The sequence below is a fragment of the Peromyscus maniculatus genome, chromosome 3 (genome assembly GCF_049852395.1).
Source record: "Peromyscus maniculatus bairdii isolate BWxNUB_F1_BW_parent chromosome 3, HU_Pman_BW_mat_3.1, whole genome shotgun sequence".
Lineage (NCBI taxonomy): Eukaryota > Metazoa > Chordata > Mammalia > Rodentia > Cricetidae > Peromyscus > Peromyscus maniculatus.
In genome coordinates, this window is record NC_134854.1 from 144,721,431 (window position 1) to 144,865,609 (window position 144,179).

General features: G+C 43.0%; 3 protein-coding genes across 6 annotated transcripts in view; 1 reads left to right on the forward strand and 2 right to left on the reverse strand.

Moving 5' to 3' along the window:
• The first annotated feature begins 19,560 nt into the window (after positions 1–19,560).
• LOC102920593 (murinoglobulin-1-like) lies at positions 19,561–98,779 on the forward strand. Of its 3 annotated transcripts, XM_076567881.1 has the most exons (36): positions 19,561–19,748; positions 20,921–21,104; positions 21,803–21,959; positions 22,073–22,125; positions 28,852–28,872; positions 29,115–29,283; positions 29,621–29,705; positions 30,699–30,801; positions 40,298–40,412; positions 40,572–40,681; positions 41,568–41,729; positions 47,969–48,196; positions 48,380–48,443; positions 52,260–52,408; positions 57,135–57,284; positions 78,409–78,558; positions 79,587–79,671; positions 81,904–82,090; positions 83,749–83,977; positions 84,713–84,839; positions 85,092–85,213; positions 85,683–85,734; positions 87,916–87,999; positions 88,262–88,438; positions 88,646–88,733; positions 90,054–90,210; positions 90,443–90,517; positions 91,009–91,189; positions 91,939–92,162; positions 93,556–93,774; positions 93,920–94,047; positions 95,439–95,529; positions 96,167–96,235; positions 97,044–97,146; positions 98,278–98,319; positions 98,636–98,779. In XM_076567881.1, exons 1-36 carry the CDS (start codon positions 19,663–19,665, stop codon positions 98,650–98,652), a joined length of 4,443 nt encoding a protein of 1,480 aa, XP_076423996.1. In that variant the 5' UTR covers positions 19,561–19,662; the 3' UTR covers positions 98,653–98,779. The 3 variants fall into 3 exon arrangements, with proteins under 3 accessions (XP_076423996.1, XP_076423997.1, XP_076423998.1); XM_076567882.1 differs by lacking the exon at positions 57,135–57,284; XM_076567883.1 differs by lacking the exons at positions 93,556–93,774; positions 93,920–94,047; positions 95,439–95,529; ... (2 more) ...; positions 98,278–98,319; positions 98,636–98,779 and adding an exon at positions 92,999–93,457.
• Positions 98,780–102,265: 3,486 nt separating this feature from the next.
• On the reverse strand, positions 102,266–104,075 carry LOC121831619 (tryptase beta-2-like). 2 transcript variants are annotated; one of them, XM_076567887.1, is made up of 6 exons: positions 103,974–104,075; positions 103,693–103,753; positions 103,374–103,539; positions 102,997–103,262; positions 102,692–102,759; positions 102,266–102,617 (listed from the first exon to the last, which is right to left on the reverse strand). In XM_076567887.1, exons 2-6 carry the CDS (start codon positions 103,751–103,753, stop codon positions 102,453–102,455), a joined length of 726 nt encoding a protein of 241 aa, XP_076424002.1. In that variant the 5' UTR covers positions 103,974–104,075; the 3' UTR covers positions 102,266–102,452. The 2 variants fall into 2 exon arrangements, with proteins under 2 accessions (XP_076424002.1, XP_076424001.1); XM_076567886.1 differs by having other exon boundaries at positions 102,692–102,855; positions 103,974–104,060.
• A 36,992-nt stretch (positions 104,076–141,067) lies between these two features.
• Positions 141,068–144,179, reverse strand: part of Klrg1 (killer cell lectin like receptor G1) — an 11,190-nt gene continuing 8,078 nt past the window's right edge. Inside the window, exons 4-5 of the mRNA XM_042274073.2 lie at positions 141,700–141,797; positions 141,068–141,372 (exon numbers count right to left, since the gene is read on the reverse strand). Coding sequence (XP_042130007.1) covers positions 141,261–141,372; positions 141,700–141,797 — 210 coding nt within the window. The 3' untranslated portion in view covers positions 141,068–141,260. The remainder of the gene's footprint in view (positions 141,373–141,699; positions 141,798–144,179) is intronic.

Genomic DNA, 144,179 nt, shown 5'->3' on the forward strand with positions numbered 1-144,179 from the left:
CCACTTGTAGCAGTAACGCCCACACTACCACCACCCGTTCACCATGACCAAGCAAGGGACAGTGGAACAAAAAGGGAGACAAAAACATCGAATCATTTGTCTCAGCAGAATGCGGAATGCCATTTATTGAAGGAAGGAGGAGGCCTTAAATACAGGCTTACAGCACAATGGGAGAACCCCAGAGGGCAGAAGATCACTACCAATGTTTTACATTCTTGCATCTAAGCTGTTTACACCAAATGCAGAATACACAAACAAAGAACCTCTGGGTGAGCGTTCAGGAGGAAGGAAACTGGCAGGGAATCATCATAGTGAGGACATCTGGTCAAGGTCAGCAAGCAACTCAACAGCTACCCAGAAACGGGGGGCCAGGGCCCCAACACAGGAACTCTTTGACTTGAAGTGTTCTCTTCAATGATTCCCTCCAGCAGATTCAAACTCTCAGGTCCTACATTCAAATCTTTGGTGCATTTTGTTTGATTTCCTGCATGGAGGGAGAAGTCCTTTCTGCATTCTGCATGTGGATATTCAGCTTTCCTCCCCACATTCATTCACTGAAGAGACTGTCCTTAATGCAAAGTATACTTTTGAAAACTTTATTGAGTTTGTTGAAAGCTGTTGGCATTATGTCTAAGTCTTCAGTCCTATTGGTCCATGGGTCCATTTTTATCATTCTGGTTTTGTTTCTATGGTTCTGTATTGTCCTGAAGTCAGCATAATAATGCATCTAGATTTATTGGTTTTCTTCAAAATACATGAGCATATTGGAGGTCTTTGTGCTTTTGTACGAATTTTAGGGTTGGTTATTCTTTCCAGTTCTGTGAAAAATGTCATTAATATATATGTCAATGGTATTTCTATGTAGATCATTATCTGTAATATTATTGAGTAGTATGGATTTTTAAATAGGTTTAATTTATCTTTGACCATAACATATGTATATAAACTGTTTTAACCATATCAAAGTCCCCCATTAATGTGGCGTAATCATTTTGTACACTGTGAAGATCTGTCTTTGCATAGGCACCTACTGATTGGTTTGATATAGAGCTGAATGGCCAATAGCTAGGCAGAAGAGGATAGGAGGAATTTCTGGGGAAAGAGAGAGAAAGAGGAGGGGCAATCTAGGTGTGTGGATTTCCAGCAGACTCTGGTCAAGTTGGATATGTTGTACTGTGGAGAGGTAACCAAGCTATACAGCAGAAGATAGACTAAAAATATAGGTAAAATAAGTTATAAGAGCTACTTGGAAACAAGCCTAAGCTAAAGACCAAGTTTTCATAATGAATAATAAGCCTACATGTCATTATTGGGACCTAGTAGTCCCACAAAGGGAAGCCTGACCACATTTGAGAAAGATTACTACACCCTGTTACCCTCTCTTATCCTCTCCCATTCATTCCTAGACTCCTTCCATTCCCAAAAAATATCCTCCTACTTCCATGTCTCTCACCTATTTTTAATGATCCATTTAATTTAATTGAGGTTGCCTGTATGAGCATGGGTGTAGGGTTATCTACTGCAGCATAGTAACTCACCAGTGGCTCCCAAAGAAAAATTAGTCGCCCTCCATAGCAGCTTTAAAACTCTTATTGCTCACAATCCATGAACATGGGAAGCCTTTCCTTCGTTAGTGTTTTCTTCAGTTTCTTTCTTCAGTGTCACATAGTTCTCATTGCAGGAGACTTTTATGTTCTTGGCAATGTTTATTCCCAGAAATTAATTGTAGCTATGAATGTGACTGACTTTCTATTTCTTTCTCAGTGAACTAGGAGTATATTGAAAAGCTACTTATTTAATAGATTGATTATGTGTCCATCTGGATTGATCTACCAGTTCTAATAGACTCAGTAGAGTTCTGTGGCTTTTATATGTGCAGAAGCATTGCATCTACAAACAGGGATCATTTAACTTCTTCAAATCTTTTTTTTTTTTTTTTTTTTTTTTTTTTTTTTTTTTTTTGGTTTTTCGAGACAGGGTTTCTCTGTGTAGCTTTGCGCCTTTTCCTGGAGCTCACTTGGTAGCCCAGGCTGGCCTCGAACTCACGGAGATCCGCCTGCCTCTGCCTCCCGAGTGCTGGGATTAAAGGCGTGCGCCACCACCGCCCGGCCTCAAATCTTTTTTATTGTCTAATTGTTCTGCATTAAATTTCTAGAACTGTGTTGAATAAGAACAGCAATAGAAAATGTCACAGTTGCACTGTGTTCAGGTGGTGGCATAAGTCTTCCTGGCTGTTTTTATCAGATCTGTAGTAGCTTGACCAGTTCTGCATGCCCAGCTCTAGGTGACCAGAGCAAGCAGAACCACCTGACTCCAGCAGAGCACAGCAGTGCTGGTATTTACACAAGGCCCCAGATCCCTGCACTTCTCCTTAGCCTGGTATGTGGAGACACAGTCCCACCTCCACCACAGACCACTGCTGGCCAGGGGTCCTGGTGTGTGATGACCTCAGACATCAGTCAACACTGCTGCTCCAGAGCTGCAGGCAGCTGTGCAGATTTCCACCTGCTGTGGCCTGGCCATCTGTGACCAGAAAGTGGCTATTCTGAACTCTGTAGTTTCCTTCTCAGTGCAGGTCATACAGAACCTAAAAGCAGACCCCAAGGAACCTCTCACCAGCTAGAGAAAAACTGACAAGAGGCTTTCACCAAACTGCTTGAAAATGCTGATGACAGGAGTCTGAAAGAAATTGCTAAAAAATATTAACTGAAAGAAGCTAAAGGTGAAACAGAGACACTGCACAAGAAATCATGATGGGGAAATCTACAGAGACAACTGAACCAAGTCATAGGAACTCGCGAGCATTAGACTGACAGCTGTGGAACCTGCATGGGACTGGATCAGAACCTCTGCATACGGGAGAGAGATGTGTAGCTGAGTCTGTCGGAGGGGCCCCTGGCAGTGTGATCAGGATCTATCCCCAGTGCCTTAGCTGGCATTCTGGATCCCATTACCTGTGGATGGACACTTTACTCACCCTTGATGCAGTGAGGAGGGGCTTGGTCCTGCCTCAGCTGAATGTACTAGGCTTAGCTGTGCCCCATGTGAGAACTTACCCTTTTGGAGGAGGGGAGAAGGGCTAGGTTGAAGGGGTAGGCAGGTGTGAGCAGGAGGAGGGATAAGAGGGGAGATCAGTGGTTGGTATGTAAAATGAATAAATTGATTTTAAAAAGAAAAGAGAATATAAATCTAGGAAATGAGTAATTAAAAAAAAAGAAATCAATGTACTGCCAGTGTAGCGGTCTATATGTGTGGATTCCATCTGATGGATACTAATTTGTAGTGAATAATGAAAAATCTTGATGGAGGATCTATAGAAACTGGTTTCTAGATCATATCGCTACCTCATTAAGAAAAATACCTAAAGGACATTAACAAAAGAAAGTCCATTGAGGTGTCAAAGTGGTCAGTGTTCTACTTCATCAACACAGAAGTGAAGCTGGATAACTTGGGAATGGCTGGTCAGCTGGCAGCTACCCAGATGGAAAGGAAAACATTCTTGGACACATCCTTCCGGTATGGTACCCTGAGGTCATCAAGACCAGAAGGCAGACATCGGGTCCCTGGGCACAGCAGCTACAGAACTAGCAAAGGGGATGGGGTGCCTCTTTCTGCGTTGCATGCCATGAAGATTTTATTTTCATTCCTGAAAGAATCCTCAAATACTTATAAAAGGATTCCAAAGAAATCTCAAGAACGGAGATTTCAGCCACTATATTTGAAAAGCAAAGAAAGAAATCCCAACAAGGCCTTCCTCTCCTGGTTTATTGGCAATAATTTCTCCCCTGTTTGCAGAGCTGAAGGAGACAAGGCAGACATGTGGAGTCCACAGGAGAGTCTGGTGGAAGAGTCATACTCCTTCGTCCCCTATACCATGGAGGGACCATGAGGGGCCACCGCCACACCAAAGCCACCAGTACCTATCCAGGGACACACACAGTCCTAACTCTGACACAGTCAGGTGAAGTCTATCTGATGGGGTGGGAATGGTGTAATTATGCATGCCTGTAGTACCATCATGCCAGAGGGAGGCAGTATAATCATGAGGTCCACACTATCCTATATAAAGCCCATGTTTTTATGTGAATATTTGAGAGTAAATTGTAGGAAAGCAGTCCTGGAAATTGAGAGGATACAAGTTGACATTGACTTTATCTCTTAACTTTCTCTTGTCTCCATGCTGGCTGTGGCTTGTTTGAGAGGATCCCGAGGTGGTGTTCACCTGCCTCAAGTTTCTGGAGGCTTGTTACATACTCTTCCTCCTGGATACCCCAAGGAGAGCCTTAGGAAATAGAGAGCTTAGGTGCTGCTGTATTGAGGAGCCAGGGTATCCGGTTATCATGTAGTGGCCATGGTTTCAAGCTCTAGATTTGACATCTGGTCATATATGTGATGATAAGGGAAGTGATGGCTCCTCCTGAAATACAGAAACTCTCTGCACACGTTTCTAAGAAATGCTGATTTTAGACTTTTGATTATCCACTAGCAATCCATGTGTTTACCAGGTCAGATTCCATCCTGCTCTGAACCCAAGCTGTCATTTTGGGAGTTGGACATTGGACCTAACAGTGAGATGGTGCTAGCTAGCAAGACTGGTGACCCAGCTTCAATATCTGGGACCCACAGAACTGGAGAGAACTGACACTTTCAAGTTGTTCTCTGACCTCCATATATATTCTATGGTGTGATTCCACAAATCAGTGTAAAAGCCAAAACCAAAGGGGAAGAGAACCACAATGGTCCAAGCTGCATGTTCCACATGAGATAGTGCTTGGCACGTCACCGTGGCTCACTGAACTGTCTAGAATTTCCTTCCTAGTATGTTTCTCACTAGGATGAGCTTCAAGGATTGTTTCCTCATGGGAAGCAGAGGAAGTAGTGCCCTTTGTAGGTTGCACACATCTCCTGAGCCACATCATTAAACACAAGTCTAGGTGGTACTGTGAAGGGAATTTGCAAAGTAAATTTACTGATCATCTTCCTAAATAATGGTCCCAAAAGAGATGGTCTGGGTGGGCCTGACTCCATCGGTTAGAAAGTCTATAAATTATAGTTTAGATTTCTCTGACTCAAACAACAATGAAGGCTGATTCTGCTCTTTCCTTCTTCATGCTCCTTGCATTTTTGTCTGTGGCCATGTTCGGTTCATGCCTGTTGGTCACAGTCCCTCCCTGAACTATAGTGCTGCTTCGTTAACCCCCTGGATGTGGAGATTAATACCTGTGAAAAGTGTGTTTACACAACACATTCCTTTCCATTTTCTCTCCTGGGTGTCCACAAATGCATATGCAGCACACATTGCTTCATTGTGTTGAGCAAGTGTGCATGCATTCATCCTGTTTCCTGATTGTGGATATCATGTGACTAGGTGCTTCTAGCTCCTGCTGCCTTGACTTCCCCATCATGATGGACTACACCCTTGAATTGTGAACCAGAAAAAGCCACTTTTCCCTTAAGTTGCTCTTGCCTGGATTTTTTTTTTTAAATCATCAATGAAACTTGCATTATGTGATCAGCAGGTCCATGACAAGTTCCAGAGTCCTTTATCTTGTACGAGGAACAAAGATGATGCTCATCGCATACTGGGGACTCTTAAAGCCTAGAAACACAAACAGTTACGGGCCTTGAAACTCCAAGAAGAACCTGTCTCTAGTCAAAATATCAAACACAGGGAATCTTAATGATATGGACCCATTTCTCTGAATTGCAGCATGGCCCTGGATGAGGGTACTAGCTGTTTGCCATCACAGAACAAAAGAAAGTCACAGATCAATACTTTTGATATTGGCTGCTTTTAGGATCTGGACTCACCATGAGGAAGTTTTTAATTTGTCTTAACTGAGGTGAAAAGACTGTTGCTGATGTGCTGTGGCATCAACGCATGAGCTGCAATAATAAAGAGAAAGCCAGCTGAGCACCAGCATCCCTTGCTCTCTGCCTCCTCTGGCTACAGATACAGTGGGATAAGCCCCTCCCCCTCCTGCCAGTAGACGTCCCCCTCCATGATAAACTGAAAGTTCTCAGGTGCAGATTCAAGGAGTTCACTAAGTGAATTGTGGGGGCAGATAGGAGTTTAGTGAAAGTGTTATTGACACCATGGACACACAGACGGACAGTGAACCACACTGCAGAAGCTCTGAGGAGAGTTAAAGCCCAACAGCAAAGACAGACAGCATGGTGAGAGTTCTGAAGACAGGAATCAGGGCCTTTGATTATCTTTGATTCCAAGACAGGATTCAGGGAAGGGGTGTGGAGAAGGCAGTGTGGACAGCACACCTTCTTTAATATAAACCTCACACCCCCAGGTAAAGCATGGTTCTTAGGTGTCTATTGGCTAGAGATTCCTAGATAGCCTGGTGATACCTGTGAGAGGAGATGTTGTGGAACCAAAATAAGACCAAAATGCTCTCACCCCAAAACTAAAGGCCTAAGACTGCTCCTTTTAGCTACAGGCCATAAGTTACTGGAACAGGCATGCTCGTCTTTGGTGGTCTCTCTGGGGGTCACGATCTGGGCACAACATTTGGGGGCTCTCCGGGATCCCCAGAGACCCCCCCGCCAGGACACCTAAGAGCTCCGGAGGTCCATCTGCACCGATCGGTAAGAGCGCTCTGTTTTCTTGTCTTTGCTTTCCTTTTCTTATCCGAAGCCGGCGGTTGAATCTGACAGGCTCACCTTGGCGGACACGCCTGTAAGGTGACCTGGAGGAGTTGGAAGACGTTCCAACCCCTCATCAGGACGCGGGGGTCCTCACAGGTCCCCCCCATTATAGGACGCCCGAGAGGGGTCCATCTGTTAGGATGCCCGTGAGGGGTCCGTCTGTTTGGATCCGTCTGGGGATCGGGAGACTAATTGTCCCTGTCCCATCTGTAGGTCTTTGGCATTATCGAGGCTCCCTCTCCGGACTCTCGTCTGCCTGGACCATCTGTAGGGCCCTTGTTCTTCCTTTTTGTCTGCCTATCTTGTTCGTCAGTGTTATTTGTTATACCTTCATAAATGTATAAATGTGTGAGAACTGTGGCCACATGTGTGAGTGTTTTATGCCTGAGCTTGTGTATGCATTGGGACTTGTGGGTCGGATTGCCAGCCGAAGGGATGGAGACCCCTTCGGTGGTTGAACTGGCACAGACTAACCTGACATTGCTTCCTTGCTCTCTCTGACCAGAGCACAGGCAGCAGGCAGCAGAAAGCTTGTGATGAGTCCAGCAGGCAGCGGCTGCACAGCTGCTACTTCAGGGACCCAGGGCGCCGCTGAGAGGGCTAGGCGGCCCGTGAGCATCACGGGGCCTAGATGCAGCGGGTTCGGGCCCCAGCTCACTCAAAGAGCTGTGGAGTAGAGGCTTGGCTGCATGGGAACTAGGCATGGCTTTGTGCTAGAGCGGGCTGTGAGCACTGTGGTGCTCAGATATGGTGGGCAGGTTCTGGCTGGGCTCCTGTGTGGACATGGGGCGGAACTGGCGGGAGCCAGCAGGAGCCTCAAGGAGCTCAGTGAGGGGGCTGGTGGAGAACTAACTGCCCCTCCAGGGTCACAGCTGAGGAGTGGCCTACAGGTCTGTGGGCCCAGCCAGGGCATGAAGTCACTTTCAGTAACAGCAATCTTTTGTCTCCATGGTGCATGCCTTCCCTGTTCTCTTCCATGCTGTTGGGTGGGGCTCCCAAGATCTGCCCTGAGGCTAAAACCTGATCAAGGTCTGGCTCCAAGAATGGAATGTCACCAACAGTTTCTCGTCTGCGGTACAGTGCTGATGCAAATTGAGAGTTATTCTTGTTATGGTATATGCATGTATTTCTGTTCTTGTTTAAAATACTGTAACTTTACAATATATTCTAGAGTACTGAGGGAAATCACAAGAAAGACTTTGGTAAGAGTTTCTGTTTTGAAGGAAAAAAAGGTGGAATTTGTCTGGAGTAAATGTCTGAGGGATCAAAGGAACGGACTGAGGGTACATGGAAGGTTGTAGAAGGTCAGAGGGGATGTGATGTAAACTGTTTGTTATGGTTTCTTATACCTGCAAATACTGAATTTGAAAGTTAATTCTTATTGGTTTTCATCTTAAGAATGGCTAATGATTCTGCAAACTGCTTATGTGTGTATGTATACAGGTATGTGACTTGAAAATGAAAGCAAGCTTTAACTGTATGTATGTATGTGTATAACTTGGATCCAACTGTGTGTATGTGTGCAAGTAATTACTGTTTAGAAAAATGAGCTTTAAACAGCAACCACGTGGCTCCCTCCATCTTGGCTGGTGACCTCATGGGCAGCCATGTGGCTGGCAGTCATCTTTTACTAAGGTTATAAAGATCTACTCGGGTTAACACCTAATACTTATGTCTTTACCAAGTGTTCAACAGTAAGTTTCTAGAGAATTTAAATAGATGGCAACATATGTTTAATAAATAAGGTATTTGATTAATATTAAAGCTGCACATCAATGCTTTTATACACAGGAATATACCTTGCTCTGGCAGCTAAACTTTGTAACAAAGGAATCATAGGAAACAGCTGAGGTTTGCAAATGTATGGCAGGACTAGAGTTCCAAAAAGAATCTAGTTGCAGTGGTGGAAGACATTTGAGAGATCTCAGTCTTTTAAGAACAGTTTTTATAGTTAAAAACCAATGGCTTAAAAAATGTTTCTTCTTACCCAAGGTTTATTCAGGCTTAAGAATGTTGTATAATGATATTTTGTTTTGATTTCTTTACTGAACCTGTATTTGATGCTAGAAGAGCTTCAACTTAAAAGCATTGTTTTTAGGCTACTTTTGTAGACTGTTAGAGAACATAAATAGTCAGTCATAAGTAATCAAGTTTTTTAATTGTAGTCAGGGTAAGTACTGATGTAAGTTTACTCATTTACTCAGTCTCTTGCATATATTTTTAGAGTTGAGCTTGAAACAAGTAATTAGAAACAAAGTTTGTCTATTCAGATATGCCTGGACAGCCCTCATACTTCAGAGATCTGCAGAATATGGCATTTAAATGTTGATCTAAAAGCTTACTATATCAGACAGGCTTCCAGGTCCTAGCAGTGACCCAAGGTCTCCAAAGAAGATTACATATGAGGCACCACAACGTCTCTGCCTGAAATATGACAACGTTGATCACAGGGCAAGATGCCCCAATGCAACGCCTGCCACCAGGACCCAGCCCAGACTGTGGACAAGCAGTAGGACACTGGAATTGATTGCACCCTTTTGCGTGATCAAGGTCAGTCTTCCATGTCCCGATTCCACAGGAAAAATACTCTGCCTTATGGACCTGATGGTGGAAGAAGATTGATGCTGTTCTGACTGGTGCCTCCAACGCTATGGAGACCTGGGTAGGGTTTGGTCCCTGTAATTTATAGGATTGGTCTGCACTCAGATATAGTTTATCCTTCTCAGATCTCTGACAGTACTGATGGCCAGGCTAGCTCTAACTTTGTCAGCATGACAGCATCAACCAGATCCTTCTGCAAGGCCATAGCTAGCTTGTTAGCTCACTTTTAGGAAAATGTTCTAAGATATAAAAGTTTAAGTAAGTCATAAAGGTTCAGATATGAGTCTAAAATACTCTCCTGTTCTATGGTTCAGAGCTTAACATTTAGGAGTTACAAGCTCAATATTTTGGATTTGTTTTAGATGTCATATTTAAATGTAACTTGTTGGGACTCAAAGGTATGAGTCCACTTCTGCTGTTTTACAATATGGATTTCAGTACAGATTGGTAATACTAATGTATCTAGAACTTCTATGTCATTTTGTAAGTAGGCCTCAAAGGATCAAAAGAGCCATAAAAACCTAGACCCACTTCACAGAGGTTGAAAGGACCCCGGATAAGTATTCCTAAAGATGGTATTTTTCCTCTCTCCTGGTCTTGGGACTACTGATTTTCCCATTACTAAGGGTATGGACCTAAGGGTTCCAAATAAGTTCATAAATTTTAACCTCTGTTCCTAGTTTAAATTTGTCTCAACAGATTTCCATGTGGCTGGCAGTCACCTCCAGGTTTCAGTTGCTGACTCCACTGCTCCAGATGACTGTGAGCTCCAGACTTGCTAAAAGCTGACGTGGACCAGCCCAGCTAACATGGTTCTTCCCTGTCTGTCCCTATGGGGTCAGGCAGCTACATGCTTCTGACCAATGCTCCCTTGCCCAGTCTTTGACTAGCTTTTCAGCCTTTTGGGGCCCCCAGACATCAGCGCCCCAATGCCAGCTCGAAGCAGTTCCAGAAGAGAATACATCACCCATATTCCCTGTTCAGAAAAGGCTGAAATGCTGGGTCAAAAGAAAACTCCCTGGCATAGAGACAAGATGGCTAACTATACATGGCCATTATTAGAGAGGGATACTTAGGAGCTAACTGTCCAAAACCCATGATTGGGTTCCATTAGGCACATGAGAAGGGGGAAATGTGGAACCAAAATAAGACCAAAATGCTCTCACCCCAAAACTAAAGGCCTAAGACTGCTCCTTTTAGCTACAGGCCATAAGTTACTGGAACAGGCCAGAAGTTACTGAGACCAGTCAGTTCAGATTCCAGAAACCAGGAAGTGTAAAAGTACAGAGCCACAAGATAGTCACGAGGTAATGCCTGCCAGACTATGGAATGTCCTCTCCCTGGTTTCCAGGGTAACTGATCACAGAAATGCCTCCACCTGAGGGCAGCCAATGAGAAATGGTGGCGGGCAACCACTCCCTTAGAAGTAATTTCTAGAAGTCCCTAGAAGCGAGCCAATCAGAATTGTACCTGTACTAGCACCCCTAAATGATGTAACCTTGTGACTTTTCCCTTTAAAAACTGAGCTTACAGACAGGTGGGCGCTTCCTCCAGCCTCCACTGCATTGGATGTATTGGACGAAGTCCCTGCCTAGGCTTGTATTGCTTTTGGATATCCAGAATTAAACCTTGCTTTTGCATTCCGGCATGCTCGTCTTTGGTGGTCTCTCTGGGGGTCACGATCTGGGCACAACAATGTCAATGGCAATTGGGTGTGGATTCTTATTTTACAGACTGTGCCCTCAATGTGAGCCAAAAGGAACCCTACTCATGCTGCTGTTCTCAGGTTTTGTCACATTAATGAGAAGAGAGATTGGAATACACTTCCCAGCTGCAGCAAGGTGGGGGACTTTACATTTATAGGTGTTAGATGTGCAGCATCCTTAGCTTCAAGTGGACAGAGGGTACCATTCTCTGATTCTGAGATACGTTCTTTGAGTGTTTTTTCATCAGTAGATGTTAGCTCAGACATCAAGGTTGGAAGTCAAAGGCTAGTGTCTTAGTCACACTTAAATTGTTGTGAAGAGACACCATGACCAAGGCAACTCCTTTCAATGAAAACATTTATTTAGGATCTCGCTTACAGTTTCAGAGGCTTAGTCCCTTTTCATCATGGAAAGAAGCATGGCAGAACACAGGCAGGTGCTGGAGCAATAGATAATTGATTGCTACATCCTGATTCCTACACAGAGAGGGAGACGGATGCACAGAGAGACAGACAGACAGAAAGACAGATGAACAGAGAGAGAGAGAGAGAGAGAGAGAGAGAGAGAGAGAGAGAGAGAGAGAGAGAGAGAGAGAGAGATCTGAGCCTGGCATGGGGCTTTGAAACCTCAAAGCCCACACCAGTGACACATTTCCTCCAACAAGGCCACACCTCCTAATCCATTTTACCCTTTCAAATAGTGCCTGGTGGTTAATCGTTCAAATGTATGGAACTATAGGGAACATTCTTATTAAACCACCACATTCTGCTCCTTGGCCTCCATAGACTTGTAGTCATATCATCATGCAAAACTGCATTCGGTGCAGCTTCAAAAGTTCCCATAAACTATCACAATCTCGGCACTGTTTAAAAATCCAAAGTCTCTTCTGAGATTCAAGGAAATCTCTTGACTGTTATCCTCCCAAAATGAAAATTAAAGCTGACCACATACTTCCAATATACAATGGCACAGAATATACATTACCATTCCAAAAGGGAGGAGAGGAGCATAGTGAGGGAATACTCAACCAAAGCACAACCAAAACCAGTAGGACCATCTCCAAATTCTGAATCTCCATGTGTGATGTCAAAGTGCTCTTCAGGTCTCCAACCCATGTCGGCTTTATTGACCACACACTTCTCTCTCTTGGGCTGGTTTCACACCAGGTGTGCAGGTAGGTCTCTTTGCTGGGTACCCATGGTTCTGACATCACCAACATCCTTGTTTGTGATGGCTAAGAAAACTCCTTTTGCACTAGGAGCTCATTCTAAATTCCTAAAAGAGGAAAATTCCATTTTGTGCTAGCAACCCACTCTAAATTTCTAAAAGATGAGCATCCAGCAACTCTGACACATTGCCCCCTCCCCAACCTTGTAAAACAGCTATGGGATAATTAATCAATTACCCTGGTTTTTAAAATCCACGTTTGGATGTGTACTATGAAGTAATACAACTCCTTTATCAGCATACACAAGGAGATAGAGAGAGGTTTTAAAGTTGAGAAGGGTAAAAGCAGTTTCTCACTCTGTAGCTAGAGTTTTCCGGCCTTGCCCACAGTCAGGACAAATCTTTGTCACCCGCCAGTCCCACAGCCGCTCAGACCCAACCAAGTAAACACAGAGACTTATATTGCTTACAAACTGTATGGCCGTGGCAGGCTTCTTGCTAACTGTGCTTATAGCTTAAATTAACCCATTTCCACAAATCTATACCTTGCCATGTGGCTGGTGGCTTACCGGCATCTTCACATGCTGCTGGTCATGGCGGCAGCTGGCAGTGTCTCCTGCCTCAGCCTTCCGCTTCCCAGAATTCTCCTTTCTCCTTGTCCCACCTACTTCCTGCCTAGCCACTGGCCAATCAGTGTTTTATTTGACATACAGACCATCCCACAGCACTTCCCCTTTTCTTTTTTTAAAAAGGAAGGTTTTAACTTTTATACATCTCCAAAGTCAGCTTGGTATATTTGGGAATTTGGGCGTAGCTTCTCTTACTACTTCCTGCTGGAGGGGGGCGCTGTATCTTAAGGGGACACAAAGAAAATTTTAGGATCATGGAGTAGTCCATGAGGCTGTATCGTCTGAGCCAGTTGCCTTGAAACTGTTCTGGACGTTGGATCATCTGGGCCATGGTGTCATCAGAGACCTTCAGGTGGTCTTGGCTGGTCAAACCTGATGTATCTTAATCTGGAACAAATCCATAGGCTCTGGCTTTCTGTAGAAACAAAAGCAGAGCCTCTTTTCCAAAGCAACATATCCTTATAGCCAAATTTTGAAGTCAAGGTACCTTTAAAATACACATTTTGGCATAACTCAACAGCTTTTGCAATCAAATGTTTTTCTTCAGTTAAGAATATCAAAGAGAACATAATCCAGATTCTCTGTGTGGTAGCCATCTTTATGTGGCTTATGTTTTATAATACCTTGAGCCTATTGCTTTAAACTGCAGCCTTCTTAGCACTGTGGCTGCTGGCTCCGCCCACTTCAGCTTCCCAACATGGCGGTGGTACGTTTTCCGCCAGCTCTGGGAGCCATCAACTCTCAGAAATAGTGGGTCTATGCTTCTATCAAAGCAGCGTGTAGTCCAGAAACCTCTTTTTGTTTTGTACTAGCAAAGGCTAAATCCACCATGCAGCTTAATGTGCCACTTGCAGAGGCCTCATTTCTGCCATACTGCAGGTCAAGCGCACACGCCAGGAACCCGCCAGGAACTCAAACCGGCAGCTGCTGCTCATTTGAGAGAGACAATTAGGAAGCTGTTTTTAGCTCCGTTTTAGAATCTTTTCTCAGGTTTTAGGTGGAAACTCTTGCCCTCTCGTTGGGCGCCATTTGTAGCTAGAGTTTTCCGGCCTTGCCCACAGTCAGGACAAATCTTTGTCACCCGCCAGTCCCACAGCCGCTCAGACCCAACCAAGTAAACACAGAGACTTATATTGCTTACAAACTGTATGGCCGTGGCAGGCTTCTTGCTAACTGTGCTTATAGCTTAAATTAACCCATTTCCACAAATCTATACCTTGCCATGTGGCTGGTGGCTTACCGGCATCTTCACATGCTGCTGGTCATGGCGGCAGCTGGCAGTGTCTCCTGCCTCAGCCTTCCGCTTCCCAGAATTCTCCTTTCTCCTTGTCCCACCTACTTCCTGCCTAGCCACTGGCCAATCAGTGTTTTATTTGACATACAGACCATCCCACAGCATCACTCAGCTTCACACTTCACACAATTGAGATAGTTGCGGTGTGCACTTTTGGAAACCCTTCTTCCACCTGGGACCTGGCTGTGGATCTCTGCATCTGCTTCCATCAGTCACTGGATGAGGGTTCCGTGATGACAGTTAGGGTATTCAGCCATCCGATCACCAGAGCAGGACAGTTCAGGCACCCTCTCAACTATTGCCTGTAGTCTATGGTGGAGTCATCCTTGTGGATTCTTGGGAACCTCCCTAGCACTCTGCTTCTCCCTATTCCCATGGTGTCTTCATTTATCATGGTATCTCTTTCCTTGTTCTCTCACTCTGTTCCTGTTCCAGCTCGAACCTCCCCCTCTGCTAAGCTCTCACACCCCCCCATCCCTTGCCCTCCATTACCCTCCCTAACCCCAGTTTCCTCATATAGATCTCAGCAATTTCTCCATCCCTGGGCAATCTATGTGTCCTTCCTAGGGTCCTCCCTACTAGCTAGCCTCCCTGGAGCTGTGGGTTGCAGTCTAGTTATCCTTTGCTTTATGTCTAGTATCCACTTATGAGTGAGTACATACCATGTTTGTCTTTCTGAGTCTGGGTTACCTCACTCAAGATGATATTTTCTAGTTCCATCCATTTGCCTGCAAACCTCATGATGTCATTGCTTTTCTCTGCTGAGTAGTATTCCATTGTGTATATGTACCACATTTTCTTAATCCTTTCTTCAGTTGAAGGGCATCTAGGTTGTTTCCAGGTTCTGGCTATTACAAATAATGCTGCTATAAACAGAGTTGAGCATGTGTCCTTGTGGTATGATTGAGTATTCCTTGGGTATATGCCCAAGAGTGGTATAGCTGGGTCTTGAGGAAGATTGAATCCCAATTTTCTGAGAAACCGCCATACTGATTTCCAAAGTAGCTGTACAAGTTTGCACTCCCACCAACAGTGAAGGAGTGTTCCACTTCTCTGCATTTTCTCCAACCTAAGTTGTCATCAGTGTTTTTGATCTTAGCCATTCTGACAGGTGTAAGATGGTCTCTCAGAATTGTTTTTATTTGCATTTTTCTGATGACTAAGTATGTTGAGCAATTCCTTAAATGTCTTTCAGCCATTTGAGATTCTTCTGTTGAGAATTCTCTGTTTAGCTCTTTTTGGAGCCTAGTGTCTATGGTGGGACACTTTGCACAGCCTTGGTGCAGAGAAGAGGGGCCTGGACCTGCCTCAACTGAATGTACCAGGCTCTGCTGACTCCCCATGGGAGACCTTACCTTGAAGGAGATGGGAATGGGGGGTGGGTTTGGGGGGATGGCTGGGGGCAGAAGGAGGGAGGACAGGAGAATCTGTGGTTGGTATGTAAAATGAATAGAAAATCTCAATTAAAAAAAAGAAAGGAAGGAAGGATGGATGGATGGATGAATGGACAGACTAGTCTGATCTTTCTTTGAACAAGTACTTATGATTCTACTTTCAGGAATATCAGTATTGTAAATAAAAATAATCTCCAAAATTAAAAAAAAAATGAAAATGACAAAATAAAAACCCTTCCTCTAGACAGATGTGCATAATATGCCTTCAATTTGAGTTAAAGGTTGTTGACCTGCTGGCAGTAATTAACAAATTTATTTACTGATCATTTGAATCAAGTCTTTGGTCTTTTCCAAGTGTATTTGAACTCTGTAACAGGTGTCTCCAAGGCAATCCAGGCTTCACCTTCACAGCTCCACACAATGACCTCTCTGGGCCTCCATGCAGGGACACCACTGACACATGCCTTAGTGGCTCTCCTTAGCCATGGTTGAAGATTCTACAACCCCTTTCTTGTATTCTTGACTCTAGAGATCAAGCCGTGTGAGTGATGCTACCAAATTCTGCTGCTTGATGGGGTTGGCACTTGGGTCCCTTCTTTCAATTCTGTTTGCATCAGCTTTCTGTTGTTGATAGTTTCTTTCACTGCTTAAGGTTTTCTTTAATCCCTTTTCACGAGTTGGAAGTTTACTTGGCAGGGTACTGCCCTGAAGTCACTAGTCCCCTTATATCATTTAGCACCAGGTTTCCTTTAAGTTTTTTTATCTCCTTGACAACTAGACTTTGTCCCATTACATTTCTTGATGCACCCTTTCTCCTCGACATGGACATTTTGTGTTTACCTTTGTCCGGATTTCTCCTTTTCATGATAGGTCTGCATAAGAGTGATTACTGTTAACCACATGACAGAGTAAATACTAAGCTGTCTTAACATATCCTCTGGCAACAACATTAATTCAAAACTCTTCAATTTAGCCTCAGCCAGGTGTTTGAGGCAGAAACAAAAAGCAGCCTTATTCTTTTCCAAAATATCACAAGAATGGTCTCCAGGCCACTTACCAATATTCATCCCCAATTAAACTTCTTGAGCCAGGCTGCCATAATTTACATTGCCCTCAGCACCACTGTTCATGTTCCTTGTAGGATAGCCCAGTAAGCACCACTTAAAGTGTTCACCCACTTCTCTAGTCCAAAGTACCAAAGTTCACATTTTCCAACTCAGCATGGCCAGGCCCATCACAGATATATCCCAACCCCTGGTAGCAATTTCTTGCTTACAATTTCAGAGGTTTAGTCCATTATCATCATTGCAGGGAACATGGACACTTTGCATGAGACATGGTGATGGAGAAGTAGCTGAGAGTTCCATCCTGATCCATAGGCTGAGAGAGAGACAGAGACAGAGACAGAGAGAGACAGAGGGGAAATTCTGGTGGCATAAGCTTTTGAAACCTCAAAGCCACCCCCAGAGGCACATTTCCTCTAAAAAGGTCACACCTTCTACTCCTTTCAAACAGTTCACTCTCTGGTGACCTAAACTCCCCAATATATGAGCCTATGGGGCCATTATTATTCAACCACCACAGAAAAGAAGATGTCAGTCATCTTGGAGATTTGTCACCTTTATTTCCTAGCTGTAACCCATCTCCCTATCTGTCTACCTACCAGGAAGTCTGTCTAACTCCTAGTCTCTCAGTTTGAAACACCATCACAGCATGTCTAGATAACTACTCCAGTCATCCCGTGGGGTCTCTAGGCTTCCAGTCATCCTCTCAAGATACCACGTAAGTTACCATGCTCAACAGAAAAGCTTTTATATCCTTTCATCATTTTAGGTTTTACTCCAAGCTTCTTCCCATAGGCCCTCTTCATTTAAACTTAGCTTTATTGCAGCATCAATATTCCAATGAAATACTTCCATTTCAGACATGTCAATGCTTTCCTGGTCTCCAGGCCTCTTCATAGGATTTTTCAAGACTCAGTCAGATCTGTACCCCACTGACTCAAAACTTCAAGTAAATCATTGTAGCCTATCTGTCTCTAACAGGAAGTCATCTGTGAGTTCTGAGCCTGTCTTATGCACGATCTCAGACAAGCCCTGCTATCTGATATTATCCTGCATTGTTAGGACCCATTTATGTTTCTGTATCTGCTGCTTCTAGCATCATCTGAGGAATTTACAGCCATTTATTGTCATGCTCCAAAATAAAGAGCAAGAAGTGAAGGTGAAGGCTGTGTTCCGGGAATCCAATTGATAAGAGAGAGGATAGATACTGCAGGCGAGGGACGTCGAGATCATGATGGGAGGATGTGCAAAGATGACGGACCACACTAGTGGAAGCCCATGAACTGTGGACTGGTGGCTGTGGAGCCCCCATGGGTCTGGACTAGGCCCTCTGGACATGGAAGACGGTTGTTTGGCTCGAACTGTTTGGGGGACACTCAGCCAGGGGAATCGGGATCTGTCCCTGGTGCATGGGCAGGCCTCTGGTAATCGGGTGCCTGTGGTGTGACACCATGCGCAGCCTTGGTGCAATGGGAAGGGGCTTGGATCTGCCTAGGCTCATTGAGCTGGGCTCTGCTGACTCCCCATGGGAGACCTCGATTTGGGGGATGTGAGGATGCAGGGTGGCTTGGGAAAGAGGGCTGGCGGGTGGGAGGAGGGAGGAGGGGGTCTGAGGATAGTATGTGGAGTGAGTAGAAAATTTCTTAATAAAGAAAAATAAAATAAAATAAAGAAGAGAAGGTGAAAAACTGTAGTTATTGTTTCAGTGGAATGTGGACAAAAAGGATCAGTGCAGGATTTGCTGGGGCTTCCAACTGATGATTAATTGGGGTTCAGAAGTCAATCAATTAAATATAGAGGTTTTATTTCTCTCTCAACCTTTCCATACATACCCTACATCATGTTTTAGCATGTTCTGTAATTGGAAGTTTCTTGTCTGAACCACCTATTCCAAAATAACCACTCTGGAGCTTATATTGATTATAAATACGTGATCAATAGCTCAGGCTTATTACTACCAGGTCTTACATTTTAAGTTAACCCATATTTCTTATTTATGCTCTGCCAAGTGGCCATACCTTTATTAGCATGGCACATTTATCTTCTGCTCCCTCTGTCTCTACTGGCAACTTCTAATTCTGCCCTTCTCCTTCCAATCATCCTTAGTTTGGTCACCCCACCTATATTTCCTGCCTGGCTATTGACCAATCTGCATTTTATTAAACCATTTAAAGTGACAAATCTTTACAGAGGATTATTCCACAGAAATGTTCTTTCTTTTTCCTTAATGCCTCAAGATTATAGTTGTTCTAGCTTATGCTGTACCTTCCTCTCAAGTCAATGCCATAAGATCTCGGCAAAAATAAACAGTCCCATGATCTAGATTAGAAATGCTAATGTACTTCCAAACTCAAACCTTAATGTCCTTCCAAAGGAACTCAGTTGTATCCAAAATACTGATGTATTTAAATCATTTAAAGCAATCACCTCTAGTTGCACAGATTATATTTGGCTTCCTAGTAGACCACAGAGATAAAGTTTCTCAACTGTACCTGTAGATGAGTTTGGTGAGTTTCTGTTCTAACAAAGAAGGGTCAGGTGTGGTAAGTTGTAGTAGGTGAGTTTTTGAGCTTGCCCAGTATCCACTGTCCCCCTTTTACACACAGCACCCATGAAGGCAGATACTTGAATGACTAGAGACAGAAGAACTGAAAATCTCCAACCTGGACTACTCTAGTGACTTCTCGCATGAGGAAACAGAGAAACTGGAGTTGTCACCTCCCAGGGAGTGCTGCTGGATTCCAGGTGACCAGAAGCAGTGAGGCAGCCAATGTCACACAACCATAGCACAGCCACACACTGCAAAGATTTACAGGCGGGTAGTAGGAAGACTGAGAAAGTCTGCTCTAATTCAGACTAAGTAGATTCTGTGCCCTTGATCCTTCACCAACACCATGCAAGATTCTCTGGCACAGTTCCTGAGACTGTTGCAACTTATTTGAGTTGTGCAGAGGCCACCACTGAATACAGTGACACTAACGGAAAACTCTTGCAAAATTCCACTTGTCTGTTTGGACACCTAGGGCAGAGATTCCTGTTTACACAGAGCACTCATAAATAAAGCACTGTGTATCGGGGACATCTCTGGAAACCCCATCAAAGAAAAGACACCATAGGCCCTGTCCTCTTGTTCTTCCTTCCTACACCATGTGGAAGGACAGACAGGCTCTGCAATGTCTGATTTCAGTTCTTCTTGCCTTCCTGACCTCTGCCTCCTTATCACCTGGACAACCGTGAGTACCACCAAGACCTCTTCCATGATGTTCCTCCTCCAATCAAAACCATCCATTTCCTTTCACAGTCCCTTCACCCAAAAACTTCTTTATATCCTTTTTGTTTTTCAATTAACAAATGATAATTACATGTATGCTTTCCAACTTTAGTATTACATGATTCTATGATATTATTTTTCCAATTCTAAAGCAATCTGTGTTACTAGACTGAGGTGTGATGTGATTTAGAATAGCGTTCCTCTTATGACTGTACCACTAATATCTAAAATCCCAGTGGTCAGAGACACTCTTCTGTGTTGAAACCATTTCATCTCTTTGAAGATAAGGATTTACATTGTTGGCACTTTGGGTTGGAAATGTGTAGCCTATAGTTTAACCTTGGGATGGGTAAGGATTCAGGCACACTGCAACTCTGTGGATGTTTCTGTCTTAAAACAACACTCCTGTTAGGATCAAAGACCTTGGATTAAACTACAAGTGGAACTTGCTATTTGGTGCCCAAATAACCACATTATCAGGATTATATTGTTGAGTGACTTTTCTTGTCGCTTTTTTTAATTAGGAAAATATATTTAAAGTGGTAAAAATAAAAACAATCATTTGATTTTTTTTTCTATTATGTGATGTAGTGGTGACAGTCTAAATTTTGGTCTGTTTTAGGTACAAAAAAACTCTAATGCCAGAAAAAGGTAGAGAACAATTCCTGCAGATAGCCTGTGGCACATGTTCAACTATAGCATATATGAATCAAGCTACTCTGGATTGCAGTCACGTTGTACGTCTTAGGTTTAAGTGTACCAAAAATAAAAACAGGGTACTGTTATTTTTCAAGAATTAAAAATGGAAATCAAGAACAATCTTGATAAATTTTTATGAAAAGAATAATTTATCCTTCCAGATTTTTATCAAAAAAATTTAAAAACCTTCCAGCACTTGAATGCTCGCTGCTTAAGTGACGGTAGTCCATGCCATATGAAGGTACCTTGATAGATATCACTGCTGAAGCTGAGTGATTACCATTACAAACACTGATAATTGACCACTCTGGGGTATCATGCTGTCACCTGCCATCTCAGGCTGGAGAATCTTGGATGGTGATGATTATTGTGAAGAAACTACAGCCATGGACAATGATATTTGTCCCCAGCTGGCCTCAACTTTTCCCTTTCCAGGAAGTATATGGTGCTGGTCCCTTCCCAGCTCTACACTGAGACCCCTGAGAAAATCTGCTTCAATCTACTCGATCTGAATGAGACAGTGACTGTCAGGGCCTCCTTGCAGTCTAGCTGGGGAACCAGAAGTCTTTCCAATGAGTTTGTGGTCGACAAGGACATGTTCCACTGTGACTCCTTCACTGTGAGTACTAGATACCTGTCCCTGTCTGTTTTCTATATTTATGTACATATGTGTGTAGATGCATATATAATATACTTGCATATTTCTAAAAGAGATTAATCTAGAAACACAGCTACTACTTCATAACAATAGACAATTAAAACATTTACCCAATAAACAAATAGCATAGATTATCCCACCCCAAACAGGGAGAGCCAATACTTGTGCATGTGCTGCTTTCCCGCTGAAGTTCCTCAAAGAACCTAGTACCCAGAGAAAGAAGGATTTGCCACTGTGTAGTACTTGGTGCTAGTAAGTTATAAACTTCCAGTTAACACTCCAGCTAATCAGAACCAAATCAGCTATGTGTAATTGATATTTTGACTAAGTTCTGGGGTTCCTCTTCTGTACCTATCCTCAAGATGCAATTCCTACCATTAGCAATATGTTAGTTTTCACTCTACCTAAGTTCCAGAGTTCTATCTAGTTTTCAATCAAGATTATATTTACTCCATAAAAACGACTGTGTCTTTGTTGCTTCCATTGACTCATGAAATGTTGTGTTTTTCTTTTCATACTTTGTTTCTGACATACCCTCCTCCACATAATAACTAAACAGAAACTGAGGGACCCCGATCTCCTCCCTATGGTGTGGAAGGACAGGAAGTAAAAAGGAAATCTAAGACCTCCAAAGCTTCTTGTGTTCCTCTTGTCCTCAGCTCCCCAGAGTCTCAGCTTCAGATGAGATGTCCCTCTCTGTCCACATCAAAGGACCGACACACGAATTCAACAAAAAGAGTACAGTGCTGGTGAAGAACAAAGAAATTGTTGTCTTTGTCCAGACAGACAAACCCGTGTACAAACCAGGACAGTCAGGTACGAAGGTCCATCACTGGCTATGGAGTGAAAAAGCCATCCTGAACATGGCACAGAGAAGGCCTGGCTCTCTGGACCTCACTAGAAAATTCTCTCTCTCTCTCTTTCTCCAGTCAAGTTTCGGGTTGTCTCTATGGATAAAAACCTACGCCCCCTGAATGAGTTGGTGAGTCTTTTACATGTGGGTATTGGTGGGTTTCTGAAGACATAATGTGATTGAAATATTCTCATTTCTAGCCCCTTGCTAAGGTATGAGTTGGTCTTCTCTACTCTGCTCATTTAACTATTTCTACCCCTTGCTCAGTTACCATTGGCCATGCAATGTCTTCCTCATATCTTAAGCACTCCATTACTGCTTAAGTGTCTCTGGGTTTCTTTATACTTCATGGAGACTGTTACTGTACAGAACCTTTGGGCTTAACCATGCCAGTCATTTCTTTTGTAGTTTCTGTTACTTCAAGCTATCCTTAAGAAATCCATTTCTAGTCTAACAGGGGTATTTCTCACCTATAACTTGGTGTTGAACATTTAGATCCTTCCTTAAATGGACTCCCTAAAGAATAAATTAGCAGTTCGAGTCTCTTGTCCTCTGCACTTCAGCAAGTGGTGGGGTCTGTGCTAATCACCCTCTGCTGCAAGGAGAGGCTTCTCTGACAGGGGCTGAGAGACACTTTGATCTGTGAGTATAAAGATACATCAATATCAGTTGGTTTAACACTACGTCCTTTGGCAGCAGAATAATGGGTTCTCCTCTGGTCCTATGGCATGGTTAGCCACAGATTCTTGGCCCTGTAATGATGTCTAATGTGGGTTTCATCTTGGGTAGTAGGACTTAAATCCAGTCAGAGAGTGGTTGGCTCCTTCCGTGACATTTGTGCTACTATTGCACCGGTGGGCGTGTCTTGCCAGGCCAGTGGTCCTCACAGTTTTTAGGGTTCACAGCTGGGTGAGACTGACGATCCCCGCCCCTCTGGTAGTGTACTGTCTGTCTGACCACCAGGTAGGGCAGAGGCAGGACTGGTCCAGCTGCTCTCTCCCTTGGGGCTGAGCGGGATGGTGAGTGTTGAAGGCCCAGACCCCACGCCCCACCCCTCTCACCCCCGTCCACCAGAGAGAAGCACACTGGCCCAGGAGTCTTGTCAATGCAGGAACTCACTTTATTGCATCAGGAGTGGACTTATATAGGTTGGGGTGATGGTAGGCGGGGGGGATAGGGTGAGGATAGCAGGCAATGAGATGATGCCATCTCAACAGTTACTAGGCAGAGGTGATTCTAGGTCCCGTAGTGTTGAGTCACTCATATGTGGAAGTCATGTCTGAAGACAGGTCGCCAAACTCGAGCTAGGCTCAGGAAGTGACACTTGGCTTGGTGCCCAGGCCTTATGGGGCCCAGCACCTTCCCCTTTTGTAAGACATGGCCCCTGTGTTAGGTCATCCCCCACTTGGAGACCTTATCCATCATTGAGTACCATGTATCGTGAATAGGAGGTGGGGGGTGGGTCACTCTATGACATGTCTTAGGTCATCTCAGCCCACCTGAGAGCCTACCCATCATTGGTCAAGTGGAGAGCAGAAGAAGGGCGCTCAGAGGAGGATACCTAGCCATGGGAGGGACCAGACTCCTGCGTGGCTAATCTTTGGTAGCATACCTCGACCTGATTTATCTTAATTGTCTCCAATCTCTGGTGGATAAATTGTGTGAACTTATTGAACACTCAAGGCCCAATGGTGAGAAGGAGAATAAGGAGAAGAAAGGGTTCAAGGAGGGGAAGTAGGTAGGGTAAGAATCCATGAGGCCTGTCCACAGAGGATTGTCTTAAACTCCCGCCCTCTCCTCTCCAGGTCTTCCTGCAGCCTCTTTAACTTGTCCTGGACAATCCCTGACTTGTAAGCATAGAACCAGCACTTCTCCTGTAAAAACAAACAAAGACCCCCCTTTTCTGCAGTTAGCAAATCTAACCCCCTCCTATTTTGGAGGAATACCTCAGCCAGAGAGTCTAACTGACTCTGCAAGTCAAGAATGGTGCTGGAGATGGCCTTTACATCATCAATTAACTGAATGGATAATTTTTTTTTGAAAAGATGTGATGACAGGACTATCCCCACAGCTCCTGTGGCCATGCCTGCATTACTCCCAGGCCAAGAAGGAGAGCTATCATTTGAATGGCCCTCTTAGACCTTCCTCCTATGTGGTCAAAAGAGGGTACTGGAAGAGCCTCATCACCGGGGATGACAGCCACATCTGGTATGAGTATGGCAGGGGTGCAAAGGCCCTCCCATGCCCCAGGGAGAAAGCTAAAAGCCATTCCTCCTCTGCACACAAAAAACATTCCCATGTGGGGGACGCATCCTTAAGGATACAGATTTCAGATACACTAACCCCAGTAATTAGTGTGTGCCTCAGTGGCAAAGATAAAGGCAGCACCAGAGTGCCAGATTTCTGTTCACAAACCCCCAGAATGGCTGGAGGGTGACAAGAAAGAAAGCAAGGAAGTGGAGCAGGAGAGGGGAACTGAGTGATTAATAACTGGCCAACGAGTCCCAAGTCCTGTAACTTCAAAATCATTATAGTTATGCCATGTGCACGTGCACATGAGTGCACACATGTGGGGGAAAGAGAACCATGTTCACATGTCTGTCTCCTGCAACATGAGTCCAGGAGACCAAGGTCAGGTCATGAGGTCAACAGCAGGTGCCTTTACCCACTGAGCAATCTCATAGACCCTAATGTCACATCATTTTATGCAAGACCAGTAATAGAATCCAGGCCTATTAATGGATAATGTATTTAGTTTCCTTCTAATTTTTCATTATGATTTTTCTATGTCTGTGATAAGGGCACATAAATAAGAGAGCCTTGCTGTTATTAAATGTTATGATACAACATATGTTAAATGTATGCAGTATCAGAGATCCCATGTAAAAAGCCAGGCATGACTGGCAGCATCTACAACCCACTGCTATGGAGGCCAGAGGTAGGAGAATTGCTAGAACTTTCCACCTGCCAGTTTAGCTCCAAGTTCATGAGAGACAGTCTCAAGTCTATAAGATAGAGAGTGAGAACAGGACACACACACCCTCCTCTGGCCTCTGCTGGATGCATTGCTATATGCACCTGCACACACATGTGCATTACACCACACTCACATACCAAAAAAAGAGCTATTTGCAAGACGTTCAGGTACTCTTGCACCAATGGGCACATCTTGTGTGGCAGGTTGGTATAAGACATCCTAGGGTTCTCAGCTGGATGAGACTGTTGACCTCTCCTCTCCTGCAGCAATCTGCACAGCACCTTGTGGCAGTGTGACTGCTGATCAGCAGGGGGGATGTTAGCAGAGCACCAGCTTCATTTCTCTACACCCTTCAACCAAGGTGTATGGTATCTTCCACACTAGAATATTATCAGCCAGTTACTGTGGGCAATCAAGGAATGCAACAAGATTCCGTATTGCTTTGGGAGGGGTCTCTAGGGCCTCCCTGACCAGGAACTCATAAGGTGCTATCTCATGCCTAGAACTGGGACATTTGTATAGTGACCGTTGGCCTTCAGGAGCAGCATTATCTACACATGCAGTACACCTTCCTCTGACTCTCCTTTTAACTTATGCTTCTTAATAGGCTTAGAAAGCAGTAAGTTTCCACATGGATTTTTCATGGGTCCTCAGTGTGGATTAATCCTCCCATCCTTCCCTGTCTCTCCCATCCCACACCCTCATCCCTGCTTAAATGTTCGGTCCCCAAAAGTGCACCTGTGCTTTGACATTCCCTATGTCATGCTGTGTCCCCTGCCTTGAGGGATTCCTAACCAGTGGTCCTCTTCTACTTACCTTGAGTCCCCATTACTCCCGGTTTGGAGTGAGGAGCCACATATGAGAAAGAACATGCAACAGGTTTATTTTTTTAATTAAGAAAATTTTTTCATTCATTCTACACACCAATCAAAGACCCCCATTTTTCCTCCTCCCGCCCTCCCAGCCTCCCCCTTCCAACCCACCCCACACTTCCCCCGACAAGAAGGCAAGGCCTGCCATGGAGAGACACATCAAGTAGAGGCAAGTCCAGGCCCTTCCCCCTGCCCCAAGGCTGCACGAGGTGTCCCATCATAGGTAGTGGGCTCCACAAAGCCCACTCATGCACCAGAGATGAATTCTGATCCTACTTTCATGGAGCCCCCCAAGCAGATCCAACTACACAATTGTCACACCATGCAGAGGGCTTAGTCCAGTCCCATGCAGGCTCTAGAGCTGTTGATCCAACTTTCATGAGTTCCCACTAGTTTGGTTTGGTCATCTCTGCAGATTTCCCCATCATGATCCTGATACACTTGCTTATAGAATCCCTCTTCTCTCTCTTTTACTGGACTCCTGGAGCTCTGCCTAGTGTTTGGCTGTGGATGTGGAAAAAAGCTCTATGATGACAGTTAAGGTATTCACCAATCTAATCACTGGGGCAAGCCAGTTCAGTTCAGGGACCCTCTCCACTGTTTCTGGTAGTCCAAGCTGGGATCATCCTTGGGGATTCCTGGCAACTTCCCAAGCACCAGGTTTCTCTCTATCCCCATGATTTCTCCCTCTATCATGGTATCTCTTTCGTTGCTTTCCCACTCCATGCCTGTTCCAGCTTGACCATCCCACTCCCTTATATTCTCATCCCTTATCCCCTACCTTCCATTGCCCACCCCTCAAACTGGAAAGAAAGAAGTCAAACTGTCACTATTTGCAGATGATATGATAGTATACATAAGTGACCCCAAAAATTTGACCAGAGAACTCCTATAGCTGATAAACTCCTTCAGTAATGTGGCAGGTACAAGATTAACTCAAAAAATTCTGTAGCCCTCCTATGTACAAATGATAATTAGGCTGAGAAAGAAATCAGAGAAACACCACCCTTTCCAATAGCCACAAATAATATAAAATACCTTGGAGTAATTCTAACCAAGCAAGTGAAAGACCTGTATGACAAGAACTATAAGTCTCTGAAGAAAGAAATTGAAGAAGATATCAGAAAATGGAAAGATCTCCCATGCTCATGGATAGGTAGGATTACATAGTAAAAATGGCAATCTTACCAAAAGCAATCTACAGATTAAATGCAATCCCCATCAAAATCCCAACACCATTCTTCACAGACTTGGAAAGAACAATACTCAACTTCATTTGGAAAAACAAAAGACCCAGGATAGCTAAAAGAATCCTATATGATAAAGCAACCCTTGGAGGCATCACCATCCCTGACCTCAAACTCTACTATAGAGCTATAGTAATAAAAACAGCTTGGTATTGGCATAAAAACAGTTATCTTTCTGTACCTGGCTTACCATTATAATTTTTCCAAGTTTTATCCATTTACCTACTGTAGACAAATTTCTTTTTTTTTTAAAGATTTATTCATTTATTATGTATACAGCATGTATGACCAGAAAACGGCACCAGACCTTATTACAGATGATTGTGAGCCACCATGTGGTTGCTGGGAATTGAACTCAGGATCTCTGGAATAGCAGTCAGTGCTCCTAACATCTAAGCCATTTCTCCAGCCCCATGTAGACAAATTTCTAAATGGTCTTAATAAATAAAAAACACAGAGCCAAATATAGGGGTGAAAGCCTTAGAGAGATCAGGGAAATAGGGAAAGCCACCAGCCAACCTTACCTCACCAACTCTGTAGCTTTCAAAGAGAGCAACTTCCTATCTGCCTTGCTGTTCTGCCATCTGATTTGCTCTCTGTCTCATGAAATCATTTCCTCTTCATGGCCAGTTCTGTCACTTCCTGTCTGTACAGGTCTCCAGAACTATATGGTTGGACTGGGATTAAAGGCGTGTATCACCACGCTTGGCTCTGTTCCCTAGTGTGGCCTTGAATACACAGAGCCCGTGCCTGCTGATAGAATTAAGGGCATGTGCTACCACTGCCTGACTTTTTGTTTACTTAAAATGACTTGCTATTTCCTCTGATCTCCAGGCAAACTTTCTTTATTAAAGCACAAATAAAATATCACCACAGTCGACAAATTTTGTTATTTCATTTTTTACAGATGAATAAACTTTTACCGTATACACATGTACCACAGCTTCATATTCATTATCATGATTTATTTTTCTAGACTTTCAGAAACAAGTTCTATCTCACTAAAATTCCCTTACAACTGCCACTGATTGCTCTCTCTTCAACTGCTAGAAATGGTTATGTTTTCCTCAAGCTGATGCTCACCTGAGGAAATTCGCCTCTTCAGACAGCTCAGTTATTACAGAACCTTAAATGACTGTCACTGTCTGTCTTTACTGTATTCTTCATCTGCTTGATCAGAAACACTTTGCCTGTGAAACCTCTGAACACACAGCCCTCGCCTTAGTCAGCAGCAATTCTCCATTGAAGCGAGAGCAGCTATTGACCCTTTCTTTCTTCATATTTCTGGGCAATGTTTAGACAGTGGTTTGCTCTGTCGCACTACGTCCAGGAGGTGTGTGTATATTGAGTTCATGTGCTAATGCCTTTGTATCTCCTTAGATGAGGAGGGGAAGCCAGGGCCCAGGGTAGAGTGGCATATATAGCTTGCCCAGGACAGCCCCCCCCAAGTTAACATTTTAGCTGGATATAATATTTAAGCTAGTAACCCAATTTCACACTAAAAATATTCCTGATTTGAACAATAAATTCTGTAATCTATATACTATAAAGGCTCAGATGGGTCTCCAATAAATTATTTTCATTGTTACTTCATAACTATAATATTGTTATTGTTATGAATCATAATGTAATATGAATATGAATTAATGTAATATAATATGAATCATAACTTTTGGAGATAGAGATTTGCCGAAGTGATAATGACCCATAGGCTGAGAACCACTGTTCTAAACTAACACTGTTTTCTCTTCTGTTTCAGTTTCCTCTGGCTTACATTGAGGTAAGAAACTTAACTGTTTCATATTCAGAGAGAAATCAATCCGCTGAAAGTAACTTGATGTTGGAATGTTGTAGAAGTACTGTGGGTCAGCAGCCTTCCACCATTGTGGATAATTGCTTCATTATATCGCACTAACTTTTATTCCTCCCTACCCTGATGCTTCCATCATGAACACGTGGTCTTAGATGTGTTGATGTAATTAAAACTCTATTTACTTACAAAATTTACAACCTGTCTCACAGGATCCAAAGACGAATCGAATTATGCAGTGGCGGGATATTAACACAGAGCATGGCCTTAAGCAGCTGTCCTTCAGCCTGTCATCAGAGCCTATTCAGGGCTCCTACAAGATAGTGATAGTGAAACAATCAGGAGTGAAGAAAGAGCACTCCTTCACTGTGGAGGAATTCGGTATGGCTTGGGAAGATTGAAAATGGAAAGTAGATGTTGAGTTCAATGGGTAAGACTGGGCTTCATCAAACTCTAACTATGGCTATCCACCTAGCAACCTGGAACTTCCAGAAAGTTCTGGGATTTTCAGAAGCAAATTACGTGGCTTTTCTTATTTAGGTAGATACCCCTGTGATTTGCAAATCCTGATAGATCTATCAATACTCAACATTCTAAGTTTACTGGGTGTGGGGGGTAATCTTAATAATGTGAAGTCACCGATTCTTGGCAGAGGCTGATCATTTAGGTGACTAGAAAAGTTATTTCCCACCTGAATTTCTCCTCTCTCTCCCAATAGTGCTTCCCAGGTTTGAAGTTCAAGTAAAGGTTCCAAAGGCCATCTCTGTGCAAGATGAAAAAGTAAACATGACTGTGTGTGGAGTGTGAGTTACCTGTGTTTAATCTTCTATCCTTTAGAATGTACTTGGACACAAAAACTACATCGGTTAACGTGTCATTGTAGAATATATAATGCTAAAATTGTGTCCTTTCCTCCTAAAATGATCCCCCTATGGTGTTCATTTCTTCCTCGTGCCCCTACTGCTCTGCATCCATTACTGCTTGATCATTCATTGCATATGTGGATGATGTCAATTCTGATGACACCAGTGATAAATCAGTTGTATGAGGCAGTAGAGAGTTCCTGCCTTTGGAGACAGGAAGGTGCCTACAAAGACCCCCTGACCCACGTGTAGAGAGCACAGGCACTAAACACAGCATTCTGCTGACCTGTTATGGCTTGAGAGAAAGAACAGAGAAACAAGAGCTCCCAATCCGGTTGTTGTTCCAGCCTCTGCTGCCCAAGTTTAACTTTTAAACATCTCGCTTTTCTGTTTGCATTTCTGTACCTGATAAATGTGGATCCTGTGTCACAGCAACTGAAATTGCTATTAAAGTCTGGAACCCCAGTAAGTCAAACCGTGCTAGAAGGAATTTGCAAATGTGCCTGAATCAAACAGAAGAGACACACCTGGCTCACATCTGCTTGTCATTAAAATAAACATGCTTAAAAAATTGATAGGAAGAAGGCAAAAGATTGAGGACGTCTGTTAGAATGGTTCTGAGTCATTTAGCCATGGTCTCCATTCATCACAGCCCCATCATTTACTGCCCGAGGATCCTGATTGGGTCACTTAATCTTTTCAGAACTATAAAAGGGAGAAAATCATGTCTCCCAGAGGTTCTTAACAGGGCTAAATTGTTAATCTACCTAGTTAGAAAGTGTCAAGTGGTAGTAATGGCCCTATTTGCTGTCAGTGTGAAAATACACAGTGCCAATCTACTGTTACGGATTGACAGTGTGGACTATGGGTGGGAAGACTGTAGGTCTCTGCTTTAGGATGACCCTTTGTTTCTCTGAATCTCTCTTATAACAGATATACCTATGGGAAGCCTGTACCAGGACAGGTAAAGATAAGTATATGCCTTGAATATCAGCATCCTAGCAGGAAGGGTGCATGCAAAGAAGTCAGTTACCAGGTGAGTAAAAACTGCTCAAAGTCCCATTTTTAATATTGAGGGTTAAGTATCACAGAAATAGAGATACCAAAGCTGAGAGGAAATGCACACCCAGATACTGAAAAAGAATCTTCTGGGACCTTGGGACCTGGTGGTGTAGCTCTGTGGTGGAACACTAGCCAGGCATGTGTGCCATCCCCAGCATGCCTCCCACACACACAAAAGTGATAGTCCTGGGACCCACTGTTATTCAAGGAATATTTCAACAATTAAAGCTAAACTTGGTCACCAAGTTTATTTTTCAGTATATATTCATTATACAAAGTAATAGGTTTATGACATTTTCATACATGGGTATCATGTATTTTAACCGTATTCCCTAGTCCCATTGCCACCTCAGCTCTCTTGTGTCCTCAGTCCTGTGTCCTTCTCTTCCTGTCTATCCCTCACTACTTTCGTGACTTAGAGACTATTTTTTGAAATATTCTTTGAAATATAATTGGCACATAGAGACTGTGAGTAAATTGTACAAAACACAGGCTTCTTTACAGTGTGTTCATACACGTGTATCATGTACTTGATTATCTCCTCCACTACCTACCCTGTTCTCTCCATCCATTCTCCTGCCACACCCTTCCTCTTCCCAAAAGGAACAACATCTACTCGGCAGCGTTTCTGTTTTCCCTTACACGTGACAGAAACCGTGCCCTGCTGTGTCTCTGAGTCTGGTATTCTTTGTGAAAGGTGACATTCTCCATGCCCATTATATTCTCTGATCCAATTATGATTATCCATTCATCAGCTGATGGACTCATTTGATTGTGAGTCACATTAATGACCAGCATGCCTGTGAACACATGTGTTGTGTACTGACACAGATTCCTTTTATGTATCCCTGACGGATGATCATTTGGTACTTTGACCTTGTAATCTATGAGGAGCTTCTATACCAACTTGTGCAGTGCCTGTACTAGGTTGTAGGTTCACCCACAGTGTATGAGGTGTAGAGAGCACAAGGTCCTTGTGCTCATAGACAAGCATTAGGGAAACCAGGAATGTTAAACACGAAGGGTTGTCTTTTCAATGGAGGAGGTGTTTACCTGTTTTCCACCCAAAAAGCTGGGAATGGGTATAGTTAACATTCTGTTGATCTGTGTTATCTGTAGAGCCAGGACACACCTGAATCTCCCAGACTACCACATTCATCCCAGACTCTTCCTTGCTAGACCTTTATCTTGAGCCTTATTTCTCAGTCTATACAACTCATCCTTATGTCATGTGGACTTTACAACACCCTAGGTGACCTCTGTGCTATCTGTAGGGCCAGGCCACTCCTGACTCCCACAGACACTTATGTTTACCTCATTCATTCTCCCCAGACCCTTAGCTGAGCACTGTTTTTCAGTCAATAGAACCCATCTTTATGGGAGATGTCAGACATACTTAAGAAATGAGCAGAGCCTAGGTGACCTCTGTGCTACCTGTAGGGCAGGTCACACTTGACTCCACAGACTTTTATGTTTACCTCCCTCATTCTCCCCAGACCCTTATCTTGAGCATTCTTTTTCAGTCAATAGAACCCATCTTTAGGGAAGATGGGTCCCATGTTATTTGTAAAAAGTTTCAATGTAAGCACGTTTTAAGCTTTGCTGTATGCACATGTATTTGAGTTAATTTCATCAGGAAACTTTTTCCCAAAATTGTGCTGTGTTTAAATATACCTAAAATAAGCCGGGCGTTGGTGGCGCACGCCTTTAATCCCAGCACTCGGGAGGCAGAGCCAGGCGGATCTCTGTGAGTTCAAGGCCAGCCTGGGCTACCGAGTGAGCTCCAGGAAAGGCGCAAAGCTACACAGAGAAACCCTGTCTCGAAAAACCAAAAAAAAAAATAAATAAATAAATATACCTAAAATAAGCTGCCCAGTTTCAGTCTCTAGCAGTTTGAGCCAACACAGGCTACTGAGTCATATTAAACTGGATTTCATTCTTGCCTCATACAGATTGTTATTCTGCTGGTTCTGGTGTTTACAGAGACTCCAACAATGAAGGTCTTTTCTTCACAACCTCACCAGCATTGAATTTTGCTTTCTTTACAGTAGCCACTCTGTCTATGGTGAGAAGGATATCTGTAGTTTGAGGGTTGCATTTTCCTGTGTCTAAGGATGTTAAATTCATTTTTTTCATATATTTTTAGAGGTTTGTCCTGCTTTTGCAAACTTTTTCAAATCACATCATTTGCCATGTAATGAATTGGTTTTATTGGTTTTACATATTTTAAGTTTTTATATACATTTTTCTTAATTTTTAAATATTTTTGAACATTTCATAGGAAATGTGTTTATGTCATTTATGCCTTTCTTTCCTCCTCTCCAAGGCCTCCCAGGTCTCCCCCAATTCTCTCTGAAATTCAAGACCTCTTATTCTGGAACTATTATTGTTACACATATAAATAAATTGTGTGTGTGTGTGTGTGTGTGAGAGAGAGAGAGAGAGAGAGAGAGAGAGAGAGAGAGAGAGAGAGAGAGAGAGAGAGAGCGTGCATGCGCACAATCAACCTGCTGAGTCCATTTAGGATTGCTGCTATGAACATGTACATAAGGATGACCATGCAGGATTACATAACCTACCCCTGGAATCCTTGGAGAAGAATGGTTTTCTCTTTCAGCAGCCATTGATCACCTATAGCTCTTGATCTTGGAGTGGGGCTTTATGAAATTTCCCCATCCACATGGTGTGTTAACTTGTGTTACCATTATGTAACTCTTGTTTAGGCAGTCATATTGTTAAGGTTTTTATGGCTGTGTTTTCCCTGTTGGGTCTGGATGACACTATTTTGCAAGAGGCATTCTGTTCTTTTACAATCTTTCTGATCCTTGCTCCATGACTTTCCTAGATCTTCAATTCAATGGTTATGTTGGAGATAAAACAGGTGGAGTTATGCACATTATAGGCACTTATTCTCTGCATTTGGCTGAGATATGGATCTCTATAATGATCTCTATATATTGAAAAATATGATTATTTAATGAGGGGTGAGATCTACACTTATGTGTAAGCATAAGTCTTTGGAATATAATAAGGATCTATATTGGTTTAGGAAAGTAGCAGTGGTGGCTTTCCCACCTAGATTCTATGTGACTGTTGAAGTTGTGTTGCTGGAGGGCTTCTCTCCAGGTTCCCCAAGCCCCGCAGTCCCACAATCCACTTATAAAATAATCACTCAGACGCTTATATCACTTATAAACTGTATGGCCATGGCAGGCTTCTTGCTAACTCTTCTTTTATCTTAAATTAACCCATTTTTATAAATCTATACCTTGCCACATGGCTGGTGGCTTACCAGAGTCTTTACATGCTGCTTGTCCTGGCGGTGGCTGCAGTGTCTCCCCCCTCAGCCTTCTGCTTCCCAGAATTCTCCTCTCTCCTTGTCCCACCTACTTCCTGCCTGGCAACCTACTTCCTGCCTGGTCACTGGCCATCAGTGTTTTATTTATATAGAGCAATATCCACAGCAAAGTTGTCCATTTCTTATTGGTTTAACATTTGTGTTTTGGATGAATGTAGAAATTTGTCCATTTGTTTTAGGTTTTCTAAATAATTAATGCAGTATAGGTTTTTAAAGTATTCCTTTATAATATTCCAATTTTTTAAATTGTCTGTGTAATGTTTCCCTGTAAATTTCTTATTGTTAATTTGGGTAATTTCTTTCTTTCTTTTGTTGAATTGCACCAAGGGTCTATCAATCTTCTCTTCTTAAATAACCATCTCTTGGATTCATTGAATCTTTGTATTATTTATTTCTGTTCCACTCATTTCTGTCTCAGTCTTTATTATTTCTTCCCATTAACTAGTATTGAGTTTGTCTTGATTTTTCTTTTTCCAAATCCTTGACTTGTATTATTGAATCATATATTTGTGCTATTTCTTTTCTTTTTTATATCAATACCCAGACCTGTAAATATCCCTCTTGGGACTGCTTTGAATGTGTTCCAGAGGTTTTGTTGGGCTGTGTTTTCAATTAATTTCAGGATTTTTAAATTTTTTCTTTCTTGATTTCTTCTTTGATTCACTAATTATTCAGTAGTGGGCTGTTTAATTTCCATGAGTTTGTATAATTTCTAGAAATTCTTTTGCTGTTTATTCTAAGCTTTATTGCATTGTGGTCAGAAAAGATGCACTTAGTTATTTCCATTTTCAACAATTATATTTGTTCAGATTTGTTTTATGTCCCAGTATGTTATCTATTTTTGAGAAACTTCCATTTGTTACTTCAAAGAATACATATTATTTGGTGTTTAGGTGGAATATTCTATAGATATATTAGCTTCACTTAATATATGATGTCATTTAGTTCTGATGATTCTGTGTTTATTTTTTGTCCAGATGCCCTGTTAGAGAAATTAGTGTTCAGGAATCAACTATAAATACTGAATTGATTCATCTGTGTCCTGAAGTGTAGTGGTATGCTTTTTATGAAGGCATGTGTGCTAGAGTTTGATTTATATATGTTTATAATTGTAGTGTCTTCTCAGTTGTATCTTTGATAAAAATAACATTTCCTCTTTATCTCTTCTGATTAATTTTGGTTTGAAATTGAGTATGTCAGATATTAGAATATCAATGCCTATTTGCTTTGAGTACTTTTTGTTCATCCTTTCACTGTAAGATTGTGCCTATCCTTGAAGATAAAATGAGGTTCTTGTAAACAACAAAAAGACTGATTTTTGTATTCCATTCATCTATCCTGTGTCTTTTGATTGGAGAGTTGAGGCCATTAATATTTAAAGTTATCTCTGAAAGGTGTGTGTTGATTGCTGTCAATTTATTATTTTGTTGCTATTTGTGTTTAATCTTATTTCATGTCTCAATAATTGAAGCTTCATTTTTTTTCTTTCTGTAGCCTCTTACCTATGCTTAATCTCATCCTCAGTCCAAAGTATTATTTCTGGTATTCTCTGTATGGGTGGTTTGGTGGACATGAATTCTTTTAGCCTATTTATCATCATACAGTCTTATCAGTTTTAGGAATTTCTTGAGACTTGTGAGTTGTTTACTTCCTGAGCCTTGTAAGTCTTGTATATATCCTGAGTCTTTGTGAGCCTCCTTCCAGATGGAATGTTTAAATTCAGATGGAATTCTTATATAACACTCTAGAAATTATTTTTATCCAGATGGCCAATTGATGAGTGTGTAGTACTGACGTCACCCATTATTATTGCACCTGAACCTATGTATCCTTTTATTAGTATTATTTCTTTTATGAAACTGGATGCATTGACATGTTTATTCAGTATTCTTTTTTTGGTCAGTTCCATTCACTAACAGGTAGTGATGTTTTTATTACCTGTAACTAACTTTGAACTGAAGTCTATTTTATCAGATATAAGTATTGATACTTCTGCTTCTTATCAGCTTTGGATTTTCTTGATCTATGCTGTAGGAGCCCGTACTCAGGTTCCTTGTGGCTTTACCCAGCAGGTCCACATAGAGGATGATTAGGACCATGGGCCTGAGTGCAGGTGTCTGAGACGGTCTGCACTTGGCTGTGCTGGGGGGGAGGAGGTCTTTTGCTCCACCCCTTGGCATCTCTATAAAAACCCTGGGGCAGAGACAGTTGGGGCCCGTTGGAAAAGGTTCCAGGCCCTCTCGAGGCTATCCTTTATTTTCTATCTATTTATCTCCGCAATATAAATCTTTCTATCTAATATTTCCTGCTGCTCACACTCAAGAAAACTCTGGGGAGTTGTGGGGTTGGTGAGTAAATGCCCCACACTATCCTTTCCTATCTACCTTAGTTAGGGTTTTTATTGCTGTGGAGAGACACCATGACCACAGCAACTCTTATAAAGGAAAACATTTAATTGGGTGGCTTACAGTTCAGAGGTTCAGCCCATTATCATCATGGTGGGACCTGGAAGCATGCAGGCAGACATGGTGCTGGAGAGAGAGCTGAGAATTCTATATCTAATGCAGGCAACAAGAAGTAGTCAGCAATACTGAGTGTGGCTTGACCATGTATGAGACCTCAGAGTCTGCCTCCACAGTGACACGCTTCCTCCAACAATACCACACATACTCCAACAAAGCCATACTTCCCAATAGTGCCATTCCCTATAAGCTTATGGGGGATTATGAGCTTTCCAATTACATTCTAGCTACCACATTCAACTCCCTGACCTCTATAAGCTTATAACAATACCATCATGCAAAATGCATTTAGTCCAACTTCAAAAGTCCCCATAGTCTATCACAGTCTCAAACTTATTTCAAAGTCCAAAGTTCAAAGTTTCTTCTGAGATTCATGCAAACTTTTAACTTTAATCCCCTATAAAATCAAAATAAAAACAGATCACATATTTCCAATATATAATGGCACAGAATATCATTACTATTCCAAAACATAGGGAAGGGGGCATAATGAGGAAATACTGGACCAAAGCAAGATCAAAAACTAGCTGGGAAAATTCCAAATTCTACATCTCCGTGTCAGATGTCAAAGTGCTCTTCAGAACAACAACTCCTTTTAGCATTTGTTGACTGCAACATACTTCTTTCTCGTGGGCTGGTTCTACTCCCTATTAGCAGCTTTCCTCAGCAGATAGCCCATGGCTCTTTCATCTCCAGTATCTTGGGGTCTCCAAGGCAATTCAGTCAGGGTCTCCATTCAGGGACAACCCTGACACATGCCTGGTCTCACCGGCTCTCTTTGGTCAAGGAGACAAATTCCATACCCCCTTTCTTCTTTCATTAACTCCATAGCCATGTGACGGAAGCTGCCAAGTTCTGATGCTTACTAGGGCTGGAACATGGCCCTTTTGTTCAATTACCTCTTCATCAACCTTTTTTTTTTTTTATGGTTTCCTTCACTGCATAATTTTGGCTGTCCTGAAACTGGATCTGTAGAACAGGCTGGCCTCAGATATCTGCCAGCCTTTGCTTTCTGTGTCTAAGATTAAAGGCATGTACCACCACACCCTGCTTTAAGCTTCTCTTTACTTCCTTTCCACAAGTTAGAAACTAAGCTAAGTGGGATCTTGCCCTGAGTCACCACTCCTTTTATTCCATTTCTTAATCTCTTTGATTAAGAAATCTTTAATCCTGATTAAGAAACATTTAATTAGCGCTCTCTGCTCTGCTCTGCTGTCCCCCCACCTCACCATCTTTCCCTCTGCTCTCCACACATGCTCCTTCCCAGGCCTGGTTCTCTTGGACCCACCCCCCTCTTCCTCCCAATAAAGCTCTCTGTAACTAGGTTTAAAAAAAGAAATACTTGGCCGGGCAGTGGTGGCGCACGCCTTCAATCCCAGCACTCAGGAGGCAGAGGCAGGTGGATCTCTGTGAGTTCGAGGCCAGCCTGGGCTATCAAGTGAGTTCCAGGAAAGGCCCAAAGCTACACAAGAGAAACCCTGTCTCGAAAAAACAAAAAAAAAAAAAAGAAAAGAAAGAAAGAAATACTTAATTAAGGAAATTAATCTTTACCTCCTTGAACAGAAGACTTAGCTCCATTCCTCTCCTTGATGCTCTATTTCTCCTCAAATTGTACATTTTCTATTTTTCCTTTCTCAGCGTGTGCATTTTCATTATAAATCTCTATAAGAGTGACCAGTAATAACCGTACAACAGAGTCAAGAGCAGGCTGTCTCAAGATTTCCTCTACCAATGGAATTAATCCATATCTCTTTGCTTTAGCCTCAGGCAGACTCTTTAGACAAGGACAAACAGCAACCACATTCTTCACCAAAATATTTTCACAAGAACAATCTCTATTAATTAATACTAATATTAATATTCATCTTTTCTGAAACATTTTGAGCAAGGCCTCCACAATTCAGATCTCACTCAGTACTGTTGACTTCTATGTTCCTACTTGGATGTCCCATTCAGTAGCACTTAAAACATTCAACTGATTTTCTAATCCACAGTCCCAAGGTCCCTGGTCCCAACTTCTGTCTTAGTTAGGGTGTCTATTGCTGTGAAGAGATACCATGACCACAGCAACTCTTACAAAGGAAAACATTTAATTAAGTGGCTTACAGTTCAGAGGTTCAGTTCATTATCATCATGGTGGGTCCTTGCAGCAAGCATACAGATACTGTGCTGGTTAGGTAGGTTTAGAGTTCTACATCTTATTCAGGCAACAGGAAGTGCTCTGCAGTGCCAGGAGTGGCTTGAGCATATTAAAACCACAAAGTCTGCCTCCACAGGGGTACTCTTCCTCCAATAATGCCACACTTACTTTGATAAAGTAACACTTCCCAATAGTGTCATTCCCTATGAGCTTATGGGAGCCAATGACATACAAACTACCACACTATACTTTCATTTTTGGAGTCTAATTAGTTATCCTGTGTCTCTTATTAAGAGAGACTTAAAATCATTTTTATTTCTGTGTTGATAATTATCTATTTATTTCTTATGATTTTTTGGATGTTCTGGTTAATTCACATGCTATTTATCTTTTATTAACCATGTCATCTGTTACTGACTTTCTCATTCTTGTCCTGAATTGATAACATTAATACCATCATCTGCTTGTTTGAATCATCTTTAAGGTCACTAGCCATTTCCAAAACTAGACAATTAGATGGTTTGTCCAGCATCACCACAGTTTCAGAATTCTGGGGTTTATAGTGAGGAGTCGTACCCTCTTGTAGTTCTCACACTGCCTAGTGTCATGTTTCCTGTGTTTCTACATTGTGATCTACAAATCTCTTATGATGAATCTCTGCTCTGGTTTATTTGGGGGTCTTCTTAGGAAGCAGTTTTCATTTAACAGCTCATTCCTTTCTACCATTCAGAGACAAAAACACAAACTCCAAAACACCAGAAAACCAAAGATGATAGAGCAACACAATTTAAATAAAATAAAGCACACTACGATGCCAGCCATCAGGTACAAAAGAGAATGGCAAACAGTGTAAAGTAAGCAGTGAAGTTAAAACTGAATTAAGAACAAAGTAATGTGATTCTGGTGACTCTTCTCTTTCACATTTCAGAATAATGTCAGTTATTTCTTATGAGGACTTTTCTCATTCACAGAACCACACAGAGGTAGCTCTAAGGCCCATTACTCTCTGGAAATAGATTTCACTTTATCTATTTACTGGTACTTGGTATCAAGCCAACAGATTCATGTCTACTAGTGAAATGTACCATTGGGCTACATCCAAGCCTGTGGTTGATATTTTACATAGTACAAGGTGATTATTAAGTCCTAGTGGCACACAAGTAAGTGTTCTGATTACATTTAATTGTGAATTTACTTAATACTCCTTATGTGTCTATAAATTTAACCATTATTTTGATGGATGACTAAGCCAAGGCAACTTGGTGACTTGGTCATGATCATGGCACACAGCAGCTCACTGTGTGAGTTGAGTCCCATGCTTATGACCAGAATTTCAAGCTGTTCAGCACTAAGCACTCATTTTTCTCAAAGAAGTCCTCATGTGTGGGTTTGAGTTGACCATCAATCTGAACAGTGTGCCATGTTACCTTATTTTTATCCTGTATAACAGCTAGACAACAATGGCTGCATCACACAAGAAGAAAACATCGCTGTGTTTCCTTTAAAGAAAAAACATAAAGCCCAGCGTCTCTTTGTGAATGCAAAGGTTATAGAAGAAGGGACAGGTATGTGAGTAACCTGAGAATATAGAAAAAGAAGCTGTGATAATTCTCACTTGTTTATGTCAGTGGTGGTTTGAACAGTACAGAAAAAGGATGTAGAAAACAAGCAATTCTTCAATAACTGTCTTGGGCTTTCAATGTTGTTGCTAATTTCTTTTCCAGGATTCGAGTTCATGGGATCTGGAACAACTAAAATTAAAAGAACCACAGCCAAACTCATATTTGTGAAAGCAGATTCACACTTTAAACGTGGGATTCCATTCGTAGTGAAAGTAAGGTACTTTTTGATTCATAAGTGGTTGGGCTGTATTGTGATACCTCAACCTAGGCCATTCTGCTCAGTGTTAAACTTGTCTAATATCAGTGGTTCCAGTACAAGAATTTAGCATAGTGGCATAATATGTTATCAAGTTACAATGTTATAAGTTATTAAGAAGCCCCAAACCTGGGCTGGAGAGATGGCTCAGAGGTTAAGAGCACTGGACGCTCTACCAGAGGTCCTGAGTTCAATTCCCAGCAACCACATGGTGGCTCACAACCATCTGTAATGAGATCTGGTGCCCTCTTCTGGCCTGCAGGCAGAACTCACTGTGTACATAATAAATAAATAAATCTTTTTAAAAAATCAAAAATAAAAAACCAAAAAAAAAAAACAAAATTAAAAAAAAGAATCCCCAAACCTAAAGCATAAGGAGGAAATTTTTTATTTATGACTACTGTCCTTGAAAACCTTAAACCCCAAAATGTCACTGTTTCAACAATGAAGCAAGATATGCTACATATTCATAACCTACCCCACTCTCCATTAGCCTCAGAGACCTAACTAGATTTTATTTTGCCTGTGTCAGTGCATCGGCCTCCCTTACTTCACACAGTGAATTCTTCAATGGTTTCTTATGAATAGCAGCTAAGTATCAAGCATCTATCATGGAGTCATTTCAAGAATATGACACCTTCAGCCTCTGGCTTTCACAGCACAGCCAGTCCTACTGGTGTAGATCTTAAAGTGTTAGATGTTTGTAAAAATAATTTTTTCCATGCTTAATTAGTTGGTGCATCCTTTTATGATATTTATATAATATTGAAACAAGTTATTCTCTTCTATTCTATATAGTATCATCATACCTATGCTATACTTTTCTTCTTTGTTCAATTTAGGTCCGCCTAGTGGATATCAAAGGAGCTCCCATGCCGAATGAGCAAATCTTCATCAAAGCACATGAACTTGACTACACCAATGTTACTACCACTGATCAGCATGGCCTGGCAGAGTTCTCCATCAATACCACGAACATCGAGGGGTCTTCCCTTGCTATCAAAGTAAGTCAGAAATGAGGGCATAAGACACATGGTGAAGCTTTCTATCAGCTTGAATTCAATAATGTGTAGCTTGATGAAAAATATTCCCATGCCACATTTTCTTATTTTAGGGCAAAACATAAAAGGTTTCTGATCAGTGATAAAGGTATGAGCAAAGGGCTAGATAAATAAGTGCACACATTATGAATACATTCCTTTTAATACAATATTTTTCATAGTCTGTCTTATTTTTTTTGTCTTCTATATATCTCAAGTCAGGGCCTTCAAACAAAAATGATTAAAAATATGTTTTTATCTATTCAGTCAAGGATAGGTGCTGTGTATTCTCAAATTCATTATCCAAATATGCTGTGCCCATTTTCTCAAACAAGAAACAGTTAATTGTGTAACTGAATATGATTGATGCTACACTAGTTCCTGCTTTAAGCAGGCATACACAGAGAGAGAGGGGGTGGGGGAGGTTCCTCTGATGTAAGGAGAAACTCAACCAGTCAGAAGATAGGTTTAGCTGGAGAGATCACACGTAGCTCACACTGTCATTACTTAACAGACCCCACACGAGCACATACATAGACTCAGTGACCAGAAGTCAGCCCTGCAGTGCTTCTGACATTGTCTTAGCTCAGCTGGTGGCTCAGGCTGGGACTCACTCTTCTGGTGTCCATCTGCCTTGCTCTTCTGATGGATGTCTACCTTGATCTGCTTGACTCAGTCTCAGATGGAACAAGTCACATCACTGCCCTCTCTTCTCCTTGTATTTCTGGTGGATCCTCGAAATAAGGCCTTAGGAAAGATTCATCTCTTCCTAAGTCAGGAGAATTAGTTTTCCTTTATTCTTTCCTGGTTTTACTTCAGACTTTTCTTCCTTCTCACCCTCTTGCCCACCCCACTTCTTCTTTCCCCCTCCTCCTCAGAGTTTGTTGTTTCTGTTTGATTTTAATTAGCATAGAAAGTAACAGGTTTCACTATGTATTTTTATGTATTTTTTCTTGACCCTCCTCCTCAATTATCTCTCCAACGCCCCCCCAACTCCTACACTTCTGCCCCAGTAGTCTTCTTTCCATTCACATCACATACTTCAGACTTCTAGTGTGTTGTTCCTGGATTTTATTTCTCAGACTTTGGCCCCCTTTCCTTTCTCTCTGACCTTGCTTCTTTTTTCCTTTCCCCAGACTCCCTTTTTGCTACTTTAGCAATGAAATTTATCTCTATTTCTTTTTGCATTTAAAAAATTTTTATTGATTCTTTGTGGATGTCACATCATGTAACCCAATCATCACCTCATCCCCTTGCTTTTGCCTTCAGTCTTGCCACCACCCTCCCCCCCCCAAAAAAAAAAACACCAAAAAAACCCAAAAATTTAAAAGAAAAATAAAAACAAACAAAAAACAAAACAGAAAAAAAATCTTTTTAAATCAGTGTGGAAGCTGTAGTGTGGCCCAGTGAGTCACACCGTATAACCTTTAATCCATACATCTTTACTTGTAAGTGTTCACTTCAATGCATCATTATCTGGTTCGAGGCTTCTGGCTTCTGCTACACATTCAATACCGGGCCCTCACTGGGACTCCTCTTGGAGATCCTATTGTCGCCTTGTGTCATGGAGAGCCTGCAGCTTTGGCTCTGCCAGTCTCAACCCTTCACATGCCCCAGCAGCTCATAGATGAGGTAAATGTTGGGGTGGCTACCTCATAGTCCTGGCTCTGGGCCTGGATGGCAGCCTGGTTGGTCAGCCCACCAGCTTTCCTTCACTATCCCTACCTAGATGAACTCTCCAGGACTTTTTCAGCTAGCTCAGTCAGTGTAGCAGACAGCAAGCATCAGGGCCAATTCCCCGGCTCTCATGCCCTGTGTTTGGCTCACCCACACTCACACCACCAGGGCCAGCTCTGCTGCTTTGCTCATGCAAGGTGCAGGGCCTGCTCTCCAGATTGCTGCACTATGTGAGGGACAGGGCTAGTCTTGCATTCTCATGTCCCTGAGGCTGACACTCCTGCCTGCCATAGGTGGCAGGGGTTGTGCATATTTCCCTCATTTTGCCCTCCACAACATATGAGTGTAGATGTAACGGTCTTATTAAATGAGAAACACAGAGCCAAATGCAGAGTTAAAAGCCCAAAAGGTCAGAGCAATAGCTAAGAGCTGAGACTTAAAACCACATTCTAACCCTTTGCTGCCTCTGCTGTCTTTCCCCTGAGAAAGAAAGCTACTTCCTGTGTATCTGTCTTTTTATTGACTTTCTGTTCTGCATTTTCATTGATTATAAACCCAACCACATGACCTCCTCATCACTGACTGTCTGTACAGACCTCCAGGTCTTCCATAGTTGGTATTGAGATTAAAGGCGGGTGTCTCCATGCTGGTCGTGTCCTTGAACACACAGAGATCTGCCTGTCATGTGATCAGGATTAAGGGCATGTGCTACCACTGCCAGACTTTTGCTATGGCTTGCTATTAGCTCTGACCCCCAGGCAACTGTATTTATTAACATACAAATAAAATCACATTTCAGCACAAATAAAATATCCCCATATATGAGAGAGAGTATCACTAACTGGAAAGCCAGCATCTAGCATCCTAAATTATGAAAAAAAAATCACACAAACACAAACACAAACACAGTGAGAGCTAGACTTTTCTGAGGGTTATAATTTTCTATCTGAGGGGTATTAGAGAGACTTCACATGTTCTGATGGCTACTTTCTCTTTTACTTCATCTTAAAAAATCCTCTCTGTGAAAAATCTATCTAAATACAGCTACATTCTTTACATACAGCTATATGTCTCTCTTTACATACATACATCTCTCTCCTGCACAGCCCTATATTTCTATACACAGTTACATCTTTTTTTCAATAGCTCCACATCTCTCTTCTGTATACATTTCTTCTCTCTACTCCACTATATTCCTTCATACACTACTATATCATTCACTCACTCTCTCACTCACCCACTCACTCTCCTCTACACACACATTTCTGCCCTACATACACACCTCTGTCACTTCTTACATTTCTCACACTTCTCTCCTTACACACTCTGCTCCATCTCCCCCCACTTCTACCTCTGCACATTAAACTACATTTCTATTTCAACACACACACACACACACACCTCAACAGTCAAACTCTGGACAATTATATGTTACATTTCCTGGGTCCAACATATTCTCATAACACATGATAAATCACACAGTTTCTCTCAGGCTAGAGATGTCATATTGACAGGTCAGTGGGTAATGCTCAGAGTGTGAGTGGTCAGGAATCCCAGACAGAAAATGACATTGAAATTCAGGACTTAACAATGACATTTATTTGGCTGAACCCTGAGTTCTGCAACATAAAGTGAAGTTGGGAGTATGTGCAGAAAGTCAATTGCTGCAGGAAAGTTATGTTTTAATAGTATCAGCCTGACTTTGGTTTAACAGACACTTGGGGAATTGTCCCTGTGTATTCTCTGCAGGGGCAGCTAGTCTGTTTTGAATTTGTTCTGAGGGCTAAAATTAGATGTCTTTGTGACTGAGAATACTGTTACTTTCCTATGTCAGTTATGAAAATATCCTAGTATTATTTCTATTCATCAGAATAATACAGCTTAAACAGAAATCATCTTCCTGACCATCCACAGCTATACATGTGCCTGAAGATGGAATAGATACATGAGATAAACACACAAGCAGTGGGAAAACATCCATAGCAGTTTTTAGGGAAGGAATGTAGTGTCACATGAGAGAACTTACAGACAGAAACAACTGATTGTTGTTTACAGTCAGTGATGGCTTTGCTGGGTGGGGCTCCCCATCAGAGAGTTATTCATCTCGTGGGTCCTTCTGTTGAATACTAGTTGTCACCTGCTGTATACTTCCATGGCCTCTGGTAAAGCCATTGCTACCAGCAGCTCTCAGCAGGAGGGGCCAGGAGCAGCTCTCCTGCTTTTTAGTCCATAGACCTGGCTCATCCCTGCACCCCTGCCAACAGAGTCAGATCTAGTGTGGTGCCAGGGCTACGTACAAGGCCCACTCTGCCAAATGCTGTGGCTAGTGATGGGCAGGACCAGCTCTCCCACTCTCATGACCCTGGGACCAGCTTTTCTTGCCTGCAGTAGGTGGTGAGAGGTGGGTGATGAGGGGCAGGTGGGAATATCTCCCTTCCCCAGGCTATCACATGACAGACCATGAGGCTAGCTCTCCCACTCTGACATCTTCAGGGCCAGATCTCCCACACCCCCACCAGCAGGGACTGCTCTACTGTAGCCCTGGGGAGGTACAAGGCCCACTCTCCTGAGTGCTGCAGTCAGTCAGCGCCAGGGCCAGTTCTCCCTAGGGCTGTAGCCGAGGAGGGGCTGGACCAATTGTGTACAAGCCTATCCTAACTGCTATCAATGATAACAGGAGCCATGGACATCAACTCAGACTGTGGCTGCAGCAGGGCCACAGGTCCAGACATGACTCTTAGCAGCAGTCCAGGTCCAGACAACAAAGACCATGGCCCAGGGTGGCAGTAAGGGTTACTCAGATCTGTATGGCCCAATCAGAGGCTCAGTTCTTGGACACTAAAATGGCCCTAGGTGGTGGCCCAGACTCCTGATGTCTACAAGGCCCTTGGTGGCAACACAGGCCACATATAGCAATACAGACCCCAGCTGCACTTGGACTGGGGACCCAGGCATGGTCCTTGGCAGCATCCTGGGCCCAGATGTCACCATGACCCCAGTTTGCAAAACAGATCACTCAGGTCATCTTGGATTCAGAGACCACGCGGCCCTCAAAAACCACATGGCCCCAGGTGTGGGCCCAGATCCTGGGCATCTGCGTAGCCTTTGATGACAATAGGAGCCTCAGGCATCAGCTCAGACCCTGGCTGTGACAGGGCCACAGACCAAGACATGGCCCTGGCCACAGCTCGAGTATGTACAATGCCCTGGCCCTGGATGCCAACACATGTCACTCAGGTCTGTATGGGCATGGCATCAACACAGCCCTTGGACACCAAAATGACCATAGGTAGAAGCCCAGATCTGGGTGTCAGTGTGATCTTTCTTAGCAACATGGGCCGTGGACACCAGCACAGATTCAGCTACGGTAGGACCATGGACACAGATATGGTCCTTGGCAACAGCCTGGACCCAGATGTCATCTAGGCCCTAGTTAGCATTGCAGATCACCCTGATGAGCATAGACACAGTGGCAACATGGCCCTCAAACACCAACATGTCTCCAGGTGGCAGCCCACACCCCGGTATCAACTCAGCCTTGGATGGTAACAGGAGCCCTGGACATCAACACAGACCCTGGCTGTGTTAGGGTCTTGGGCCCAGACATAGCCCATGGCCAGTTTGGGTCCCGATGATACCATGGCCTCGGGTGGCAGTACAAGCCACACAGGTCTGTATGGCCCTGGCAACAGCTTGACCTTCAAAGACCAACATGAGCTCAGGTGTTAGCCCAGACTGTAGGGCTCTGCATGGTCCTTTGGGGCAACAGGAGCCACAGACAGCAACTCAGAGTCAGGCCACAGCAGGGACAAGGGCCCAGATGTGGCCCCCAACAGCAGTCTGTCTCAAACATCACCATAGTCCTGAGTAGTAGCACAGGCCTCTTAGATTGGCATGGCCCCTGTGGGGCCACATCCCTTGGATGTGGACATGGTCACAGGTGATGGGCCAGGCTTGGGTCATCCACAGGACCTTTAGTGATCACAGGAGCCATGGACATCAATACAGACCACCAAGGCTCAGGGCCATGGACCAATTTCATGGCCCTTGACAGCAGCTCTGGCTAGGACAACACCACGGCCCTGTGTGGCAAGCAGGACATCTACATTAGCTCTTTCCTCACCACCCTCTTCAAATCTACCTCTCTGTGTAGCACATGGCTCATTCTGCCTCTCTCTCTCTCTCTCTCTCTCTCTCTCTCTCTCTCTCTCTCATTTCCCCACCTTGTATTCACTCACTATAATGGTGGCACCAGATAAGCTCATGGTTGATTTCTTCCTGCCCCAAGTCTAGATGCCTGGGGTGGACCTGTGACTGTCCTCAGTGAGACCACCAGACCTAGAAGTGCCAAGAGGCTCCTCTCTCTATTTTTTAACCTAAGTGTTTAACTTCAGTGTATTTTCCTCATTCTATTTGTTGGAAATGGGGGTATAGTGTACCACTATTTTTAATTGTTTTGTATTATATTCATATATCCACTTTGCTTTGGTGTTGATGACTAATGACAAAATTTATTGTTTCTCCAGGTCTACCACAAAGAGGAAAATTCATGCATCCATCATCCTTGTACAGCAGAAGAGCACGCAGAGATACATCATATGGCTCACAGTGTGTACTCCTTCAGCAGGAGCTACGTCCACCTGGAGACAGAGGCCGGCATCTTGCCCTGCAGTCAGAATCACATGGTTCAGGCACATTTTATTCTGCAGGGGCCAGTCTTGAGAGTAATGGGAGAGCTTATCTTCTATTACCTGGTGAGTTCTACCTCCATGTTGAGAACTACCAAGAATCCTTTCAAGTCCTGACCATGTCTCTCCTTCTGACATGTTGGGTTCTAGGCTGGGTATTTCTGTCTGGGTCTCAAACAATAGATTTGTCAGTTAGAAGAAAGCTTTGTAAAATATAGATGTAAGCTTGGAAAATGCTTTCTATTTTAGGTCATGGCCAAAGGCAGCATTATCCAGACTGGAAGCCACACTCACCACATGGAGCCAGGAGAATGTGAGTGTTTCCCACCCAGTAACACATCTCCAACTGAATTCCCCCACATACTCACCAGTGTGATCTCACCACTGAGCAACTAAGGATGCCATGATGGTGTGTGTCACCATAAACACACTCTACAGCAGAAAGTCAAGGTTCTGTCATCTAATGTAGGTTATCCATCATACCATGACCTTCAGGGTGGAAAAGTCTCAGACTCCCAAACTGGGTACCATTCAACACGGTAAATTTTCTATTCTGAAGATGTAACACCTGAAAACACAAAGTACTCCAAAGTACACCCCAAGTGAGAAATCTATGCATTCACACACAGATTATCACCAACAAGGTAAAATGTGTTACCTTAGTGTCCATCAAAAAAAAGTATGGAAGGTTTAAGCCTTGGACTTTAAACTATTCTAGGTACACCAATTTTATTCATTTGCTTCATCTTTATTTTTTAAGTGTGTGTGTGTGTGTGTGTGTGTGTGTGTGTGTGTGTGTGTGTGTGTGTGTTTGTGCATATCAGTGCATGTGCCCTCAAAGTTATAGGCATCAGGTCCCCTGAAGTTAAAGATAGAGTTCAGAGCAGCCTGATGTGGGTGTTGGGAATCAAACTTGGTCCTCTACAAGAGCCTCAAATGATCTTAACTTTTGAGCTATCTCTCCAGTCCTTTGGTTTCATCTTTATTTATTCTTTGAAAATTACATATATTTATACAATACATTTTTAATATATTTATTTATTTCACAACCTGACTGAAGTTTCTCCTCCCTCCTCTCCTCCCATCCACTCCTCTGTATCTGCTCATCAGGCCTCTCATGGGTATCTAAAAAAAGCATTGCATATCAGATTGTGGTAAGACTAAGCACCTTCCCTTGTATTTAGGCTGGGCAAGGAAATCCAGCATGAGGAGTAGATTCCCAAGAGCCAGCCAAAGTATTAGGGACAGCCCCTGCTCCCATTGTTAGGAGTCCCACAACTAGACCAATCTACATAACTCTCACAGATGTGCAGACGGCCTAGGTCGTTTCCACGTAGGCTCCCTGGTTATTGATCCAGACTCTGTGAGTTCCTATGAGCCAGGTTAGTTGATTCTGTGGGTTGTGTTCTTGTGATGTCCTTGAGTCCTCTGGCTCCTACAATCCTTCCTCCCCCTCTTCAATGGGATTCCCCAAAGCTCAGCCTAGTGTTCCGCTGTGGGTCTCTGCATCAGTTCCCATCAGTTACTGGATGAAGACTCTCTGATGACAATTGGGGTAGTGACCAGTTGGATTACAGGAGATGGCCAGTTCCGGCTACATATCCACTATGGCTAGGAGTCTTAGCTGAGGTCATCCTTGTAGAATCCTGGGAGTTTCCCTGGCACCAGGTTTGTACCTGACCCCAAAATGTGCCCCCTCTCCAGTCATCTCTTTCAGTACTCCTTCCTCCGTCCACCCCTCAACAAGATCCCCCAAGTTCTCATCCCCACCCTTAAGATCTCTTCTATTTCCCCTTCCCAGGGAAATCCATGCATCCCATCCCCCTTTGGACCCTCCTTGTCACCTGACCTCTCTGAATCTGTGGATTGTAGCATGGTTATCCTATACTTTTTGGTTAAATATCCACTTATGAGTTAACACATTCCATATTTATCTTTCTGGGTCTGGGTTTTCTCACTCAGGATGACTTTTTTCTAGTTCCATTCATTTACCTTCAAATTTCCTGATTTCATTGTTTTTAACAGCTGAGTAATACTCATTGTGTAAATGTACCACATTTTCTTTATCCATTCTTTGGTTGATTGGCATCTAGGTTGTTTCCAGGTCTAGCTATTACAAATAAAGCTGTTATGAACATAGTTGAGCAAGTATCCTTGTGGTATGATTGAGCATCATTTGGGTATATACCCAAGAGTAATATAACTGGATCCTGAGGTAGATCAATTCGCAGTTTTCTGAACCACCATATTGATTTTCAAAGTGGCTGTACAAGTTTGCACTCCCACCAGCAATGGAGGAGTCTTGCTCCATATCCTCTCCAGCATAAGATGTCATTTGTGGTTTTGATCTTAGCCAGTCTGACAGGTTATAAGATGGAATCTCAAAGTCGTTTTGATTTACATTTCCTTGATGCCTAAGAATGTTGAACAATTAAGTGGTTCTTTGCCATTTGCAATTCTTCTGTTAAGAATTCTCTTTATATCTGTACCCCATTTTTAGTTGAATTATTTGTTTGTTTGTTTGGGGTTTTTTTGTTTTTTTGTTTTTTTTTTATGTCTAGTTTCTTGAGTTCTTTATATATTTTGGAGATCAGCCCTCTGTTGGATGTGGATTTGATGAAGATATTTTCGCATTATATAGGTGGCCATTTGGCCCTATTAATAGTGTCCTTTGCCTTACAGACGCTTTTCAGTTTCATGATATCCCATTTATTATTTTTGATCTTAGTGTAGATACTAATGGTGTTCTATTCAGGAAGTATCTCCTGTGCCAATGTGTTCAATGTTACTTCCAACTTTTTCTTCTATCAGGTTCAGTATAACTGGATTTATGTTGAGGTTTTGATCCACTTGGACTTGAGTTTTATGCATACTTATAGATATCAGTCTGTTTGCGTTCTTCTACATGCCAATACCCAGTTATGCCAACATCATAAGATGTGGTTGAAGATGCTTTCTTTTTTCCATGTACAAAGCATATCAATCATACACACTGCTCATAAATTTCCTCCAGCTCCTCCCTGACAACATCCACCAGGCCCCTTCCCTACTTCTTTTTGACGGGCTTGATGTTACAAAGGTCTTGGGCAGGAATCATACCTGCTGTGACTTAAGGAATGAAATCACTCTGTCATATCCTGATGACAATGCTCAGTTCTACTTGGCTCAACTGTCACTCTCTTAATGGGGCCCCTTCCACCTGCTCCTATTAAAATCCCAAGTTACCACTGGATCCCGGTATTCTCAGTATTCATCTTCTTGCCATCCTTTCCTTCCCAAAGAGCACTTACCACATGCAGAAATATTTTCTACAATTTACCTATTTATTATCCATTTCTCGTCATTTCAATATCAACTGCATAAAGCACATAAATTTGAATATGTAGTTTCACAGAAATCTTCCAAGTGATTTCTAGAAATGGTAGGTACTTGTTAGATGCTCAACAAACTTACTGAAGAAGGGCTTCCTTGTCATTGACCAATTACACAAATTATTTATCAGTTTAATAAAATATCTAGTTAGTTCTTCTACAAACACTAAATGGGAATCATAGCATCCATTTTGAGAAGGTTTATGAATTTCCTCAGGTTCACCAGAGACAATAACAGAGACTTCTAAAATTGCATAATTTTTTCTATAAAAATGTAAATACTGTGAGCATTTCATTAACTATAAAGATATACTTATTATTTTCAAATGTAGCATGCTCCTCTGAGATAATCATCAGTTGTCAGCTCCCTGAGTACCAGATTGTCATGTGTATTTTTCTTCCTCTTATCTAAACAATAAATGAAACATTAGTCAAGTTTGCTTCATCCATTTTTATAACAGGAGTATTTAACAGATGCTGTTTTGGATGTTAAGATGTAAAAGAGATAACAGGTTAGTATATGATTAGCTACAAATAAGCAATATAGCTTTCCATGGTGAACACCTTGGTCGAAGGTATCTTGCTGTGAGCGTCCCATACCATCCTGACATAATTAGCATACAAACAATTAACCACAGAACAGCCCAGATGTAAGAATGTCTTCCCCATACAGACTGTCCACCAGACCCCTGTGTTTAGTTATTTGGGTTTTCCTGTCAATATTCTGACCCATAACTGTCTCTTCCCTTTCCCTCCAGCTCCAGTGAAAGACAACTTTGCCCTGGAGATCCCCGTGGACTTCAGCATGGCTCCTGAGGCTAAAGTACTCATCTATGCCATATTGCCTGATGGAGAAATGATTGCAGATTCTGCAAAACTTGAAATTGAAAAGTGTCTTCTCAACAAAGTGAGTGATTTATTTCTGAAAATTTCTATTTGAAAAGAGAAAAAAATGGCTTAAGGATACAGATTTCAGATACACTAACCCTGGCAATTGGTGTGTGCCTCAGTGGCAGAAATATAAACACTACCAGAGTACCAGATTTCTGTTCACTAACCCCCAGAATGGCTGGAGGGTGACAAGAAAGAAAGCAAGGAAGTGGAGCAGGAGAGGGAACTGAGTGATTAATAACTGGCTAACGAGTCCCAAGTCCTGTAACTTCAAAATCCTTATAGTTATGCCATGTGCACGTGCACATGAGTGCACACATGTGGGAGAAAGAGAACCATGTTCACATGTCTGTCTCCTCCAACATGAGTCCAGGAGACCAAGGTCAGGTCATGAGGTCAACAGCAGGTGCCTTTACCCACTGAGCAATCTCATAGACCCTAATGTCACATCACTTTATGCAAGACCAGTAATAGAATCCAGGCCTATCAATGGTTAGTGTATTTAGTTTCCTTCTAATTTTTCATTATGATTTTCCTATGTGTGTGATAAGGACATAGAGCCTTGTTGTTATTAAATGTTAAGATACAATGGTAAGCATTGCATCTCAGACTGAAAGGTATCCTGGCAGCTGGAAGCCAAGGAATACCACAAAGCCACACCACACAACAAACCTCACACAAATGATTTATTGAGAAGGAAAAATCCAGGAAAGTGACTGCCTCTGCTTGAGCAAGAAACAGCAACACACTGAACAGGATAGAGTGCTTACATAGAGCTTCTTGGGAAGAGGGTGGAACTTTTCAGGATGGAGACTGGTGGGATTTCATGTCCAGAGATTGGGCTTTTTGCTCTGCAGGGTGGGGGCAGGGTCCAGCAGTTTGGGCAGTTAAAATATTCTGTGGGTTGAACCTGGCAGTTAGAGGTCCTCGGTGGAGGGGCCTGGCCACTTGTGTGGCTCAAGGGGCTTACATTCCCCCTTTTTTTGTTTATTATTGATAAACAATCAGGTCACAGTTAAGGGGGCAATGTTATTATTAGAGTACTTCCTGTTGAATCACGGTATTGAGGTTCTTTGGGCAGTCTTGATCTTCATCATCAGGATGTAACCGCGTGCTGCAGGTCTCTGGCTCCAAAGCACCCCTGTAACGGTAACTGGTTAAAAGTATGGTTAGTGCTGAAGAAATCTAGACAAAAAGTTTATAAGGCAGGGTGCAACTATCAGGATTAAGAAAAGAAGGAAAAGGGGTGAGAAGGGTAGCATCCAGCTTCATATTGGACTATCAGTGATCCACTGGCCAGAGGCATCAAGCTGTTTCTTACTTTTTGAAGTTCTGTCTGAAGTTGTTGGATCTCATCTTTTATAGGACTGCTAAGGGCAGCCTACATCTGGCCAACATCGACAGTGGTCTCTAGTTTGACCATAGAGAAAGAAGGAATAGGAGACAGGTGTATTAGAAGTTGATTTATGTGTCATAGGGATAAGTATCTCCTTTTGGCAACTTGCTGGTGAGCAGTCTCCAGACCCCACTGTACAAGTGGTCTGGTTGAACCATTAAGGATAGATTTAACAACAGCATAGAGGGGAAAGAAATCTGAAACACTTTCCATCATCCTAAGTCACTTTCTTATACCTTCAGAACTTTGATGTACATGCCTTAAATCACTTTCTTATACCTTCAGAACTTTGATGTACATGCCTTAAATCATTCTTATACCTCCAGAACTTTCATTTACATGACACCTTAAAACATTTTCTTACACTTTCAGAACTTTCATTTACATAACACTTTCTTAGACTTTTAAAACTTACTTAAGCTTTCGCATCCTCAGACAACACTTTCTTAGACCCTCCGAACTTAAGTTATCCTCAGTGCTTAAGATTTCACATTCTCAGACCTTTGTAACACTTGTATGCTCCTGTATGAGTACATGAAGGTGCAGCTTTAATACCTTATTAAACAAGCATGGTTTTTTAAATTCTATCATAAACCCTGCTTTTATGATTTTTGTTTTCAGGGCAGGAATTATCACACAAGAATAGAGAAAACATGCACAGGTGATAAGCCCCAGGGAAGGAGAGATGGATAGGGGAGCATAGGGGACGGACTCAGCCTTTGACAGCCTGACATAGAGTAATTTATTGACCCTATCAGGACGGGCTGTTGATTAGAAATGAGGGTCTCTAGGATGATAAGCATCCATCATATGTAAGAGCTATTCCCGGTAGGTGTAGGTAAGAAGAAATAGAGAAGAATGCAAGTTTCGATATAAGAGAATTTTGGATCATTTCTTTGTGCAGTGGCAGAAGTTGCTATCATTGAAAATTGAGAATGCTGGTTTTGGCCGTTTGAACTGTACTAAGGCTAGAGAGAAGCTTTAATAAAATTAGAGTCCGGGGAGGAAGAGGGGAATGGTCGCAAAGTGAACTGCACTTGAGGGAGTTTCCATCAGCTCCAAGTGGGAGCTGAGAGACAGGAGGGACTATGTCGCAGAGGCCCAGATGGGCTTAAAGGGGCTGTGGGGGCTTCCCAGGCAGCTCCTAGGGGGAGGCGGCCAGAAAACAGAGAGAGTTCCAGCAGCTGCCCACATGGTGAGGCCCTGGAGGGTGTACCAGGCTCCAGGAGCCAGTGAGAGGACATTTACCACGTAGGTGAGGAGAGATGGATGGTTAGAGCAGGTGGAGGAGGAAGCAGCTGAAGAATTTGGAACCGAATATGTTGGGTAGCAGAAGCCAGCAGAAACAAATGGTCTATACACATCTTAAGAGTCAAATCAGCAACTTGAGTCATTTTGAAATGTTAAGACATGGAAACTATAGGGTGAAGGGGAACTACTGCTGAGCTGATAAGTCAGAGATCCTGAACTGAGTGATAGGTTCCATTGGTTTTTATAACTGCAAGTATGGGAATATTAAAGGGAGAAGTGGGGAGCAGAAGATTCTTTCTTAGGACTTAAAAAAGGCTTTTTTCCAAAGCCCTGGGGCTTTGGAAAGAAAGTGGGTATTGAGCCTGGGTTATATATTTAGTGGGGTCTTGTAGTTGAATGATAAGGGCTGTGATTTTTGGCTATGGGGGGTTTTAGGTGTCCCATACCTAGGGATCTACCTGAGAGGTTGGAAGAGAAGAGGTGTGTCAGATCATGTGATTTGGAGGAGAAGGAGGAAGGGAATGGCTGGCCAGCTTGGGGTCAAGTGGATGGGGGAGCAAAAGAAATAGAGGCTCCCACTTTGGCTAGGAGGTCCTTTCCCAGCAAGAGAATGAGAAAGGTTGGCACCATTAGGAAGGAATGGGTAAGGGAAATACCCTTCAGGTGATGGGGTTTGGGGAGCCTGGTAAGGCTGTCTCCTTACTCCAACAACAGAAGAACAAGGAGAGGTGGGTCCCCAGAATTTCAACAGGACCAAAGAAATGGGCCCAGTGTCCAAAAGGAAGGAGATGAATCTCCTGGATACTATGATAACTACCTGAGGCTCCCTGTCAGAGATGGCGGTAGTCAGGCCAAGGGAGCCTGGGCCCACTCAGTCATTCATGGCCAGACCAAGGAGGTCAGATAAAGGGCAATCTGGGCTTGATGTCCCCATGCCTCAAGGGACATGGAGGCAATCAACACCCCAATGCCCTCCTTGATGGCACCTTGGACATGGGCTGGGTGGTTTATGAGGGTTCAGACAGGCCCAGGCCCAGTGACCCTCCTGACTACTTTTGAAACAAGGACACAGAGGTTCTCTAGCTTTAGGAGACCAGGGAGCCTGGGCTTTTGCTTCAGCCAGCTGAGAGGCCTTAGCCATCATCAGGTATTTTTGTTTTGGGCTTTTTCATCTCTCTCATGGTGCAACTTGAAGGCCATGGTGAAGACTTCTGCCTGTGGAGTCAGGGATCCGCACCCTAGACATTTGAGTTTGACACTAATATCAGTGAAATTCTGGAAGAAGTAGGTCATAAGGAGTTACTTCCTATCTGGGGTCTCAGCAGCCAACCAAACAGGATTGGGAGCTTATGTAGAGCTTCTTGGGAAGGGGGTGGAACTTTTCAGGGTTGAACTTTCCAGGGTGAACATTGGTGGGATTTCATGTCCAGAGATTGGGCTTTTTGCTCTGCAGGGTGGGGGCAGGATCCAGCAGTTAGGGCAGTTAGAGGATTCTGTGAGTGGAACCTGGCAGTTAGAAGTGCTGGGGGGAGGGGCCTGGCCACTCCTGTGGCCCAGGGGCTTACAACAACACTGTTAAATGTGTGCTGAATCATAGATCCCAGCACTCATGTAAAAAGCCAGGCATGACTGGTGGCTTCTACAACCCCACTGCTGTGGAGGCCAGAGGCAGGAGAATTGCTGGAACTTTCCACCGGCCAGTTTAGCTCCAACTCCATGAGAGACAGTCTCAAGTCTATAAGATAGAGAGTGAGAGCAGGACACACACATCCTCCTCTGGCCTCTGTTGGATACATGGCTATATGCACCAGCACACACGTGTGCATTACACCACACTCACATACCAAAAATGAGCTATTAACAAGAATTTCAGGGAGCTGAAATAGTTGTTTGTTGCTTCAGAGTTTGACTGACACATCTCCTGTCTTCCTAACATCAATCCCAGTGGTGAAAAGAAAGCAAAGAGCCTTGGCTGAGTTCTGACAGTCATAATCTGGCAAACAGATGTGCATGCAAAGTTACAGGGTGATTCACATGGCAGGTTTCTTGGCTGCAAGAGCAGGAAGCTGGCTAAGCTTGATTCCCCTTCCCACAGGTGGACCTGACCTTCACCCCAGCCCAAAGTCTTCCCGCCTCACAGGCCCATCTGCGTGTTACAGCTTCTCCTCAGTCCCTCTGTGGCTTAAGGGCTGTGGACCAAAGCGTGCTGCTCCTGAGGCCTGAAGCTGAGCTCTCCCCTTCCTGGGTGAGTCCCCATCATCCTCTATCCAAGAAAGGCCAGTGGTGAGCCTCTGAGATGATGGTTCTAATAAAGTAGTGGTCATTCAGACGCTAGGACGCTGTAACATAAAAATGCTGCATTTAATGCTAAGGGCATCGCTGAAGGGAGCTCTTCATTATAAAATCTCAAAGAATAGCTCTGAAAACTTCAGCCAATTTTGGTGATATACTGTGTACCCCAATAAAGGTTGCCTGGGGATCAGAGGACAGAGCCAGGCACGAAATTAGACATAGAGGTCAGGCAGTGGTGGAACACACCTATCACTCAGGAGGCAGAGATCAATCTGGATCTCTGTGAGTTCAAGTCCACACTGGGCTACATGAGAGAAACAGAACCAGGCAGTGGTAACACACACCTTTAATCCCAGGAAGTAATGAGGCTGGATACAGAAAGGTATATAAGGCATGATGAAAGAGGAACTCTCTTTTTTATAGGCTAAGGATTTCATAGAGGTAGATCTTGTGTCTGGCTTGCTCTGCTTCTCTGATCTTTCAGCTTTCACTCTAATATCTGGCTCTAGGTTTTCTATTAATAAGACTTTAAGCAATTCCTGTTACAGCCAATAAACTCAAGACAAAGCCTGAGTCAAGCACTCAGTGAGTTGTAAAGCTTGTGTGTGACCCAGGCATTCTGGGTTCTTATGGCGCCTCTCCTACCCCAGGAGTGGCTTGTCCCCTAACACGTTCATGATGGAGCTTTTCAGAGAGATGCTGTCTGGGGGAGCCAAATGAAACAGTTTATACAAATGGAATCTTGTACATCTCAAGAGTTCCCCAAATAAGAAGACAGAATGCATTAAAATTTAAAGGCAGAGTACAAGGAGGTTCTCAACTTGTTTTGAAAATTCTTGGAAAGCACAACTGAAACCATAAAGTATTTACTGGAGTCTCAAATTAACGAGAGCAAAACTCTTCTTCATACTGAATTAAGAATGGGGTTTATTAAGAAAAATTACATGATCACTGTAATAGTTTTTAAAAATTATTACCACTGGCTATTAGCATATTTTTAAATGTATGTAAGGTGTTTATGCAAATTTAAAAACAATAATCTTTAGTCTGCATAATGCTGGGATGCTGTGGGATGTTCTGTACCTTAAATGTGTTGCTCTGATTGGTTAATAAATAAAACACTGATTGGCCAGTAGCCAGGCAAGAAGTATAGGTGGGACAAGGAGAGAGGAGAATTCTGGGAAGTGGAAGGCTGAGTCAGAGAGATGCTGCCAGCCACCACCACGGAAAGCAAGATATAAGGTACCAGTAAGCCACGAGCCATGTGGCAACTTACAGATTAATAGAAATGGGTTAATTTAAGATATAAGAACTAGATAACAAGAAGCCTGCCACGGCCATACAGTTTGTAAGCAATATAAGTCTCTGTGTGTTTACTTGGTTGGGTCTGAGTGGCTGTGGGACTGGTGTATGGGAGAGATTTGTCCTGACCGTGAGCCAGGCAGGACCAGGAAAACTCTAACAACACTAGGAACTTACCAGTCTTTAACTAATGCATAAGTTAAACCAGCATTTAATTTGGCTTTAATGATGAAAGTTTATGATGCACATGCAGAAAATGATTAGGAAAGTATATGATTAAAATGTTTTTCTTTTAGATTTTGATTTCCCCAATCCATTAAATAAGAGATTTCTTGAGCAATTGTTTTAGCTGACAAATACAGACAATTAGTTAACAAACAAACAAACGCATGTACTGCCCAATGATCATAACAAAAAACATGAACAGAGTTTCCTTCCTCCCACCACCCTGCCCTATCCATGCTTTGGCTGCTTGTACATTCAATGATCACAGCTATTTCTTTACTGTTTTACTCCACATTCTCTATTAGTCTTTGAAAGTATTGGCCTTTCTTCATTTTTAACATCATCTGTTCATTCTTTTTATTATAAAGCAGCATATTAAAGCTGATTATTCAGACCCTTCTGGTCTTCACCTTGCCTACAAATCTATATGATTACTGTGTAAAATCCTTAAACAGTATTTATTTCTATAACCAACACATGTGGTTCATTATTAAGTCAGATAGTGAGCTGTGGTCATAGTTCCTCTCATTTGTGTTCCTTTGTCCTGACATTTAATTGTTCTTTCTTATATTTACTTCCAGGCCATCATCCTCCTCACTTGACTTCAGTACTCTAGCATCTGTGGCAGTGCTCAGTTCTGCTGTTGTCCCCAGTGGAGCCCTCTGTCATTGTTTGTTTTTGCTCTTTTGGAGGGCTCACCACCCAGCTCCCAAATAAAGCACACATGGAGGATTATTCTTAAATGTAAATGCCTGGCCTTAGCTTGGCTTGTTTCTTGCCAGCTTTCCTTAAATTACCCTGACTTTCTTTAGCCTTGGGGCCTTTATCTTTCTCTATTCCTGTATACCTTTGCTTTCCTTTTTACTCTGTGGCTGGTTATGTAACTGTGTGGCTACCTCTGAAGTCCTCCTCCTTCCTTCCTCATTCTTTTCTCTTAGATCTCTCCTCTCCCAGATTTCTCCTTCTATTAATTCTTTCTGCCTGCCAGTCCTGCCTATCCTTTCTCCTGTCTCGCTATTGACCCTTCACATCTTTATCAGACCATCAGGTGTTTTAGACAGGTACAGTATCACAGCTTCAAAGAGTTAAATAAATGCAACATAAACAATAGTAGCATACCTTAATGTTGTGGATATATTCTATATGCTGTGAATGTGTTGCTCTGATTGGTTGATAAATAAAATGCTGATTGGCCAGTAGCCAGGCAGGAAATAGAGGTAGGACAAGGAGACAGAAGAATTCTGGCAAGTGGAAGGCTGAGTCAGGATATGCTGCCAGCCTCCACAATGAGAACAAAGATGTAAAAGATACTGGTAAGCCACGAGCCATGTGGCAAGATACAGATTTATACAAATGGGTTAATTCAAGATATTAGAACTAGATAACAAGAAGCCTCTCACAGCCATACAATTTATAAGTAATATGTGTGTTTATTTGGGTATCAGTGGCTGCGACCCGGGTAGGACTGGTGATAACTCCAGCTACACCTTAAAATGATATTCTCCAACATTTCCCCCCTTTTTTTCTAAACAACAGTGAAAGGTTTTAAGTTTAACACATTAAGGCTGCATACAATAAGAACAATTATCAAGTAAAGATTACATTCACAATGTACTGAATTCCAATTCATTTGTTTCTGGTATATTTAAAGAAAATACTCCATAATCTATCGTATCTTAGTAAATCCAAAATTTTATACCTAATTTACTTTCTATCATAGCTAAGGAAAACTGCAACTCTAACTATCTAGTCTTCAACTCCATTAAAGGCCCCAGAAGGATATAACATTATTTAAGTAAACAAAAAGTGCAGAGCAAACATCTTCCAAAACTCTAGCAATGACAGAGACAACTAACTGCCTGGACAGTCACCCCAAGTTCCTTGTGCAACATTGGGGCATCCATCTTCAGCATACAGGCCTAGAGTATCAGGAAGATTTCTCAGTGAAGCAGGAAATTTGAAGGACTATCATGCCTTGTATTGGCAAAGTTCATCAGTTGCTTTTCTCTGTGTCCTGCAGAATATTTGACAGACTCTTCTATGAAGCAGGAACTTTGAAGGACTGTCCTGCCTTGTATTGGCAAAGTTCAATAGTCTTTTTCCTGTGTGTCCTGCATGTCCAGTCTGCACAGCACATTGTCAGCAAAGGCAAGAGCAGTTTCTTTGCCCAGTGACTAACTTTGCTACAACAAAAGCAAACTCCATAAGGAATTTCTTCAATGCCCATCATCTCTGAAGTAAATTGGTGCTGCCAGGACCAGATATGTCTCATTGTCATGAAAAGCCATAAGTTAACAAAACATTTTAAATGCCATGTTCTGTAGGTCTTTGAAAGTTTTGAAGACCATCTATCTATCAAAAATATATCTTGAGCCGGGCAGTGGTGGTGCACGCCTTTAATCCCAGCACTCGGGAGGCAGAGGCAGGCGGATCTCTGTGAGTTCGAGGCCAGCCTGGGCTACCAAGTGAGTTCCAGGAAAGGTGCAAAGCTACACAGAGAAACCCTGTCTTGAAAAAACCAATATATATATTATCTGGAAAGCATACCTAATATATCCACAATTTCGATTGTTGTAAGTGACTAAAAACTAACCTATGTTTCCTCATTACCCTATATAGTTTATAATAATAGCTTTCAAAAACTAGAACTTCACCCTACATTTCCAAATGAACTGCATAGGCACAATACCTCAAACAAAAATAGAAACATGCATACGATATGTTGTAACAAAAATAACTTTAAATTTTTATCAATACACAAAAATCCCTGAAACAAGGACTGGAACATACATACAATGTGTTGCAACAAAAATTACTTTAAATTTGTGTCAATATACAAAAGTCCATATCATACAAAATATTTGAGATTAATAGTTGCTTTTTAGTTTAAAGTAGATTCAATAATTCACCTATTATCATTCCTATATTCCCCTAAATATAACAAACATCCATGACCCACCAAATAACCAAAAGCATCCCACACCCCAACTCTTGGGAATGCAGACTTTGATTTCTCTAAATTGCTTCCTGTTTTCTGTGAGCAAAGTAGCTTTAGGGTCCCAGAGAGAAAATTTGAGATAATGACCAAGTCCTGGGAAGGCCAGCTATAATCTTTGTTGATAGCTACCACCTGTCAAGTTTTAGGAGGTCTCCCCTTGATCAAAACTGATCCACATTATTCCTGAAGGAATCCACAACCTCTTGTCTTCTGTGGAACAAAACTCAAAAGCATTTTTGATTTCCATTTAACAAGTATATCTGTTGACTTCTTTTTTGAAGTAAAGTTATTCATAAAGTATTTAGGTTAGCTTGATTTAGCAGTTTAGTTCACAGACCCATGTCTCCTAGAAGCTGTCTTTTGATGCTCAACAATCAAAACATTCAAAATTAACATGATAATATACAGGATCCAAACTCCCTGTGTATTTCTCATCTCTACATGGCTTATTCTTATATATATTACTTTATTTCTTTAAAGACTTTATTTTTAAACTATTCATTTCTTCTATGACTATAACCTTTTTCTTTTCTTAAGCCTCTGCACGTTGTTAAACACACTGTAACCTCTTTAGAGGTTCTTCATTTGGACTTCTTTCATTGCGTATCTTTTAGCCTTTTTGACCACATAAACAAACTTTAAACTGCTAAGCAGGGTGGACCTATGCCCACAGCTTTGGCAGCTGACTCTACCCACTTCTTGGGTTGTGAAAATCAAGCCTAAAGCTCACAGCCAGGTTGGAGGTTTGTCTGACTGGGAACTGCAATCAACCTTCCTGTGTTCTAGAATGCCGATGCTTACTTTATGGCAGGCATTTTTACTTAGTTTTTTGTTCCTACTTGACTGGCAGAAACTGTCCAGCTGAAACCCTTAAAGAAGCTGTATCTCTCTTTTTTTTTTTTCTTTTCAGTTTTCTCAGGCCCTACGGACATTCAGGACCCACATTAGGTGCCAAAATGTTGTGTTTTTTTCTTTTTGCTCTTTTAGGGAGCCTACCACCCACCTCCCAAATAAATAACACATGGAGGCCTATTTTTAATTATAAATTCCTGGCCTTAGCTTGACTTGTTTGCTGGGGGATGTCTTTCTGTATGCTGTGAATATATGTTGTTCCCATTGGTTAATAAATAAGCTGTTTTGGCCTATGGCAAGGCAGCTTAGAGGCAGGCAGGAAAGGAGAGAGATGGGAAAGAGAAAGGCAGAGACTAAGGAGATGTCAGGTACTGCCAGAAGAAGCAAGATATAAAAGTACCAGTAAACCATGAAGCACACGTGGCAATGCGTAGATTAATAGAAATGAGTTAATCTAAGATGTAAGAGCTAGTTACCAATAGGCCCGCCATAAGCTATGCCATTTATGATTAATGTAAGCCTCTGTATGTTTATTTGTGTCTGAGCGGCTGCAGGAAAACTTCCAGCTACATTTGGCTGCCCAATGTTCAACTTTCCAGCTAAAACTTGAAAGAACTTACAAAGAAACTCTAAAATTGAGCTAAGAACAGCTTTCTACTTCAGGTCTTATGAGGGCTGAGATATAGAGACACCAAGGTACAGAGATGTCCTGGCGTTCTGACTTAAGCTCCAGTATGGTGGGTTCACGGCACGTGGGCTTGAGTGCAGCATGGCAGATTCCTGCCATGGTACACAGAGGTTTCTCCAAGCTGTCCACTGCATAGTGGATTTAGCTTTTCCTAGTATAAGAAGAAGAAAAAAAAGAGGTTCCTGGGCTGCTTCTTGGAAACATAGACACACTGCTTCCCAGAGTTGGTGGTAGGCATACTTCCACCATGTTAGGAAGCTGAGGTGGGCCAAAGCTGCCGTATCAATTTTAGGCATGCTTTATAGGTTCACAATAAGACAGATTCAGATGAAATAAAATTCTAAACTGTTTACAGTGTGTGTAAAAATGTACATAGGCTTGAAAGAGAAAAAGGAATATATACAGTATATATATAAAGTATATATACACTATATTCACTATGTATAAAGAAATAGCTTTAAAAAATAAAGTCTTTAAAGACACAGTAAAAGTAATATAAAAATAAGCCATGTAAAGATGGAAATCACACACACACACAGAGTCTAGAGTATATTGTCTTTGGGATTTTTACATATTTAATTGTAAAGGCTGATAAGTTAAACCAATATGTATAGTTTAAAGGTATCTTGACTTCAAATGTTATATCTAAAGATACATTGCTTTGGAAAGGAGGTTCTGCTTTTGTGTCTACAGAAGATGAGAACCTATAGATTGCTTCCAAGCTAATATGATTTGATAGCCAAGACCCCCTGAGAGGTCTCCAGATGATCCAACATCCAAAATTAGCTTCAAGGCAACTGGCTCAGACAATGCAGCATCATAGACTACTCCAGTCAGGACTTGACCATAATTTTTAATTTTCTCAGGGTCCCCATAAGATTGCCAGCACCCACAACCAGCAGGAAGTAGTATGAGAAACTATACCCACATTCCCAAAAAATGATTTATGGATGTTTGTCTTTGTTTAGGGGTTGGTTACAAATTGTTATGGGTCATAGTCAATCTCTTTCTAAAAGAAAAAAGGAGGATATGATATAGATATGATAAAATAAAAGGGTAGATTATTGAATCTACTTTTAAAGAGCAACAACTTGTTTGAAATGTTTTACACTGCTATAGACTTCAGTTTATTACAAATTCAAAGTTAATTTTGTTATACTGTAAATATATTACTTTTGTTTAAGGTATTATGTTTGTACAGCTCATTTGAATTTGTAATATATAATTAAGAAACACAGATTAATAGTCATCTGTGATAATCAAACTTCTAGTCATGTTAGTTAAGTTTTCTAGGTATACATAGATATATTTCAACTAGGTAGAAAATCTTCAGACACTTCAAAGACCTACAGAATTTGGCATGTAAAATGTTTTAAAAACTTAGACTTTCCTAGACAGTGAGACACGTCTGCTCCTGGCAGCACTGATTTACTTCAAAGAAGAAGATGGACATGGAACACACTCCACATGGAATTTATCTCCTTCTTGGCAGAACTAGCCATTTGGGCAAGAAACTGTTCTTTTCTGGACTGATTGGCAGAATGTTGTATAAACTAGACATGCAGGACCCATAGGAAAATGACCACTGAATTCTGCCAAAACAAGGTGAGATAGTCCTTCAGGTTCCTGCTTTGCAGAGGAGACTGCCAGACATTCTACAGGACACAGGGAAAATCAACTAAAAAACTATTGACTGAACTAAACTTTTTTTAGAAAAGGCCTATTGGCTGAAGATGGATGCCTCAACATTACAGAGAAACTTTGGATGACTATCCAGGCAGGCAGCTGTCTCTGTCATTCTAGATTTTTGGAAGCTGCTTACAATGCTCTTCCTGTTTACTTAAGTAATATTATATCCTTTTGGGGTCTTTGAAGTAGTTGAAGACAAGATAGTTATAAGTATAGTTTTTCTTAGTCACTATAGCAGATAAATTAGATATTAAACTTTAGACTCACAAATATAGGATAAATGGAATATTTTCTTTAATTTTGCCAAATACAAATAGACTAGATATTGTAAGTAATTCTCACTTGATAACTGTTTTATTATATGTGGTTTTACTAAGTTAAAGTTAAAACCTTCCTTTTTGATTAGACAGAAAAGGGGAAGTGCTGGGGCATGTCTTTCTGTATGCTGTTAATATATGTTGTTCCCATTGGTTAACAAATAAGCTGCTTTGGCCTATGGCAAACCAGCTTAGAGGCAGGCAGGAAAGGAGAGAGACAGGAAAGAAAAAGGCAGAGGCCAGGAGACGCCAGCCACCACGAGGAAAAGCAAGATGTAAAAGTACTAGTAAACCATGAAGCACACGTGGCAATGCATAGATTAATAGAAATGGGTTGGGCTGGAGAGATGGCTCAGCAGTTAAGAGCACTGGCTGTTCTTCCAGAGGACCTGAGTTCAATTCCCAGCACCCACATGGCAGCTCACAACTGTCTGTAACTCCAGTTCCAGGGGATCTGATACACCCATACAGACATACGTGCTGGCAAAACACCAATGCACATAAAATAAAATAAATTAATTAAAAAAATAGAAATGGGTTAATTTAAAATATAAAAGCTAGCTATCAAGAGATCTGCCATACACCATACAGTTTGTAAATAATATAAACCTCTGTGTGTTTACTTGGGTCTGAATGGTTGCAAGACTGGGCAGGACACAGAAAAACTTCCAGATACACCTGTTTCTTACCAGCTTTTCTTAAATTATCCCTTCTATCTTTGGCCTCAGGGCTTTCCTCTTTCTCTATTCCTGTATACTTTTCTTTCCTTCTTACTCTGTGGCTGGCTGGGTAGCTGTGTGGCTGCCCCTGAAGTCCTCCTCCTTCCTCTCTCATTCCTTGCTTTTATATTTCTCTTCTCCCATATTTCTCCTTCTTTTAATCCTTTCTGCCTGCCACCCCCCACCTATTCCTTCTCCTGCCTTGCTATCAGCCATTCAGGTCTTTATTAGACCATCAGGTGTTTTAGACTGGCACAGGACCACAGCTTCACAGAGTTAAACCAATGAAAGATAAACTGAAGTGACACACCTTAAAATAATATTCCCCAACAGCTCTCATCCTGACTGACTTCTTCAACCCAGCTGTTCACCCATGTTTGGGGGAGTCCCTTCAAAATTCCCCATGTTTGGTTCACTGTTTTCTGACTTCTCATGATTTTCAGGTTGCTGCCTCCCTTGGGGCATTAAGCATGTGGTTGTCCTGTTCTGAGAAAGAGGGAATCAGGGACAAAATCCTTTTGCAGCTATAAGTATAAATCCTTTGGCAATATTTAATACTTTGAAACGGGATGAAACATCAGCTAAGAAACCATGTTCCTTCAGAACACTGGAGAAATTGAATGTACAGATTTATACCTTCCGAAGTTAATGCTCAGATGCTCGATGCCGTTTATTCTGCATCTCTCCATTTGTCCAGATTTTCTCTCTAGAATTTTGTAAGATCATTTATATTTGATAACTAGAATATTCATAAACATGTGAGGACATGGGCAGCCGTGGTTTCTTACTGTGTCCTGGTGAGCCTGTGGATCATTTCTGACATTATTGTTTTAAATAAAAGAGATAAAATATGTAAGAATACTAGAAGGAATAATTGTAAAACATATGCCCTGTATAAAATAACACTACAAATAAGCTACAATATCAACACAGATCATCATAGAGCAAGCTAAAACCAGAAAGGGCTGAAGCAGAGATCGCATAAACACTCTTATGTTTACTATGGGTTATCTTAACTCACATCCTTCCACACACTGGTTGTCAACCAAGTATAGATAGGAAACAGTGGAGCCCACCTCCAGCCAAGGCCTCTGGAATGAGAAAATATGAGTTCCCTGTTCAAAAGCTGAAGGTAACTGAGTACCAATTGTGCAAAGGTTGCCCTGTTCTGCCATGTGGATCAAGTGGGCCATTTTAAAATATCCACTCAAATCCTGACAAATAATGATGCAGACAGCATTTCAGGCTACCCGAATAAAACAAATATAATGTGAAAATATCTCTGTTATTGCATCAGGTCAAAAGTCATAATCTTGCTAATAGATAGGTATGCATGTGGCCGCTTATTGATTCATAAGTCAGGCAATGTTAAATTTCTGTTAAATGCCTAAGAAAATAAGAACAGAAATTTTCCTACCCAAATATCCAGACTTCTAAATTTTCAGTCTCTTGAGATCATGGGCATCCCAAGTTAAAAACCTTAATGGACAGATTAATTTGCTTCTTTTCTAAGATTTTTTTCAATTCTTATCTATTTCTATCTCAGTCTGTTGCTCTTGTTAGGCAGATGGTGAGTCTCTTGAGGAAATTGTCTAAGGTTGTGTTTCTTTTACCCCAATGGCCCCTGGGATTTCTATTTTCTGACATATTTTGAAATATTTTGTTGCAAATTAGCTTTATGTCCAAGCCTATTTTTTTCCTGCTCTAGATGTGAAACAGTCTTGAGTTTGCTGCATGGATGCAATGTGCCCTACCTCCATGAGAATTTTATAGTTTTTGTTTATTTCTTCCTTTCTTTGTACTTTGGAGGTTTTTGTTTTATTATCTGGTTTCTAATTACTATTATTTCCTCAACGCTCCTCTCTTTGCTCACATTAGTTTCTGTCATTAACACTGGAAATCTGTAGAAGAATTACAAGTCGATTCATTGGGAACTGAAGCTGGCCCTGTGGTCTGAGCTTGGGTGATGCTATCTGTCACATGACTGGCTGTATGTTCTTTCACCAAAGGCAAAAGTCAGTTTGTGAGCTTTGTTCCCCAGAGTCACCACCCATCCCAAGAACAAGTTCATGTCTCAGAGTCACAGGTTCAGAGCATCCTGGGTTGACGAGACTTTGTTTCCTGTCTTCCTCACACACATTCCCCTAGCCTTGCCTTCTGTGAACTCCTGACCTTCCGCTCCCAGGCTGGGTCAAGCGCAGTCTGGCAAACTTGCTTGAACATCATCAGCTTCTCTGTAGCTGGAGAGTTTCTTTGCAGCTCCCGCCAAGCCCCGCCAGTCCTGGAGCCCACTTATAAAATAAACACACTGACTCTTATATTATTTAAACTGCTCGGCCATTAGCTCAGGCCTACCATTGTCTAGCTCTTACTCTTATACTAAGCCCAATTTTGTTAATCTATATGTCGCCACGTGTTCCATGGCTTTACCTGTTGCCTCTACATGATGTTCCCTGGACAGCAGCTGGTGTCTCTCCCCTCTGCCTTACTATAAGTTTGATTATCATAGAAGACTAATTATTAATCTATATTTCTTAATTATCCATTACAATCTAAATGAGTTACATAAACATAATATATCAAATGAAAATAGAAATATATATACAGTACAACAAAATTAAGTTTAAACTTGTATCAATAGACTAAAATCCATAGCAATGTAAAACATTTTAAACAAATTGCTCTTTAAAAGTAGATTCAATAATCTACCCCTCTATCTTGTCATTATCTATACTGTCCCCTTTTGTATTTATAATCAACCTGTTTTAAATAAAAATATTGGTTTTTCTCTGTCCCACACCAGAGGGCTCTTCTGATATGGCATAAAAGAATTTTTTAACCTTTTTATTTTTTAAGCAATATGTTTGGGTTTAGAGAAAGAGTGAGCCAATTCCATCTCCAAAGCCAGCTTGGTATATTCAGGTATTTGGGCATAGCTTCTCTTACTACTTCCTCCTGGAGGGGGGCACTGTATCTTATGGGGACACAAAGAAAATTTTAGGATTATGTAGTAGTCCGTGAGGGTGTATCGTCTGAGCCAGTTGCCTTGAAACCACTCTGGATGTTGGACCATCTGGGCCATGGTGTCATCAGAGACCTTTCAGGGGGTCTTGGCTGGTCAAACCTGATGTATCTTAATCTGGAGCAAATCCATAGCCTCTGGTTTTGTGTGGAAACAAAAGCAGAACCTCCTTTCCAAAGCAACATATCCTTAAATCCAAATTTTGAAGTCAAGGTATCTTTAAAATATACATATTGGTTTAACTCATCTGCCTTTAAAATCAAATGTCTCTCTGCAGTTAAAAATTCCAAAGACAACATAATCCAGATTCTCTGTGTGATATCCATCTTTACATGGTTTATTTTTTATATTAATTTTACTGTCTCTTTAAAGACTTTATTGTAGCGGTAACGCCCGCGTTACCGATAACCGTTCACCATGTCCGAGCGAAGGGCTGCGGATTAAAAAATAGAGACAAGAGACAGCGAATCATTCGTACGATTGGATGTCGAATGCCGTTTATTGAAAGAGGGGAGAAACCTTAAATACGTACAGGCTTACAGCACAAATGGAGGAACCCCCGGAGGGCAGAAGTTCACTGTCAATGGTCTACATTCCAGACCCAATGTTTCTATATTCTTGCATCTAAGTAGTTAACGCCCAAAATACAGGATACACAACAAGGAACTTCCCTTAAGCATTCAGAAGGGTGGATACCGGCAGGGAATCCGAATAGGGAGGACACAAGGAACTTCCCTTAAGCATTCAGAAGGGTGGATACCGACAGGGAATCCGAATAGGGAGGACATCTGATCAAGGTCAAGCAAGCAAAGCCACAGCCACTCCCAGTCGGGGGCCAGGGCCCATGGCGCCCACAGTTCCCCCCTTTTTATTAAATGAGCTTCTGACTTAGGTTGCGTGGGACCAGCAGACCACCTTACCCGTCATAGAGACACTTGCCCAGGCCACACAAATGCTCTGTCTTAGGTTGGTGGCAGCCGCCCAAGCATTACCCGTCTCTGAATACTCATTATCATACAGACTCAACCATGTGAGATGTAGAGTGACTGCTGCCAAAGATCTCAAAGTGGCACTGGGCTTGCAATCTGTGCGACACAGAAAAGACCAACAGAAGTCCGAACCCACCCATAGCCAGGAGGCTAAAGGCAATTGAACCATTCCCTTCTTAAATGAGCCTTACTGTAAATAGGAGTCCTTGTAAGGTGGTATCCCATAAGCAAATGGAACTTGAGTTTTAATAATTTTTTTACAACTTACAAAGCCAATTATAATGTATAAAAGTGGAATTAAATTTGTCATGCCCAATAAGAAGAAAGATTAACTAACTGTGGTAGCTACTTTTGCTGCCAGGGTCTCCATTGTGCTAGCTGTAGTAACCAATTATGAAATAGCAATCCCAGAAACAATAGCAGCAGTGACCACCACTGCTATAACAGCAACAACGGCAACAGCGATGTCAGAGTCTCTTCTGGAGCGTGTGAGCATCATCTGTGTCTAGCTGCCACGGTCCACTGGCATGGACACGGCTCCAGGAACACGAACCACCAAGGCCCATTTTTCTTGATCCCAGCACTACTTAGGCTGGCAGGTCTGCAAGAGAACAACTGAGAAACAAAGAAAACAGAAAACAAAAACAGCAAACAAGGAGTAGAACTAATGGCCTCAATAATGGCCACATTCAGGCTCACAAATTTTGAGGTATCTTCAAAAAGGCTAGATGAATTTCAGGAGGCAAATAAATGTTGCACAGAGCCATTCCTGAAAAGTAGGTACTGCACCAGCTTGAGGGGGGTTGCAAAATGCGAAAAAGGCTTAGCTGGTATGCTACTGTTTACAACTGAAGTTCATTGACCTTCAGAGTTATCCTTAATCTCCAAGGTGTGGTACATTCTCAATGTTTTTTGAAAAAAGTTACCATACATTACCTTCTGAGGAATCCAACCATATGGCTACAGTTCCTAGGCTTAGAATAATGTTTGCCAAGGCTGGCTGTATTGGGCTCTCAATCCCCATCAGCATCAGAAGGGGAGAGTTTTTTACGAAGGCCCAATAGGTCTCTGCCATGTTGGGATTCAGCAGCAGCCACAGGGCGCACACAGCGTTCAGGAACCCAGAGAGGAACTTCATTGTCCTGTGGAAAGACACAAACAGATCCCCGGGCCCACACCAACACCGGATCGGGTCCCCTCCAAGTGCCAGTAGAAAGATCTTTCCATTGCACCAGAGGATGATTTGCAACAGGAGCCCTCCAGTGCTTATCTGCAGCGGATACTCCAGCAGAATCCACCGATAAAAAATTTAAAATATATAAAACAAGGGAAAGAATAGAATGTGGAGAGGAAAGATGAGCCCCTAACTCCCCCTTTTTTACTTTAGCAATATAAGTTTTTAAGGTACGATGGCAGCGTTCTACTATAGCCTGCCCTTGAGGATTATAAGGAATACCAGTCTTATTAACAATAGAAAAATCTTGGCAGAATTTTGAAAATCCCGTACTACTGTAGGCGGGACCATTATCAGTTTTTATGCATTTTGGCACTCCCATGTAAGCAAAAGCATGAAAACAATGATTTTTTACATCCTTAACCTTTTCCCCTGAATGGACAGAAGCAAAAATTAGAGAAGAATATGTATCAATAGACACATGGACATATTGTAATTTTCCAAAGGAAGGCACGTGTGTGACGTCCATCTGCCACACATGATTAGGTAAAAGTCCTCGAGGATTGACTCCCAAATGAGGAACAGGTAAAAATTCCACACAAATAGGGCATGATTTAACTATCTGGATGGCTTGTTCCCGGGTTATGCCTGTATGATAACGGAGAGATCCAGCATTAAGATGATAATGCTGATGCAACTGAGTAGCCTTATCAAAGGCAGAACAGACTAATGTGACAGCCATACGAGTAATGGCATCAGCCCTCTGATTACCTTCACTTAGAGGTCCAGGCAATTGAGTATGAGCTCTAATATGGCCCACATAAAGGTTATGTGAGCGAGACCATATAAGTCCTTGTACTTGCAATAAGTATTCATGAATGGAAGAAATGGATGGTATGTAGGCTGTTGTTTCCAAAGGCATAATGGCATGTGCCACATATTGACTATCAGTATAAATATTTACACTCTCATCAGAAAACATCTGTAAAGCAAGCAACAGTGCCTGTACCTCTGCCACCTGGGCAGAAGTGCCCTGGACTTTTATTCTCTTTACTATGTTACCAGAAACCACCACAGCAAAACCACGTGAAGTGCCATCAGTAAATACCACACGGGCCTGAGGAATAGGAGTCATTTGTACTATCTTGGGAAATATAACAGGATGCAATTTAAAAAACTGACACACATCATTGGAGGGGTAGTGAGTATCAAACTGACCCTGCATGGAGCATGTCAATATGGCCCAATCATTATCATTAGCTTGCAACCATGCTACTTGAGACTGGGTGTATGGGGTCACCACAATATCTGGCTCTTTACCAAAAGTTTGAACACTGATCTTGATTCCTTTAAATATAATCTGAGCGACAGCCTGTGGATAAGGAGTGATGATTTTTGCTGGAGAAGCTGGGGAATGTACCCATAAAATAGGACCTGTTTGCCAAAACACTCCAGTAGGTGAATGAGTAAAACAAAATATCAAATACAATAAGGGAGAATTAAGATCTATATATTGTACGTGAGCCTGTTCCAGGGCCTCTTGCACACGTTGTAGGGCTACACGTCCTTCAGCTGTTAATTTACGGGGAGATGAAGGGTCAGGGTCGCCCTTTAAGACATCATACAAGGGGCGAAGCTGACCTGTTGGAATTTTTAAAGTGGGCCGAAGCCATTGAATATCTCCCAGAAAGGTTTGGAAATCATTAAGTGTGCGTAGCTGATCCATACGCAGAGTAATCTTTTGTGGGCGTATGCCCGTGCGTAACAATTCATGACCTAAATAATGATAGGGAAAAGATACCTGTACCTTTTCTGGGGCTATCTGTAAATTAGCCAAGCTAAGAACCTCTTGTAAATAAGAAAAGGCATCAAAAACAAGTTTTTTATCCCTAGCAGCCATTAATATATCATCCATATAGTGAATTATATAAACACCTGGAAAAGCTTTTCGAACTGGAGCTAGGGCCAAAGACACATAAATTTGACATATAGTAGGGCTATTGGCCATTCCTTGAGGCAATACCACCCACTGATATCTCTGATAAGGTTCCTTAAGATTTTCTGAAGGAACACTGAAAGCAAAGCGAGGACTGTCCTCGGGATGCAAAGGAATGGTGAAGAAACAATCCCTCAAGTCAACCACAATTAAATGCCAATGCTTAGGAATTGCCACAGGGGCAGGCAAGCCAGGCTGTGTTGCTCCCATGAGAAGCATGGTTTTATTTACAGCTCTAAGATCCTGTAACAGCCTCCATTTTCCTGATTTCTTTTTAATAACAAATATAGGTGAGTTCCAAGGTGAAGTGGAAGGAATGATATGTCCAGCATCTAACTGCTCCTTAACCAATGCATACGCAGCCTCCAATTTTTCCTTAGCAAGGGGCCACTGCTCCACCCATACAGGGTCATCACTCTTCCAAGTGATTTTTATCGGTTGTATTATTGAAGGCTGCTGTGCAGTGACCCCTATGGAAAAGATCCTAATCCTCTAGTATCGCCAGGACCCCTAGTGACACAGTTTTTGTCTGCCACAGGGAGCGGGTCTCCTTGCAACATTTTCCCTAAGCCTTTGCCCGGGCAGTAGCCCTGACTCTTTAGCATCTGTTGTACGGGCTGTGTAGTAAGCACCGCTCCCATGCCATCCAACACATCCCGTCCCCACAAGTTCACTGGAATGTCAGGTAGCACAAATGGTTGAAAAGTTCCTGCATGACCTTCCTCATCCTTCCAATTTAAAAGTAGCTTGCTCTGTAAGGGCGTCTGAGCTGTGCCAATACCTTGTAGGTGAGAGGTAGAATCTTTAAGGGGCCAAGCTTCGGACCAATGTTTTAAAGAAATAACTGAAGTGTCAGCGCCAGTATCTAAAAGACCCCGAAAACTGTGATCATTAACTTTTAAATTTAGCATGGGTCTTTGTTCTAAGGTGGAAACCCAGCATGCTAGAGGGCCCGTGGAGCCAAATCCACCCTCACCTCTGTGTGGTTTAAGAAAAGGATTATTAGTATGAAAGCGGGGCATCAAAAGCAGTTGTGCTATGCAAGCACCCTGGGGAATAATTGTCACCCCTTTACCAGCCTCAACCATGATTCTAATTTCCCCTTCAGAGTCTTCATCTATCACTCCTGGAATTACTCTAATACCTTGCATAAGAGCGCTACTCCTGCCCAGAATCAGTCCTAAAGACCCTGCAGGTAGTGGACCCATAACTCCAGTACCGAGAGCCTGGGGACCCATCTGAGGTGTTAATACTGTTCTGGTGGAGGAACAGAGGTCCAATCCTGCGCTTCCAGGGGTGCCTCTGATAAGGTCTTGGACAAAAAGGGGTTCCTTCGAGGAACAAACTGGATGGGATGGTGGGAAACTGGGGATGGGGCAGGTGTATCCAGGGCTCCGTACACCTGGCTTCGGGGGGTCCGGAGCGGACCCCGCTGCCCGTTTCCCGACGGTGGTAACATATTTCCCTGAGCATAGACCTTAGATCGGCACTCATTACTCCAGTGATGTCCCTTTTTACATCGCGGGCAAAGTCCCGGTGTCTTTGCCGTTGCTTGGGGTCTAGGACAATTATTCTTAATATGACCTTGCTGGCCACATCCAAAACAGGTTTTTGGGCGGTTTCCTCCAGAATTAATCCCCTTCATGGCTGAGGCCATTACCTGTCCCATGATGTGATGCCCATCTATATCTCTACATAGTTTAAGATAATCATTTAAGCTCTTATTTTTATGAGGCCTAATGGCCTCCTTGCAATATTTATTGGCATTTTCAAAAGCCAGTTGCTTTACTATAGGCATGGCTTAATCAACATCCCCAAACACTCTCCCTGCTAGTTGAAGCAGGCGATCTACAAATTCTGCAAATGGTTCTGACGGCCCTTGAATGACTTTAGATAGTTGTTCACCAGCAGCTTTATTAGGTAGCCCTTTCCACGCTCTGGTAGCGGCCACACTAATCTGTGCATAAACTGCAGGATCATACAAAATCTGTGCTTGTAAAGTGGCATACTGCCCTGTACCCGTGAGCATCTCAAGATTACGAGCTGGGAAGCCTGCAGCAGCATTTCTATTAGCTGTAGTTTGATAATGTTCTTGAAACTCACTCCTCCAAATTAAATAATCCCCCCCAGAGAGAGCAGCGCGACACAGCTGCATCCAATCGCTAGGGGTGCAATTTAAGGCAGAAAAAGATTCAAGTATAGCGATGGTAAAAGGAGCATGGGGCCCATATGACATCACAGCTTCCTTGAGCTGTTTGATGCTTTTAAAATCTAGAGGATTGTGCTCCCTTTGTCTCTGCCCTTGAGCATTTTGAGTCTCTATAACCGGGTAAGCAACTCCCCCCCCCCCCCCCGTCAATCCCTCCATGGGTGCGGAAGGAAGGACCTCTGTGTTGCAAAAGTCAGGATTATGGGTTGGAGGTCTATCCTTGCAAGAAATCTGTGATTTCCCTCTTAGGCATCTAGCATCCTTTTTTGATCTGATTTCTCCATCATCACCCTCTGAAGATGACTGCAGAATCAGAAGACGACTCTGCCGAATCAGAAACATCAGAAGTTTTAAGGGTTCTGAGAGCCTCCTCTATCTGAGACTCCTCCAACACAGCTTTAGCTTCATTTAAGTGTTCTTGGACTTCAATATCATCACTAAGCAATGCATCCTTAACCAAGCGCCACAAAGAAAAAGTAGCTAAGGATATGGAATCAGGCCCTTCTTTATGCAAATATTTCTGTAAGTCAACCTTGACCTGTTCCCAATCTGGTATATTAAATCCTCCGGAGACCAGAAACCAAGGACTAGCATTCTGGAGGATTTGAACAAAATCTTTAGCCGTCTTGCTCTTAATAATAGTGCCTTGCCGCCTCAACAGTCCAATTAATTGTTCCTCGAGGAGTGACTGTGAGCTAGCAGCACCCATTCCAATCCACTCTTACCTTAAAATGCCGGCCGGCCTTCCAAGAGTGTCCGTCAGCTGGTCCTTTCTTTCTCAGATCTCGGTAGGAACCTCCATTTGTAGCGGTAACGCCCGCGTTACCGATAACCGTTCACCATGTCCGAGCGAAGGGCTGCGGATTAAAAAATAGAGACAAGAGACAGCGAGTCATTCGTACGATTGGATGTTGAATGCCGTTTATTGAAAGAGGGGAGAAACCTTAAATACGTACAGGCTTACAGCACAAATGGAGGAACCCCCGGAGGGCAGAAGTTCACTGTCAATGGTCTACATTCCAGACCCAATGTTTCTATATTCTTGCATCTAAGTAGTTAACGCCCAAAATACAGGATACACAACAAGGAACTTCCCTTAAGCATTCAGAAGGGTGGATACCGGCAGGGAATCCGAATAGGGAGGACACAAGGAACTTCCCTTAAGCATTCAGAAGGGTGGATACCGGCAGGGAATCCGAATAGGGAGGACATCTGATCAAGGTCAAGCAAGCAAGGCCACAGCCACTCCCAGTCGGGGGCCAGGGCCCATGGCGCCCACACTTTATATTTTAAAACTATGTAATTCTTTATATAACTGTATATATTCCTTTTTCTCTCTCTTCCAAGCATACATACATTTTACACACATTGTAAACTATTTCATCTGAATCTGTCGCATTCTAAATCTATTGCTTTGAACTGCAGCATTTGTAAGACCAAAAGGGCCTCTGTGGCTGTTGGCTCTGCCCACCTTAGCTTCCCAACATGGTGGTGGTACAGTTTACCACCAGCTCTGGGTCTGAAGCCATGTGTACCATCAACTATCAGAAGCAGTTCTATCAAAGCAGCGTAGAAACGCACCCCCCCCCCGCTTTTTTTTTTTTTTTTTTTTTTTTTTTGGTACTAGCAAAGGCTAAATCCACCACGCAGCAGTGTAGTATGCCACTTGTGGATGCCTCCTTCCCGCCATATTGCCAGTTAAATGTGCACGCCAGGAACCCACCATAGTCACTCAAACCCACATGTTGCAGCTAGCTGCCCATATGAGACATGAAGCAGGAACCTGGTTTTGGCTCCATTTAGAATTGGTTATTAAATATTCTCAGGTTTAAGGTGGAAACTCGAGCCTTTGGGCACCATTTGTAGCTAGAGTTTTCCTGGTCCTGCCCTGGCTCACAGTCAGGACAAATCTCTCTCACCCACTGGTCCCACAGCCACTCAGACCCAACCAAGTAAACACACAGAGACTTATATTGTTTACAAACTGTATGGCCATGGCAGGCTTCTTGTTATCTACTTCTTCCATCTTAAATTAACCCATTTCTATAAATCTATACCTTGTCATGTGGCTCGTGGGTTACCGGCATCTTCACATGTTGCTTGTCATGGCAGCAGCTGGCAGTGTCTCTCTGTCTCAGCCTTCCACTTCCCAGAATTCTCTTCTCTGCTTGTCCCGCCTATACTTCCTGCCTGGCTACTGGCCAGTCAGTGTTTTATTAATAACCAATCAGAGCACACATTTGACATACAGACCATCCCACAGCACTTCTCCTGTGGCTGCTACCATGATGCCCTTGCATTTGGACACGTGACCTGCAGTCCCTCTCCCTCTTTCTAATTACACACACTGTAGTTTGGAGGGTTGAATACATCCTTCTGTCAAAAATGGAGGTGTCTTGGGTTTGTTTGTTTTGTTTTGAATTTTTTTCCCTGAATTTTAGGGAAAAAATATGTACAGAACTCTTCATTCAGATCTCTTCAGGCTGTTTACATACTGACTAACTCAATTTTTGTTTTGTTTGTTTTTATAGTATACCAGTAGACTAAAATATACAACCTTGATATTTTATATTTATTGAATTGTTTATGTAGTGTAAATATATTTCTAAATGTTTAATGTTGTATAGTAAGTAATGTTAAAATTACATCAATCTCAAATATACCATGCAGGATTTACGTTCATACCTTTTTAAAAATATGTGAAGTATTTTTAGTCTTTTTCTAAATATTGTGAACACCTTCAGAATAAGGGACTCTTCAACAGAAAATATTTAGAAAACCTTGCTTGGGGATCATTGAACATTCAAGAAGTGATTTGCAGTGATCATCTTTTGTTTTCGTGAGTATCTTTCAAGAAAGCCCAAGAAAGAGGCTCCCTTGTCTCCTGTTTCTTACAGATATACAATCTGCCAGATATGCAGCCCAGCAACTTCATCTCAAGTCCATACCAACTACTTGAAGAAGAAGACCCATGTGAGTGGAATAGAGATAGTGATGGCCTCATATCCTTACACCCAAATGAGAGGGATGTCTACAGTTACGTGGAGGTAAGCAGTGTTACCCACTAACATGCTGCTCTCAGAATTATTTAGGTTTTATGAAATGCTATATTGGCAGAGAATTTTTAGGGTCAGGCCAGGGATAAGAACCACTAGTAGACCAACCATGTTATAAATGGTGGTTCGTGTATTCCATCCCAAGCATTATAAAAACTGCATCTTGGAAAGTGCCCAGTGCAGGGACAGAGTAGATGAGTCATATTTTCTTTTTAGTTCTGGTTTTTTTTTTTTTTTTTTTTTTTAACCAGCGTGTCACTATGTAGCTCTGTCTTAGCACTCACTCTGTAGATCATGCTGGCCTCAAACTCACAAAGATCTGTAACAAATCTTTCTCTGTCCCATCAGTCAGCTCCCAAATAAAGACACAGAGAATTATTATTAATTATGAATGTTCAGCCTTAGCTTAGGCTTGTCCCACTAGAACTTATAACTTAATTTAACCTGTTTTTATTCATCTACATTTGCCTTGGGGCATTTCACTTTTCTTTCATTCTATATGTCCTACTTTCCTGCTTCCTCTAGCTAACTACCTGGCAAGCTGGCCCCTGGTATACCTCTCTCTTTGTCCCACCTCCCTGCAACCTAAATTCCTCTTCCTACTTACTCTCCTTGCCCAGAAGTCCAGCTCATTCTCCATGCCTACCTATTGACCATTTAGCTTTTCATTAAACCAACTACAGTGACATATCTTTACACAGTGTAATCAAATCTCTCTCAACAGAGATCTACCTGAGTCTGCCTCCCAAGTACTGGAATTAAAGGCATGCACCACTGTGCATAGCTGTGAATGACATTTTATTTAAAATAAAAGGGCTTTGTATCAGAAAGAAGGACACAACATATGTCTCACTATGAATTCTGTGTTCCGCCCATACTCTCTAAGGAGTATGAAAATACAATTTGAATAAGAATTCTACTTGAACATGTGAACCTATATCTGAATTAGTTATTATAAACACATTAAGTTTTTTACAGAATTTTGAGATATTTTGCTTGATTAATAATTTTCTTTGCAGGACATGGGCTTAAAGGCATTCACCAACTTGAAGATCAAACATACTGAAGCATGTTTGGATATTGAGATTTTTAATTCAATAGCAGGTAAAATAACAAATCAGCATTTATTTTCAGAATAAAATAAATGAATTATTTATCAAGGGTGATAAAATTTTAGAGCATGTATAGTATCCAAATAAGAGAGAAAGAGCCCAAACTTACCTGAGCAAAATGTGTCCAAATGCATGCTGGTACTACAAGAAAGTTAGAGATTGGAGACTCTTCCTTCAATGTTAAAGAGACAGATAAGATGAAGTGCAATAGTACAATAGAGAATCATCATGTGCAGTGTGAAGAACTCTTGTAGACATGTCAGAGAGGTGAAGAGAATTTCCTAAGTATTAGAGATGAAGAAGAGAAGGAAAAAGCCGGGCATTGCAGATAGAGGAGAGGATGGAAGAAGCAAAGCACTCAGGTCAAAGGTCACACTCACTCTCTTCAACCAATACCAACCACGTGTAACCTTTCCCTCTCCTTCATGGGAGCCACTTCCAGAGTGGCTGCACCAGTTTGTATTCCCACCATCAGCAAGAGAGAGTTTCCCTTTCCCGTTCTTCACCAAGTGGTTGTCAGTTTTGTTGTTGTTGTTGTTGTTGTTGTTTTTGACTAATCTGACTGGGGTGAGATGAAATCTCAAAGTTGTTTCAATTTAGATTTCCTGAATTACCAGCATGATGAACACTTTTTAAAGAGATTTCTTAGTCACTTTTATTTCTTTGGAAAAGTGTGTTTAGATGCACAGCCCATTTTTTAAATTGAGCTGTTTGTTTTCTTGACTCTTTGTTTTTGAGTACTTTATATACTATGGATATTTACCATCTATCATATGTATAGAAAGATTTTTTCCCACTCTGTGGGCTTCCACTTCACTCTATTGATTGTTTCCTTAGCTGTGTAGAAACATGTTAGTTTTGTGAGGTCCCATTTGTCAATTATTGACCTTAATTTCTAAGTGAATGGGTCTTATTTAAAAAGTCCTCTCCTTCACATCTATTTTCTAGAGTTACTGCTTATGTTTCCTTTCTAGCAGTTTGAGATTTCACGTTGAGGTCCTGGATCCTTTTGGAGTAGATTTTGTGTGGGGTCATTGATGTAGGTTTATTTTCATTCTTCTATATGTGAGCAGCCAGTTTTCAGAGCAGCATGTGTTGAAATGCTGCCTTTTGTCTAGTGTGTGTTTTTGCATCTATGTCAGCTATCAGATGAGCTTATGTTTGGATCTTGAATTTTATTTCATTGGTGTACATGTCTATTTTTCTGCCAGTACCATGCTGGTTTTATTACTATACCTCTGCAATATAACTTGAAATCATGAATCCCTATCTTCACTATTATTTATATTCTAAAAACTAAAATTTATTTTTACATGTGTGTTAACATAAAATAAAACATAATTCTGACTGGACTGTATTAATTTCCCTTATACTGACTTGAAAAGAAATCAAAATATCATCACAAGGAAGGAACTAAGGCACTGTGACTACTCTAGACAATGGATAAATGAAGCTGTCTGTGTGTATCTGTATTTGAACAATGGGAGAGATTTTCAAGCTAAGATTCAGTTGGGAAATAGAAACCCTAACTGAATCTGAATGTATACTTGTTCTTGGAAAAGCAGAGCACAGACCCTCTGTTGCCACCTTTAAATCTTGCATTTCTTGCCCGTATAAACCCAAGCCAATGCTATGATTCTTGAATAACAAACTTTCTTTCCATCACCCAAAAAAAAAAGAACCAAAACAGTCTTGACTTTTCCATTGTGTATATTTCTGATCCAAGAGTTTCCTACCTATATCTCTTTCAGTTTTATATAAATGTAAACCATGAAAATATTGGGTTAATCCTATAGATCTAGAGATCTAGAGAAAGAAAAAGATTCCAAGAATGTCTCTGCTGATAATGTAGCCATCACTCAACGCTGGTCTAGAGTGATGCTCATTGTAGCCACAGGATCTGTTGCCTGGGAGGTAGCATTATGGATCTTCAATCCTCCTAGTGGGGACATTTTATCTATCCAACCCAAGAAAATATGCACTGTGCTTCCTACCAACTCCAGCTACACAAGGGGATGTTTTCTCCAGGATTTCATACTTTCTGCTTTTGACAAAGGTGTTACCCAGCCTCCCCCAAAGTGAGAGGTTCAATGTATCATTTCCAGTGTCTTTGTAATAGCATCTAAGAGTCAAGAAGAAACTGAAAATTAAGCTACATTTACCCTGCACATTGTATCCCTTTGTACTCAGAACTATGTCCATTTCTTCCATTGTAACTTCATAGTATCTGATGTCGAATTTAGCAGTGAAGACTTAGGAATCATGAAATTATTAGCACATAGAAATCCACTACAGGAGGTTCCACCACATAAAAATCCACCACGTGAAGATCCACCACATGAAGATCCACCTACTGAGACCTTTCGAAAATATTTTCCTGGAACGTGGATCTGGGATTTAGTCACAGTAAAGTAAGTAATTTCCATTTGTAAGATTTGGGCTGGGTATGAAAATTTTATTTCTTTGTTTTCTAGTATTTCTCTAATTAATTTCTATCATAAACTAACAGAATTTTCCCAAGTTCCAACCCTGGAAAAAATTCCTCCCAGAGTCCTGGGGAAGACTCTATATATAGCACGGAGTATCTGAAAGTAACCTATGTACACCATGCTTTTTGTCTGTTTACTTTATTCCTCCATGACATAATTCTATCTGTATAGCTTTAGCTCTGTCCTCACATTCAGTTCCTCTCTGTGACCACTTTTCCTGTCCTCATAGCTTTAGTAAGCTCCTATGCTTTTGACCTTATCTTTGCCCTCTTTTCCTTCATCCTCCATCTTTACTCCTGGCTATGAGAAAACTGTACAAGAGATCTGCCTCAACGTCTACTGAATCTTTGCTTTTCTTTCTTCTCTGTGGCCATGCTGCTCTGTCTACCATCTACAGAAAAACTGCCTTTTTCTTTTTCTCCTCACCACATGACTCTCTGCTGCCAGGAAATCTGCCTCACTTTTTACTCCACCTGGATATGCAAAAACCACCTTTGTTCTCAGTCCATTGCTCTGGAAAGTCACTAGGCTGGAAGGCAAGGGATGCACTGAGTTTCATCAGCATAAGAAACAAAGCTATGCATCTAGGAGCCAGGTTGCCTCTAAAAGAACATTTTATCTTATTTCAGGGGCTTCAGGTACCTACCAGGTGGTCTGGTAGCTATTCTGGTCCTCCCTTGTCCTTCAGTGCTTTGTTTGGAGCTGGCCCTATCTTTGGATGTAGATAAAAGGGGATATTTGCAAAAGGCAGATACCTAATTCAAATGTTAAAAAGGGAGCAAGGAGCTCAGAGGCAGAAGACCCTGCCTATGTGACCTTATCCAAGTACTGGCCCAAGCAGGATGTTTACACATACACATTCTATGGGAATTATGAGCACAAGAAGTCCATAATGAGGAGCAGGTGAATAATAAAGCTGAATAACACCAAATATTCGGTCATAAATGGCTTCCCACTAGAAAATGCCTTGAAATTGCTAGGTATACCTTTAATACACAACTGAATCTCTTTAATATATTGTTGTGGCCTGTAAAAATAAACAAAAAAAATGAATCATTTAGAAAACCATAGTATATTTTAAACCATCAATTATAAAATATATGTATATTCATCAGTCCCAGAAAATTCACCTAAAAATTATCATATACCTTTCCAATGCTTAAAACCATTCAGGAACGCCATATTGAGTAGGAAGAGAGGCAGTCCTACATGGAGTAGACTACTAGACTGCTACATGGAGTGGACCATATAGGTTACAAACTGTCCTATGGTATTGTGGAGATGGGAGTTCAGAGACAACTTCAAATCTATGTTCAAATTTCCACTAACATAGAGACTAGAGGTGTCATGAGGCCATGATTTGAGCTGGGTAAACAAGACGACAGAAAAACTTTTCATTTTTGCACTGGAGTCCTGTTTACACTGTCCTCTTTCTATCGCTCCTTTGAAGGACTCAAAGGGAAGGGGTGGGGTTAGGTCACACTCCTTGGGGATAGCGCTAGATCACAATCATAGTGACCATCTCAGAAATAACTCGTTCACGTGCTCACTTTCTGGGCCTCACATTCTCACTCTCCCAGCTCATCAGGAGTAGCTGAAGTGGCAGTGACAGTCCCTGACACCATCACTGAGTGGAAGGCCGGAGCCCTCTGCCTGTCCAGTGACACCGGACTTGGCCTCTCCCCTGCGGTATCTCTCCAAGCCTTCCAGCCCTTCTTTGTGGAGCTCGCGATGCCCTACTCTGTGATCCGTGGAGAAGCCTTCACGCTCAAGGCCACCGTGCTGAACTACCTCCCTACATGCATCCGGGTGAAGACCTTTCTGAATAAAGCATGACCAGAGGAGTAGAGGGAAATTAGTGTGTGTAAACTTTAACTAAGAATTAAATGGAAAGAAGGAAAAAAGGGAGGAAGGGGTTGTATTGGGCCTGTCAGCACTGGTTCTAAATGCTTAAGAATTCCCAGACTCTAGCTACATATACAACAAAGAGTTGTTCAACAATATGGACACTACATAAAATGTATTAGGTGATTTCGCCGTTATTGAAAGAGGACATACTGTACTGACAGACATAGATAGTCCATGTGACCTTGGATATAATCAAAAGATATGGTCCACAAAGATGTAGTAGGCTGTTGTTCAGATAATATGGCATATTGTTCTACAATGGATTTGCTTTTGTTAGAGGTAGATATATACTTACATACAGTAGTTAAAAAAATCTAGTACAGTGAATATATCTTTGATATAAAAATGAAGCAAATATAAATAGATAAATTTATAATTCCTTCTTTACTTATTTGTGTAGATAATACATAGATGATAGCTAAATAAAATATTAGACATGTATGTGCAGATGAAATACATACAAGCCTCTGTGTCACCTTATGTGACATTTTAGGCACATGAGTCCCAAAAGCACTGCTCCTAATCTCTTTTAACACAAATCCCCTCCACACCCTTTCACCTACCTCCATCCACACATAATATGTTGTCCTCCTGTGGTGACATCTTTGCTATTTCTTCGCCCATGTGGGGCCACAGGTCGGTGTGCTGCTGGAAGACTCCCCCGATTTCACAGCTGTCCCAGTGTCAAAAGATGAAGATTCTTACTGCCTCTGTGCCAACGGGAGGCACACCACATCCTGGTTGGTAACTCCCAAATCATTAGGTGAGTGGAGACTCTGTAAGGGACTCTGTGCACAAAGACTGAATGCAGGAAGGGTTCTGAAGTTACTTTCTTCTCATTGGGCCCTCAAGCTCTGGGTCACAGCTTCTTCTGGCCCATGCTTACCACCTTCTTAAACACAGGACAAGCTCTTGAACTGCTCATAGAACTGAGGATACTTTGCAGATCTTGGGGTTTGGAGGATGCCAAGTTCCTGGCACATCTGAGCTTAGCTCTGTGGGCCATGTATTTTAGGGAATGTGAATTTCTCTGTGACTGCAGAAGCACGACAGTCCCCAGAGCCTTGTGGTTCTGAGGTGGCCACAGTTCCTGAAACTGGGAAGAAGGACACAGTTGTCAAAGTCCTGATAGTGGAGGTGAGTGACCTCCCTTGATTGACCTTGTGCTGAGAATGGAGCGAGGTCGACTGTGTTTAGATGAAAAATAGAAGATAATAATATGTGATCTTAGGATACCTCACAGCAAGTGGCAAGCTCAGGCTTTATATCAGTGTGTTCTGTCTTCTTTCTTCCTACTATTGTCTTAACTGGAGCTTGGAGGGGATGGGCTATGCCAGTTTATCTGCTTAAGCTTGAGCTCTGTCTTCTGATGCTATATTTTTTCTTTATTATCTTTCCTTGTTACCTTCATTTTGACCTGGCATCCACAAATTCTCAAATGTTCATGCCATTCCTGAAATGGTGGAAAATTAGACCATCTAATTCCAGTCTGGACCAAAAGTAGAGATGCTGTCTCCCCTCACGACCATTAAAAAATATCACCAGCATCTTTGTATTTGCACACTCAGTAATTTCTCATGTCTGAACTTTCTATCTTTTTGTCAAGCCTGAAGGAATTAAGAAAGAACACACCTTCAGTTCACTGCTCTGTGCCTCAGGTGAGAATCCTTCAAAACAGCAATAAGATATTAACTTACATCATCTACTTAGATCTCTTGAAATATTTCTATAAGAAAACCAGGATAGTTGAGAAGCTTGGTCTGTTTTGGGGGGCTCCTAGCAGTGGGATCAGGACCTGTCCCTGGTGCATGAGCTGGCTTTTTGGAATATATTCGCCAGGCTGGGATGCCTTGCCCAGCCTTGATGCCAGCCAGGGAAGGAGCTTGTTCCTGCCTGAACTTGATATGCCATGCTTTGTTGGCACCCATGGATGCCTGCTCCTTTCTGAATGGGGGAGGAGTGGCTGGGGGGTAGACTGGAGGTGGGAGGAGAGACTAGTAAAGGAGAAGGGAGGGGAAACTGGTTGGTGTGTAAAATAAATGAAAAAAAAATTAAAAGAAAACCAGGATACTGAATACCTTATAACCACTAAAAAAAAAAAAAATCATACTGAGTCACATAAATTATCAAAATCTTTACTTACCTGATGCAGCTATCAAGAGTACAGTCATGGTATACCTAGGACTTCAGAGTTCACTGTAGCCCTTTTCTCTAGACCACAGAACCTTCTCTTCCAGTCCATCTCAGTACTTAGAAAGTAATAGCTAGGGAATAGCTCAGAAGAGAACACAACCAAAAATTACCTAAAAAAGAGGAAAAACACAGAAATGTATTAGATTATAAATAAAAACAAATGTTTTTATGGCTGAATAAAGTCTATATACAAGCCGAGCTAAATCATGAAGTGTACCACGCATATTTCTCTGTAATAGTTGTTTCTATGACTTGTTCTTTTATTCATGCTCCTCACTGGATAAACTATTGCAAAAGAAATACAGCACTGTGTCACACAAGGGGAGCTCACTGTCCCCTGTGAGGGACAGGCACAAAGGCAGAGACTGTCCACTCACAGGAATGACCACATGACCAGCACCCGCACTAGTGAGTGGAGGAGTGCTTGTCCAAGATATATTTGTCAAAAGAATAAAGAAATTGGAATTAGTTTAAATTTAATGTAAAATCCATTATTATATGAAAATTAGCAAGAGAGATGAAATAAGCAAATATCTTTGTAAAAGGGATAAACTAATGTAACAGTGACTAATACAGTGTGTAGAAGAAAAATCATCATATAATGCTAAAGTCCTTTAAATGTTTTCCATGGAAGGAAGTGAATGAACAGGGTTACTGGAGATTAATTTTTAAAAAACCAAGGACAATGTAACAAAAACCCTATCCTTCCCATTGATTAATTCTGGATCTTCTGATATTTATTTATTATACAACAATCTGGCCATCACCCCTGCCATAGGGAAGCCTTCCATGAGAGCAGCTCAGGAGTGATCAGTGAAACCTCCTAAGGCCACTCAGGGGGAACCAGGAATACCAAAGGCCAGTTCAGAATTTATCCACTTACTTATTCTGACATACTGGAGGTTTATTCAAACATTGCCTTATTTTAGGTTTCCAGGGCTAAGGTAAAACACCATGACCAAAAGCACCTTGGAGAGGAGAGGTTTATTCATCCTACACAGTAAGTCCATCATAAGGGAAGTGAGGACAGGAACCTGCAGGCAGGAACTGAAGCAGAGCTGTGGGGAGTGCTGCTCACTGGCTGGCCTTCCCTGACTTGCTCAGTTTGCTTCCTTATACACCTGACAGGACCACCTGCTCTGATGAGGACCACCCACACTGGGCTAGGCCCTGCCACATCCATCATTAAAAAGAAAATGCCCCAAGACCTGCCAATGGGCTGATTTTATGGAGGCATTTTCTCAGTTGAGATCCCTATTTGCAGAAAACACTAACTTATGTCAAAGTTCACACATGCACAAAACAAAGAGAAAAAAATCAAAGCAGAATATACCCAAACCACAATTAAATGAATAAACATATTTCCATGTGTCTATTAAATAATTAGCTAAGGCATCGATAGGAGACTCAGCAAGTCCTTTTGGAAATGCTTTTCTTCAATACAATCAGTGATAAAAGCAGAAGCAATAGAGCTTAGCAGGCCAGTACTACCAGGAAATGTAGATTTGTGATATTTACAACAAGATCATTTTTCTAGAGATACAAGAATCAAAACTTAAGACACAGTTCTAAGCAACTGGCCTTAGGGCACTCTAGGAGTTCTGAGTACTGAGATAATTGTCTACCTGTTTGTTTTGCTTATTAAGATGCCGGCATATCTGAAAAATTGTGCCTGATGCTCCCACCAGCAGTAGTGAAAGATTCAGCGAGAGCCCATTTCTCTGTGTTGGGTGAGTCATTCCATGCCTGGAGGACTTGGGACAATAGTCACTACCACTGCCCTGTGTCCACCGTGATTCCAAATGTAGCTTCTGAACTACTACACTTGAACTCTTTGACATCCTTCTTCTGTCTCTAGACCCCCAATATCCACTGGGTTCCCCACACACCGCACCCTTGAAATTCCTTCATTGGAAGTGATTCTATTAGAGATGTTATTTTGTTCTTGAAGATAATGTCTGTTCTGTCTGATGTTACATCTCTCACTTCCAGGTGATATCTTGAGTTCAGCCATAAAAAACACACAGAATCTTCTTGCAATGCCTTTTGGCTGTGGGGAGCAGAACATGGTCCTTTTTGCTCCTAACATCTACGTACTGAAATATCTGAATGAGACCCAACAGCTGACTGAGAAGATCAAGTCAGAGGCCATTGGTTACCTCAACGCTGGTCAGTAAGGCTTAGAAATTACACTTGGTTCTTGTGAATGGTCTCTCTAGAAATGGGCTTAGCATTGGAGTGGGGAAGCTGAGCAGGGTTCCCATTTGGTCAGTCCTATAAGCCAGAGTATGTGAGGGCCTCTCTGGCTTCAGACTGACATCTTGTCCTTCTCTGAGCATCAGTTTCTTCAAAACACACCCAAGCCTTCCATTCCAGGCTATCAGAGGGAGCTGAACTACAAACACAAGGATGGCTCCTACAGCGCCTTCGGGGATCAGGACGACCAGAGTCAAGGAAGCACTTGGTAAGGAAAGTCCACTATGTGTCAGGCTTGCTCCACTCCTGGTCCTCATGGCAACTCTGCATGTGTCTTATGTCATGGGAATACAGTGGATGCCTGGGCTGGGAATGAACTTTTCCGAGTTAGCAGGAATCCTACATTCAGAACTGAAACTGTCTCAAGGCTCATCTGCCTTGAATCTATACGACCTCTTTTACTCAATTCATTATGCTGGCTTTTTCATTCCTCCACAAGATTTTTCATGATAAATACCCAGCTACATATTGCTGAGCATCCAAATATGCTCATAACTCTTAAAAAGCTGATACCATTCTTCATGTGGTCCTGTATTGCATAAGAATGTGTTCTTGGGATAAACACACAGACATTACAGGTGACAAATGACATAGAAACTGATAGAAACAGGAAGTAAGCCAAGGAGAGGGATGGACATTGTGAGGTGGAAAACATGTTGCAGGAGTGTAGCTAGAGTTCTCCTGCCTGGCCCACAGTCAGGACAAATCCCTGTCACTCGCCTGTCCCACCACCGCTCAGACCGAACCAAGTAAACACAGAGACTTATATTGCTTACAAACTGTATGGCTGTGGCAGGCTTCTGACTAACTGTTCTTATAGCTTAAATTAATCCATTTCCACAAATCTATACCTTGCTATGTGGCTCATGGCTTACCAGCATCTTTTCATGCTGCTTATCAGGGTGGCGGCTGGCAGTGACTCCCTCTGCCTTCCTGTTCTTTTATTTCTCCTCTCTGTTAGTCCTGCCTATACTTCCTGCCTAGCCACGGCCAATCAGGTTTTATTTATTGACCAATCAGAGCAACTTGACATACAGACCATCCCACAGCACAGGCAAGTGCAGACCATCTCAGACACCTGCACTCATGCCCGTGGTCCTAATCATCCTATATGTGGACCTGCTGGGTAAAGCCATGAGGAACCCAAGAATGGGCTCCCACAGGACATTCAGAACATCCCACAGCACAGGAGTTTTAGGAGAGAAGGTTTTTCTGATCTACAAAAGAAAATCAATGGAAGGGGAAAAGGCTAAGATGAGGGTGCAGGTGTAAGGGAAACAGGAGAGTGAGTGATGGAGAAGCAGTGAGAAGCAGAGCAGGAAGCAGCTGGACCACACTGTGGTGTCCACATCCAAGAGGACCAGGGATGGAAGACTGCTTTGAAAGAGGAAGAGAAACTGTAAGCTTCATGTGCTCACAGAAACTTAGGCTGATTGCTCATGAGTGTGGTCCAGACCCCAGAAACCCGTGTGTGAAGTGCTGCATCAGAACACAAGCCCTCATCTCCCCACTCTCCCTCCCCGATCAGGCTCACAGCCTTTGTGCTCAAGTCTTTTGCCCAAGCTCGAGCCTTCATCTTCATCGATGAAACACACATCACCCACGCCTTCACCTGGCTCTCCCAGCAGCAGCAGGACAATGGCTGTTTCAGGAGCTCTGGATCGCTGTTCAACAATGCCATGAAGGTGACCTATTCTGAACTACTTATAAGTACGGTGACCTAATAATAACATCCGAAAGTCGGGCCATACTCCTTACCACTGAAACAAACCAGCCTTCAGGCTGAGAATTACTTTTTCATAATGGGGGTGTAAATGAGAACTTCCATTGAATACAAAGGATGATTACAAGCAGGGAAGACATATTTAGTGCATTGCTTGCTGTATACTTTACCTGTTTCATTCCTTTTGTTTACAGGGTGGAGTAGAAGACGAAGTGACTCTCTCTGCCTATATAACCATTGCCCTTCTGGAGAGTTCACTTCCAGACACAGTAGGTGCCACATTGCTTCTCCATCTTCCAAAACTAATGTAAAATGTGTGGCTTCCTATCCTCTCTAAAGCCAAATGGCAGCTTTCTTTTTAACAAGAGTTTTGCATTTGTAATATTCCTTTAATGACCATCCACCTGCTCAATGAAATTCTGTCTATGTTCCAAAAATCAAGACAAAAACATGTCCTCTAATACTGTCATTATTAGTCTGTATTTAAATGGAATATAGTTTATAAAAGAAATGGCTCCTAAAAGATAGAGGATAGACAGATGATCAATGACAGAAGATAAGAGAGAAGGAAGGAGGGAAGGAAGGAGAGAAGGAGAGAGGGAAGGATAGAAGAAAAGAGGTAGGGAGAAAGGAAAAAAGAAGAGTGGAGGGAATGGAAGGATTCATTTGAAAAGCATCAATGTCTCCATCCTCCATGTTTCTTCCAAGGCCTGCTAGGACGCTTGTTCATGTTGCTCAGGATTCACTCTTCTGCCAACAGCAACCTGTTGTCTCCAAAGCGCTGACCTGCCTGGAGTCATCCTGGAAGACAACAGAGCACAGGGGAGATGGCAGCTCTGTGTACACCAAGGCACTGCTGGCCTACGCTTTCGCTCTGGCAGGGAACCAGGACAAGAGAAATGAAATCCTAAAATCACTTGATACTGAAGCTGTAAAGGAAGGTAGGAATGTGTGTTATCGTGTTTGTCTCCATCCAGTTCCAGTGACGGGAAACGGGAGTAGACGATGTGTGGAAATAGTATTACATTTTAGTTCCGTCCCCATGGCATTCTGAGGTTTCTCCTTGGACTGACACATTAGGAAATTAGCCTTTCTTCTACACACAACACCTTCTCTTCAGTGTTTTCTCCTAGTGTACCCAAGTAAACAAATGTAATATCACAATAGAATGCACACAGTTCAACTACCGTTACAAAGGGAAATGTAGCTAAAGCTTAACTTTCCTCTCTGATACACATACACCTGTCAGGAGGAGGCAAGACTATAAAGAACAGGAAAAAAGAACTGATGCTCAAGGTTTTGCTCTTTCAACTGCAATTCTGAAAACAATGGGAAACTTTCCTGAGTCATTTGGACTGAACACTGAACTAGTGATGTTTTGTAGGGTGTGAGGGAATTAATGAGTGAAAGAATCATGTCTGTTCTTGTCTTCTCACCAACTCTGCTAGAGCATCACTGGGGGTGTAGTTTAGTTAACAGCTTACGAATTTCTGTCTTCATATCTTTCTCAGTCCTACCCTATCATACCAGCAGCAGATGTTTTTACTGCTAATAATAAATCTGGGATTATTCTGAGCGAAAACTTGAAAACCCGCTACAACTTTCTTATATATCCTTCTTTCTAGATAGAGACATACAGTTATTCATTGGCTACTCACACTTCTAGTTATTTCTCTATTTTTACCCTAAGACAACTCCGTCCATTGGGAAAGACCTCAGAAACCCAGGAATTCAGAGAGGTATCTGTACAAACCCCAGGCTCCCTCTGCTGAAGTGGAGATGAATGCCTATGTCCTCCTCACTCTCCTCACTGCCCAGCCAGCCCCAGCACCTGAGGACCTGGCTTTGGCAGTTCGCATCGTGAAGTGGATCACAAAGCAGCAGAATTCCCATGGCGGCTTCTCTTCCACACAGGTCGGTGACTTTCCTTCAGAGTCCCATGCAGTGAGGGGATTTGAACAAGAGATGCAGGAACAAGAAAAAAGGGAAGAGGAGGGAAAAAAACAAGGACATGTTCCTCATGGGTATTTTGAGTCTATAGGAAGTGAGGGATGATACATTCCATAATGAATTTTCCTAGTTCCTATGTTCAGACACAAGAGGTCTCTTCATACCACATTTAGAGAAACAGGCTTAAGTTGCTAAGGACTTCTGACCTAGACCCAAACCTTGATAGAAAACAATGGCAAAAACCCTGAAGTGTCCAGAATCCTTATATAATTGGTCAAGCTGGAATAGCACAATGAGTACCTAAGAGATGCTAACTGGACCAAACTGCATCTTTATCATCGTGCTGCTCTTAGGTGAGGCCATTCCCCTTCTCCTGACAGACTCTCCCAATCTTATGTATGGAGAGATTGCCCTCAGGTTTTCCCCAAGCTAGTAGAACTCCTGCAGGCCTGCTTTACCTCAGGACAGTTAGATCCAATCAAGGCTGTAAACCATTTGCTTTATCATCTAGTCAGTATAATTCTCATGAGGTAATAGTTTCCAAAAATATACATCTACCATAGTGTCTATAAAAGATGCTCCTATATTCAGGGCATATATGACAGAGTTAATCTCCAGAGAGGTATAGTGAGGAGGTCAGTTCCTCTAAAGGAGAACAATGTACCAACAGGAACCTTCCATGACATTAGCCACCCTGTTTGCATTCAATTCTTTCAGTCTTTTACCTCAACAGGAAGTCTGCATTGTAAATACAGTAAAACCCTCACTGCATGTTTCTGTTCTCTTTTTGGGCTCTGCAGTCAGGATAGCATCTGGAGCTGACTTGGGATAAGGAGGGATCCTGTGGGAGAGATCCTCTCTAGAGCATGGAGTACATCCCCAGAGAGTATGCTGCCGAGGAGCAAGGCGAGGAAGGACAGCACTAGATCACAGTTTTTCCTTTATTTGATAAGATTGGATCGTGACTGGCACTTGGCCATGATGTTGATGTCTCTTGAGTGTTCCTCAGTGCAGAAGAAAGTTTGGTGGTGAGAGCAAGAACGTGATTTTGTCGACAGATGCTCGGCATCTTCACGGGAATCAAGGACAAAGGAAGAAAAACAGTAAATGCTAGAAGAAAAATCTAATTTGGATTTATTCTTTGTACTGGTTTGGGGGAAATCTGCATATGCCAGGGTGCTCTGTGTAAGAAGGGAAATTAAGTAGATGTTTTTGGTTCTCAAATATTTCCTAAATTAAAGTCTAGAGATCAAATAACTAAAGACAAAACCTCAGGACACTTTTGTCACAGCCTCAGGAAGAGCCTGAGCCCTTCCATACTGATGCTAAACTGAACTTTTACACTCATCCCTCACAGGACACTGTGGTGGCCCTCCATGCTTTGTCCAAGTATGGAGCAGTTACTTTTTCTAGAAGTCAGAAAACTCCTCTGGTGACCATCCAGTCTTCAGGGACATTTTCTAGAGAGTTCCAAATAGAGAACAGCAATCGCCTGTTGCTGCAGCAGGCCCCACTACCAGACATCCCTGGGGACTATGACATCAACGTGTCAGGGGAAGGATGTGTGTATGCTCAGGTAAGATTCTGGGACAGCTGGGAACGTCCTTCCCCAAAATAGAAAGCATCCCTTTGCCACCTGCACACATCATGCTCAAATTGGGAGAAATCCACCCAAGGATCCAGTGCAATGGAGGTAAATATTTCTATTCACTACTTCTCAGACAACGCTAAGATACAATGTGCACTTGGAGAAACAGGAGTCTGCATTCACTCTGCGGGTACAGACAGAACCTCTGACTTGTGATAACCCCAAAGGCCACAACAGCTTCCAGATCTCACTAGAAATCAGGTATGAGCCTCTGTCTCTCTTGCCTACTACAGTGTTGTGCTCCTGGATCTCTTCACAGAATGGGTTCAGAGATATCCAAAGCAAGGCTTCGTTAGGATTTTGCTCTGTCAAAAAAAAAAAAGAAAGAAATACTTGACTCCAGCAAAGTGAACAATGAAGAATTATAGAATTATAATCTCTAATTAGTCTACCTTTCGAGTTCCTTTCTCACCCACTATCATAGTAAAATAATAGATTGTTCTTTTCTCTATGATACTTTAATGTGGGCTATTCTTCTTCACCAACAAAGGCAAACCTTCTTGGTCTTTTAAGATTCCATTTTTCTAGAGGGAAAAAAAGATACTCTGTTCTTCTGACACATGTCAAAAACGTCATATAAACTGTAACCAGCATTGGGTGCTAACTGCAAAAAGTGAAGGGATCTTGGATGGAAAGGAGACTTCCATAGTGTGGCCTATTATCTTGTTTCCCAGTGTAATGGGGTGTAGCTTGTTGTTTTACTCTTTGGGAGACTACCACCCCGCTCCCTAATAAATACATGGAGACTTATTCTTACTTTGTGAATGCCCAGCCTTAGCTTGGCTTGTTTCTAACCAGCATTTCTAACTTCACTTAAATTATCCCACTTCTCTTTTACTATGTTTTACACCTAGGCTTTTTACCTTTCTTTATTCTATGTATCTTGCTTTTCTTCTTATTCCGTGGCTGGCTGTGTGGCTGGTGGCTTGGACCCTGGCTCTAGTCCTCCTCCCCTCCTTTTCTTGCCCCTCACTTTTCTTCTTGAGCCTAGATTTCTCCTCCTATATATTCTCTCTGCCCGCCAGCCACACCTATCCCCCTCTCCTTCCTAGTCATTGGCCATTCCCCTTTTTATTAGTCCAATCAGGTGCTTCAGGCAGACAAAGTAACACAGCTTTGCAGAGTTAAACAAATGCAACATAAAAGAGTGCAACACATCTTTGCATTATTAAACTAATATTCCACAACAGTGGTGTGTGTGCATGTGTGTGTGAGAGAGAAGGAAACAGAGACAGAGACACAGAGAGAGACAGAGACAGCGACAAAAACAGAAACAGGACAATCTCTTCTCTCAGTCCTCAGCTTCCATATGCATTAGGTTTTTGAGATGCGGTTTCTTACTGCCCCAGGCTTGTTAAGAAGACTATGCTGGCTGGCCAGTACACTGCATGGATGCCTCTATTTTTAATCAACTCCCAGTTGACATTGTTATGCAGTCTATTTTGAGAATTGTTTATATTGACTGTAAAGTCCATATATTTTAAAGTATGAAAAAATAGCACAGGGCATGTCAGGAATTGCTGCTTGAGCTCCAAGGAGGCAAGATTCAAAGCATTAAAAATATTCCTTCCATTCACTTCTCTGGTCTGCAGTTATTCAGGGAGCCGTCCAGCCTCCAACATGGTGATTGTTGATGTGAAGATGGTGTCTGGTTTCATTCCATTGAAACCAACAGTGAAAAGGGTAGGTGGACCAGATGTTTGGATTTCTGTATCTTCAGACCAGAAACTTGCCAACATCATCATAATAATGCCATCCTGAACCAAAACTAATTTAACAAAATTTGATTTATATAATTCTAAGTATAGGTGTGGACTGTGATAGCAGTCAGCAGAAAAAATATAACAATGGTGTTTGAGTTCATTGAGTTCACAATCTAGCTAACAATAATTTTTAAAGCATGATGAACTTGGTCAATAATGATTAATGGGAAAATGTTATTAAGTACCAAAATTTTAGATGTGGTGTTTAAGAACTTTGAAAATTAACAGCAAACTAAGATCAATAGCAGAGTACAGAGAAAGATACTTGCACAGAGAATGTGAGGTAAGTGAGTACTATCAAATGCAGGACCACTTCACCTTCAAACAAAAGTCAAAAATACCAATTACTAAGTTAGGTCATAATCTGTCAGGCCTCTAGTGGAGTGGCATTAACAGTCTTAATCATGTATTTTCATTCTTATTGGAAAGTATCTTCCAACTCACTTTAATGAACTGGTGACATCTCTTTCTATCATCTTCCATCCCTCAGTTCATTTGCCTTCTTCACCCCCAAGGCCTTTGCCTTTTCAGTAACACAGTGTTTTCTCTCATTCCAGCTTGAAAGATCAGAGCATGTGAGTAGAACAGAAGTGAGCAACAGCAATGTCTTATTATATGTGGATCAGGTGAGGGTCCTTCCTGCCTCCCTAACTGTGTCTAGGTGGACAGTCCTTGGTTTATGTAGGTCAGGTGAGGGTCCTTCCTGCCTCCCCAGACATGTCTAGTGGACAGTCCTTGATCTATGTAAATCAGGTGAACATCCTTCCTGCCTCCCCATACATGTCTAGGTGGGTCTTTGTGGGAATTGTAAAGCAGGAGAAAAGCAGGTCTCTAGGAAGTCTTTTGGGGAAGCACCTTCCCTCTGCTCATACTAGATGATATTTTAAATTGTCATTCCTGGCCTGGAGACATGACTCAGCAGTTAAGAGCACTAACTAACTCAGAATTGTCTGTAACTCCAGTTGCAGGAGATCTGATTCTCACTTTTGGCCTCTACTAGTATACCCATGCACACATATACAACAACAACAACAACAATAATAATAACAATACAAATCTTTAAATTCCCTTTCCTCATTGCTGGCTTTCCTGGGACTTATCATGGGCTCCCAAGTCAGCAGGTCAAAGGGCTTAACTGTCACCCTGAACAAAGCCCCACATCACACACTGGGGAGGAATATGGATTTTTTGGATTAGTTTAATAGACTAGAAAAGTTTCATATACTCCCAGGAGCCTCTACTTTAGTTCCTCACGTCTCTACTCTAAAATCCAATCACCATCCACATATGTGAGCAGTTAGGAACACAGTGACTGAGAGGTTAAATGCTACCCATGCATAACTGTTTCTCAAAAACGAGTGACTGAGTGATGCTGAAGAAAAACAGTGGCCACCGCCATGATGCGATTCTGGATTACTTTTCTCTCTTTGCCAGGTGACCAATAAGACACTGGCCTTTTCCTTCGTCATTCAACAAGACATCCCAGTGAGGAACCTGCAGCCTGCCATTGTGAAAGTCTATGACTACTACGAGACAGGTGAGCAAGGGATTAGGAAGCGCCCCGAAGCAACTTGAAGTTTTCTCTTTTTTTCCTTTTCTACCGGTTTTTTAAAGACAGTTTCTCAATATGCAGCCCAGGCTGACCTCAAACTCTCAATCCTGACTCAGTCTCCAAATGCAGATATTACTTGTATATACCATTGCACCGACTGTTTAAAACAATTATTTTACACATAGTGACACATTACATAGGCCAGACTGGCAAATCTGCTCTTAATAAAAGAATGTGAGTATGACAAACATTTATAAGATGTCAATTTATTCAGCCACTGATATCTTGTTCCTACTTGTTTGTCCAAACAATCATATGTGACCAAACATGTCTAAATAACATAAGGGACCAAACGTTTGACAACGAAGTGTCTATTGGTGGAAAGACACACAAATCTCCTTCTGAATATAGTAACGCAAAGATGAAGAATTATACAAAGAATTATAGTAGGAATAAAAAGATGAGTGAGAATTATAGCCTGAGTGGTCATTGATGAAAGAGAGAGAGAGAGAGAGAGAGAGAGAGAGAGAGCAAGCAAAGCCAGAGTTGGGGAATAAAATGGGGGATTTTCTGTGCCATATGTCTCAGAATAGACGAGTTCAAGAAATAGTGAAGGAAAAAAATCAGAAATATAGAAATGCATCTGAGAGGACACATGTCTCCACGGATCACTCCCTGTATTCTGCTCAAACACTGTAGAATAAGCACACTTCGATATTCTCACTTGGGTGAATTATTCTGGTGCTGTTGCCCATTTGCTTACTTATGTCTTGAGAGGGAGGCATGCCACGGTGCCTGTGGAGGTCACAGGGCAATGAGGAGAAACGGTTCCTCACCCTCTGCCATGTGGATCCTGAGGACTGAACTCACTGTGGTCACTAGGCATGGCAACAAGTGCCTTTCCCCACTGAGCCATCTTGGTGGCCCAGGATAAATGTGTCACCCAGTAGCTTCAAGAAGATATTTTCTTTGCTTGGTTTGTCCCCAGAGAGACGACTTTTCTGTAACCATTCAGGTTCTGATGAAGGAAATTGGTCAGTCCCAACACATCAACTGTGCTCCACAAAATGCTGTAGCATCAAACTCCCATTCTCAATTTTTTTCCATGTCTTTCAGATGAAATGGTTTTTGCTGAATACAGCGCCCCCTGCAGCTCAGGTGAGCTCCTAGCACTCCTTGCAAAAAGCCTTCCTCTGACTTCTTCTCCTTCAAAACTACCCAGAACTTTTGTTTGATGAGCTCAGAACCATCTCATCCTGTGAAGACACTGCATGGTACACCATGGGATTGGTGCACTAACCCTGGAAGACTCCTCTAACTTCTTTACCAAAGTATATCATAGCTTATGGTAGAAAATCCAATGGATCCTAGTTTCCTCCATGGTCAGTTTACTTTCCTGCAGAAAACCCTGCTGTCTGTACTCAGTTAGAATTATATCATCTGATGTGCTGCTTTCTTCTCTCCACATACACAGATAAACAAAATTCTTGAAACTCATACCTGAAGACAAGACATTGCTGGAATCCCCGAACCCAGGAACCTTCAGGATGGTGTTTTTTGTTGCCTCTGCAATACAAATACTGAACAAGCGTGGTAAATAAATGCATACTTCTAGAGAGTCTCTGTCTTTGATGCGTTCTTTACTTAATCCAAATTTGCCTCATGCTCACCTAGTGCCTTGCTCTGTACCCCACATTTGCAACGAACAGAAATGTCATTCAAAGAGAAGAACATGTGTTGTGAAAATGGGGAACCCTTTACAACTGCTCAATAGTACAGACCTCAGAGCATGAAGAATAACACACGGCAACCTTTCCTCCATAAGAAAAATCACGATGGGTATGCTAGTGACCCAAGACTATTAACCAAGCAAGAAGTGGTGATTCAAGTCTGCATTCAAAGCATTTCTGGAGGCTGAGGCAGGAGGATTGAACATTTGAGAGCAACAGAGGCTACCTAGCAATTCCAGGTGAGTCTGGGCTTCATAACCAGACTGTCTCAAAACATCAAAAGGCAGGGATTATACAGCTCAATGGTGGAATATTTGACCAGCATTTTCTTCTCTTTTTTGTAAATTTTTTCTTTTTTATTGAAAATATAAAACTTTTTTGCCTCATGTAATACATACTGATTAGTGTTTGCCCTCTCTCTACTTCTCCCAGTGCCCCCCACACACACACACACACACCTCCTCCCCCATCTGGATCCACCTCATTTCTGTCTCTCATTAGAAAACATACAACAGCCAGGCAGTGATGGTGCACACTTTTAATCCCAGCACTCAGGAGACAGAGGGAAGCAGATCTCTTTGAGTTCCAGGCCAGCCTGGTCTATAGAGCTAGTTCTAGGACAACCAGGGTTACCCAGAGAAACCCTGTCTCAAGAGAGAGAGAGAGAAAGAGAGAGAGAGAGAGAGAGAGAGAGAGAGAGAGAGAGAGAGAGAGAGCCCGAGTCTCCCGTAACTGAGCCAGAGCTGAGAGCTACATCTGTCTAAAGTAACCTGCTCAGCTGGGTACTGGACTCTGGCTGAGACAGAGGGTTTGGGCCCTGCCCTGAAAGCTGTCAGGCCTGACCCCTGTAGCCCATGGCCGGAGATGAAGCCAGTGATCACTTTTATCTGTCAACTGACTCCGAGCTGAGCAGAGCTGCTCTGCCAGGGTCAGATAAGGAGAAAGCCCATCAGGAGGCTAGGCTGCTCTCCCCTCCCACCCTTCCTCCTCGCCCCTTGCCTGGCCCTAGATGCTTCTCACTAGGATCCTGGTCCATCTCCGACCCTGCATGGCCTCCACTGAAGGATGGCTAAATGCACTTATCAGACAGAGTGTCATCACCTACCAGGCAGGATCCACAGTGACCCTGAGAGAGTGAGATGGGTGGCATGGAGGAACAAGGGACCGAGTTCCAGCTTTACCTTTTATTTTTGTGGTGGATGTGTATTATGTTTGACATTAAAAATTAAAACTAAGAAGATGGCCAGAGATATGGCTCAGCAGTTAAGAGTGTGACACACACACACACACACACACACACACACACACACACACACACACCATCACCACCACCAAAAGATGGTACCAAGCACTGGATGAGACAACTGACTTCATTTCCCCATCAAGGATGAGGGCTCTACCCAAGAAAGGGAAAGGTCAGCCCTCAGCAGTAATTGTAAAATCGTGGATGTCACCCCACACCAGATGTTACCTCCAATACAGAAGCTGAATCAAGACAAGGGGAGCAAAGGGGCAGCATTGATGGCATATGATTGCGAAACATAAGTGACATTCCAACAGGGAATGGCTGCTCCAGTGGGGCCCACTCACGAGCCAACAGCTCCCTTCAGCTGAATGTTCCAGAAACAGGCATTTGTGTGAGTAGGAATAGCCAAATCCCAAGAGCCTCAACTGAGAGCCCCTCAAAGTAAAGTCCACTCTAACAGCCAGATGTGCCACTGCATGAATTTTTTTGTTTTTGTTTTTGTTTTTCGAGACAGGGTTTCTCTGTATAGTTTTGGTATCTTACTGTCCTGGATCTCACTCTGTAGACCAGGCTGGCCTCGATTCGCCTGGCTCTGCCTCCCGAGTGCTGGGATTAAAGACGTGTGCCACACCAGGCGAAATTATTTTTGAGCTTTATTCTTTTAGGATGGGGTCTCACATATCCCAGGCTGGCCTCAAACTCAATTTGAAGACAAGGATGACCTTGAATTCTTGGTCTGCTCCCACCTCTCCAGTGCCAGGATTGCAGGGGTGTACTACCACACTTGCTTATATTGATGGTGGAGATCGAAGCCAAGGTTCCCTGCCTGCTAGTCAAATACCACCAACTGAGCTACACCCCCAGGCCCCACCACGTGGGATTCTGGGCAGCAGAGGCAGTAATGACGTGGACTCTATGCAGAGTGTGATGAGAAGGCAGGATGGCAAGGAGTTCCTATCAGGGCAGTCACGGAGCCGTCAATGAGGCAAAGGAGATGTCTTTTGCCACTGCAGGGTGAAGATGGCTGAGCAATACCTGCAGAGGGTGGGGGTGCACTGGCCATGCTTTATCTCCTGGGCCGGCTGCAGTAAGTCTGGCTTCCCTCTATATGGGTCTTTATTTATTTATTTATTTTTAAGATTTATTATGTATATACAACATGTATGACTGCAGGCCAGAAGAGGGCACCAGATCTCATTACAGATGGTTATGAGCCACCATGTGGTTGCTGGGAATTGAACTCAGGACCTTTGGAAGAGTAGTGCTCTTAACCTCTGAGCCATCTCTCCAGCCCCTACATGGGTCTTTTAAGGTGTCCATGCTGTTCTCCATGTCTTAAGGACAGGATGTCTCTCACATGAAAGAAATGAGCTGTGGGCAGGCAAGGTGATGGCCAGTGGGTAAAGGTGCTGACTGTCAAAGCCTGAGGACCTGAGTTGGATGCCCAGAGTCCTCGTAAAGGTAGAAGGAGAAGGGCCGGGCGGTGGTGGCGCACGCCTTTAATCCCAGCACTCGGGAGGCAGAGGCAGGCGGATCTGTGAGTTCGAGGCCAGCCTGGTCTACAGAGCAAGATCAGGACGGGCACCAAAACTACACAGAGACACCCTGTCTCAAAAAATACCAAAAAAAAAAAAAAAAAAAAAAAAAAAAAAAAAAAAAAAAAAGTAGAAGGAGAAAACTGACTGTACAAAGTTGTCCTCTGGCCTCCACACACGCACCTTGGCATGCACATATATTATACAAGCACATGTTTGTTTTTGTGGGTTTTTTTTTAAGACAGGGTTTCTCTGTATAACAGCCTTGGCTGTCCTGGAACTCCCTTTGTAGACTAGACTTACCTCAAACTCACAGAGATCCTCCTGCCTCTGCCTCTCGAGTGCTGGGACTAAAGGCGTGCGCCACCACTGCCCAGCAAACAAACGTCTGTTTGAAATGTGTTTAAAATACGTTTTTAAAGTGAGCTTGTGTGGAAAGAGGTTAGTCCCAGGGACAGGGCCTGGTAAGAGGCCCAACCCCACTACGGTATGCCAGTCCCATGACTAGGACCCCACAGCAAGGGCATCACAGCCTGGCCAAGGTACTCCATTTGCCCCCAGTGACACCCACAATGAGGAGAGCAACCCCCATAGCTGTTTGCATGTACTTTAATGAGTACCCTGTGCGGCCACCTGGGGTGGGAAGCAGAAGGGATGGGGGTGGCCAGGGGCTCAGAGGGACAGGGGAGGCAGAAGGACAGGAAGGTGGAGGTTCCACCTGGGCAGGAAGCATCCAGTTCAAGACAATAGGGCCTGGTTCTCCTCTGACCTGGAAGCAGCTCAGGAGTTCTCAGGGACGTAGCGGTGGATCCATCCCAAGTAGTACGTCACCCGGGTGTAGATGCCAGGATAGTTGGGCTGTGCACAGCCCTCACCCCAGCTGACCACACCTGCTTGCAGCCAGGCACCCTTGACTTTGCAGACCAGCGGCCCCCCTGAGTCACCCTGGGGAAGACAGGGGCTAGCACTCCATATGGAGACTGGATGGGGTGGGGTACGGGGGAGGACACAGGACCCACCTGGCAGGAGTCCCTCCCAGTACTTCCAGCACACAGCATGTCATCACGGACAATGCGAATGTTGTCCCCTGTGTAGAGGCCAGCGTGGTATTTCTGATCACAGAGGCTGTTTTCCACAATGGGCACCTTCACTTGCTTCAGGGGATAGGGCGGCGGGAGGGGCTCTGGGGTGAAAGAGGTGCAGCCTTTGGGGGGAGCTCATCAGGGACTGGCCAGCCTTGGGAACCCCTGTCCACCCTCCAATGTTGGGGCTGGGTGAGATCTAGTCCCTGCCCAACTAGCTGGCAGCCATCCCTGACACATACCAGCATTATTAATGTCACCCCAGCCTGTCACCCAGCATGATGTCCCTGAGGGGAAGGTCTCCGCGGCAGGAGGCAGGGATATGGGGTTGACATGGGTGGAGACATTCACAGCGTCCTTGAGCTCCAGCAGAGCAATGTCTGCCCCAGTCTCAACTGAGTAGTAGTTGGGGTGCACAATGATCCGGTTCACAGGCAGGAGTTGGTCCTCGTAGTATAAATGCTGCTCACGAAGCTGCACCCGGAAGAGCTCTGGGCTTTGGATGTGCCTGGAAGAATACAGCCCTGTTTGGGAGGCTCTGAACACTGGGCACTGTGGGAGAAATCTTGACCCCCCCACCCCCACTCCGCACCCCCGTGTCAGGCCCAGGCAAACTCACGGTCCCACACAGTGTGCCGCAGTGAGCACCCACTGTGGGTGGATGAGGGAGCCTCCGCAGAAATGTATCCAGTAGCTGGACTTTAATCTCAGGCTCACTTGCCAGGGCCACTTACTCCCAGACGCCTCCCGTCCTCCCACAATGCCTACTCGCTGCTCAGCTGGGCCTGCAAAAGGACAAGGGGCAAACCTCAGCATCCTGGCTTGCTCCTCCCTGTACAGGAGCAACTATCTCTGGGATCCTCCACATTCTCCCATAGCCTGTGGCCTGTGAAGGTCAGAGAGAGAGAGAGACAGGGAGGGCTCAAGACACAACTCACGAGGGGCGGCACGCAACAGGCTGGCCAGGAGGGACAGCACCAGCAGCAGCGGCTTCAGCATCTGGAAGAGGCAAGGAATTCAGCTTGAGTCCAGCTGGGAGACAGGGCTGGACTGGGGTTAGCAGAGAATCCAGTCCAAATGGAGCCAGGGCCTGTGAAATGGAGAGTAGGTTCAGCCGGGGAGTCTGGGGTCTGGTGCTCCAGGTCACTAAGGTCACAAGCTTGGTCACTCTGCTTCAGGGTGATGAGCAGATGCCAGGGGCTCTGGGAAAGGACTTTACCTTGGCGGTCTCTGCTGCTCTCTACTCTGCCTGCTGTCCTCTGTCTGCCCTTTTATTTTCCCAGACCAGAGTTCATGAGAGGAGGGGCATACCACCCTCCAATCCAGACATGAAGGAAATGATTTAGATCAAAGGCCCCCATGTAACAATGCCCCCACCACCCAGATGACCTTCTGAGTCCCACAAGTCACAAGATTGAGCGCAGAAGACCAGCGACACACGCCCCGCATGGGGTTTTGGTGTTTCAGGCTATTGGAAGGCAGAGTTCTGAGATCCAACTGGTCTCTGCTCAGGGTCCACCAGGGCTGCTGTTGGTATTGGAGATTCCAGGGGGTCCCACCATGGGCAGAGCACTGCACACTGAGGGTCCCTCTCAGCTGAGTGCCCTACATCATTGAGATGACACTCCTTCCAACTGTTGAGATGAGGACCCTGTCCCTTGCCCAAGGATTCAGGGGAGGTCTCAAAAAAGCTCCTAGCTCAGTGTCACCTATAATGACTAGTTGACATACTCTAACACATTTCCCAAGAGGGATATGAACAGGAGATAGTGTCTGTGAGCGACCCCAAAAGGAGTAAGGATAACAGTGCCATTCATCTGAAGTCCCCGGAGTCCTCAGGCTCAGGCTCAGCTTTCCTGGACAGTTTTAGGGAGAGGGTCACATGAGGGACCTTGTCAGAATAGGAATCAGCCTTGTCAGGGAACAGGACCAAGTGTCCCAGCCCAAGGGGCCCTGCTCCCCCATCAGACCCAGCTCTACAGATAAATCCTGCAGTGTGTCCTGGGCCTTATCTGCCCAGCTCTCCTGATATGGAAGGCTGTTTATCGGGCATCTGATAAGCTGAGCATTTCATCAAGCATTTCATCAGTAAGGGGCAACACTAGAGAGGAGGAAAATCTAAGAAGAGGCTACCAGCCTCCTCCCAGAAGACACTCCACCCTAGCCACCCCTGTACCCCTCCAGGACCAGGATGACCACTGTCCTGCCTGCCCATCCACCCCGCCACCTGGCTCCTCTGGCCTGCAGGTCAGGGGTTACAGCCCTCTCCTCACCTTGAGCTCTAGTCCATCACCAGCGTGGTCCCCACTGCCGCCGCCTGGGTTTCTCTGAGGACTGCCCGGCCCTCTTCTCTACACACCCCAGAGGTATATTCAACTTGGACATATTCCTTGGACAGCACAGGGCAGGCAGGCTCCCTCTCTAAGAAGATGCCCCCAGCGTTCTCAAACAGGATGCTGTCAAGATGGAACTGCAGGAATCCAGAGGTGTCAAGGAGAGGGTGTCCTAGGGACACACAGGAGGCTCCAAGCCTGGAGGGCCAAGAAGGGTTAGGCCTGCCAGCACCATTGAATCAGGGGCTGTGGATCCGGGTACTCCAAGGAATTATGATTGGTTCAGGCCCAAGAGATTAACCAGTTAGGAGCTCATGTAAGGAGGTGAGCGTGGTGGCCCACACAGGTGTAATCCCAGGAGGATGGTTGAGATCTGGATTACACAGCAAGATCCCGGCTCGAAACAAAGATCAAAGAGCAAGGCTTAGCCGGGCAATGGTGCCGCACACCTTCAATCCCAGCTCTTGGGAGGCAGAGGCAGGCGGATCTCTGTGAGTTTGAGGCCAGCCAGATCTACAAATGAGTCCACGACAGTCAGGGCTACACAGAAAAACCCTGTCTCAAAAAAACCAAAAAAACAAACAGAAAAAAAAAAAAAAAGCAGGACTTTCTCGATTTCTCAGCCTTGCAGATGCCGAGAGAATGTGTTGCTAGTATCTCTCTACCCTGGAATCTGAAGAGAAAGTTCCGCCTCAAAAAGAGGATGATAGATAACATGATCTAGATCAGCATCAAGGATGTTCTAGAAGCGGAAAGCTCTTTAAATGTGAACTTTCCAAATGTAACTGAAAACAATGGATGTGTTAAAGTAAGCACAGAACAAGACAGCTAGTGTTAGCAAATAGTATTGGCTTCTGAGTTTATTTTCCAATTGCAGAACCCTCAGGCTTTCCTATGCCACAACCATCTGGAGTTATCTGCAAAGCCTGGTTTGTGCCTCATGCCACACTTGTCAGTGTCTCCAGAAGAGGGCATACCAGACCAGGGAGGAGACTGTGGGCCACCCACTGGGCCTCCTGCCCAGGTGCCAGACTAACTGGGGCTCCCCTAAGTACCTGACTCTTACATGGAGGCTATGCAGGGACCTCACGGGCTTGTAATAGAACCCCCCAGGGTGAGCAAGCATAAATGGGTGAACCACGATGGGCAGACCCCCTACATGAGACCGTGGCAGGTAATTACACTCTAAGCCTCAGTTTCCCCCATGGAAAGAAAGGGCAGGACTACCCAGATTCTGAGCTGGAGGCAGAACCAGGCCTGCTGGCACTCTAAACTTACCCAGTGCGTGACCTGTGACCTTTGCCCTCCTCTTTGCTTGGAGGAGGGGCAGGAGGGTGATGTAGAACCAGCAGTCCAAGATGGGAAGGAAGTAAACCTGGGGACCCTTTAGGGGAGAATTGTGACCAAGAGCTTGCAGTTTCCATTGTAGCTATAGAAACATGGATATGAGGCATGAGTGCGTGAGCGTGGATGTTGTGCACATCCACGTGTGTGTTGTAGAGCGATGACCTGCCAGCCTGATGCCAGCATCTTCATCAGAACAGCTGTAACTGATTACAAGAGCCTCCGAGATCAGGCTTGACTGTTGATTCCTCCATAGAAGGAGGGATAGGGAGGGTCATTGGTCTCTCTGGCCATTGATTTGTATGCAGTTGTACCCCAACTGCACATAGCCCCATGGGTTGTGGAGGTACTACTATATATAGAACATAGCAGGTTAACTGGGGGAGGGGGAATGTTGAGGCGAGAATGTTAGATGGTACAGCTGCTTTTGGGTCACGTCCCCTCCCATAAGTAATCCTCTATCTACATTCTGTACCCAAGTCCAAGAAACACACTGGCTCCCCAAGTCTGACTTCGGAATTATACTTTGGTTCGTCCTTAGTGCACTTATGAGGAGGGGGTTGGAGTTTGTTTAAATCTCCCCAGAGAAAGAGCCCACTTGACAGTATGTGTGCCCGTGTGCACCGCATCAGCACATGTATGTGTCTGTGGGTTGTGTGAGCACACACATGTGTATTTCCTAACTGTGTCCCCTGAGAAGGGACAAAAGTGCAGACACCTCAAGAGCTCCATATAGCACCCATCCCCAGGGTCAGCCCGGGGTACAGGGTGAGTTCCCTGCTGGGACTGGGTTGTCGGATCGCGTCTCAGATAAACGAGATGCAGTGTTGGCCTCCACACCAGCCCCTGGTGGCCCTCAGCCTCTACTCATAAGGCTGTGTTCCATGTGTGACACTGCTGTGTCACTGTGCGCATGCCTCAGCTACACACTTGACAAGCAGGGCCCTCCCTCTCTTGGAGAGTCTCTCATTAGGAGGATGTGCCTCAGGGAGCATGGAATCTGCCTCAGCCAGGAGAGTGCAGCTGTCCCCAGCCCTGGCTACCCCTACCTGGGAACCAGAAATCTGATGTCATGGGGTGGGGGTCAAGGACTCATAGAAATTGGTTATTCTGTGGGTGCCATGGGAGAAGGAGGTCCTTACCTTTCTCAGCAGTTTTCCTCCAGCACTGGGGACCCTGTCTCCTCATTGTCATCCTAACAGATGGAGAGCAGCAGAAGAGTGGCCCTGAAGGGATGCATCTGCCCTCCACCATGGACAAGGCTGGCCAATGTCTCCAACAGAGTCCCATGATAACAGGTGCCCCTGATGGGATGATGCCAGGGTATTTCTCCTCTGTGGGGTTGCCCCCAGACCTACAATTGCCATCTAATCACAAAGAGCCTTTGGACAAATGCAGTACATTCACAATAGCATCTGGCTCTGGCCAGCAGTCTTGGAGAGTCTGAAGACAAGGGAATACCAAAGAAGAAAATACGAGCATTTGGAAAACCCCATTATAACTCTGCTGTTGACCAGGTATTTAAACCAGGTGTAGGGAGACAAAAGTGAATCCAATGACTTACGGCAACCTGGACTGGGCATTAGAAGACAAGATGTAACTTGTCATCACGGATTCTGGTGTAATGTCATCTCATGGGGGTCAGAGATATGGTCAATTAGACATGCCTTCCAGACCCCAAACTTGCTTATCCTGACACATGTGTGGGAACATGTTACTCCACTCCCTAGCCTCGCTTCCCCGCCTTGCTTTGTAATTTCAGTCTCTCCTGTGGTGGTTTATCCCTTCCTTATGTGATTGCAGAGTTCGGCTTCTGGCCTCTGGGGCTCTGTCTGAGTTCTTGGTGCTCTGTGTGCGCTTGTGGAGCTTTGTTTCCTCTCACCGTGGTTTGTGAACACCCCACATGTTTCCATGTCTTGGTGTTTTCATTTCGCGTATCTCTCTGTCTTTCTAGCTTTACCTGTGATTTCTTCTTTGGCCCACTGATTAAGACTATCTGTAATGGCTGGGCAGTGGTGGCACACGTCTTTGATCTCAGCACTCGGGAGGCAGAGGCAGATGAATCTCTGTGAGTTCAAGGCCAGCCTGGTCTATAAAACAGGACAGCTAAAGCTACATAAAGAGACCCTGTCACCAAAATAAATAAATAAAATCAAATAAAATAAAGGTCATAGACCTTTTTTTTTCTTTTTGGTTTTTTGAGACAGATTTTTTCTGTGTAGCCCTGGCTGTCTTGCTCTGTAAATCAGGCTGACCTCAAATACATAGAGATCTTCATGACTCTGCCCCCCAAGTGCTGGGATTAAAGTTGTGGTCACCATATCTGATTTAATTAATGCCCCAAATCTTAATCCCCTTGCACACACCGTGGTCCTTATTCATTTCTAGCATCATCTCAGTGTGCCCAAAGAGGATGCACAGGGTTAGCTGAGCCCACCCCAGCCCCCTGGGACCCTGCCCACCACAACAATCTTTCTTTCACCCACAGTAAGACTGCCACTGCCATTTCCCTAAGGAAGGTGCAAGTTCCCATTGTGGAGACCACCTTTGTGATTTGAAGTGTCACAAAGGTCTCAACACAGGGGACAATGTTCCTATTGCCCATGACGGCATGCTGTGTGCTGGGAAAGAAAAACACAACTCCTGAGAGGTGATCCCCTGTCCCCTCATGTTCCTGCCACCTCTACCAAGCCTTAACAAGAGTATTGACCCCTGTTCTCTCTAGGGTGACTCCTGAGGACTTTGGTCTGCAGATAAAAGATACCTAGCTGCAGGTAGATGTGATCAGCTGGACTGATGGCTGTGCACAGTCAACAGACCTGGCATCTACACTGAAGTCACACATTACTTGGACCTGGACCCACCACTATGTCCCCCAAGGACTCCTGAATCACTTCCAGGGTCAGGGAAGAACCAGATGCCTGCTGTTTCTAACACACTGCTGGCCACACCCTGATCCAAAGGAGGCATGGTTGGCTAGGGAATCCCAGAGACTGGCATTCTGCCCCATGCCTCCCCTCTAGGACCTCCATGATTCCCACTCCTTAGTATCTTGGGGAATCCCAATGTCTCTCCTCCCCACCTGCTGGTTCCCCTCCCCCCCAGAAGCACTGTGGGTGCAGGAAATGACAATGCCCTAAAACAGTGGTTCTTAACCTTCCTAATGCTGCGACCCTTTAATACAGTTCCTTATGTTGTGGTGACCCCCAACCATAAAATTATTTTCATTGCTACTTAATAGCTGTAATTTTGCTACTGTTAGGAATCCCAATGTAAATATCTTATATGAAGATGGTTTTAGGCGACCCCTGTGAAAAGGTTGTATGACCCCGGAAGGGGTCACAACCCACAGGTTGAAAACCACTGCCTTAGAAGCAGTGAGTTCGGGGATCTTGGTGTCTGAACACTTCCCCATAGGGTATAGCAGGCCTCTTAGAGAGATGGTTTGGTGGACTGGGGCAAGCAGCTTACTGCCTGGAGTTGAGGGCTTGAGAAAGGGCTGAGAGTCCTGGGAGCTATGAAGACCTAGGAGGATGGGGTGGGAGCGGGGTGCCTCCCTGGTGAGAATGGGGTTTCTTTTTAGACTAATGTTTGGAACTAAATAGACATAATATCACAAAACACTGGAAATGTGTTAAACGCCACCAGATGCTACACTGTCTTGTGGCTAAATTTGATGTAAATTTCACCTTCATTTTTTTTGAATGAAAAGTAGAGGCCACACCACAGGGAAGGGCTTCACTCTCAGTCTGTACGACAGAGTGAAATCGGAAATTGGGTCCACGCTGATAGAAGAAATAGAAGCAGACTACATCCCTTACCCCAGAACACCAGGTAGTCCTAAAGAAGGCTAACAAGATGCCCCGAGTCTCTCTCCCAAGAGCAACATCAGCAGAAGAAGCGGGCAGACTGCAGGGCCAGCAGGTTGCACAGGAGATGCAGAGTAGCAGAGATGCAAAGATACAGAAGAGGTGCAGAGGTACAGCTTCCCAGGTGAGGCTGGCCTGTGCTCCATCAGCCAGGACACCAGAAATGCCCGTGCTGAGTACATGGCCTCCCCAGACCAGGCCACCCTTCCCCCACCACAGACTGTCCCTCTGTGGTTGGCATGCCAGGACCGGTCTCTAATTCTGAAACATCTGTTGGGCACATACCTGACTGCAGAGCCTCCTGAGAGATACCTGAAGGATGGAGAGAGAAGGATTAAGGGAGCTGCCCATGGGAGTGACTCTGGTCCTGTGGGCCTAAGCATTGTCCCCACAGTGTCCCAGGGTGGCCCTAAGGTGAATGTTCCTGCCCTGAGCAGCTAAAGCTAGGGTCTAGCCGGATAGGTGGGGCCTAGCCAGGTGGAAGTGGCCTGGCCAGCTGCCATCCTAAGCCCAGGGTAGAGTGGGACCAGCCATGGGCCATAAACAACAGCTGGGAGGCACTGAGTACTGCCCCAGCCTTGCCCCTCACAACCTAGGTCCTCCTGAGGAGGGTCTCACCAGGGTCTGGGCCTATGGGTGTCCCCCACACCCACACTCCAAGCCACTGTCCCCAGCAATGATGGCCAAGCTACCCAGCTGAGGGGCCCAGGCAGAGCAGAGGCCCATCATGAAGAACTTGGTTTTTGCTCCCCCTAAGCTCAGACTCCAAAGCACCCAGATCCCTCCACAGGGCTCCCAACGCTCTCAGAGCTCCAGCTGATGGAACATAAGGTGGATCCAGGGGAAGGGCCTGAGAGGAAGCAGGCCCACTCCCACCCCAGAGCAGGATACAAATACAAATACCCCAAGCCAGCTCACTCACCAGGAACAGCCAGAAGCAGTAGGAGGCCACGGGGCCCCAGAGCCATGGTGTCTGCCCACAGCAGAGACAGGACCCCCCCTCCCCCTGCCCGCCCAGGACCTGCCAGCATGGGGTGGGGTAGGAATGGCCTCACCCCTGCTGCAGGTCTGGAGGGAGGAGGATACAGGCTCCCCACCTGATCCTGTTCCACACCACAGGGAGGAGCTGTCATCTGCGTTTGTCTCACACAAAGGCTACACCCAGCCTTGGCAGCAAGGGCAGAGTTCAAGGACATGGAAAATAACAGGAACAGAATGGGGCCCAGCTGTCCCCACCACAGCCCGGGCGGGCTTCTCTTCCCCCAGTGTGGAGAGGAGGCCTTGCAGCCTTGGTTCTCAGGGCATGCTTCTCCCATTCTCCAGATCCTCAGCCCCCAAGGCTCCTCAGAGAGGCCCAGCCCTCTAGGGCGGCACATCCTCCTCTGTGTCCCTGTTCTCATATCCAGCCTGGAGTCTCCTGACCCCACCCCAGGTAAACAGAATCAGAACCCTGTGCAGGGCTTCTGGTCTATCTGGAGCCTAATGGTCAGCTGACCCAGGGGTGCGGCCAGAGTCAGGAACTTCTCCCAGCTCCAAATCACAGGCCAGGGTTGGAGGGTCTCCCTGATACTTTTTAGGTAAGGAATCCCCAATTAGATGTAGAGAAACTAGCTGTAGAGGGTGGCTCATTCCTTCTTCGGGATGTGTGACATCACAGGGCAAATTGTGCCTGCTTCGTGCCCACCTGTCCTGCAGCTCAAGAGAGCATGCTCAATGTTTGACCTAGTGTCAAAGAAGCATGCTCTCAGCCCACCCCGTGTGACTGGCCTCCCTCGGGGAGCTGCATACCTCAGAGGGGACTGTTGAGAACATAGGACCTGCCTGCCAGTTCATCCCAACATAGGGCAGGCAGTGGAGGGAAGGGAACCACGTGTTCTTAGGGCTATCCCAGCCAACCCAAGGAGCCTGGTGTCACTCAGGTTTTCACAGAATCAGATCCTGAGTCTTGACCCTCTGAACTATCCCCAGGTCCCCACAGGAGAGGACTCCAGGACCCTTACCTGTCCCACCTCCTTTTGCTTTTGGTATCTCCCCACCTGCATACAACCCTGTTCCCCGGCTCCCTCAACACTCACTCCAGGTCTGCTATCCAGACTAAAGCTCCATCCATGCAAGACAGGAGTGAGTGAGTTCTGTTTCCACCTGGCAGAAAAGCAAAGGGACAGGCAGCCTGGCCCTAGAGACACTCCACACACTCACACAGAGAGAGAGAGAGAGAGAGAGAGAGAGAGAGAGACGGAGACGGAGACGGAGAGGGAGAGGGAGAGGGAGAGGGAGAGGGAGAGGGAGAGGGAGAGGGAGAGGGAGAGGGAGAGGGAGAGGGAGAGGGAGAGGGAGGAGAACAAGCAGGCTTGTAAGGATAATTGTAATTTATAATATAATATGACATGGTGATAAAGCAAAACCAACACATCGGAATAAAACAAAACAAACAGAAGGAAGTGGGCCAAGGAGAAGCATAAGAAACAGCTATAGACACAGAGACCCCTTGTTCACACACTCAGGAATCCCATAAAACAGTACAGAGGAAGCCATGATGGATACGCAAAGGACCTGTAGGGTCCATTATCATCCTGACAGGCAGATGTGGTGCTGGAGCTGAGAGTGCTACATCTTGCAGGCAACAGGAGTCAACTGATGGTCACATCGAGTGAAGCTTGAGAAAAGAGACCTCAAAGCCCACCCTCACAGTGACACACTTCCTCCAACAAGGCCACATTTCCTATGGTGCCACTCCCTTTGGGGGCCATTTTCTTTCAAACTACCACATTTAACCTGTTGTTCTGAAGCCTGTGACAAGGGAGCATGTCACAGGGGAAAGCCACTCCCTTCAGGAGTGGCATTCAAAGGAGAGAAAGAAAAGGACATAATCCCCTCAGTGACCTTTCTTGCTCCCATTGGCCAGGCCCTTCTAAAAGTCCCCAAACCTCCCAATTGCACCTCAGGCTGAGGGCCTGTGCTCTCAAGGCCTCAGCTCCTAATGTGGCCCTGTGGGAGATGATGGGAATCTTAAGAACTTGATGGTGTCCTCCTAGGGCTGGTGGAACCTGGCTCCTACTCACTGGCTTCCTTTTTCTTCCATACCCATGAGGTAGTACTTTACTTAGCTTTGCTGTGGTTTGTTATGCACTGTGACCTCTGTGCTCCCTCACCACAGGACCTGAAAGGGCAGGACAATCGATGAGTCAGAATGAAGAGTTCCCTCTCTAAGTTGATCGTGGCAGACAACTGGTACAGTAACAAGTCTGTCTTAACGAAAACACGATGGCAGTGTTTATTTATGCCACTATGAGACTGCAGATATGAGTTGAGAATAATTTATCAAGAGTGTTATTTTATTGTAGAAGCTGGTGGGATCATTTAAAAACAATGGTTATGAGACACATGGTGGCCCATGCTTTAAGTCTCAGCTCTCAGGAGGCAGAGGCAGATGGATCTCTGTGTTTGAGACCAACCTGGTCTACAGAGTGAGTTCCAGAACAGCTAAGGCTACACAGAGAAACCCTGTCTCAAACAAACAAACAAACCAAACCAAACCCAACAACAAAAATCAGTGGTTGTGTAACCAGATATGGTGTAGGATAACAACAATGGATGCTGGAGCTGTGGTGGGAAGGTCACAACAGGTCTGTCTCAAGTAAGCTTCTACTTCTTAAAACATTTTTATTTAATTTTAGGGAAAGCCAAAATTGTTTGGAGAATACAAGAAGTACTAGAACAAAATGAAATTCTCCTGAGAGATTTTAACAACGGGAATGTCTCTAGAGATTAGACCCAGCTGCCTATGCAATTTTTTTTTTCTGTAATTCACTTCAGTAAAGAGACAGGGTCAACAATGTATTTCCAGAGTCGTTATGCATCTTACTTTGAGGTAGAATTAGGAATAGAAGACTATTCAAATTAGGCTACGTGCAGATGAATGAGATTTTAAAGAATGAATGCTGTTATGAGACACACATGAGCAATGCTGAATGCATGGCTCAGGTTCTTTGCACCTTCTTGTAGTTTAGTGTGTGTTCCCTTTTTGTTTTGTTCTGGTCACAGTAGCTGAATCCTTTTTCCCCTGTACAGTAATGAAAGACTACCAGATTACCACAGGGTGGCAGCAAAGGTTAAAATATAGGTACTGCTCTTTCATTAACACCACACAAGAAAGTAAGGAATGGACAACATGCTCCAGTGGACGGCCCTACGCCCACATGCAGACAGACAGCTCTAACTGGACTCAGTGGACTATAAAAGAGGAAAATCAAGAGGAAGAGGAGGAAGAGGAGAAGGAGAAGATGAAGCTGGGAGAGGAACATGAGGTGGATGATATGATCAAAATATATTGTATAAATATATGAAATTCTCAAAGAATGAATAAAATAAAATGGCCAAAAGGAAAAGAGACAAGGAAAGGAAAATAAGTGTGGAATGGTAAAATGATAAAAATACAGCAATAACGTATCTAGTGTAATATTTGGTTCTCTTTAACCTACCAAAGGTGCAGGGCAGACTCATGTGGACAGAGGGACTAAATTCCACACTGGAACAGTGGTCCAGCCCATGGCATGGCTGGACAGGAGTCAGGCCCTGTAGCTTCAGGAGATGCTCCTTCCCACTCCATGACTTTTGGTGACTAGTTGACCTGCTGAAATGCAGACATAGTTTTCAAATTAGGTCCCTGGGCTTTTCCTAAAAGGACACTGATTATGTGGTGAAAGGTCTTCCCTCTTGATCTAATAATTGCCTACAGGCCTCCATCTCTTGATACCACCATGTTGGGAGTTAGGACTTCCAAATACTGAAGACTCACAACCATTGAGTCTGTGACAATGTGGGGATCATAGTCAACAGAAGAGTCACAGTGACAGAATAATGTGACTCCACAGACACTCTGAATCGGCTATTGAATAATATGAATAAACCTACTGACTCCTCCCTTGATTTTTATAAACAGAAAAGTTTTAGGTCAAGTATATAAAACTCTGGCCTGAACTATAAAGACCATCGAAGCCAATTCCCAGACATCAGCCAGTTTACAGAGAAGGGAGTTTGACATCCTTGAGGAAACACCCTGGTGTCACCAAATATGGACACGGTTCCTTCCCTAAAAGGACCTCCGACCTTTAGCAGGGTAAGTGGACACTGAGGAGAAAGCAGTAATCAGATCCTTAGAGAACAACTGGACACAGAGTTTAACATGACACTAGTTCCAGGAAACATAAAATATCACTGTAGCCCTCTAGTAAAAGGAGGGGTATATAGGGATGGGGGATGATAGTTAGGAAATATCTTAAAAGATTAAACTCCACTAAACTGGAAAGTGTAAAGGAAATAATAAATTTCTAAGCATGTACATGACTGATAAAGTATATACATTTCTAGACATATATGTGACTTACCAAGGCAACATCAACAATGTACACAGATCTAATGAAATGATCCACAGGGAATAATTATTGACAACCACGCTAATTGTGCTGATTAAAATATATGAATCCTTTTATTAGTGGGTGACCAAGACTAGACTCACGCCTCAAAGTCCCTTGGTGCCAAAGCTCAGAGTGCAGCGTTTTTAAAGACAAAAACCACAATTACATCAGTGTCTGAGTGGGAGTCAGAGCAACGTCTGTCTTTTTGCAGGGCTTGGTGGTATCTTGCAGACACCACATGACAATTATTTTTGACTTACACTTCCTCTTAGTTATTTTAGTTTATGTGTTAGCCGGCTCAAACATCAGTTATTTTGGGTAAAAGAGCTGGACTGTGGTCAGGTCACAGACAGTCTCAAAAGCTTGGCCAAGGAGTATGTGGCCATGGGGGTTAGGAGGTTGGAAGGCTGAGGAGTGTGGAAGTAGAAATAAAATAGTCAGGACAAACTCTCCCCATATTTATTCAATATAGTACTAGAAGTTCTAGCTAGAGCAATAAGACAACAAAAGGAGATCAAAGGGATACAAATTGGCAAGGAAGAAGTCAAACTTTCACTATTTGCAGATGATATGATAGTATACATAAGTGACCCCAAAAACTCTACCAGGGAACTTCTACAGCTGATAAACTCCTTCAGTAAAGTGGCAGGATACAAGATCAACTCAAAAAAATCAGTAGCCCTCCTATACACAAATGATAAAAGGGCTGAGAAAGAAGTCAGAGAAACATCACCCTTTACAATAGCCACAAATAATATAAAATACCTTGGGATAACACTAACTAAACAAGTGAAAGACCTTTTTGATAAGAACTTTAAATCTCTAAAGAAAGAAATTGAAGAAGATATCAGAAAATGGAAGGATCTCCCATGTTCATGGATAGGTAGGATTAACATAGTAAAAATGGCAATCTTACCAAAAGCAATCTACAGATTCAATGCAATCCCCATCAAAATCCCAACACAATTCTTCACAGACTTGGAAAGAAAAATACTCAACTTTATATGGAAAAACAAAAGACCCAGGATAGCTAAAAGAATCCTATACGATAAAGCAACCCTTGGAGGCATCACCATCCCGGACCTCAAACTCTACTATAGAGCTATAGTAATAAAAACAGCTTGGTACTGGTATAAAAACCGACATACGGACCAATGGAATCGAATTAAAGACCCTGACATTAATCCATGCACATATGAACACCTGGTTTTTGACAAAGGAGCCAAAACTATACAATGGAACAAAGAAAGTATCTTCAACAAATGGTGCTGGCATAACTGGATGTCAATATGTAAAAGATTACAAATAGATCCATATCTGTCACCATGCACAAAACTCAAGTCCAAGTGGATCAAAGACCTAAACATAAATCCAGTTACACTAAACTTAATAGAAAAGAAGATAGGAAGCACTCTTGAACGCATTGGCACTGGAGACCATTTCCTAAATAAAACACCGACAGCACAGACCCTGAGCACAACCATTAATAAATGGGACCTCTCAAAACTGAGAAGCTTTTGCAGGGCAAAAGACACAGTCAATAAGACAAAAAGACAGCCAACAGATTGGGAAAAGATCTTCACCAACCCCACATCTGACAGAGGATTGATCTCCACAATATATAAAGAACTCAAGAAACTAGACATCAAAGCACTGAACAGTCCAATTAAAAAATGGGCTAAAGAGCTAAACAGAGAATTCACAAAACAAGAACTACAAATGGCTGAAAGACATTTAAAGAAATGCTCAACATCCTTAATCATCAGAGAAATGCAAATCAAAACGACTCTGAGATACCACCTTACACCTGTTAGAATGGCTAAGATCAAAAACACCAATGACAACCAATGTTGGAGAGGATGTGGAGCAAAGGGAACACTCCTCCACTGTTGGTGGGAATGTAAACTTGTACAACCACTATGGAAATCAGTATGGCGGTTTCTCAGAAAATTAGGAATCAAACTACCTCAAGACCCAGCCATCCCACTCTTGGGCATATACCCAAAGAATGCTGATACATACCATAAAGATACATGCTCAGCTATGTTCATAGCAGCACTATTTGTAATAGCCAGAACCTGGAAACAACCTAGATGCCCATCAACGGAAGAATGGATGGAAAAAATGTGGTACATATACACAATGGAGTACTACTCAGCAGAGAAAAACAATGAAAGCATGAAATTTGTAGGCAAATGGATGGAACTAGAAAAAATCATCCTGAGTGAGGTAACCCAAACCCAGAAAGACAGTTATGGTATGTACTCACTCATTGGTGGATTCTAGATATAAAATGAACAATCAGACCACAACCCATAGAACCATAGAGGCTATATATATAGCATGGAGGTCCCTAGGACGACTGTGGCATATAATAAATTTCAGTTTTACTCAATTATTGAAAAAAAAATAGCCAAATGAATGGAAACACATGAACTATGAACCAAAGGCTGAGGGGCTCCCAGCTGGATCAGGCCCTCTGAATAGGTGAGACAGTTGATTGGCTTGATCAGTTTGGGAGGCATCTAGGCAGTGGGACCAAGTCCTGTGCTCAGTGCATGAGTTGGCTGTTTGAAACCAGGAACTTATGCAGGGACACTTGGCTCATTCTGGGAGGAAGGGACTGGACCTCCCTGGACTGAGCCTACCAAGTCGATCACAGTCCTCGGGGGAGGACTTGTCCTGGAGGAGGTGGGAATGGGGGGTGGGCTGGGGGTAAGGGGAGGGCGTGGGAGGGGGGAGAATAGGGGAACCCATGGCTGATATGTAGAACTGAATGGTATTGTAAAATAAAAAATATATATCAAAAAAAAAAATCACAAAGACAATATAATCCAGAAAAAAAAAAATAGTCAGGACAAGATAGCGTCACCTTAGCCATTTCACTATAATGAGCAATGAAACTGAAGTATAATAATCTCCCAACAAGAATAGCTAAAGACTTGATATACTTTTGAATTCTATAATAACTTTTGAAAAATGACTAAGAAATATCTCGCACTATTTTTCATAAAATAGAGAAGGAAGAAATTCTCCTTAACTTCTGTGAATAGAAGGAAATGCTCAAATAAAATACTTCTACAATCAGTAATACCCTGACAACAAAACCACAGAAGGATGCACGCAAAAAGCAACTATTTGTTTTGTGAACATAAATACAAAAGTCCTCAAAAATTCACAGATTTAATTTCACTTTAGAAAGATCATGCACTAAGATTAAGTTGTCTCTTGTTCTCGAATGGACAAATTAGTAAAAGTTCTGAAGCACATGATCATTTCAATCCATGTAGAAAGTGACTGACAAAATCAGGTCTGTCTCCATCATAAGAAGAACTGAAAAAAAATGGGTATAGAAAGAACACACCTCAGTGTAATAGTGTCTATGTACAACAACCTGTAGGCATCATTCTGTTGAATAGAGAAAAATGAAAACATTTTCTCTAACATCAAGAGTGAGACAAAGACTCAATTCTGGCCATTATTATTGGATAAAATATTTGAACTCCACTGGATATGATGGAGCATGCCTTTAATCCCAGCACTCAGGAGGCTGAGTAGTTCTCTGTATATTTGAGCCAACCTGGTCTACATGATGTGACCCTATCTTGAAAAGAAAAGAAAAGAAAAGAAAAGAAAAGAAAAGAAAAGAAAAGAAAAGAAAGGAAAGGAAAGGAAAGGAAAGGAAAGGAAAGGAAAGGAAAGGAAAGGAAAGGAAAGGAAAGGAAAGGAAAGGAAAGGAAAGGAAAGGAAAGGAAAGGAAAGGAAAGGAAAGGAAAGGAAAGGAAAGGAAAGGAAAGGAAAGGAAAGGAAAAGAAAAGAAAAGAGGAAAGGAAAAGAAAAGGTCCTTGAAATTTTAGCCTGAGCAAATAAAAGAAGTCAAGTAGAGACCAAATGGTCAGATTACCCTTTTTGCAGATGATAATGGTCTTAAAAGACCCTAAGACTCTACCAGATGACTCCTATATCTGATAAATTCTGTCAGAAAAGCAGTAGGATGAAAACTCAAGGTACAAATATTGATTCATAATAACCTCAAATAATAAAAAACCTGAGTATAAACATAGTCAAAGGCATTAAGGACCTTGTGAAGAAAACCATAAGTCCTAAAGGAAGACACTGAAGAAGACTCTGGAAGATAGAATGACCCCCCCCATGTCCACAAATCAACAAAAATAATGTGAAAACGGCCATATTATTAGAAATTATCTATAAATCTAATACATTCCTTCCACTTATCCTCCTCACAGAAATGGGAAAGAAGCTAAACATTATAAAGAAACACACACACACACACACACACACATACACACACACATACACACACACACACACACACACACACACACACACACACACACAAACACACAGGAGGAGAGAAAATACTCAAGAGAGACAAAGAGAAAGAGACAAAGATCCCGAATGAAAAGAGCCATACTGGATGTATTACAACAGCTGACGTCAAAATGCACTACTGAGCCATAGAAATAAAGCCATCGGCTACAATCATCAGATTCTCCATAAAGGTGCCAAAAGCATACACTGAGAAACTGTATTAGCAAGTGCTGCTGAAAAAACTGGAATCCTACATCTAAAAGACTGAAAACCACATCCCTATCCCTCACTCTATTGAAAAATCAGCTCATGATAGATCGAGGTCCTTAATGTAAGCCTTTCACTTTTAAACTTCTAGAAGAAGACACAGGGAAACATATAAAGATTTTAATAGGACTCTAATATCTCAGGAAATAATATCAAGTGTTGACAGACAGGGTTCCGTGAAATGAAGAAAGCTACTGAACAGCAAAGGAAGTAACTCCTAACAGGGTAAGAAACAGACTAAAGGAATGAAAGAAAATCTTTTCCAGTCATTCATCTAACAGGGAATTGATTTAAGAGAAAAAACAGAGAGAACAGAGAGAATATATATATATATATATATATATATATATATTAAAGAGAGAAAACATGTAGACCTGGAAAATATAGTCTATGACCCTATAGCCTGTACCCATAGCCCCAGCTCTCAGGAGGCAGAGACAGGAAAACACAAGTTAGACCCGGCTATCTTGGGCTACATAGCAAGCTCATGGTCCACTTAAGCTACATAGCATGTCTGACGTATTTTTTTTAAGAAAGAAAAAGAAGCCCCTCCCCCCCCAAAAAAAAGTACCAAGCAATGCCATTGATAAACACAAAAATTAACAGAACACTTTTTAGATTATGTGAGAAAATGTTCACCATGTTCACCCATTACGGAAATGGAAATCAAAAAGTAAACTGGAGGGGCTGGAGAGATGGCTCAGTGGTTAAGAGCACTGACTGCTCTTCCAGAGGACCTGGGTTCATGTCCCAGCACCCACATGGCAGCTCACAACTGTCTGTAACTCAAGATCTGATATCCTCACACAGTCACACATGCAGCAAAACACCAATGCAAATAAAAATAAATAAATTAAAAAAAAAAAGTAACCTGGAATGTTAACTCTCCCAGGCATAATGACTACTGCGGAAAAAATAACTGCAATGGATGCTGGTGAGGATGTGGGGGAAAGGGGACTCTGCACTGTTGGTGAGAATTTCATTAGTCTGGTCAGGCACCCTCTCCACTATTGCTAGGAATCCTAGCTGGGGTCCTCCTGGTGGATTCCTGAGAGGTTCCCTGGCACCAGGTTTCTCCCTAGCCCCATAATGGCCCCCTCTCTTTTGCTGCTCTCCCTCTCCATCTCTTTCACTACTCAGCCAATCTGATCCCTCGTATACCATCCCTGCTTCCTCCCCTCTTCACCTCCCACCCCAGTTCACCCAGGAAATCTCATGCATTTCACTTTATCAGGGCGATCCATGGCTGTCCCTCTTAAGGTCCTCCTTGTTACCTAATTTCTCTAGGGCTGTGGGTTCTAGCCTGGTTAAGTTTTGCTTTACATCTACTATCCACTTATGAGTGAATGCATACTGTGTTTGTGTTTCTGGGTCAGGGTTACCTCCCTCAGGATGATTTTTTATAGTTCCATTTGCCTACAAATTTCAAGACGTCTTTTTTTATTTAATTTTTTTTTATTTTTTTACTGCTGAGTAATACTCCATTGGGTATATGCACCACAATTTCTTTATCCATTCTTTGGTTGAGGGGCATCTAGGTTGTTTCCAGGTTCTGGCTAAAGGAATAATGCTACTATGAACACAGCTGAGCAAGTGTCCTTGCAGTATGATTGAGCATCCTTTGGGTATATGCCCAAGAGTGGTATTGCTGGTTCTTGAGGTAGATTGATTCCCAATTTTCTGAAAAACCACCATACTGATTTCCAAAGTGGCTGTACAAGTTTGCATTCCCTCAGTGGAGGAGTGTTCCAGTGGAAAAATTTTGAAACATAAATGTGTGTGTGTGTGTGTGTGTGTTTAAAATAAAATAAAATAAAATATTTTTAAACTACATGTAAGAAGGTTGACAGAAAATGAATTCTCATTTGTTGCTGGTATGAGTTTGATTTACAGAGAAGAACTTAGCAATGTTTACAAGCACTAAAAATATACAAAACTACATCTTGGAAAATTGAGTCCTAACAAACCTCTTTGTACAGGCAAAAGAAAAAAGGATTTAAGACTATACTGAGAGACAAAGAGATTGGTAAAGCCATAAAATGCACTCAATCCAGCCACATAAAAGAATTATAAGGCAGCCAGGCATAGTGACAAAGTATTATACTCTCACGTGGGAGGTTGAGATAGGAGAGTATCTTGAGGCCAACAGACCAGCCTGGGGAATATAGCTAGACTCAAAGTGACAAAACAAAATGAAACAGGGCCATTTTAATAATTATGGACACAGAAAAATATCATTATGACCTTTCAAGGAACTTGGCAATGCTTGCCTACAGATAGTTTTACCGATATTAACTCTTTTGCAAAGGGTTTGGTTGGTTGGTTGGTTGTTTTTATGGCTTGTGGTTTTGTCCTTTGGTTGGAGGCTTTTGATTTATTTTGTAGGATGAGTATTGGACCCATGACCTCCACAAGCTATCACTGAGCTATATTGCCAGTCCCTCCCCCAAAGACTCCCTTAGTGAACCCAACATGGTGCTGGCCCCACTTTGTCCCAGCTGCTCTCAAAAAGAGGACAAGACATTTTCTAAAGAAAATTCAAGAAATAAACAAATTCATTAATAAGTGTAAACAAAAAATGAAATAATCGTGTGTCACTTAGAGATGGGGACATATTATGAGAACTGCATCATTGACAGGCTTTGATTTCATCCTTGTACAAACATTACAGGGTATACTTATGCAAATGTCCATGTTACCTGTCAACCGCTTTCTGTGGTCTCTAATTGTTAATTGTTAATGCATGATAATTGTACAAATTAGTAGGATCCTATCCACCCGTGCTGTTTCTACCCTCCCTCCTTTCTTCTCTACCCCCTCTGCAAGCTTCTTTTTAGGGCTACTAGAGTCCCTCTTCCATTTCCAGCCCCCCATGGATTTTTCTTTGTCTTCCACACATATAAAGAACCACATCACAGTTGGGTTTCTGAATCTGGCTGATTGCACTTTCCATCATGACCTTCAGTTTTACTCATTTTCCTGCAAGTCAAGGATTTCATTCCTCTTCATGCAGAACAGCATTGGTGTGCGTGCGTGCGTGCGTGCGTGAGTGTGTGTGTGTGTGTGTGTGTGTGTGTGTGTGTGTGTGTTCTCTGCTTAGTTCCATAGCCTATTTTTCCATTGGGTTGTTTGTTTTCTTGTTTAATTTCTAGAGTACTTTGTATATTCTAGATATTAATTCTTGTTAGATGTATAACTGGCACAAATTTTTCTCCCATTCCATATGCTGCTTCTTCAGTCAATTGACAGTGTCCTTTCTCTGTACAGAAGCTTTTAGTTTCATGAGATCCCATTTATTGATTATCGGCATTATTTCCTGAGTGACTGGAGTCATATTCTGAAATTCCTTACATATGCCTACTATATATTTTTCATTACATTTACTTATTTACTGAGGGCATCTCTCTCTCTCTCTCTCTCTCTCTCTCTCTCTCTCTCTCTCTCTCTCTCTCTCTCTCTCTCTCTCTGTGTGTGTGTGTGTGTGTGTGTGTGTGTGTGTGTGTGTGTGTACTCAGGTACCCCGGCTGAAAGGAGAAATGGCGAATGAAAGGATAAACGGCGCTGGTTGTTCTGTGGAAGGGTCACGAGCGGAAGACGAGCCATGGTTACCAGAATTAGAACAGGCTTTATTAGAGAGAAGAGGGGATAGGACAGGAGAAGCCAGCCCTGGTGGAGGGAGGGAAGCGGGGCAGAGCAGACAGCATAGAGGAAATGGAAAAAGGGAGGGTGGGGGTCCGCGTGTGGTTTTTTAAGGCAGAGATTGCGTGATCACCTGGTGTTTCATAGTTGCCCGCAACACCCTGATGACGTAGGACGTTATACCCGGAAGAATGAGAGCAAAATACTAACACCAGCTGCTTAGGGAAGTCAGAGGACAGCTTGCAGAAGTCTGTTCTCTCCTTCCACCATGTGGGACCCAGGGATCAAACACAGGTTGTCAGGCTTGGAAGCATCCACCTTTACGTACCTACCGAAGCCATCACACCAGGCCCATGTGCCTTTAAGTGTATTACCTGCATTTTTCCTGTAACATTTTCAGACCTTGGGTATTACACTGAAGTCCTCGATCCACTTGGAGTTGATTTTTGTGTAGCATGGGAGATGAGACTCTAGTTTCAGCCAGGCAGTGATAGTACACGCCTTTGATACCAGCACTCCAGTGGCAGAAGCAGATGAATCTCCTCGGTCTAGGCCAGCTTGGTCTAGAGAGTGAGTGAGTTCCAGTACACAGGACAGTCTGTGCTACACAGAAAAATCCTGTCAAAAAAAAAAAAATCTAATTTCATTCTTTTGTCCAAAGATACCACTTGTTGAAACCACTACCCTCTTTCCAGTGTGCATTTTTGTCCAAATCAGGTAGCTGTAGTTGTGTGGCCTTGCATCTGGATCCTCTGTCTATCCACTGATCTATATCTCTATTATTATTACTTGGCTCCAAAGTACAGCACAAATCAGTTATATGATGCCTCCAGCAGCAGCATTTTTTGCTCAGGATTGCTTTGGTTATCGGAGTCTTCCGTGTTTCCCTAAGAATTGTAATATTTTTTATGTCTATGAAAATGTCCCTGGGATTTTGGTTGAAATTGCATTGAATCTGTACTTTTTGGTTTTTTTTTGTTTTGTTTTGTTTTGTTTTGTTTTTGTAGAAAGGCTGTTTTCACAATAGTAATTCCTCCAATCTGTGAGCATTTGGAGGTCTTCCCATATCCTGTCTTCCTCGGTTTCTTCGGTGTTTTAAAGTTTTCATCATGGAGAGTTCTCATCCCCTTGGTTAGGTTTATTCCAAGGTTGGTTTTGACTGTTGTTATTTTTTTAAAGATTTATTTATTTATTTATTTATTTATTTATTTATTTATTTATTTATTTATTTATTTATTATGTATACAGCATGTATGACTGCAGGCCAGAAGAGGGCACCAGATCTCATTACAGATGGTTGTGAGCCACCATGTGGTTGCTGGGAATTGAACTCAGGACCTCTGGAAGAGCATCTCTCCAGCCCTAGGGAGTTTTCAATAGACTTACAAACAGGGAACCTCAGGACTACCTATACATTCCAATAGGTTAAATCTTGTGTAATGCCTGGTCACCTTCATTCTTATAGTTACAGATCATAAGGATCTAGAGAAGAGCTGGGTGGTGGTGGCGCACACCTTTAATCCCAGCACTCGGGAGGCAGAGGCAGGCGGATCTCTGTGAGTTCGAGGCCAACCTGGGCTACAGAGTGAGTTCCAGGAAAGGTGCAAAGCTACACAGAGAACTCCTGTCTTGAGAAAAAAAAAAAAAAAAAGAATGGGGAAGTTGACACCCTTGTCTTCTTCTTAATTCTAACGGAAATGCTTTGAGTTTTTCTCCATCTAACATAATGGTAACTACAAGTTTGTCATTTACAGCCCTTATTGAGATACGTTCCGTCTGGTCTATTTTTCAGGATTTTTTTTTTTTTGTTGTTTTTGTTTTTTTTCAAGACAGGGTTTCTCTGTGTAGCTTTAAAGGCAACTCGCTTTGGAGACCAGGCTGGCCTCGAACTCACAGAGATCCACCTGACTCTGCCTCCCAAGTGCTGGGATTAAAGGCATGCGCCACCACCGCTCTGCCGTATTTTTCAGGATTTTTAACATGAAGGATGTTTGATTCTTTTTTAGAAGATTTTTCTTCCTCCCTTGAGTTTCTTTATGTAATATGCAACATTTATTGATTAACATGCACTGAACCATCCTCAAACCTTTGAATTAAAGACATTTTGATTATGGTGAATGATCTTTTCGTTGTGTTGTTGAATTTGGTTTGTAGGTCTTTTGTTGATAATTTTTGCATCTGTGTTTATCAAGGAGATTGGCCTGTAATTTTCTTTCTTTCTTTTTTTTTTTTTTAAGATTTTTTTTATTACGTATATAGTGTTCTGCCTGCAGGCCAGAAGAGGGCACCAGATCCCATTACAGATGGTTGTGAGCCACCATGTGGTTGCTGGGAATTGAACTCAGGACCTCTGGAAGAGCAGTCAATGCTCTTAACATCTGAGCCATCTCTCCAGCCCCTTGGCTTTGGTATCAGAACAGCAAAAGCTTCATTCAAAGAGTTTGATAATGTCTCCTTCTTTTCTATGATATGGAATAGTTGGAGAAGCATTACTAGTTCTTCTTTAAAGGGCCTGTAGAATTCGCTAGTGTAAACATCTAGCCTGGGCTTGTTTCAATTGGGAGATTTAAATTATTGCTTCAATCTCACTTCTTGTTGTAGATGCATTTATTTATCTCATTTTGATCATTTCCTTTAGATTTTCCAATTTGGGGAATATGGATTTTAAAGCTTCTCCTAATGTTTTTCTGAACTTTGTTGGTATCTGTTGTTGCTCTTTTTCCATCTTTATTTTGTAATCTGGATGTTCTCTCTCTCTCTCTCTCTCTCTCTCTCTCTCTCTCTCTCTCTCTCTGGCTGAGGGTTTGTCAATTTCATTTATCTTTTTAGAGAGCCAACTCTTTCTTTCATTGACTCTTTGTATTGCTTTTTGTTCTTGATTTGTTTCTGTTTCATCAGTTTCTGCTCTGGTCTGAATTTCTTTCCATCTGCTGGGTTGAGGTTTAGCATGTTCTTCTCTTTAAAGGACTGTAAGGCTTGTCACTGAGTTATCCATTTGATACCTCCCTGATTTATTAGCTATACAGACACTTCTCTTAGCACAGCTTTCATTGTACCCCATGGGTTTTAGCATGTTGTCTTTTCATTTTCACTTGGTTATAAAAAAAAATTTAATTCTTGATTGCTTAATCTCCATGGGTCTGTCTATGGTCTAGTGTTTCTCTTACTATTAACTTGTAGAATGATTGCATTGTGTGACCAGATAGAACTTAAGCTTTGTTTGAAGTTTCCTGTTATTTGTTGAGTGTGGTGGTATTGTGTTCCCCAAAATATTGTGCACCCTAATAAACCTATCTGGGGTCAAAGAACAGAACAGCCACTAGATATAGAGGCTAGAAAATGGTGGCACTCACACCTTTAATCCTAGCATTCCAGAGGCAGAAATCCCTCTGGAACTCTGTGAGTTCAAGGCACATTGGAAACAGCCAGGCATGGTGACACACATCTTTAATCCTAGGGAGTGATGGCAGAAAGCAGAAAGATATATAAGGCGTGAAAACCAGGAACTAGAAGCTTTTAGCTGGTTAAGCTTTTAGGCTTTGAGCAGCACAGTTCAGCTGAGATTCATTCTGGATGAGAACTCAGAGACTTCCAGTCTGAGGAAACAGGATCGGCTGAGGAACTGGCGAGGTGAGGAAGCTGTGGCTTGTTCTGTCTCTCTGATCTTCCAGCATTCACCCCAATACCTGGCTCTGGGTTTGATTTCTATTAATAAGATCTTTTAAGATTCATGCTACAGTTGAGACTTGTTTTAGGTCCTAGTACATGATCCATTTTAGAGAAAATCTCATGAAATGCAAAAGCTGGACATTCTGCAGTGTTTGTATGGAATGTTTTATAGATGTCCATTGAGTTCATTTGCTCTATGATATAATTTAATTTGTATATTTCTCTGTCAATTTGGAGAGAATTATTTGTTTAACTTTATTTTTACTTATTACTAATGTGTGTACATATACATATATGATGTGTGTAGATATATGCATGCCATGATATGAGTGAAGGCTAGAAGACAATTTTATAGAATCACCTCTCCCCTTCCACCTTTACCTGCGCGACCGTCTCTCCAGCCCTGTTTCTTTTGTATTGGAGAAAGACCCCAATTGCTGAGCATAGGGGACTGAAGTCCCCTGCTGCTCTGTGCTTGGCTTAACTGATGACTGTGCATCTAATCATATTTGTTTTCTGAGGTTGTATCCACCTGTGTTTGGGGCATCTGTTTAGAACTGTAATGCCCTCTTGGTAAATTGTTCTTTTAATCAGTATTAAGTGGCATTCTTCTTCTCTCACTAGTTTTCATTTGAATTCTGTTCTGTCAGATGTAAGAACAGTGACACCTAGTTGTTCCCGAGATCCACTTGCCTCTAATACCTTTTTCCATCCTTTCATCCTAAAGTAATGTCTATTTCTTGGAGTCAACAAATAGATTCCTGTTTTGTTTTGTATCCAATCTACTAGTCTGTGTCTTTTAATAGGCAAGTGGAGACAATGACTATTCTGAGTTTATTACTGAAAGGTGTATATTGCTTCCTGTCACTTTGTTGATTTTATAGTGTTTGTTTTCCTCTTCTGCTTCTGCTTAACAGTGGTTTATTCCTTCCTGTGGCCTGATGGATGGGTTATCTTTTATCTCTCTTCAGTCCAAAGGATGCCTTCAAATGCCATAAATACTCTCAGCCTATTTTTATGATGGAGAATGTTTGTTTTTCCTCCAATTATGACAGTTTTGCTGAGTATAGTAGTCTGGGTGGTCAGTATCTCTCAGAACTTGAAATACATCTTCCTGTGCCCTCGTGGATTTTAAAGTTTTAATCTGTCATTATTCTCTTGGGTTTGCCTTTATATGTGACTTAGTTTTTCTCTCTTACTGTTTTCAATGCTTTCTTCTGAGTGTTTAATATTTTAATTATAAAATAATGAGTGGAGGTGTTGTTGTTGTTATTTTTACTCTTTTTGTGGGAGGAGCCGCCACCCAGCTCCCAAATAAATCACACACGGAGGCTTATTCTTAATTATGAATGCCTAGCCTTAGCTTGGCTTGTTTCTTGCCAGCTTTTCTTTTTTTTATATTTCTTTATTTTAAAAACGTTTTCTTTCCTTTTACATACCAACCCCTGTTCCCCCTCCCTCCTCTTCTCCCACTCCCCCCCACCTACCCCCACCCCACCTCCATCCCCTCCTCATAGAGAGTAAGACCTCCCTTGGATAGTCAACACAGGCTCTTGCCAGCTTTTCTTAAATTATTCCATCTATCTCTTGCCTCTGGGCTTTTCCCCTTCTGTTACTTCTGTAAATCTTACTCTTAATCCATGGCTTGCTGTGTAGCTTGATGGCTGGCCCCTGAGTCCTCCTCCTTCTCTCCCTCCTAGCTCCTTTTACTCTTCCATCTCTTTTTCTTTCCTCCTCCCAGATTTCTCCTTCTATATATTCTCTCTGCCTGCCAGCCCCTCCTATTCTTTCTCCTGCCTTGCTATTGGCCAGTTCTTTATTAGACCATCAGGTGTTTAGATAGGCACAGTAACATAGCTTCATAGAGTTAAACAAATGCAACATAACAAAAGTAACACACCTTAAAACAACATTCTACTACATGGAGGTTTCATTCTGGTTTGGTTCTGTCTATTTAGTGTCCTAGATACCTCTTATATCTGTTAACAACTATGATGGTGAGTTGTAATTGTCAGCCTGACACAACCTGGAATCGGCTGGTAAGGGAGTCTCAGTGAGGAGCTCTCCAGATCAGCTTGGGATATAGAAATGTCTATGTGGAATTGTTTTGATTGCTTTAATTGCTATGGGAAGCCGCAGCCTGAATGTGATTGGCACCATTCCCCAGACTGATGTCCTACACTGGATAAGAGTAGAGAAGGTTAGCTGAGCACCAAGCATGCAGGAATTCATTTCTCTCTGCTCTTGACTGTAAGTGTGATGTGACATCTCAGCCTCCTGCTGCTCTGACTTCCCCAAGTAATGGACTGTACCCTGGAACTGGGATAAAACAAACCTTCTCCTCCCGGTTACTTTTTATCAGGGTATTTTATCAAAGCAACAGACGTGAAACTATGACAGACAGTATCTCTTTTCCTAACTCTAGTGGTTTGAATGAAATGTCCCTCACAGGTCCCCAGTTGGTGGCTCTGTTTAGGGAGGTTTAGGGGGTGCGACATAATGGACCATACTTTCTAAAATCATAAGCTCCAAGAAAACTTTTCTTCCATAAGTTATCTCCTGCCAGGTATTTGGTCTCAGCAGTAAGAAAAGTAACTAATGCCAAATGAAGGATATGAACACATAACTCCGAGAAAATATAATAACTCAAGACAGCAGCCAGAAAAACACAAACCATAACGCAATATATCATGTATCATTCCTCCCAGGAGAGAAATTATAGTAATAAGAAGCCAAAATTGGGCAGGGGACATACCTCAGTGTTAGAGCACTTGCCAAGCATCTACATGGCCCTTGGTTCAACCTCCAGGACTACAAGAAAAAAGAAAAACAGATAAGCTAAAATTTGAAATGTAGAGAATTTATGAAACTGAGAGTTGTGGAGGACCCTAGTGAGAGAAAAAGCTTTTCAGCCTTTTTATAGAGAAGGCTAGTAGTACCTATTAACATTTTTAACTTGATGTATATTGTAATTCATTAGTGCCACTTTTAGAAACATATCTCAGGTCAACAAGATGATTCGGTGGTTAAGGCCGTTGCCCCTACCCAGTCTGGTGGCTTGAGTTTGACTCGTGGGATCTACATGGTGGAAGGAGAGAAACACCCAACACAAGTTGTCCTCTGACTTCCACATGTGTGCTGTGGCATGCACAATCACGCGCATACACGCACACGTACACACACACACACACACACACACAGGTGCATGCATGCATGCATGCATTCACACACGTATATGTATAAATAAATATAATGAAAAATTCAAAAAAAATATTACAGATGAAGTACATGTGATGATAAGGCAAGAGAGGGGCCTAGAGGAGACTAGGTGGGGCAAGAGAGAACCAGCTGGCAAGGGGGAGGGGCACAGAAGAGATGCGGGGAGGAGAATGATTGAGGATAAAGGTTAATGACACATGTAGGTAATACAGGCTTTTAATCCCAGCACTCAGGAGGCAGAGGCAGATGGAACTTTGAGTTCAAGGCCAACCTGGTCTACAGAGCAAGTTCCAGGACAGCCAGGGCTGTGCTAACTTAAAATATAATTTTAAAAGAATAAAAAAAATATATTACAGATAAATAGGACATGTGTAGAAAGTGGTTTTACTTCATGTCCTACGCTCAAATCTTTGCCTACCCAGCATACCCCTCCCTTCCAGCCTCCTACTGTTTGGGTTTCTTGTCCACCTCTGTCCCTTTGGATTTCTTAGACTTCTTTTCCTTCCTCTAGACCACCCTGCAAGCTCTCCATGGTTCACCATGACTACCCTCAGCAGACTTGTCAGTTACTGCAGCCAGGATGATGGCAGCCACTGACCAGAGTATGCCACAGCACGGGTCTCACTAGAAGGCACAGTCCCCTGCCTCTGCTGGCTGTCACCACCACTCAGCGATGCTGTCTCTGAGCAGATGTCTATCTTTTCCTGATTTAATTATTCCAAGCCAACCATTTCCTCCCTTGTTCTTGGTACATGATTTTATCATTCATTTCACTGAGAAGATCAATTCACTAGGCAAGAAGAGTATATGGTCTTCTTCCTGCAATGGGAAAATGAGTGCTTCTCCTACATGGTTCTTTTCCTCAGTAGTCTGCTGGGACCCAAGTTATTTCAATGCCTCAGAGGTCCAGGCATGAAACATTCTTCCTCCTACATGCACTTTTAATCTCCTCCTTTTAACTGATTTTTTCACCTCCAGTGGTGAATGTGTGTTGTTCTTTCTTATCCACATTTGACCTCACTTGTGACCACTTAGATAGTATCTCCTTCCTTCCTGTCTCCTGCTATTTCATGAGCTGTTTCCACTTACTTACCGCCCTTTCATCTGCCAGCTCACTGAAATGGCACATCTGTCACCCTATTGTCAAATTCACTGAGCTCTCTTTCATTAATCTACTTCACAGCTCGTTAACACTTCATACTAATGGTTTCTCTCTGCTCTCTGAAAAACCGCTCCTTCCTTGGCTTCCTGGACTTGACTTCAGTACTCTCCCAGAGTGCCAGAACTAACGTTTTCTCCCCTCCTCTTCGTTTCTTTATCTTGGTACTTAACATGGAAACAAAGGCTGCCTCATCATCATCAAAGCTTTGTTCTCAGAGGGATGACTGCCAGCTCAGAACGTGTGGTGCATGTTCTGATGCCAAAGACCGGGAACATCTCCACCTATGAACACTCACCACTGCCCTTACTCAAGTGCAGAGCCCGGAGTGAAGGGAGGGCAGGTGAGCTTGGGGAGTCTATGCTTTCCATTTCCTTTGCCTTGTGAGAGTAGAAACAGGCACTTGATTCACAGTGCCAGGAAGTTTAAGTTGGTAGGACACTTGGAAGACTCTAACCAAACTTCAAGTACATATTCTCTGATATATTCATATGAAAGATAAAAAAAAAATTAAAGGGTATTTACCTAAAATCAACAGGAAAGAGTATAGGGCCTAGAACAGCTAAAAAAAATTTTAAAGAAAGTGATAGAGGACCTGATTTCAAGATTGCTAAAGCTATTATGAGTAAGTTGTAAAAGGAACAATCATAAATAACCGAAACAACAAAGGAAGACAGAAACTGATGTGTGTGTGTGTGTGTGTGTGTGTGTGTGTGTGTGTGTGTTCACTGATTTTTAATAAAGGCACTAAGTCACCAAAAAAAAAGAGTAATTACTTCAACAAATGGTGCTGAGGGCTGAGGAGACGGCTCATTCGGTCAGCTGTCTGATGTGCAGGCATGGGGACCTGAGTTCATCCCTAGAACCCACAGAAGAAGCCAGCACAGTAGTGCATGCCTGTAACTCCACAACAGAGAGAGGTGGACAGAGACAGTAAGACCCCTGAATCTCATTGACCAGACAGCCTAGCGAACCGATGAACCGCACATTCAATGAGAGACTCTACCTTGAAAAGAAAGATGGAGAGCAATCGAGAAACAAAGCCTAATGCCTCCCTCTGGCCACTACACACAGACGCACATAGGTCATGTGCAACCACGTGCACACAGGCACATCCCTGCTGTCTTAGTTACTTTAATACTGCTGTGATAAAAACATCATGACCAAGGCAACTTATACAAGAAAGCATTTGCCGGGTGACATAGAGCATGCCTTTAATCCCAGCACTTGGGAGACAAAGACAGGTATATTTTCGTGAGTTTGAGAGCAGCCTGGTCTACATGGTGAGTTCCGGGATAGTCAGGGCTACACAGAGAGACCCTGCCTCAAAAAATAATTTATTTATTTATAAAAAAGAAAGTATTTAGTTTGGGGCTTATAGCTTCAAAGGGTTAGCGTTCGTGACGGCAGTCAGACACGATGCTGGAGCAGCAGCTGAGACATCACATCTTAAGACACAGCCACGAGGCAGAAAGAGCTACTTGAGAATGGCACGAGCTTCTGATTCTCAAAGCCCACCCTCCCCCCGCCCCACGACACACATCCTCCAACAAGGCCACACCTCCTAATTCTTCCCAAACAGTTCCACAAACTGGAGTCCAACTATTCAATTTATAGATGACCCCATGGGGACTATTCTTATTCAAATTACCACACCTACACAAACAGGTAGATATATCATATACACAGGACAACACATGCAAAATAAAATGGTGCTAAAATAATTGGGCATTTCTAAGAAAAAAATATTAATTTCAACACATTCTTTTTTTAAGATTTTATTTACTTATTATGTATACGGAGTTCTGCCTCCATGTATGCTTGCATACCAGAAGAGGGCACCAGATCTCATTACGGATGGTTGTGAGCCGCCATGTTGGTTCCTGGGAATTGAACTCAGGATCTCTGGAAGAACAGCCAGTGCTCTTAACCTCTGAGCCATCTCTTCAGCCTCTAATTTCAACACATTCTTAAAGAATTATTATATGTATTATTATATACTAGAGCTAAAACATCACAGATTTAAATGTAAAACCCAAAGCTATTTTTAGATGTTAGAAGAAAACATAAAGGTGATCTTTGTGATATTGGACTAGACAAAGATTTTAGACACTATAAGAACCACAAACTATAATACAAAAGGCCAACCAGAAGAAAAAAAAAAGAACAAAACGTGTCTCTCCCAGAAACAAACTTTTGCATACAATGTTTCTATGACTTTAATTCAGAAATCCATAAACCATGCAAGGAATCAATCCTGCAGAGGTCTTCAGTAGACACTAGTTGCATATTGTATCACTCAATTCTGATATTATCTTCCCAAAAATAGCATCACAGGTTGATGTCCCAGTCCTGTGACAGTTATCAATGTCAGATGTAACAGCTGACAATTACAAGCAGTTTGTGCCCTAAACTTCTGATTAACTGACTTTAAATCCAGGATCCCAGGATCCCAGGATTCCCTCCTTGGGTTGCCTCCATTTGTTAGTGGCCTGCAGAGCTCAGGAAAAGGCTTGCTTCTCTATGTTCAATGGTTATAAAGGATACAGATGAACAGCCAGATGGAAAAAGTACACAAAACAAGTCATATAGGAAGGAGCGGGGAGCACCCACACCCTCACTGGGTGTACACCCTTCAGAACTCTGGCCTTCTGAGATTTTTATGCTCCCTTTTGTAGACACAGTTTATTAAATAATTGGCATGTGATGATCAAATCAACTTTCAGCACCTCCAGAGGTAGAGCAGTCGAGTTCAAAGTCCCAAGCCTTGATTGTTTTGGTGAACAGCCTAAAGCAGAAACCCTGAAGCTAGGGAGCCTAAAGCTACCTAGGAGGCACCAGTAATCAAATTGGTACACAAATATCATCACTTGGGAGGTGACAAAATTGTAGGAGCTGTATGTCAGGGGAAAAAATGAGATCAAATACAGTTTCTAAGAGTACTGATAAACTAGAGAGAAGACTCAGCAGTTCAGAGCACTGGCTGCTTTTCCAGAGGACCCAGGTTTGATTCCCAGCACCCACATGACAGCTCCCCATAGTCTGTAGCTTCCATTCCAGAGGATCCAGTGCCCTCTTCTGGCCTCCATGGGTCCTGCACACATGTGGAGCACAGACATGCATGGAGGAAATATGTTCATACACATAAAAATACATTTTTTTATTTTTATTTTTTGTTTCTTGTTCGTTTGGTTTTTCGAGACAGGGTTTCTCTGTGGAACAGCCTTGGCTGTCTTGAAACTCACTTTATAGACCAGGCTGGTCTCAAAAGTGCTGGGATTAAAGGCATGGGCCACTACACCTGGCCTATTTCTAGTTTTTGAAACACAGTTAAAGAATGAAAAGGCAAAACACAGGCTGTTAGTGCATTTGCAAAGTCTATCTGAGAAGAACTGTACAGAGAATACATAAAGAACTCCAGCCAGGCATGGCTGAAGCCTTTGGGAAGTAGACCTAGATGAATTAGGAGCTCAAGGTTATATTCTGCTGCATAGTGAGTTCAAGGCTAGCCTGAGCCACACGAGACTCTAACTCAAAAGGATAAAAACAACAACAACAACAAAAATAACTAAAAATTAAATAGACAAAAGATTTGAACAGAAATTTCCTCAAGAGAAATATTCAGGTGGCAAATAAGTACATTAAACAAACCTGAGCATGACCTTTGAACCCTGACTCTACCCAGTTCTGGGATTACAGGTGTGCACTATCACACTTGGTTCCATAACAACTTTATTTTCAAACTGGAAACAACCTAAAGGACCATAAACACATGGAAGAATACACAAATCATGGTAAATCCATATAAGGAAATATTAGCACAGAAAAATAAAGTACAAAAAAATGTACAATATGGATGAGTGTCAATTGTGTTAAGTAAAGGAAGACAGGGGGAAATGCACATTTTATAATTCTTCAAAACTCTAGATACTATAACTGTAAATGATGCAGTCCAGCCAGGCCTGGTGGCACTGCCTGTTGTCCAAGTACTCAGAAGGCTGAGACAGGAAGATCATGAGTTCAAGGCGAGTCTGATCCACATCATGAGACCCTGTCTCCACAAAAGATGCAATCTGAACTACAGTGCCAAATAAAGCTTGTTGAGATTCAGTAACGGAGATGGAAGGGAGGGGGAAGGAACGGTAAAAAGTCATGGGGAACATTTCTGACCACAATGGGTTTCCATCTTGGTGACAGGAAAGACGAGTGTGGCCGAGACACATAAGAGTGAGACAATTGTCACATGCAGAACGTGGGAGTTATTCCCAAAGCGATGGTCCTCAAATAAAGGTAACATGGGGATTTTATTCAAGGAGCCACCCACACATGCTCATTTCTGAGCCTGCTCAGTTGCAAGGTTAAGGAATACATTCCTGAGCATGCTCAGGTTAAGGTCATAATTATAGAAGGAAAATAGTAAACATGCTTTTTAGCGTACTTAGCTCGGGGTGGTTTTCAGGTATGAGTGTTTGTTCTCTGGTTTGGTTTTAGTTTTTTGTTTATTTTGTTTATTTTAGCAATCCAAGGAATTGAACCTGGGTCCTCTCACGTGCCAGGCAGTGCTGTGCCACTGAGGTACAGGCCCAGCATTCTTGCCACTTTTTATACTGAGACACAGTCTGAGGTGCACAGACTGGCCTGGAACTCACTTCGATTCTTCTTGAACTTTCAATCCTCCTGCCTCAGCCTCTCAAGTAGCTGGGATTTCAGGTCTGCACCTCCTGGCCTGGTGTGTTTTAAAGGGTAGAAGTGACTAGAAAACCATCACAGTAACTAATCCAAGTAAACAGCAGCTGAGGTACCACAGTTAAACCCGAAGGGAGGAGCTGTGAATGATAATCTCTTTGGTTAGCACAGATAAGAAAATCAGCCAATGGAGTGGACAAGAAAACAGAAGAGAAGAAATGGATAAGTTCTTTTGTTACCAAGGAGCTAGAGTAGTGATTCTCAACCCTCCTCATGCTGTGACCCTTGAGTACAGTTCCTCATGTTGTGGTGCCCCCCCACCATAAAATTATTTTGTTGCTACTTCCTAACTGCATTTGCTACTGTTATGAATCACAATGTAAATATCTGATATTCAGGATATCTAATATGCCACCCCAATGGGGTCGCAACCCACAGGTTGGGAACCACTGAACTAGCCGCACCTCAGCCTGGAGGTGAGGTGGCCTAGGGTCAGGGACACTTCTCCTGCAGCATCTTCCCAGACCACAAGCCAAAACCCAGAAGAAAGGTAAAGGGGTGATTTAACAAAACCAGAGCTGCAGAAAGAAGGAGGTTTGACAGATAAGCTAGGAGAAGAAAAAAAACTGGTGCCTCAAGTCTGTCCATTGAGACATTTTATGAATGAAAACTGCATTCTGCCCAGGATGGCTTGAACCTTGAATGAAACACACACACACACACACACACACACACACACACACACACACACACACACACACACACACACACACACTGCTTCTTCAGGCCAACAGAGAAGAAAGATTGACCTCCTTCTGTTACTATGGCTTTAACTTTGAGGTCTGCCTTGTGTGGCTCAAAACTCAGGATGGGTGCTGGAGATAGGAGCTGGCTAACTGCATTTAGTACCAGAAATTTATCTTTCAACATCTCTTAGCTTTGGCCCAGGAAGGAATAGCTAATTATATTTGCTGTATCAGTTTATCCTTTAGATTGTGGCCAGTGTCTGGGCTGGCTGCACTTTCCCCAAGGTCCATGGACTTGGGGAGGGGTGGGGTTGTTTGTTTGTTTGTTTGTTTGAGACAGGATTTCTCTGTGTACCTTTGGAGGCTGTCCTGAACTCGACCAGACTGGCCTCAAACTCACAGAGATCCGCCTGCTTCTGCCTCCTGAGAACTGGGATTAAAGGTGTGCGCCACCACTACCCAGCCCAAGGTCCATGTCTAATTCATCAGTGACAAGCAGGTTGAGGATCGCTTGCTGAAATGCCAGTGTTTGTTCTTCTCTGGCTGTGATACTGAGAACAGAAACCAGGGCCTGATGCATGCTAGACAAACACCATTCTGCCACTGCCCTGTGTTTGAAAAGGTTATGCTGTCCCTTGGAGAATCTGCCTCTTCTCCCAGTCCCCTAACTCTTTGCCAGTTCCAGCACTCCAGTCTGAAATCTAAACAGCAGCACAGAGGGTAGGGCCATTTCCCAAGAAGAGAAAACTCAGGAATAGGGCTATGTAGAAATATTCACATGGGCTTTAAAAAATGATGGGAAATTAGAGGCAAACTAGAGATATGCCATTAAGACAATGGACACAGCATATGCTGAAGGCTGTGAAGCAGCCAAAAGGATGAATTAATTGCACACAGCTTGGGTAGACAAGGTCTCAATGACATAGCTCTACAGAAAACAGTGAAGCAGTGAGGTTCGTCTTGAAAACCATTGAGTTACATTTGAAAGAAAGGCCAGACCTGTCCACTTCCTAAAGATGGGAGCAGACAGAAAGAACATCCCTCGGGGGAAAGGTGAACGGCAGTGGGCATCAGTGAAAAGCAGAAACAGACATCAGAAACATGCATGGCCCAATAAAGATGCTGACACACACTGAGGGGTTTCATGATGCTAATCTCTGTTCTCGGGCTCCAAAAACTGTTTATCAAAGTAGAAGAAAGTAACAAAGACACAAAGAGAGCTGGGCAGTGGCGGTGCATGCCTTTAATCCCAGCACTCGGGAGGCAGAGGCAAGCAGATCTTTGTGAGTTCGAGGCCAGCCTGGTCTACAGAGTGAGGTCCAGGACAGGCTCCAAAACTACACAGAGAAACCCTGTCTCAAAAAAAAAAAAAAAAAAAAACCAAAGAGACAGAAGCCTCAATTCCTGCTACTGTTTAAAGAATATACAGTTGTATTTCCATTTTAACTATAGTCTGAGATACCCTCTACAGAGGTTTCTCCCTCTCTTGGTTATCTTAATCTTATTAATATTCTGGTAGTGTCTTAAGTAAATGTCTTATTCCAACCTGGAGAGAATGCCCAAGAGTAAAGATGTGTGCCACCAAGCCTGGCTCCATCCCCGGAACCCACCTGGTGAAAGGAGCAAGCAGCTCAACAAATTGTCCTGACTTCCACACACACTGTGCCACATGTGCAAACACAAACTAAATAAATTAAAATTCAGTATAAATAAATGGCCACCATCCCCTGCTGGAAATGAGCGATTTCTGTACTACCACTTCCGGGGGACAGCGAAGTGAAAGATGACACTCAGCACTGGTAACCGTGAGAACTCCTTACACAGCAACTGAGCTCTTCGTAGAGGAAACTGCACATCCTGCCTACTGCCCCCTTCGTTTATCTCTGACTAAATAACTGAATCAGCACACCTTCAAGTAGTCAAGCCAGGGTCCAAATGGAGTCATCACCATTCTCCCAACAAAGTGGGGGAAAACGCCACCACACCCATAAGTTGTGCGTGTCCTCATCCAGGAGCAAAGCTGAAAGATCGTAGGAGGATGGGCACGTGTCTCCCCCACTTCCTTCTATGAACATGAAGTCCAAATTAAATCAGCTGTTGCCTTTGGGGGTGTTAGTTTCTTACTACTCACTTGGGTGGGCTAGAAGGGCCAGAACACACTTCTTCTGGCCTTTAATCCCTCTAACTCATGGCCTAACAGAAACAACTAGAATAAATATTCTTCACTTCTCTTGTTTTGTTCACCAGCTTGTTCACTAAATATCTGCTGAGCATAGGTACGATCTTAGGTGCTGAAATAGAGTGGTAGAAGGTGGACTAGGAAAACAAATATGGCAACCCATCAATATTCATCAAAAGACCAAGATTTACTTCAGTCTTGTTGTGTACAGCATCAAAGGGTACCTTCTCTCCTCACCTGTGTCCAAACTCACCCAAGAAGAAATAATGACATCTTCTCACTTTGGAGACATCAGGACCGGACTCAACCATACAAATTACTTCTGTAAAGTTTTCTCTATAAAAATCCCTCTATCAGATTAATGACTATCACTGAGTTCACACACAGCACACATTCACCACATAGAACAGAAACTGTCGCACATTGGCTTCTTCAACCACACTCATGCAAACTTATTTGAAAAGGCAGATTAGGTGCAGGTCATCGGGTAAGTGTGAAGAGCTGGGCAGCAGAAAGCAGCCCAGGTCATGGGGTAAGTGTGAAGAGCTGGGCAGCAGAAAGCAGCCCAGGTCATGGGGTAAGTGTGAAGAGCTGGGCAGCAGAAAGCAGCAGGCTGTCCTCATCCACTATCCACCCCTTGCAGTCGTGTCTTCTCACAGCAAGCAGTGCTTTACAATGAAACTTCACGCACCAAGAGCCACGGGTAGGACAGAATGCCAAAAGACAGACCGCACGTTATCTCACACATTCTATACGCTTCACGCCAGTACAGAAAAGGACCTCACCAAAATACTACATGCACCCGGTTCTTCAGATTAGATCAGAGTATAAAACAGAAATGGAGCAGAACGGTATTTTTTTTTATTTTAATTGTGACTTACTTGATTTTAATTTTTAAATGATACATAATAATTGTGCACATTTGTGGGGCACAGCACGATATTTCAATGTAGGTATAAAATGTCAGTGATCCAGTCAGAGTGGTCGGCACCTCTATCCTCTCAGGCATTTGGGAACACCCATAGTCCTTTCCTCTAGCTATTTTGAAATTCACAATAAATTGGTAGCCATACAATAATTACTGATCATTATTGTCACCCCACTAAGCTACAGGGCACTCCAGGCAAACCATTAAGCAACCGTGACCGCTCCGTTCCTCTCCCGGACTCTGTAACTATTGCTCCTCTCCCTACAGCTACAGCACACACTTGTTTAGCTTCCAAGTGTGAGAACATGAGGTGTGTGTCTTTCTTTCCAGTTGATCTCCATGTAACAAGTGAACATGGCAGAGTTGCATTCCTCTGTGTGGATAAATAGTTTTCCACAAATATCATTGGCAGAGACGGCAGAGGCACGGATGAGGAAGCCAGTGTGAGTTTCTACAGCCATTAAAACAAACTTTATCTATTTAATTTGCCCGGATCTAGACTTTAAATGGCTAACATAATACTTACTTTAAAAGTCTCCAAGAAAGCCCAGCAGGAAAATGTCACCCCCCAGGAGGCTATGCTAGTCCTCTGTCTGATGGCATATCATAGCCGGTTTGGTATTTGTGAAGCATACATTTGTGAACAGAGATTTCCCAGGCCAGTTCCCTCTTTTTAAAGACATGTGGCAGAGCCAAGGCCCAGGACATAGTGGCATCCGTCAGTGTATGGCCTTCTTACAAATCCACTGCAAAGGTACTTCACAACTAGAGGCTTGAAGGCCAGCTCTGTTGATGGCGCCGCATCTCTGTATCACGCTGTTACTCGCAATCCTGTAAGCAATCAGAAGTGTCAGTTGCTTTTGGTAACGTGCACAGTTGAAGGCTTGAAAGTCATGAAAGAAAAAAGTTGAATCTGTCCCCTTCTCAGATCCCTCAGGTCCCAAAGCAGCAGGAGAATAAATGGCTTCCTCTGCCCCTTGAAAATGTCACCACATTTTTGACCTTCCTAGGATCACCACTGTTCATCCCTGTCTTTGTTCCTTGTCGTCTTAACTTTTTTCTCTCTGCTGTCTGCTGTGTGTTCCTTCTGCTTCCTAAGCCCCCAGTTTCCCTCCCTTCCTCCCCTTTTTTCATGCCCTCACTCCTCAAAGACTTTACCATAAGCTTAGAACCGGGCCACCTTCCCATCTCCAGCTACCATTGTTCCTCAAGCCGATCCAGTAAAAGTCCGTGCCCAAGAGCTCTCGGAACGGGATCTGAGAGAGAGATTGAAGATGGTGAATAAGGACGACAAAGATGCAGAACACAGGAGACCCCTTGAGGGAATCACATAATCATCCTTATACTCTCTCAGAACTGGGTGAGGACCGGATGCTTATGTACCCCAAAATTCATATGTTGAATCCCTGACTTCCAGTGTGTTGGTATCTGAGTTAATTAAGCTTCCGTGAGGTCATAAGGATGGTGTTCCCATGACAGGATTCTGTGGCCTTAAAACAAGAAGAGACAGAGCTGATGCCCTCTCTACAGTCAAGGAAAGACAGCCGTGGAAGAGTTGAAAGGGGCTCTGAGCAGGAACCTGGACTTTTGGAGCCATCCTGGTCTCTAATGCGGTAAGTGTCTGTTGTTTAAGCCATCCTCTCCAGGATTTGATTACAATGACCAGAGCTGAGACAGTCACTCCAGATAACTAATCCCTCCTTTAGCTCCCGATTTTAATGGGGCTCTGAGTTCTAACAGAAATCTGTCTATTGCAAAGAGCCGCTTCCCAGCCCTGACCTTTAGTTTACAAGCCCATTCTTACAGTGGAACAGATAAGACATTGCCACCGTTCTGCCTTCCATTGCGACTTCCTTTCTGATGAGATGGAGCCTGATAGGCATTCAACAGAAAGAAGCTCGAGCCTGCTTCGGAAGCACTCAGCTCACTCCTGCAGTAACCACCTACAGCTAAACTCAAAGCAATATGCCTGTGTGTCCTCCCACTAGATGCTCATTCTTCAAATCTTTAATCTTGTATTTGACAAGGGGGCAGGAGGACGGTAAGGCCATGGACCTTAAGGTGGAAATAAACTAAGTACCCCCGCCTGTGTGCTCTGCTATGTGTGGCAGACCAAAATAAACGATGCTTTGCTCTGTACCATGATACAATTAAATGAAGATGTTTATGCCCTGAGGGAACTGCCCAATGCATCAAACAGAACAAAGAATAAATCCAAGAAGATGAATTTTGTTGTAAGGTTGAGCATTCACATAATGAATAATTGCATTTTCAATATTTTCCAGTGACAGCTTAATTAATTGAATTTGGGTTGAATTACTTGAATGACCTTTTTATGGTATTTTAGATTAGCATTGGTTGAACAATTTCCTTTGGAGAAAATAGTCTTTCATTAGGAATCGAGAAAGCCCAGTGAAATTCCAACTCTGTTGTCATCATGACGCTACTAAATGTCCCATTTGGCCATCATTTTTGTTCTATTCCTGCCCGATAGTGGCTGAAGAGAAGGAATGTATGCACTCTGCTGTTGACGGTCTTCGCCTGACCACAACCTCACCAGCAAGAACCTCACTTGGACTGCTCCAAGTCCAGTGAAGAATAAGCTCTCTCTGCATGCCCAGGGATGGCAGACCCCTGAAAACCTCCCGTGCTGTTGACTCAGCCCGGAATCGCCTCTATTTTCTCTTCGCTGGGTTTCAGGATTTCATTACACACACAAAAGCTTGCAAGATCTGAGCCCTGCCAACCACTTATCCACCAACTACCAGGCCCATCGTCCTTCTTTCTGTTTTTTTCTAACAGGCCAAGAACATTCTTGCCTGAGGTCTTTGCACAGCGTTTCCTTCTTACTGTAACACCCTCCCCCTGGATTTTCACATGGCTGTCACCGTGCAGGCCTCGGTCCAGCTTCTGAGGGGTCCACGTAAAACAGTGCCCACAGTTACTGTTACCTCCAACTGCATTGTCTCCAAAGCATGAGTTAGCATATTTGCTCATGGCTTTGTGTCTTCTGACTAACTATAATCACGGTAATGGCAAGAACTCTTGCTTACAATCTGCCCAACACCCTGAGGAAATATAGGAAACTCTATCCAGCAAGTACGTCTGGAGCAGTGGGCTGTGGAGTCAGGTGTCCCGCCAGGAGAGGCAAAAGCCTCCTAAACATAAATCTCTGCCCCTTTTGCCTCACCAGAGTCCTAAGTGCGCAGGCAGGGGTTACAAGGAAAAACAAAGGAGAGGGACTAAGATGAAGTGGCATTCCAGTGTGCCGGGGTGGCTTGGACCTTCATGCATTTCTAAGCTCACTTGCTAAAAAGATGGCTTGAATTAAAAGAGAAAAGTATGTTGTGGGCTTTCTCCCTGGCTCTCCAAGAAAACCTTTCATTTCTTGGGCTGGGGCTGGGGATCGGTAGTAAAGCGATTATCTCGTACATACAGGACTCTGGATCAGTCTCCCTCACCATAAGAGAAAAGGAAAATATTCATTGCATTTTCTCATCAGCTCCAAAGGAGGAAGCGGACTAATGAAGAGCACGTCCATTAACTCCCTGCATGCACTGGTTTGTTATGTGATGCTAAGCACTTGATCAGCCCTTTCTCCTCAAGATGAACCCAGACATTCAAATTTTTCACCATAT

What these genes read in the sequence shown, in the direction of transcription:
- LOC102920593 (XM_076567881.1), top strand. Translation starts at nt 19,663, where the DNA reads ATGTGGAAGGACAGACAGGCTCTGCAATGTCTGATTTCAGTTCTTCTT. An exon ending in CTGAGCTCTCCCCTTCCTGG is followed by an intron (nt 57,285 to 78,408) that starts GTGAGTCCCCAT and finishes TGTTTCTTACAG; the next exon opens with ATATACAATCTGCCAGATAT. An exon ending in TGTTCAACAATGCCATGAAG is followed by an intron (nt 90,211 to 90,442) that starts GTGACCTATTCT and finishes TTTTGTTTACAG; the next exon opens with GGTGGAGTAGAAGACGAAGT.
- LOC121831619 (XM_076567886.1), bottom strand. Translation starts at nt 103,753, where the DNA reads ATGCTGAAGCCGCTGCTGCTGGTGCTGTCCCTCCTGGCCAGCCTGTTG. An exon ending in GGGTGACATTAATAATGCTG is followed by an intron (nt 102,856 to 102,996) that starts GTATGTGTCAGG and finishes CTTTCACCCCAG; the next exon opens with AGCCCCTCCCGCCGCCCTAT. An exon ending in CTGGGAGGGACTCCTGCCAG is followed by an intron (nt 102,618 to 102,691) that starts GTGGGTCCTGTG and finishes TGTCTTCCCCAG; the next exon opens with GGTGACTCAGGGGGGCCGCT.